General features: G+C 46.9%; 4 protein-coding genes and 1 pseudogene across 18 annotated transcripts; 4 read left to right on the forward strand and 1 right to left on the reverse strand.

The window, feature by feature from the left end:
• Positions 1-15,235: 15,235 nt before the first annotated feature.
• Positions 15,236-17,439, forward strand: LOC121450062 (zinc finger protein 580). Of its 3 annotated transcripts, none has more exons than XM_041654752.1 (2): positions 15,236-15,405; positions 16,533-17,439. In XM_041654752.1, exon 2 carries the CDS (start codon positions 16,545-16,547, stop codon positions 17,061-17,063), a length of 519 nt encoding a protein of 172 aa, XP_041510686.1. In that variant the 5' UTR covers positions 15,236-15,405; positions 16,533-16,544; the 3' UTR covers positions 17,064-17,439. The 3 variants fall into 3 exon arrangements, with proteins under 3 accessions (XP_041510686.1, XP_041510687.1, XP_041510685.1); XM_041654753.1 differs by lacking the exon at positions 15,236-15,405 and adding an exon at positions 15,429-15,711; XM_041654751.1 differs by lacking the exon at positions 15,236-15,405 and adding an exon at positions 16,296-16,424.
• A 2,954-nt stretch (positions 17,440-20,393) lies between these two features.
• Positions 20,394-24,402, forward strand: Ccdc106 (coiled-coil domain containing 106). 6 transcript variants are annotated; one of them, XM_041654744.1, is made up of 6 exons: positions 20,394-20,551; positions 21,189-21,363; positions 21,499-21,603; positions 21,690-21,866; positions 23,123-23,335; positions 23,854-24,402. In XM_041654744.1, exons 2-6 carry the CDS (start codon positions 21,333-21,335, stop codon positions 24,168-24,170), a joined length of 843 nt encoding a protein of 280 aa, XP_041510678.1. In that variant the 5' UTR covers positions 20,394-20,551; positions 21,189-21,332; the 3' UTR covers positions 24,171-24,402. The 6 variants fall into 6 exon arrangements, with proteins under 6 accessions (XP_041510678.1, XP_041510682.1, XP_041510684.1 ...); XM_041654748.1 differs by having other exon boundaries at positions 21,504-21,603; XM_041654745.1 differs by having other exon boundaries at positions 20,521-20,652.
• Positions 24,403-25,842: 1,440 nt separating this feature from the next.
• On the forward strand, positions 25,843-43,825 carry U2af2 (U2 small nuclear RNA auxiliary factor 2). 2 transcript variants are annotated; one of them, XM_041654286.1, is made up of 12 exons: positions 25,843-26,016; positions 30,127-30,262; positions 30,987-31,031; positions 31,312-31,415; positions 31,761-31,912; positions 33,175-33,291; positions 34,120-34,258; positions 37,932-38,011; positions 38,086-38,208; positions 38,494-38,592; positions 38,829-39,077; positions 43,064-43,825. In XM_041654286.1, exons 1-12 carry the CDS (start codon positions 25,968-25,970, stop codon positions 43,196-43,198), a joined length of 1,428 nt encoding a protein of 475 aa, XP_041510220.1. In that variant the 5' UTR covers positions 25,843-25,967; the 3' UTR covers positions 43,199-43,825. The 2 variants fall into 2 exon arrangements, with proteins under 2 accessions (XP_041510220.1, XP_041510221.1); XM_041654287.1 differs by having other exon boundaries at positions 38,494-38,580.
• A 281-nt stretch (positions 43,826-44,106) lies between these two features.
• Epn1 (epsin 1) lies at positions 44,107-61,694 on the forward strand. 7 transcript variants are annotated; one of them, XM_041654289.1, is made up of 12 exons: positions 44,107-44,377; positions 45,863-45,963; positions 47,334-47,666; positions 52,892-53,141; positions 55,893-56,017; positions 56,374-56,448; positions 57,034-57,117; positions 58,418-58,721; positions 59,086-59,196; positions 59,331-59,417; positions 60,655-60,912; positions 61,088-61,694. In XM_041654289.1, exons 3-12 carry the CDS (start codon positions 47,439-47,441, stop codon positions 61,294-61,296), a joined length of 1,731 nt encoding a protein of 576 aa, XP_041510223.1. In that variant the 5' UTR covers positions 44,107-44,377; positions 45,863-45,963; positions 47,334-47,438; the 3' UTR covers positions 61,297-61,694. The 7 variants fall into 7 exon arrangements, with proteins under 7 accessions (XP_041510223.1, XP_041510227.1, XP_041510229.1 ...); XM_041654293.1 differs by having other exon boundaries at positions 59,334-59,417; XM_041654290.1 differs by lacking the exon at positions 44,107-44,377 and adding an exon at positions 44,394-44,538.
• A 13,951-nt stretch (positions 61,695-75,645) lies between these two features.
• On the reverse strand, positions 75,646-80,396 carry LOC121449840 (annotated as a pseudogene).
• Between the last annotated feature and the right edge of the window lie 33,601 nt (positions 80,397-113,997).

Consider the following 113,997-nt stretch of genomic DNA (forward strand, 5'->3'; position numbering starts at 1 on the left):
TAAAAAAATGTAGAAACTTATGGGTTTTTTGTTTGGTTTTGGTTTTGGTTTTTTTGAGACTGGGTTTCTTTGTAGCTTTGGGGCCTGTCCTGGAACTAGCTCTTTAGACCAGGCTGGCCTTGAACTCACAGAGATCCACCTGCCTCTGCCTCCCTGTGCTGGATTAAAGGCGTGCGCCACCGCCCCTCAGCTAGAAGCTTATGATTTTAAAAACAGTCACAATGCTGAATCAACACAAATGTCAATCAATTAACAAAGACTCAAACAGATGTGACAGAGTGCTATGATGGGATGGTCCTATTGGTACTGAAGGGGACCCCTGAACAGTGGGGGCATCCTCCTGGACCCGGATTAGGCACAAGCTATATCCTAGTCAAATGGTTTTCATCATGACAGAGGAAATGGGGAAAAGGGCAAAGCCTGCCAGAGCCACGTGCTCCAGTGGGCTAGTGTCTCTTCAGGTACAGCATACAGAGTGGAGGAATCTTGAAAACATTATCTTTGGTGCTGGAGAGTTGGCTCAGTGGTTAAGACTGGCTGTTCTTGCAGAGGACCAGGGTTTGACTGACAGCATCCACATCAGATGGCCCCCAGCTGCCTGTAACTCCAGTTCCCGGGGATCTGATACTATCTTCTGGTCTCAGTGAGTACTCGCATACACATGGTGCACAAACATATGTGCAGGCACACACAAAAACATTAAATAATTCAAAAATAAAACTACCTTTAATTTTCATTTATGCGTATTTGTGTGGGTGCCTGTGGGGGCCAGAAGATGGAGAGGTATCTCTGGAGCTGGAGTTCCGTGAATTTCTGAGCCATGTAACTTGGGTGTTGAGAACCTAACTCAGGTCTTTTTTTTTTTTTCCAAGACAAGGTTTTTCTGTGTAGTCCAGGCTGGCCAGGTCTACAGAAGATCCATCTGCCTGTGCCTTCTGAATGCTAGGATAAAAGGTGTGTGCTACCACTGCCCGGCTCTTGACAGCTTCTTTTTTTTTTAATATTTATTTATTTATTATGTATACAATATTCTTTCTGCATGTATGCCTGAAGGCCAGAAGAGGGCACCAGACCTCATTTCAAATGGTTGTGAGCCACCATGTGGTTGCTGGGAATTGAACTCAAGACCTTTGGAAGAGCAGGCAATGCTCTTAACCGCTGAGCCATCTCTCCAGCCCCTCTTGACAGCTTCTTAACTGGACACTTTAAGTTTGATCCTCCTTCGCCCTCAGATCCATCTTTTGGTCGCATGTCTGGTGCTGCCAAAGCCAGTATAAGAACTTTTTCACAAAAGGGTCGAGAAATATTAAAGGTTGTAACTTGCGGCCAACTATGAGTAACAGGTGGGAATTCCGGCGCTTTGCAAAAATGCTGCAGCTGGAAAGAACCAAGCTAAGAGTATAAAATTCCCTTCTTATTGGCAAGGGTCCATCTCACCTTCTTATATTAAAAGAATTCTTCCTTCCCCAGCACAGTCACTTCTATTGTAATTTATTTATTTTTTTTAAAAAGCAGTGTGAGAAAGACAGAGCTCAGGTGGAGGGTTTTTTTTTTCTTGGGGAAAAGGGAGGAAGGGAGAGGGGAGATTGGCCTCTGGGGACAGGAGTAGCAGAAAAGAGAAGAGAAGAGAAGAGAAGAGAAGAGAAGAGAAGAGAAGAGAAGAGAAAGACCGAAGGAGACAGGCAGAGAGAGAGAGAGATGGGAGGCAGGCATGGCCTTTTAAAAGGGAACACAGTGAATGTGCACTCCAGGGGCTCTTCGTGGCTACAGCTGAGGACGTGTACCCCAAGGTCAGGCCAGTACGGACGCCTGAATACTAACAGCTTCCCACACAGAAATTTCCTCTTCCTCATTTTGTGCTCCGGTGGCACCAGGTACAGACGAGTGCTGTCCCTGCTTCACTCTACAGACCTGAAAATGAGGCCAGAATGAGGAAAGAAGTCTTTCAAAACTGATTAGCCAGCAGCCAGATGGGGCTCAGATTAGCGAGGTACTGCGTGGGCACCTGACCCTCAGTTATTAGAACCCCAGGATTTTTCTGTTCTTAAATAATCTGGAGATATAGCTCAGAGGTTAAGAGCACTAGCTGTTTTCTGTAGAAATAGTATAGCAGGCTGGGAATGCAGTTGTATGGTCGAGTGTTTGCCTAGTGTATGCAAGGTGCTAGGTTCTGTCCCTAGCACAGGGGGAGACAGAGACAGAGAGAAAGAACAAACTAGGATAAATAGTAGATAAGAAAATGTAAGCAGAAAAGGTATTCTCTTTTGTTTTGTTTTTTTTTTAATTATTTATTATGTATACAATATTCTGCCTACACATATGCCTGCAGGCCAGAAGAGGCCACCAGACCTCATTACAGATGGTTGTGAGCCACCATGTGGTTGCTGGGAATTGAACTCAGGACCTTTGGAAGAGCAGGCAATGCTCCTAACCTCTGAGCCATCTCTCCAGCCCTTTTGTTTTGTTTTTTGATACAGGGTTTCTCTGTAGCTTTGGAGCCTGTCCTGAAACTCCCTTTGTAGACCAGGCTGGCCTCGAACTAACAGAGGTCCGTCTGTTTCTGCCTCCCAAGTGCTGGGATTAAAGGCATGCGCCACCACTGCCTGGCTAAAAAAGGTATTGAACCACTTCCTTCAAAGTCTTCTATTTTTGAGGGATGATCTCACTATGGAGCTCTGATTCTCTCGAAACTTAGTATGTAGACCAGGTTGGCTTCAAACTCAGAGCTCTCGCTGCCTCTGACTCCTGAGTGCCGGGAACAAAAGTGCGCATTACCACGCGCAATTATTTGTTGTCGCTTTTAATTATTCCACTTTATTTTATGTGTATGGGCGTTTTGCTTGCATGTATGCTTGTATGTATGTCAAAATTTAAAAACTGTCTACAGGCTCCCCAACACCAATATTTTATTAAAAAAAAAATTGAATGGTGGGGGGGGGGCTTAGGTGTTGACTCAGCAGTTAAGAGCACTGGCTGCTCATTCAGAAGACCTGGGTTCAGTTCCCAGCACCCGTCTGGTAGCTCACAGTCTCCTGTAACTGTAATGTCATCTTCTGACCTCCTCAGGCATAAAGCATGCTCGCGGTGCACAGGCATACGTACAGGCAAAGCACTCATATGCATAAAATAAGTGAATGTTTTAAAAATTAAAATATAATATCAAACAAAAGTTGCAAGACTCATGTAGTGAATATCCATATATGTATTTTTCTAACTTTTAAATAGCATCTACAAAATACTCAGGCTCATTTTTAATGTATTATGTATTTGTTTACTTATTTACTTAGTGCAGGGGTGGGGACCCACGTGCCAAGAGGTACATCTGGAGGTCACAGGACAACTTTCAGGCCAGTTCTTCCCTGACACCATTTGGGGCCCAAGGAAGAATCTCAGGCCATGAGGCTTGGTGACAAGCACCTTTGCTTGCTGTGCCAGCACCTTCCACTTTTGTTTCATTTTTAAATCTTACTTTATATTTAATTGTATGTGTGTGCGCGCATGTGTGCTTGCATATGTGTGTGTGTGTACGTGTGTGAGGCCAGAAGAGGGTGCCGGATTCTCTGGAGCTGCAATTGTGGAGTTTTGTGAGCCATCATGTAGGTTCTGAGGCTCAAATTGGAGTTCTCTGGAAAAACAGCCAATGCTCTCACATCCTGGGCCATCCCCAAGCCCAGCTTATAGATGGTTTCTGAGCTGGTGGTGGTTCACTCCTTTAATCCCAGCACTCAGGAGGTAAAGGCAGGCAGATATCAGAGTTTGAGGACAGCCTGGTCTACAGAGCGAGTTCCAGGACAGCCAGGGCTACACTAAGAAACCCTGTCTCAGGGGGAAAAAAGATAATGTTTCTGAGCAGGACAGAGTCTCTGTTACCACTCAGGGGAATGAAATAAAACCATGTACAGAGCAAAACACCTTTTGCAGACAGCATGCAGCAGTGAGAGCTGGTGCTGGTGTTATTCTTACACCTTGAAACCTTCTCTGAGGTCACTGCATAGAGAATGTTAGCTATTAAGAGATGTAAGCATTTTGGCCAGGCCGTGGTGGTGCACACCTTTAATCCCAGTACTAGGGAGGCAGAGACAGGTGGATCTTTGGGAGAGGGAGAGGGAAATCCACACAATAACTCAAGTTCTCAGTCTCTAATGCCCCTTTCTTAGCTCAGAATCTGTCTCTCTCTGTGGGTTATAATAGCAGCCTTTTCTAGAGTCTCAACATTAAAAGACTTTACCTTTTCCCCAAAATTTGAAGAAAGATTTATTGCTGGGCGGTGGTGGCATACACCTTTAATCACAGCACTCAGGATGGATGTCTGATTCAAGGCTAGCTTGGACTACAGAACAGGTTCCAGGATAGCCAGGGCTAAACAAAGAAACCCTGTCTCGGGAGCTGGAGAGATGGCTCAGTGGTTAAGAGCATTGCCTGCTCTTCCAAAGGTCCTGAGTTCAATTCCCAGCAACCACATGGTGGCTCACAACCATCTGTAATGAGGTCTGTTGCCCTCTTCTGGCCTGCAGGCATACACACAGAATACTGTATACATAATAAATAAATAAGTGTTTTAAAAAAAAAAAAAAAAAAAAAGAAACCCTGTCTCAAAAACAACCAAATCATGCTCCATTGTGTGTTAGCCATCCATCTTGGTACCCAGTGACCCCCACCCAGAAATGTACAGCCATGACAATCTTCTTGTTATGCTATGACTGCTTTTTTGGCTTCTGAAACCTGCTTAGACATTCAGTCAAGGACTGTTTTGAAGTCGCCTTCAATCTTGGCAGAGCAGAACAGCTCTTAGCTTGCTTGTATAGATCTCGAGGTATTCTTGTGGGTTTGCCTTTAAAAGACCTTTCCCACACCCCACTTTGAGTGGCAGTCTCTAGTTTGACTCAGAGATTTCTGTCCTGCTTTTGAGTGTCAAGAAATTTAACTAATTATAATTGAGATTGAGTCTCTGGCCTTTTCCTAGGGGGTCTTGACCTCCAGTAACAGCTACACAGTGAGTTCAAGGCTAGCCCAGTCTATGAGACCCCCTATCTCAAAATACAAAATCAAACAGAACAGAGCAGATTATATATATATATATATATATATATATATATATATATGTATATGTATATGTATATATATAAATTATGAATGTCTCATATATATATGAGAGGTGACATAGAAGTTAAGAACACTGGCTGCACCTGGTGGCACATGCCTTTAATTCCAGTACTCAGAAGGCAGAGAGACAGACATATTTTGTGAGTTCAAGGCCAGCCTGGTTTACAAAGTGAGTTCCAGGACAGCCAGTGTTACACAGAGAAATCCTGTATGGGGCAGGGAACACTGGCTGCTCTTTCAGAAGACCTGGTTTTGAGTCCCAGCATTCACAACCATCTTTAACCCCAGTTCTGTGAAATCTGATGCCCTCTTCTAGGTTTTCTGAGCATCAGATATGTAAGCGGTGCACAGATACACATGCAGAGAAAACATCCACACACATTACACATTAAAGTCCACTTTAAATATTTTAAACTGTATTTTTATTAATTTATTTTGTGTGAATTTATGTGGGTGCACATGTCCTAAGGATGTGTGTGTGTGTGTTGGTCAGAGAATAAAGTTCAGGGGTCAATTCTCTCCTTGCATCACCTTGGTCCTAGGGGTCAAACTCAGGTCATCGTGTTTGATGGCAAACACCTTTACCTGTTGAACCATCTCCCAGACCACTTGAAGGATCTCACTGTATAGCCTTAGCTGGCCAGAAATTCACTGTGTAGACCAGGCTATCCTGGAGCTCACAGAGATCCATCTGGTTCCCGAGAGGCGATGTTTCTCCACCCTACATTGTACTTGCCTGTTTCTCTCTCTTGTGTGTTTTGTCTGTCTGATACAGCTGTGACTGTATTAGACAGCTAATATCAAAGGGACAGGTATACCCGGACAATGAAACGCCACACACCACTCTTATGGTATGTGTGTGGTTCCCTGAGACACTGCAGGAAAAACCAAGGCTTCCTCTGGGGGCAGTTATGGTAGCTGTTATCAAGCTGAATCCACATAGCCGCTATTAGAAGCAGTTATTCCAGAGCCATAGAGATGGTTAGTGGGCAAGGGTCGTTGCTGCCATGCTTGCTAACTTGAGTTCAGTCCCCAGGACCCTCATGGTAGAAGGAGAGAATTGACTTTCCCCAGTTGTCCTCTGAGTGCCATGGCACGCACTCTAACCCCTACCCCACAATAAATGTAACTTAAGAACATTTTGTTTTGGTTTTTCAAGACAGGGTTTCTTTGTGTAACAGCCCTAGCTGTCCTGGAACTAGCTCTTATAGACCAGACTGGCCTTGAACTCACAGAGACGCTCTTGTTTCTGCCTCCCAGTGCTAGGATTAAAGGCGTGCACCACCACTACTTTAAGAACATTTTTAAGTAGTTATGGGGATGGAGAGATGGCTCAGTGGATAAGAGTGCTTCCTGCTGCTGCAGAGGATCCAGCCTCAGTTCCCAGCATCCACACGGGGTAGCTCACAACCACCTGCAGCTCCAGCTCCAGGGAGGGAAATCAGATGTCCTCTGCTAGCGCTCCAGGTACGGCACACACGAGCAGCAGCAGCAGCAGCAGCAGCAGCAGCAGCAGCAGCAGCAGCAGCAGCAGCACATACCCAATTAAAATAAAGCAGAGTATGGCAGTGCATGCCTTTAATTCCATCACAGGAGACAGAAGCAGGTATAATCTCTTTGAGTTCCAGGCCAGTCAATGTTGCGCAGTGAAACCCCATCTTAAAAAATAAACAAGAGCCGGGCAGTGGTGGCGCATGGCTTTGATCCTACACTGGGGGAGGGGGCAGAGGCAGGCGGATCGCTGTGAGTTTGAGGCCAGCCTGGTCTACAAGAGCTAGTTCCAGGACAGGCTCCAAAACCACAGAAAAACCCTGTCTCGAAAAAGCAAAAAAAAAAAAAAAAAAAACAAAACAAAACAAAACAAAAAAAAAACAAAAAAAAAAACAAAAAAACAAGTAAAGAAGGTCCCTTGTGGTTTCACCTTGACACCCTTCTAACATGTGCCTTCTAACATCCAGCCTTGGATTAGCCCCGAGGGTCAGGAATTCTCCACCTCCGGTCCTTTTTCACACGCAGGTAACTGTTCACTGAGAAAGCAGTCTCATTTCTAAATGAAGACATTTAAAAAAATAACATTTGTTTTTGTTTGTATGTGTATATGTGTGTGTGATTTGTGTGTTTGCATGTGCCATGGCATTCTTGTGGAAGTCAGAGGCCAACTTGCGGAAGTCAGTTCTCCTTTTCCATCATGTGGGCCTCTGGTCAAACTGAGGCTGGGGCGCAAACAGGTCGTCGGGCTTGGTAGCAAGACCGTTTATCCATGAGCTAGTTCTCCAGCTCGATCCTTAAGCCTCTGAATCTGCATCTCACAATCTGCGAAAATGGTGGGAACATTTTAATGTTTTGAACTTTGTCGCCCCCATAAGGCCTAAGAGAAAGTTCCTTTATGAGGAAGCTACATGACAATCAGCTTGGGGCTGTCCTAGTGTGCTTCCTAGTGCCCTGAGAAAGACCATGACCGAAAGCAGTTTAGGGAAGAACGGCTTTGTTTCATCTTACAGTCCGCCATGGAGAGAGTCACAGCAGACTCATGCAGGAACTGAGGCAGGAGCCGTGGAGGAGCGCTGCCTACTGATTTGCTTCCCATTGCTTCTTCAGTTTGCTTTTTTATACATCCCAGGGCTTTTTGCCCAGGGCTGGCACCACTCACAGTGGCCTGAGGCCTCCCCCCCCCCAATTAGTCATCAATCTAAAAAAAATGTCCCACAAACTTGCCTACTGGCCAATCTAAGGGAGACTTTTTTTTCTATTGAGGTCCCCTTTCCCAGAATACTCTAGCTTGTGAAGTTGATGAACAAACAGAAGAATAGCTGGATAGTGGTGGCGCACACCTTTAACATCAGCACTCGGGAGGCAGAAGTTGGCAGATCTCTGAGTTCAAGGCCAGGCTACAGAATGAGTTTCAGGATATCCAGGGCTACATAGAAAAACCCTATCTCAAAAAACCAACAATGGCAAACAGTCCCTCACCCCCACGTGGGTGTGTCACACAGTTCAGAAGCGCCAGAGAGCTGACTTAGTGGCATGTTCTAGTGCTTCAGGGAAGAGTGAATACGTTGCCATTGGCGTGGAGCTGGATTAGCAGTCATGGTTCTGGGAATCCTCCCTAGGGTGTCCCATGTTGGCCTGGGAGGTAGCAAAGCCGAGGCAGCACCGCTCCATTGAATGACTGACCCCAACTGAAGGGTGTGCTGGAAGCCCGCAGGTGTCGGGAAGGAGCCGGGTGTGTGGCCTCGCAGAGGGAATTCTAATTAATCCTGTCTCTCCTTTCAATCTCTGAACTCCAAAGTTCTGCTGAGCCTGTCCCCGGCTCTGCGGAGGCCAAGGCCACCTCTTCTGTCCTCCTGTGGTTTCTGTCTCCTCTGCCCTCCTCATCACTGATGGGAGTGGTATCGCCTACGTGGATATAGCGGAGGAGCCTCTTAGTCCTCTGGTCCCTGGGCCTGAGCTGGTGAGGATGTCCTTTGTCCAGGGGCTATGAGGGCCCTACAGAGCAGGACACTGGAGCCCAGGGGCCAACATGGGTGCTGCTGCCAGCCGAAAGTCCCTTGGGTTCCAGCAGACGAGAAGGGCATGGCTTCGTACAGAGCTTCTGACCTCAGCCCTAGCTCACACTTGTTGTCTGCGGTCCTGGTGATAGCGGGAAGCTCTGCAGTTGTCGTCCCGTGCTCAGGTCAACAGGGCCTGATGATGGACGGGAAAACTGAGTTCCTGCTGGGCGACATAAATCCAAGCGACTCAGGCAAGTGAGATGGCTTAGCTGGTCAAAGTGCTCACTGCCTGCTGTATTTGATCCTTGGGACAAACTATGGGAGGAGAAAACTGACTCCTACAAGTTGTCCTCTGACTTCCACACACGTGCCATGACATGTACACACACGGGCGAATTATAAAAATTCAAAGGCTTTCTTTTTTTTTTAGATTTATTTATTTATTATGTATACAACATTCTGCCTCCATGTATGCCCACGCACCAGAGGAGGGCACCAGATCTCATTACAGATGGTTGTGAACCACCATGTGGTTGCTGGGAATTGAACTCAGGACCTCTGGAAGAGCAGACAGTGCTCTTAACCACTAAGCCATCTCTCCAGCCCCTCAAAGGCTTTCTTTTTTTAAAAAAAATATTTATTTATTTATTATGTATACAATATTCTGTCTGTGTGTATCTCTGCAGGCCAGAAGAGGGCACCAGACCTCACTACAGATGGTTGTGAGCCACCATGTGGTTGCTGGGAATTGAACTCAGGACCTTTGGAAGGGCAGGCAATGCTCTTAACCACTGAGCCATCTCTCCAGCCCCTCAAAGGCTTTCTTATAGTCGTATTATGTGCATTTGTGTCTGCTTGCATATAGGTTTGTGCCCTGTGTGTGTGCAGTGTCCCTGGAAGCAAGAGGAAGTGTCAGATCTTTTGAACCAGAGTTCTGAGCCACCACATGGATGCTGGGAATTAAGCCCGAGTCCTCTGGAAGAGCAATCAGGGATTTTACAGCTGAACCATCTCTCCAACCCAGACAATAAAATATTTTCTATAAAGAGCCTGGCAGTGGTGATGCACACCTTTAATTCCAGCACCGGGAAGGTAGAGGCAGGTGGATCTCTGTGAGATGGGGCCAGCCTGGTCTACAAGAGCTAGTTCCAGGACAGCTGGGAAACCCTGTCTCGAAAAACAAGCAAGCAAACAAATCCTATGTGCACACAATAGAAGATGTTCACAACAAGCCTGTGAGGCTAGCATACTCAGTGTTCAGAAACTGAGTTTCCTCCCTCTAAACTCTGAAAGCAAACGCTCGCACTCAATATACCACTCTGCTCAAAGGCTTGCCTAGAGCAATGCGGCAGGAAAAGGGATACAGGTCTCTTGCTACAGCAGCGTGAGTAGGAGCGCCTGGAGCGTGAGCTCCGCAGGAGACGCCAAGCTCTGCTTTAACCCTAGATAATGCTGGAGGAAAATGGCAGACAAGTCTGACATGGGGGACATTGCCAACTTTGATAAGGCCAAGCTGAAAAAACCAAGATGCAGAAGAATGCCCTATCAACCAAAGAGACCACTGAATGGGAAGAGAGGAGTGAAATTTCCTCAAAGCCTAGATTGGAGAATTTCCCCACCCCACCCGTTCATCTCCGAGACCCCCTTGGTGGAGGAAGAGCCACGCCAGTGACAAGCTGCACTATGAACTCCAGCACTCTACACCGATGCCACCGGCCCACGGGGCTCTGAAGGGGGGCCACGCCACTAATTGGATTGCAAGTTTCACCGATTAGCCATGGGAAATAGGAAATTATTTGTATGACTGATGAAATTACTATACACCTTATAGCAAAAAAGGATAGAAAAAGGCCATAAACAGCAAAGAAACCAAATTGCCCCTTCTTACAGGTATCATGATTCACACGCAAAAGACCCTATGGTCCCTACCAGTAAGACATTAGGAAAAAGTTCCATTCACAATAGCTTAAAAAAGAAACGTATCCAAACTCTTGAGTTAACCTAACCAAGCAGGTGAGAGACCTCTCCAATAAAAACTTTTATTATATATTATTTTGATTTTTCAAGACAGGGTTTCACTGTTTAGTTCTGGCTGTCCTGGAACTCACTTTGTAGACCAGGCTGGCCTCGAACTCACAGAGATCCGCCTACCAACACCTTCCAAGTGCTGGAATTAAAGGCATGCACCACCACTGCCCAGTTTACAATGAAAACTTTTAAGACATTGAAAAAACAACAAGAAGAAGACAGTAGTGATTAGATGATGGGCAGACAGACATTCTGTGTGCCTGTTCTGAGAGAATCAATACTGTGGGAATGGCTGTAATTACCAAAAGTAATCTACAGACCCAATGCAATCTGCACTCGTCCCCACCTGTCTTTGTATTTTATGTGGCTCAAAGCCTACAAGGGATCTGTGAACCTGGGTCCAGAGCACTACCTAGTTTTAAAGCAGATGATCTCGGGCTTAGACAGCTTAAGGCACAGACTCCAGGAAAGTTGTGTGTCTGTGTATTTAAAATCATCTTGACCCTTATTAGAAAATTTGATGAACTCAGCAAACATGGGGATGACTTGTCTTGCTGTGGTCTGGTACATAGAACCTAAATGATGGCTTGCTTGAAAATGGCGTGACTCTGGCTAGGAGGCAGAGGATCCGTCTTGCTATTGCTTTGCATGAGGAGCCAAGCAAATTCAAGGTCTGGCCAGGTGGGCAGGAGATGGTTTGCATAGTTGGAGTACAGAATGTGGGGTGAGATGGAGACGTGGCTGTACCTGTCTTGTGAAGGGTCTCAAATTTCACGCTGAAGAACTTGGACATAGGCCAGTGGTGTCCCTGAAAGGGTTTTGTTTTTAAATTACACACACACACACACACACACACACACACACACACACGAATGAGTGTATGCCACCTGTGTTCATGTGCCCTTAGAGCCCAGTTCCCCTGGAGCTAGAGTTACAGGTGTTAGTGAGCCACTTTATGTGTGTGTTCGGCACCAAACTCAGGACCTCTGGAAGAGCATGGTGTGCTCCTCACTGCTAAGCCATCCTTCCATCCCTGACAAGGTTTTAGATGTGCAAATGTAACGTTCAATTTCAGTACAGTCGAATACAGTCATTGGAGGCTGGAGTGCTATACTAAGGAGAAGGCTGATATTGGGGTCCAGGTGAGAAGTGACCAGAATGGAGGCTTTAAAAACAGAGTGGAGGGCTGGGCACGCCTTTAATCTCAGCACTCAGGAGGCAGAGGCAGGCATATCTTTGAGAATTGAGGCCAGCCTGGTCTACATTGTGAGTTCCAAGACAGCCAGACCCTGTCTTAAAAAACCAAACCAGATCCAACAAAATCCACTACCCCCCCCCAAAAAAAAACCCAATGGAACATGTCAGGGCATGGATCTGATGGAAGAAGAAACCTATTTGTGTGGCTTTGGGGCGGGGGGGAAGGAGGACATTGAAGGGTTTAGATTTATGCTGATTTCTGGTGAGACTGATGTAGGAATTTAGCAGAATCATTGTATCTGGGGTAGACTTAAGAATGAGCAACTGGGGCTGGAGAGATGGCTCAGTGGTTAAGAGCATTGCCTGCTCTTCCAAAGGTCCTGAGTTCAATTCCCGGCAACCACATAGTGGCTCACAACCATCTGTAATGAGGTCTGGTGCCCTCTTCTGGTCTGCAGGCATATACACAGACAGAACATTGTATAATAAATAAATAAATATATATATATTGCCGGGCGATGGTGGCGCACACCTTTAATCCCAGCACTCGGGAGGCAGAGGCAGGCGGATCTCTGTGAGTTCGAGACCAGCCTGGTCTACAGAGCGAGTTCCAGGACAGGCTCCAAAGCCACAGAGAAACCCTGTCTCGAAAAAAAAAAAAAATATATATATATATATATATATTTAAAAAAAAGAACGAGAAACTGTCCTCTAGAAGTACTTTGACCTTGAAGAATCCTCGCTGAAAACAGTCACTGTTTTGCTGAGGGGGCATTGCAGCAATTTCATGACTGGTCAAAAGGCACCTCAGGCATGCACACCCGAGGCTCTTGCATTACTGTGTGTCACAAACAATGTAAGATAAAAGATTGGAGCCACGGAGGCTCATGATGCTCTCCTCTAGGGAGCCATGTAAATCAGACCTAGAACTGGTATGAGGGGACACTTTGTGGAACTTTCAAATATGCCTTTGTACGTCTGCTCAGGGCTCAGTCCATCAGAGAGGCTGGGCCTTCCTGCTACACATAGACCTTAAAGTTTTATCTTGGAGTGCCTTTTCTTCAACCACCCTGCGCTACATGGTGCACTCCGATAACAACCACCCTAACTCCAGTTCTAGGAGCCCCGATGCCCTCTTCTGACCTCCAAGGGCACCAAGCACACACGTGGTGCATATACATATGTGCAGGTAAAACACTCATACACATAAAAAAGAATTCAAGGTTATCTTAGGCTACTTAGCAAATCTGAAGTCAAGCTAGGCTACTTGAGGTTCTTTCTCAAAAAGAAAAAGCAAAGTTTCTATAGCAGTTCCATAGAGTAAATCTGAGTTAAGGGATGAATAAATTGTATACTCAGGGCCCCAGAAACACTAGCTTCAGGTCAAGTGCTAAGCAGCTTCACATACCCAGTGTCTGTCACACCACCCAGGGATTAGAACATTGCCACTAATGGAAAGATGTTGGACAACTTTGTAAGGGGGCTTGTCCACCCTTTGGGGGGTCCTCTGACCGAGCACTAGAATAACCCTCCTCTTCCTTGGCTATTTCCACCTGTTGTTCCCTCCCCCCCCCCAACTTGCTTCTTGGTTCCAGAGTGCATGTAGAAATATGTACTGGCCACATGAACACTGGATGCTCAAGCCCCTCCACGAAGGGCTTAGAGCACCAGCTACATCAGATAAAAGGCGCCAGTGTCCTCACCTGCAGGAAGGGCCTAGAGCACCAGCTACATCAGATAAAAGGCGCCAGTGCCCTCACCTCCACTCTCCTCCATCCTGGCAAACCAGCTTTCTTGATTACATATATGGCAAACTCTGGCTTTCTCTGAATTTCAGCTTCCCCATGTACTCAGTGGGAAATATACACCTTTCCATGTCTGTGCCTAAGAGTGTCTGGTGTAGGGATATTTTGTTTGTACTCTAACAAATAAAGCTTGCCTGAAGATCAGAGTGTAGAGCTAAGCCACTAGTTAGCCACAGAGGCCAGGCTGTGGTGGCACACACATTTCATCCCAGCACTCAAGAGACAGAGGCAGACAGATCTCTGTGAGTTCAAGGCCACATTGGGCTACACAAAATAGATCCAGTTTGAAGGAGAAACCACTTTGGGTGGTGGTGGCTCACACTTTTAATCCCAGTACTTGGGAGTCACAGCCATTAAAACCAGCACTAGGGAGGTGGAGACACGAAGGAATATGGCTGGGCAGGCAGGAGGAAACAGGAGTTGGAGGAGTTCAGTCTGAGGATTTGTAGAGACTGGATCACCCCTCAGTCTGAGGGTTCGGCAGAGGTAAAAGGTCTCTCCAATGGCTGCACACCCTGCTTCTCTGATCTCTCAGCCTTCACACCCTAGTATCTGACTCCGGGTTTTTTAATATTAAGACCAATTAGAATTCGATTTACAGTTTGGCATCCTCTGGGCTTTATTTACCCCACCTGATCACTGGCAAGAATCACAGTCTCTCTCCACACCACCCCTCTTGGTTTTGAGACAGGGTTTCATGTAGCCCAGGCTAGCCTCCAACTCGCTAAGTTGCTGAGAATGACCTTGAACTTCTGATTCTCCTGTTTCCACACCAAAGAGCTGGGATTAAAGTCTTGAGTGACTTACTACACCCAATTTTAGGCTGTGCTGAGGATCGAACCCAGAGTGCACGCTAGGTAAGCACTCTACCCAATGAGCTATATCTCCAACCCTGTTCCCACTTTCCATACCCAGCAAGCTCCGGGTTTCAGTTTCTCCAAACGCTCAGCAAGAAATATCACATTTTCCTTTTTGTGTCAATATCTGGTGTAAGCGTTGCAGCTCGTATGGAACGATATCCCGGCAGTTGGGAGCCAAGGAATACCACAAAGTCACTGTAGGCGTAACACCTTTTAACCCTACATCGGTTCTTCTCCAGCCTCTGTTTTCCCATATGTTCAGTGGAGCACGAATACCTCACCTAATCTTGCAATGTCTTCTTTGGGCATTGGTTTCCCCCTTTACGAGATGTCAAGATTGCGCCCTACCACACCAGAGCAAGCACCTGGCCTCTAGACCCCAGTCTCTCCAAATGTTCAACCAGCAGAAAGACCCCTTCTCTAACCCTTCGCCTTGAATGGCTTTCTTTGCCTGAACGGAAAGGGGAGAGGCAGGGTGGAAAGATGACACACTGTACATTCCAGTTCTTTATGGGTGGTTTAGGAGACTTCACGATACCTAACTTCAGTTTACTGGCCATTCAAAGCAAAGGAACGGCTCTGAGGATGGGGGCACGCAACGGGGAACTGTTCTTTTGCAGGTCCCTCTCGTTGGCCACGAGCCAACACCCCCCGAGCCCCCCACCGCGCGCTCCCACTAGAGGGGCCGGCCGACTCCGGCGTCGGAACCTTCGTGTGTGGAACGTGCGTTTCTGAACGGCGCTCTTTCCCAGGGACGCCGTCGCCCCTCGCGCCCCTGCGCCCCCCGACCCGCGTCCCCGGCGCCGCCGGCCCGGAGCTACCCGGAAGCTCGCTCCTGCAGCGGCACTCGTCTGGGCAAGCCCGGGTCCGTTCGGGACCTCGGCCCCGTTCTCCCCCGGACCCGAGAGGCTGCTGCACCGGGTACGGGGGCCGGGATGGAGGGAGGAGCCTGGCTTGGGCAGGGCGCGAGGCCGGCAGGGCTCTGGGTGTGGGTCGGGGCCGTGAGGCTAGGAAAGCTACGCTCAGAGCTCGAGAGAGGGCCGTCTGGAAGACAGGGCTCCTTATGGAAGCCAGTGGAGTAGGAAGCCCTGGGGATATAACGGGACCGGGTGGTTCAGAGGACCACGGTGCAAGAGCGCCCACGGCAAGGGGGGCATGCATCATATGAAGCCGGGAGGTGAAGAGAGACAAGAGATGCCAGCTGCATCTTAGAGAGGAGGGACCAAGGTTAGGGAGAGCTGGTGTGGGAACGGGAAACCAGAAGGTCCAGTGTCTGACTGCAAGCGGGAGGAGGCTCCATGGTGGTGGCGGCGGTGGACGGAGAAATGAAGATGTCAGGATACTTTCCGGAGGAGGGGAGGGGGCTGGGGATGGTTGTGAATGGAACGCAACACGATGGGGGCGCATATAAGAGGCAGGCAGTTGAAGATAAAGTAGAGACGATGTAGGAAGAGAACGGCGAGACCTTTTAGTGCAGAGTGCGGGGATGACATAAAAGATCCATGAGTGGAAAGTGGGGAACTGGGTTAGTGGGACTCTGGGCAAGAATCTAGGGAGGAAACTCCAGGCCACGACAACTGTGGAGATTTGGGAGGTCCTGAGGAGGATCTGGTTGGGTGGAGATCTCCCACCCCCAGGGTGTTGTGGGACCTGAGGGAGAAGATTAAGCCAGAGCTTGAGTAGAGCTCTGGGAAGGAGGGAAAGGTAGATTGGAGAAAAATCCCGGAGGCCACCAGGGCCTGGAATGGAAGGCTAGAGAGGTCCTAAGCTAAAAGGAGAGAAATGGACTTGGAGATGGATTGTGGCGGGTGGCGATGGACGGAGGGAATCCGAAGGATGTCCGAGGTCCTGACCTGAGGCTGGTGGAGCTGGGTGTTGCCAAGCCCTGGTGGAGAAAACCCAGAGATGGGAACTGGAGTCAGTTTTCACTTTGTAGGAAGGTAGGTCAGTAGCACAGAGTCTGACAGAGAATGGAAACACCTTTTTAGGAATTTTTTTCCTGAAAGGAAGAGACAGATCTTAACTTCTCTTCCCTCCGCCGCTCCCAGCTGCCGCTCCAGATGCTGCTGCTGCCGCCGCGGCCACCTCACCCTCGGTCCTCCTCCCCGGAGGTCATGGACCCACCGCCCCCCAAAACTCCCCCATTTCCCAAGGCGGAAGGCCCCTCCTCCACTTCTTCCTCGGTGGCGGGGCCGCGGCCACCGCGGCTGGGCCGCCACCTACTCATCGACGCCAACGGGGTCCCCTACACGTACACCGTGCAGCTGGAGGAGGAACCTCGGGGCCCGCCACAGCGCGAGGCGACCCCGGGAGAGCCAAGTCCTCGCAAGGGCTACAGCTGCCCAGAGTGCGCTCGTGTCTTTGCCAGCCCTCTACGGCTGCAGAGCCACCGTGTGTCGCACTCGGACCTCAAGCCCTTTACGTGTGGTGCTTGTGGCAAAGCCTTTAAGCGCTCCAGCCACCTGTCGCGGCACCGCGCCACTCATCGCGCGCGCGCTGGCCCACCGCACAGCTGCCCGCTCTGTCCACGCCGCTTCCAGGACGCCGCGGAGCTGGCGCAGCACGTGCGCCTGCACTGAGCTTGGCCCTGCTATCTCTGGGCCACCACGTCTGACCCACACAGCGTCACTGCCTTACCCTAGGCCTCAGTTTCCCCACCTATTCCCCAAAGAGAAACATTTTTGTCTTTTCTCCCGTCTAGCTGTGTGATGTAGACCAAAGTTGTTGCCCCTCTGGGCCTGGGTGTCAGTTGGAACTGGGCTTCAGTCTGGCTGTGCTGTGTAAGCCTTTACAACTGACGCGACCTCTCCTGAATCTTGGTTTTCTACCCTTCCCAAGTGATGAGGTCCTTGTGGAAGACATGACAAAAGCCCTGGCACTGCCTGGATCATCTCTGTACTTACCCATATTGCCCACGACCCCTCATTCTTTGCCCAATAAACATTCCGCACTTAATTCTCAAGGCTCTTACTTGCATGTGGGTTGTGTTGGGAGAAGAGGGATTGAATCCGGACCGTTAGCACCTAGGAACCTTGTGAGTTGCCAACCGGAGCTGTTTTCTGATGCTCAGGCGACCCGCCCTCTCTTAGACCCTCGTCTCTCCCTGGGTCTATATTTCCCAAACCCGGTACTGCCAGGTGCTGGCTGTAGCCAAGGGTCCCCGGTCCTGTGCTGCCCGGACCCGGGAGGCTGATGCACTGGGTACCAGGCAGGAAAGGAGGAATCGAGACTCAAGCAACCGTGGAGGCATGGGTCCCGTTCGGGCGACATCCCAATGGGCAGCTTTTCGAATACTTGCCTGGGAAGTCTCCAAAGGTGGGGGCTGCAGACCTAGAAAGAACTACGGGTGGGGCGTGTAATGGGAGAACCTAGACAGACCCACTTTTAGACCGACTGGTGGTCAAAATGTGGGAGAGTCCTGGAGGGCCACAAGATGACGTGCTTGATGGCTGGTAGGTGACCTGAGGGCACACGGGGGAGGGGACAGAGTGAAAGCGATTGCATGAATATAGTGGGTAGTAGGGCCCAGAAGACAGAAAGACAGAAGAACGATTACAGGGGCCTTAGAGGGACATCGCAGAGGATCTTGGGTGGAGTACACAACAAGAACAGAGTCCTTGTTCCCCCCTCCGGTTCGATCTCATACTCTCTAGCATCCATCAGGCCTCATTTGCATCTGTGCATGCTGGTACTGCTACCTTGCTGCCTCCAGACCTCAGCACTTCCCTCTGTAGAGGCCATGGAAGGCCCCCCTCTCTCGAACAGGAGGGTCTCCAGAACCTGGGCCTTCTTTCTCCACAGGATCTCCCCAGACTTCGTCCCCTCCAAGGCTCAACCATTATCTTCTCATGGACACCCAGTGCCATGGATGAGGAGTCACAGAGGGAGGCTGGGGTCATTGGGACTTGGGTTCAGAATAAGTACTTAGGGACTCTGAGTACATCTTACCTTCAGCGACACAGCATTACCCACTTGGAGGTGAAGCCCTTCAAATGTGACACCTGGGGGAAGGCATTCAAGCCGGCCAGCCCTCTTGAGCAGACCACTCCATACATGGGGCGGGTGGTGTTTAGCCCTACAGGTGCTTGCTCTGCCCTCGCTGCTTCTGGGCCGAGGACGAGTTGACCCAGCACATCAGTGGACACTAGGGGACCACCCGTTCCAGTGCCCGCATTGCCTGCGTCACTTTACAGAGCAGAACACATTACAGAAAAACACTCGGTGGAAGCGTCCATGAACCGCTCCTGGGATCCCAGGGGTCGAGGGGCTCCCGAATCTCTTAGACATGGACCTGAGTTGCAGACTGGCTCTCAGGGCCCTAGACACAAACCCAGACAAACCTTTTTGAAGAGAGCCTTGCCTAGAAGAGTCTCTGAGCCGTCAGTACATCACAGTACTTTGGACTTATGATGGGAATGAGTCCTCAGAACAGCCCTGCACCTTGAACACTGGGATTCCCGATAGGAGGAATGAAGGACAGTGTGGCTTGGGAAACTTGCCTCGGAGGTTCTGGTGGGCAGTCAGAAGTCTCCTTTATGTTGACACTGGCCCTAGACTGGACACCAAATAAACACCCCACTCTCAATTAGCACTTCAATTTTTGAGATGTCTTAGTTTACACTCACCACCTGTACCACGACCTTGGCTGGGGGTTGGGAAAATCTGCCCCCCTCCTCCAGAGTTAGGCCTACTTCAGTTCCTGCAAACCTGCCATCTATTTATTTATTGGGACAGGTTGTAATGTAGCTCTGGGTACCATTAGGCTTATGATCTTGCTTCTACTTCCTGAGTTCTGGAACTCAGGGTTTTTTGCATGCTAGGTACTCTACAGACTGAGACACATTCCCAGCACCTTTGGAAATATGAGTCTAAGTGTTACCCCTCCCCCCTTAAATTACAATCCACATTAAGAGACTTAAAAAAGGGCAGCCTAGAACAGAAGCACACCAAATATATGTGAAACCATTCTAACGGTAGTTGCCTTTAGCGTGCACAGGACACCTTGATATACATTTTAAATCTAGAGTTCACCTTCCTATATACGATTTCCTGCGGTTTGAAACACTGATCTAGGGCAGGTGGCTCCCACTGGACTTGCTGACCCAGGCTGCAGCTGGTTGGTAAAGTGAAGCACAAGAGGGAGCTGCTTAGTCTCCCTCTGCGAGGTTAGTTAAAGCCAAGCCTCCATTAGGGCTTCAGAACCCCAGAGAGGATGTTGCTTGTGAAACGGAGAGGCAGGAGGAACCTTGCTGCAGGCCTAATAAACATGTCTTCTCTGTCCCCTCTCACGCCTGTTTTGTGCCAGATGTAGTTAGCCTCTTTACACGACTTCTTTTGGGGCGGTTTGCAGCGGAGGGGCGAGTGGGAGTGTCTTAAGGCTGTGCTTCTATTCCACCGTCTGACTTCAAATAGCTTGGATTTTAAGCCCCAAGAGAGGATCTTCCCACTTAACAGGTGAGTAAACTGAGGCTCTGGAGGAATGAGGCGGCAGGGATTGGAGTGTAGCTGTTCCACAGGCAGCTATTGTGCGGGCTATTCCTGACCCACACTTTGCGGAGATGTAGCCACCACACGACCCATTCTCACATCTGGTTCTCTTATTTCTCTAAACCTTTTCTTCGTGGACGGGATTAGGGATTATGGCTGCCCGGGGCGTTTAAGACCAAAGGTGTGCATGCACTAGCCAGTTCTTCAGGGTTCCTTAAAAGGGGACTCAAGTTTCACTTCAATTTTCCTAGCTGCCTCATACCTTCAGACTTTTCTTGGCCCATTGGGCACATAGCCACTCACTCGGAGGACCTCCGGAGCCGCGTCAGCTGTGCAGGATGAGAATTTCATGAGGATCCCTGCCTGGGCTTTAGGAAGGGCGGGGGTGGGTGGGAGTGGGTTGCAAGGGGCTATCGCGCAAGTGCGGCCCCAAACTCCACGCAAACGGCGGGTCTCACCTGGATTCCAAGAAGAGGCGCGCCTGGCCTGGCAGGCCGGATCCCGCAAATGATTGCGTCTCTGTGCGCTCCGCCATCCAGTTCCGAGATTCCCCCTCTTCTGCCGCTGTGCTCGTTTACTGGTGGGTGGGCGCTTCTCTCCGCGACACTTTGCAGACGCTCCCCAACGCTGGGCATGGGCGCCGCCACCACCGTCGGTCCCAGGGCTGGAGTCCTTACGCGGGTGGGTGAGAGCCGGGCCCTGGCCCCTTGTATCCTGGCACCCAAGGGCGGGGAATGGTGTCCACTGTGGCCACTCTCATGTCGGTTGTCCTTTCAGGGACCCTTTGACATGGTCGCCCCCTCCCACTCGTGGGACAAAGGGCGGGGGCGCATCCCCACGCGTGACACCCCCCGCTGCGCACGCGCCCAGCCCCCACCTCGGGGGAGGGGCTTGGCTAACTTGCACAAGTGCGGGAGGAATGGGCGGCTGGGACAGGGGAATGCTCGCAGGATGGACTCCCCCCCACCTCATGCGTGGAAGTTAGGGGTGGTTTCTCCCTTCCATTTATGGTTTTGGGTCTGGTGATGGCCCATGATGAGGGTCCTTCGTATTCAGGCCAAAGTAACCTGTGGTGTTGAGCCTGTGAAGAACCAAAGAATCTAAGGGCCGAGCTCCTTCACGACCAAGAGTTCTCTCGCCGTGCCCCCTTGCTCTGGGTACACGATTTGGAAACCTCAGTGTCTCTGTCCAAGAGTATGGGCTCTTTCCTCCCTCAGACCACGGCTCCAGGCCGGTGATCCCTCCTTACTCCAGAGGAACAGGTACTCCACCGCTCCAGGAACTAACTGACTACATTTGGTGACCTGTTTCTGTCCACTGCCCCTGAGGGCTCAGCTGCTGGGTCTGAAGGAAGCCTCGCTATGAATGACCGAAGCAACCATAGGCGGACAAGTGAGGCACTTGGGGACCCTTTCCCCATCCTTAGCCCGACACTCTGGTTCCCTCTATCCACGGGGCAGTTATGGTTGGGGGTGGTCTGAAAGGGCCAGGCCGCTTCTGGGGTGACCTGCACTGGCCTCTCTCCAGTGAAGGACGAAGAGACCTTTGAGATCTCCATCCCCTTCGAAGAGGCACCCCACTTAGACTCACAGATTTTCTACAGTCTGAGTCCCTCTCGGAGAAATTTTGAGGGTGAGCCGAGAAGGGCGTGGAGGGACTGGAGTCAGGGGGGGTACTACCTCATCCTGGGGCATGACCCCCCCCCCTGCTGTTCCTAGAGCCTCCAGAGGCCACCTCCCCAACCCTGACCCTGATGAACAGCGTTAAGGCCCAGCTGCACATGGCCCTGGAAAGGAATTCATGGCTGCAGAAGCGCATTGAGGATCTGGAGGAGGAGAGGGACTTTTTGCGGTGTCAGCTGGACAAGTTCATTTCCTCGGCCCGGATGGATGCAGGTGGGGGTGGGGACACACAGTTCCCCCAGGACCCGCAGAATCCAAAACCCACCTTTGGGTTCACCTGAGGGGACTTGCCCTTTATTCTTCCACTAAGAACCGTGCTGACTTTAGGGACCTTCCCAGCCATTCCTTTTGTTTTGTCAGATTCTCATTTCCTACCCTGTCATAGACTGTCCCATAAGCCTGCAGCCTCAAGCACTTGGAATAAGTGTCTCCCCAAGTCTGGATTTCCAGCCTGGGCTCTCATCTTAGGGGAATGGCCCTCATTTCCTTGTCAGTCTGCTGGATTCCTCAGAGGGGCCCTGTCTGCACCCCAGGACTTGTGGAAGGTGCATTAATCCATTCACCAGAGGTGTCCCAGAATAACAACCAGGGGCTTGTTTTCCCACCACCCTGTTCTACACAGCTTGGCTAACTAATGTTTTTTATTCCTCAAAGACTGTGGGACCTCAGAACTTCTTGTCCCCTAAACTCTGCCACAAGGTCATGGGCAGATTTTACCATTTTGCCTTGCTCTGATTGTGACTAACAGCATGGTGGTATCACCTCTTCTGGTAGGCAGGATCCTGTCTGCTATTCCAGCCACATTTCTCAGTCCAGGCTACCCTCCCCCCCCTCCCCCAGATCTTTAGCTCAGGTCTCATAGAACTTAACCTTTATTCAGGCCATAACCCCAACCTCTGTATCCAGCTGAGCTGCTGGAAGGCTTTCTAGCTGGTAATAATGTCAAAAGTCCCAGCAAAGGGCCTAAGGGTATTCTGAGGGTTTCAACTACTGGGGACCTGGCATTGGGATGGGCACCATGTATGTTCCTTGTCTCCTCTTCCTACACTGGGAGCGCTATCCTGGATGACTCCACTCTTTCCTTGATCTGGCGGGGCAAAGAGTAGTGACTTCAGTTCTTTTGGAAGATGCTGAGTCTAAGCCTCAGCTGGCTCCCTGTTCAGGTGAAGGTAGTTAGCTTCCCCAATACCCAAACTGAACTTTGATATCCAAGCCTCTTACTCAGAGGCCTTGCCTGCTTCTTGCATTTCGACTACTCTCTGAAGGCCCCCACGATACATTTCCCCTACAGAAACCCAGACCAGTCACAGATGCTCCACTGAGTTCTCCGAATCCCAGCTAGCTCGATACCTTCATGCGTGGGGGCTTCACCCTGTCCTCATCCTGAGGATCTGGCCTCCGTGTTCATTTTTCCCCCTTCAGGGCAATGATAGGACATTATGTCACAGTTCATTTTTGTCTCTCCTTAGAGGACCACTGCCGGATGAAGCCTGGGCCACGGAGGGTTGATGGGGACAGCCGGGCTGGGGTTGGGGGTGAAGCCTCAGACCCTGAGTCGGCAGCCTCCTCCTTCAGTGGGGCGTCTGACGAGGGCAGTGCCAGTGAAAGGAAGAGGCAGAAGCAGAAGGGAAGTACTGGCCGGAGGCGATTTGGGAAGCCCAAGGCTCGAGAGAGGCAGCGGGGTGAGTGGGTACATGTGATGGTGTGTTGAGGGGTACCCACCCCAGTATCGGTGTGAGTTCTGCAGCAATGCCCTAACTTACCCATATATAAAACAATCAGACCCAGCTCCATCTCCCAGCCCTTCTATGTGGTTCTGAGTTCATTTTAAATTTCGGTTTATACCAACTAGCAGAGTCAATTCTGTTTCCTCATCAGAAAGGAGGCCTGGGCACAAGCGCAGCCTCTCCTTTCCTCTGGTGTCCGGCCCGCCTTCTTCAATCCCCCTCCCCCATCTCCATTTCTGGCTCTGATCTCTACTGTTTTCCGTTTTGTACTCCCTTCTCTTCCTGTATGGGGCTCCTCCACTTCCTTGTGTTTTTTTCTTCCTTGCTTTCATTTGCTTTCTAACGTGTGTGCCTTTCACCCCATCTTTCCTCCTCATGCCTGCCCTCCTGTTCCTACCTGGGTTCCCCCATATCTCTGGCCCCACATGGCTGTCTTTCCCTGTTCTCCTTTTTCTGCCCGTTTGGCCCTGCAGTGAAGGACGCTGACGGGGTCCTCTGCCGCTACAAGAAGATCCTGGGCACCTTCCAGAAGCTGAAGAGCATGTCTCGAGCCTTTGAGCACCACCGTGTGGACCGGAACACGGTGGCGCTGACCACGCCCATCGCGGAGCTGCTCATTGTGGCTCCCGAAAAGCTGGCTGAGGTGGGAGAGTTCGATCCGTCCAAGGAGCGCCTGCTGGAGTACTCCCGCCGCTGCTTCCTGGCGCTGGACGACGAGACTCTCAAGAAGGTGCAGGCTCTAAAAAAGAGCAAGCTGCTCCTGCCCATCACCTACCGCTTCAAGCGGTGATGCCGCCGCCCCGCAGACGGCTCGCTAGCCCGGGGCGCCGCCAGGGCCAGATGCTGCCCTTTCCTGAGCACTGGGCCCTGCCCCTCGGCCGCCCACTCTGGGCACGCCATCTCCACTCCACTCCGCAAGGACGGCCACCTCGGCCTCCCTAGCTAGGAGTAGCCCATTTGCATCTCACATGAAGACAGAGCATTATTCAGATAATTTAAATTAAAGAGACATGGACATTTTCAATAAATTGGGCCCCAGGTCTTCCTAGAAAGGGGATGGATGGGTCGGGAGGGGGTGGCCGTCGCCAAGGAGACCGAGATGGGAGCGCTCAGGCAGGAGCCTCTAGAGAGGTTGGGGAGGACAGGGTGTAATTATCCCCAGGAGGCAGAAGTGAGAAGGGGAGCAGCAGCCAGCAGCCTCTTCCCAGAGAAAACTAGGAAGGAAGCAGACTCTAAAGCGCAGCGGCTAGGGCACTGTTTCAATGACCTTTAGCTGAGCCTGCCTGGTAGAGGTACCCGGGGGCGCTGTGTGGATTCATTTTGCCGCCCGCCAGGGATCAGAAGATTGCAGTCCCAGAGGTGGCACGTCCTGCGCTTGCGCGGTAGGAGCGGGCGGGGGGGGGGGGGGGGGGGGCTAGTTAACGCGGTTGCCAAGGCAGCCGGGAGATCGCAGTCTAGTTTAACGGTCCCGGAGTTGGTACCCAGAGTGGGGAGGTGGGGGGGAGGGGAGGGGAAGTCGCCGCGCACGCGCAATGTGGATTTAGACTGGCGGATCTTCCCGAGCCCTGAGAAAACGTGCCTCAGACTGACCGCTACGCAGGCGCACAAACCACTCTGATCGCCTCCTAAATCACCATGCGCAGGCGCCCCAAGACGCGCAAAAAACCTCCGCAGGGGCCTCGAGCAGCTTTTGCCCCACTGACTGCTATTGTTCTGCACACCTTGTCTGGCCTTCCACGAGGTCGGCCATTCTTCCATCCCCCTCACCAAGAGTCAGGTGCCAAGAGTGAGACCCGCCCCCTCTTCTGTAGCTCTCCGACCCACCTCTTATCTGTACTCCCTCCCTTTTTTGCTCTTGAAGCCGAAAGAAGCCGAAGCAACGGCGGAAAAAGCCGAAGTTTTCTCTTGCTCATGAGGCTTTCCCGAAGCAGTGGCGGAAGGGAACGAAATTCTCCGGAAGGGGCGGAGTGACCCAGTGAAACCTCCGGAAAGAGCCGAAGATTAGATTCGGGCTTAATCTCTTGAGGGGTCGTGAGCGAGCGCTGGAAACCTTCGGAAAGAGCCGAAGGTCTGGACGGTTAGGATTGTTGGAAGTGACCGACTGCTTGGACAGTGCCAGCGAGGGGTGGGACGAGTCTCGAGGAAGCGAGAGACTGAGACGGTTTGAGTTGTAGGAAAAACCCGGACCTTTACAGGGTGCTGGCGTAGGGGAACGCGAGGACCCACGGAATCCTCCGGACGTTGAGACGCTTGTCTCTGAAAAGTTACCGAAACTTGGGCAGCCTGCAAAATTCTCGCATTGGGTGGTTTCGAGGGTAGCAGTCGCCTCCTGCAGACTTCTCGTCTACAGTCCGAGAATAGCCGACTGGCTTCGGAGCCCGGCTCGGGGCAGTTCGCGGGGGGAGGGTGGGGCGGGCGGGACGAGGGGGTGGAGTCAGGGTGGGGCGGGGCTTGGGGGCTTGATTAGGTAGACGACTGAGTGCCGGCGGGGGCCGGAAGTAGCCGAAGCCAGCGGCGGAAGTAGCCGGAGCGGGCGGGCGGCAAGGCGAGGCGAGAGCTGCACAGGGCCCTACGCGGCCGCGTAAGCATGTCGGACTTCGACGAGTTCGAGCGGCAGCTCAACGAGAATAAACAAGGTGAGGGTCCCGGGGCTGTGGGGTGGCGTCTTGCTTCGTTCCGTGCCCCTCGCCATTTCTCCCTCTTGTTCCCTCCCTGGGGCCGCATGATTCTCCAACACCCCCCCTCCGTCCGTGCCGCGCGCGCCTCGCTCACGTGACCTCCCCTTCTCCGAGCCGAGGGAAGGGGCCGCGGCTTAGGGCGCGTGCGCGCAGCAATATCCCGCGCCCACGTGGTCCCAGCTGAGAAGGCGCGTTGCGTCGCGTTGGCGCGTTGAGAGCGCGCCGGATTTTTCTATGTGAGGTTTTTTTTAATCTTTAAAATTTTCTCATTTATTTGAGAAAGAGATAAAATTAGGTCTCCTAATCCAGTCTTTTTCCTCTTGCTACCTTTGCACTTCCGCTTCCGGTCGGGCGTACTTTTCCTTTCTCCACGCCCCCTTTGTTTCCAAAATGGCGGTGGTCAACCCCCCCTTCTTTCCTTCACGTGGACTGGCGCTGCAATCTCCCGGTGCTTGCAGGTTACTTGCCTGTTCATATTTTTTCGATGTCTCCAGAACCCTTCCTCCAGAGTATTTCTTTCCCAGCCGGTACACGGCCCTTTAGGTATAAATGTGTCCTACACCTGTTTGCCCGCCAAAGGGGGAAGCCTCTGCATTCTTTGTGCCCCTTACATACATAAATCATGTATGCCTTGGGGTTTTTGGCGGCCGACAATTTCTGTGTCTTCCATATACCTGATTTTAGACAACCCCAAAGTCCTGTATGATTCCAGACTCGTGCACTTAGACCCAGGCTCACTGTGGGGATAAAATAGTCAACACAAAGGGAAAAAGGGAGCTGGCTCATTGGCCTTAATGTGTTAGTGGAGGCAGCTACTCAAAGGTGGTAGGGTCCTATACTAGGAATTCGGACTAGAAAGAAAGGCAGGCGATGTCGATGCTGAGTTTAGGGATTCCGAGGAAAGAGATGAGTTGGAAGACATCCCTACAACCTTTTCCCATTTTGGTTTGAGACTGAAGAAGGGCTTGAGTTTCTTGAGGATCGGGGCTTAAGCTGTCTCGTGTTCCTGGTTGGAGTTCGCAGACAGGATGAGACAGTCAGAAGTCTTTGAATTGTGCTAGAATTGAGAGGAGAGTACCTGAAACATTGCATGTGGAGGAAGTAATTTTCCTGAGTGCCGTGGTGTGTTTTCTTTGAGTAAGTGTACAGCTTAGGAGTGTGCCTGAGTTCAAATACCTGCATTGCTGTTGGTCGGGATGATGTTCTAATACCTTTGTATCTCACCTGTTTGCAGTCACTGCTTACTGGTTTTGAGATTAGTAATGGTGGTACACGTTGGTTACAGTTGTAATTAAACTCAGAACTTACCAAGTGTAAAGGCAGGGCAATTTGCTAAGAACAAATCCCCCCCCCCCCCCCCCCTGCAAGGCTTCTCTGAGTAGTCCTGGCTGTCCTTGAACTCTCTCAGTAGGCTGTGCTACTGCGGCCTAGCTCTCAATAGTTTCCTAAGTGAGTCATTTGTAACAGACTTCTGAGGACAAAATAATTTCTTGTTTGGGCAGGAAGTTGAGGCTTATAAAGTTTTTATTTTTCTCTTAAAAAAGAAGGCTCTAGGCATTATTTTAGTTGAAAGCTAGAGCTGAGATGAAGTGAGCAATGTGTATATGTAGTATGTGGCTTGGATTACGCATACACTGTTTAATTAGCTGTCTTTGCTATTGTGAAGAAAGGTAGGCTGGTGTAGGAGAGAGGGAATGGTGGGGAAGGTGGACGCCCATTGTTCCTCCCATAATACCTCTTGAGTGCTGTAGATGTGACCTTCATTCAAGGAAGGGAGACCTGGATGTTAAAGATAGTTCCTACTTTTATTTAGAGCTCTGATTGCAAAGCCGGTTCCACTGTGCTCCAAGTGGAGTTGCTTTAGCTGGTTTTAGAGGCTGTGGTTGGATGGGTTGTATTCCAGAATGTCCCTGTTGGTGTTGGAAACAGGGCCTGAGAACAGGCACTTAAGGGTTGGTTGGTGGAGCTGTGTACATAAGACAACTGTAGTATAGCATTTTGAGCAAATGAAGTTCCATTTTCTTAGCTGTCCAGCTTCATTATGTGGAAGGTTCTTGCCTTTCTGGAATGCTGGAAGAAAGTTCTACCACCTTGTCACCCTGCTTGTGTGTATTTGTCTCTTACCTAGCCTTCCTATGTTTCTCAGCCTCAGCCCCTTTCCAGTTACCTAAGTCCAGTTTCCCTGTCCCAGGTACCCAATGTTGTCACTACTTCCTCTCTGGAGTTCTTGTGTTTGAGGCTTAGCAGTAGGAAAGATAGTTGGGATTTATTGGCTTTTTGAGACAGAGTTTCTCTGTAGCTTTGGGGCCAGTCCTGGAGAACTAGCTCTTGTAGACCAGGCTGGTCTACAGAGATTTGCCTGCCTCTGCCCCCCATGTGCTGGGATTAAAGGCATATGCCACCACTGCCCGGGGCCTCTAATTCTTGATTGTTGTTTTAGTCTTTGCACGTGTGAATGCAAATAATAAAATCATTTGTCATTGGTAGTTGTACTCAGATTCTGGAGAACTCTCGGTTCTGCCTGGTCCTCAAGAATACTGCCTGGTGCCTAATTTACTGGCATTACAATTGAGTTTGGGCGTCACAGTTTCCTAGCTGTTGGGCTTTGAGCAAGTCGTCAAATCTTTATTCTGACATACTTTTTCCAAAGCAATAGTGATAATTAAATGCAAATAAAGGTATTCTTCCGTCTGTAGATTCTGTTAGAAGCATCTCAAGATTGGTTATGTTTTCTTTCCTGGGTGCTTTCCTCAGTATTAGTAGCTTTGGAGTTAAAATATTTGATTTCAAATTTTCCTGCTTATTGCATCAGAAAAATGCATAATGCAACTGTGTGGTGAGTTAAAAATGTACTTTGATGTCCTTTTCATTGCTTTTTCCTGCTGCTAGAAGTCAGTACTTTAAGGATACACCTGTTACAGTTTTCAAGTATGTTTGGTTTTGAGACAGGGTCTCCCTTAACTTACTAGCCTCCAATTCTTTTTCTCTTTCTGTCTCAGCCTTCCATATGCTGGAAATATAAATGTGCCTCATTACTCCTGGCTCTCTGTGTGTTTGTGTGAGTGGGTGTGTAGGCTTGATGGTTGAAGTCAGTGGTACCTTGAAATTTAGGAAATACATTGAGGTGATTGGTCTAGCTTCTACCTTGAGGGGACAATCTCTAGAATTGGGGCTATATAGTAGTGTTTTTTGTAGGTCTAGTAGGCCTGGAACTCTATCAGGCTGACCTTGAAGTTGCAGAGATCCATCTGTCTGCCTTTGCCCTCTTAAGGTTCTGTAGTTTTTCTTGCAGTACTGTGTTCTGTTAATATCCAAGGTCTCTGAGGCCAAGAGGCTAAGGAAGCAGAATAGATATTAGGGAAGACACGAGTCCTTATCTAGCCCATCCTTCCTTTGGCTTGAAGCAGGGAGGGTCTGGTGGTTTGGGCTTCAAGTTTGGATGAGGCTGCTGCAGACCACCAGTTGAAGTACTGGAGGGGCATCTTTTCCTTACTTTCTGTACACTCAGAAAGAAGGCCCTTTTCAGAGGGTGCTTACTCTTGTATTATTCATCTGGTTGGGAAGGGATGGAGTTGAGTTTCCTCACTTCTTAGGGTTACTAGATCCTGCCTGGCACCTGACCCTTGGGCCTGATGGTGGGACTGTGGGTGCCAGCTGGTTGCAGAGGATTTTCCTGAGGGGTTGCTGAGTTTCTTCAGGAAAACATCATTGGGTCTCTTGATTCCCCAGCCTCTAGCCCTGCCCCTCTCAGGGACGACCCTGGGGTCAGGCCCCTCAGCCCTCGAGGGGGACCAGGAGCCAGCCTCCTCTGTCTTCTCTGGCTCCTCAGCTCCTCTTGAGCATCTTCAGGTATCTTACACCCCGGGGGCATTTCCAGGCTCTGTCCCCTTGGTCCCTTCAGAGTCCTTTGGGACTCAGGTGTGGACCCAGGAAACCTGTTGTCTCCCTCCATTAAATCCCTTCCCTGGGGGCGGGGGCTCCCGGGTCCTGGCATAGTCACCAGCACGCAGGGTGGGCTGGGCCTGCACATTCTCCTCATTCATCCCATCTCTTCTCACACTTGTCCAGAACGGGACAAGGAGAACCGCCATCGGAAGCGTAGCCACAGCCGCTCCAGAAGCCGGGACCGGAAGCGCAGGAGCCGGAGCCGAGATCGGCGTAACCGGGACCAGCGCAGTGCCTCCCGAGACAGACGAAGGCGAAGGTACTAGAACTTTGGGATCTCTGGCTGGGCTCCTATAAGCCTGGGTTTACATGACTGTTCTCTGTATGGGTGCTGTTTGGTCTGCCTTGAACTTGGTTTTTCCTATTTCTGTTTTTTTTCCCCCAGTTTCTCTTTTGGCAGTACCAGTGGGTTGCTGGGGCCAATAGTTCCTGGGGACAGGGAACAGTTTTGGGTCTCTCTCTCTCTCTTTTTCTCTCTCCCAAATACTGTTCTTGTCTTGTCTTTGAGGGCACAATTGTATTTTCTTGCTCTGGTTCTATTTGGGGCTGTCTTGGAGAGCACTTGTCCTGTTTCCTCCACTTCCTAGGAGTTCTGGAGTAGGACAGTATCTGAGGCCTGGGCTTTAATTTCCAGCTCAGGGTTGTTGGTCTAGTTATTCAGTCTCATCTTGCCTTCTGGGTTCCCCTCATTCTCTCTGTTCCTCTTAGGTAAGGAAGTGTGGGATATCTAAAGAGTCTCCTTCCTCATCTTAGTTTCTCCATAAAATGGCCTAGTTTCTTCTTGCTACTTCTCCTTACTTACTCTTTGCTGGGAGTAGTAGGATTGGGGGGTGGTTGGCAGGGCTGAGGAGGCCTGCATGCTACTTGCTCTCCTCGGTCCTGCCTCAGTCCTGGGATTCAGTGACATTGGGCGGGGTGTATTTTGTGGGGAAGACAAAGGTCCCCGGTCACTCCTCCCCATACCTTTCCCTCCCACCCCCCAGCAAACCTTTGACCAGAGGCGCTAAAGAGGAGCACGGTGGATTGATGTGAGCTTCTCTTCCTGCCCCTTCTACCCCATGTCCACTCCCTTCTTCCTCACCTGTGCATCTTGCCTGCCTTGTATCCCACCCTGGCCCGAGCACTGGGGAAGAGTCTTCATCTGCCAGTGTCCCTCCCTAGGCCCAGGCCCAGCTCTCCCTCTTGGAGAGAGTGGAGCTTGTGTGGGAGGGTGTGGAGGGCTGGGGGGTGCTCCTGGCAGGGTCTTGCAGACCCAGTGTTGGTCAGACTGAGGTTACCCTGCCCCACTTTCCCTTCCCCCTTCCCCAGTCGTTCCCCTCGCCATGAGAAGAAGAAGAAGGTGCGTAAATACTGGGACGTGCCACCACCTGGCTTTGAGCACATCACCCCAATGCAGTACAAGGCCATGCAAGGTAGGTTCCTCCCCTCCTCCATGGGCTGTTGTAGAGGTTAAAATTGGGACATCTCTTCCACAGGTTGTATGTGTGCATTGGTGAGACTGAAGGAGCTTACCCAAGGGCTTCTGGCACCTGCTCAGGGTAGCCATGATGGAAGAGGGAATTAAGTCTTCTTTACCAACCAGGCCCTTAGGAAACCAGACTTCTTATCTTGGGCCCTGCTGCTGACTTGGGTTGACTGATTGAAGAGCTTCTCAATGAAGTGGGTTAGAGAGTGGGTGGGTGGGGTCAGTGTATGCTGAGTGATCCTGGTTTTAGGGCTGCTCTAATGGGGTTTTACTGTTTACACCCATCCTGAAGCTGCGGGTCAGATTCCAGCCACTGCCCTTCTCCCCACTATGACTCCTGATGGTCTGGCTGTGACCCCAACGCCCGTGCCTGTTGTTGGGAGCCAGATGACCAGACAGGCCAGACGCCTCTACGTGGGCAACATCCCATTTGGCATCACTGAGGTACTGCCCTCTTCCTGCCCCTGCCCTCTCCCCTGTTCCCCTACCCTGTTCCACCCTCCCTCCATTCCCTTTCCCCAACCTGCACGGGTCAGACTCTGTTCCTGCAAGACCCCCCGGCCCCCTCCCAGACGGACGGATGGAGTTGAGCCAGCCAGGGGCCGGGCTGGGGGTGGCCCCTCCCTCCCTCCTCTTCCCCCTCTCCCGTCTCCCTTTCCCCAACCTCCTCCCACAACCCAGGGATCAAACACACACATAACGTACCTACCTACATATTATACCTACGTGTTGGAGAGAGACAGAGAGGGAGACTCGACACACATACACACAGACGCACGTCCCTGCAGTTTTTCTGACATGCTCTCCTTTTCTGCCGTCTATCCACATCCTTTCCCCCCACATCCCTCCCATGGTCGCTGTTCTTTTATTTTTGATAGCCCTGACCTCCCCCACCTTCCCCACCGCTCCTCTCCCCCATCCCTCTCCCCCACCCCTTCCCGTGGCACCCCTGAGAATCCCGAGATCAAAGAGTTGTTTCCATTTCTCTTTAAAGTGAAATATTGTGGGGCTGAGATCCCTCGTAGCAACAAAAAGTTTGCTACCATCGTCGAAGGCAAGTAAGGTCCATTCTGACTTTCTCAACCTGCACTTTGCTACATTTGATAAACCAGCCCCCGGACTCCAGGGCCAGATCCCTCCACATCACTCTTTTCTCCTCCCCTCCCGCCCCACCCCTTCCTCCCCTGCTCCTCCATTCCTCCCCACCCCTGCACTCTGCTCCTTGCTCTGCCTTTCTCTGGGCTCCCTTCCTGTCCATATGCTTGTCTGTCTTTCTCTTCTTGCCTGTTGGTTCTCCTGCCTTCCCCTGCCTTGTCTGCACCTGATGTTTCTTCCTTGTGTCATCCTCATGTATTTCTTTCTCTTGCTGTCATGTGTTCTTTCCATCTTTTCTTGAATAACTTTCCTCCTAATTTTTTGGACTCCATGGCTCATCCACTCATGCCTGTCCTGTCTGGCCCGTTTGCTTCTGTCTCCTGTCCTTTGGTATTGCTTCCTCTCTGTTTTCTCATTTTCCTCCTGCATTTGTTCCTACTATTGACCTCTATACCCCTGACCCATATTCCACTGTCCCTTTCCCTCCCCCTTCTCCCTCCCCTCATTCCTCTCCCCTTACCCCCAAACCCCTCTGTGTCTCCCTCTCTCACCCTTCCCCTCCTCTCTCCACCTCCCTCCCCGCCCTCCCCTGTCTCCTATTCCCTCTGCAGGAAGCTATGATGGACTTCTTCAACGCCCAGATGCGCTTGGGGGGATTGACTCAGGCCCCTGGCAACCCAGTCTTGGCTGTGCAGATTAATCAAGACAAGAATTTTGCCTTTTTGGAGGTGAGCTTTCCAGTGATGGAGTAAGGGATAGTGGGGCTTGTCTGTACTGCCCACTCTGACTGCTTTCTTCTCTGCATCCCAGTTTGCATTTGGTTGCTGTAGAAGCTCTGCAGTCCCCATCCTGCCGCATACCTTCTATCTTCTCTCTTGCCTGGGAGGCCTTTTTGGGTTCTGCTTGCTTTGTTGGTTTCTGTAGACTGTTTTGGCTCAGTCCACTCTGCTTAGGCTACATTGACACTGCAGAGCACATCTTTTTCTGTTTTGGACTTAGGTTGAAGCAGTTTACTCCAGATGTTTATAAGTCTCATTTCAAAGCAGTTACTCTCTTACTGTCTCTAAAGACCTAGCTTTCAACTCTTGGGCCATACCCAGGAAACAGTGGATGTGCTGAAGTGATCTAATCTGCTGAGGTGTTTGAGGGCTCCTTCTCAGTCTGCACTTGCCCATCAGAATCTGCTTTATTTGAACTGTTGGAGACTTCAGCTTAAATGTCATTTCATCAGAAAGCCTGGGCTGTCATTGCCACTAACTCAGTTGACTGAATGTCCTAATGCTGACTTCTTTCAGCAGTTGGTGTCTTTCTAGCTTTGTCTGTCAGAGCTTATGATTGTGTGCTTGCTTTCATATCTGTTGGATGCCAAGATATTTGCTTTCTAGAATATGAGCTTTTAGGGACAATCTTGTGGCTGTTCTTCCATTGGCCAGTCCAGGATTTGGTACATGATACTTGTTTAAACAAGTGGGAGGAAAGTTACAGTGTTGGGGGTTGGGGAGTAGTTTAATCTAGTCCCTGCCTACCCCTTAATTCTACCGTTCTTTTTCCTTCAGTTCCGCTCAGTGGATGAAACGACCCAGGCCATGGCCTTTGATGGCATCATCTTCCAGGGCCAGTCATTGAAGATTCGAAGGCCTCATGACTATCAGCCACTGCCTGGCATGTCAGAGAACCCCTCTGTTTATGTGCCTGGTGAGTGGGAATTTGTTGATGGTGGTGGGGTGGGCTCACTATTCCCTGAACTTAGATTCCTCTCTTTAGCCTATAGCTAGGGTTGCTCAGGAGATTGTCGTGTGTACTTTGGACCCTATGGGTAGTCTTCCAGCTTAGCAGGTGTTCTGGGACTCTGAGGTGATGAGCTGTGATCTGAGAATGCACAGTTTGTAAATATCAGCCAAGTACAGACCAGAGGTGTTGGAATGTGTGGTGCTTGCAGTCTGTTCCTGCCTTGGTTCCTTGGTCCTGGAATTTCAGGGCTTGGTGTGTATGTCTGTATCTACAGGTACATATTAACAGACCTCTGCACAGTCCTGGTGTTTAGACCTAGTATGTCAGTGCTTACTGACTCCATGTCTCTGTCTGGCATGTGCTCTGGGCTGTTTCCTGTAGTTGTGTTTACTATCACCTCTTATAGTAGGTCACAATAGATCTTCGGTTTGAAACCTACAGATAGGGTCATAGAAAAGTAGGTCATTGAAAAAATAGATTTTGAACATTCTGCATTAATCTTTCAAAGTTTAAAAGGCTCTATGTGTATGTCATCCTGCAGGCTGTAGTTTGCTGAGCTAGCATTTGGCAGACTAGATGGGATATAAGAAGAGAGATGTAGGCCGTTTGCTCTGCTAGACTGCAGGAATCAGTTATAGTGTTGGGGTTCTAGCTAAGTAAGTGATGCCCAGGACGGAGACTGATTGGAACTTTTAGAATGTGGGGTCTTGCTGTTTGATGCTCAGAATTGGAGGATGCCCATCAAGGCCAAGTCTCCCCTTCACTTTAGGGCAGGGAAGTGTTCCTGTCAGTGGAGGACTTGCCCCTCTTTCTATACCTAGGTCTAAAACTAACAAACATGCTCCTCGGTGTACTGCTTGAAGATTCACTGTGGTCCTGGGGATTGAACCCAAGGTCTTGTGCTTGATTGGGAAGCATTCTCTCTGACCTGAATCCTTTACCCCCTTCAAGTTTTTTTCTTGAGACAGGGTCTCACTAAGTTTGCCTAGACAGGCCTGGAGTTTGGGAGCTTCCTACCCCTAGCTGCCTGAGTAATTGGTCTGTGTCACTAGGTTCAGCTTTCTCAACGACTGTGGCATATCTCTCAGATGAAGCTATACAACATCTTGTTTCTACCTCTTGCCACTAAATTCACTCTTTGGATTGGCCTTTAATTACATAGGCATCCACTTGCTGGTTTTACTGTGTAGTATGCAGGTGCTGGCTGTCTCTGGATCTTCTGTTAGCCTTCTGTCAGCATATGTTAAATAAGTAGTCTGCCAACTGGATGAGTTATCCTCAACCTTTTCCTAGTATTTTGAGGCAGGGTTTTTGAGTTGCCCAGGGAGAGCTTGAACTATTGGCTCTTCTGCATCGGCCTCCTGTGTAGTTGCGATTATAGTCTTGTACCAGGAGGCCTGGCTATAGAGTTTTCTGTATATGGTCTAACTGGGTATCCCAGACTTGTTTCCCAAATTGACTCCTTGTCCTCCAGTGTTGGGATCACAAGCATGTGCCATACAACACCTTCCCTGTTGAGTGTTAGTCATAGTTTGACATGGCATCATCTGTAGAAGGTGGAGGAGGAAAGCTAGGAATTATGCTTATCTTTTTTTTTTGTTCATGGTTGTAAAATTCATAGGTATCCTGGGCTGCACAGGTTGGCCCTGGAGTCTCTGCTCAGCTTTTCTCTGTATTCTCCATGTTAACCTTTCTGCTGAAACATGTAGATGCAGGCACAGTTGCTTTGGGTCACACTGCTAAGTGGCAAGCCTCTTTCACAATGATTAAGCAATAGGAAGATGAGTCTTTCTCTTTGGGATGTGCCTACCTGAAGAGGCTTGGCTTTCCAGCTAGCTGTGCCTGTTATTTGGCACATCATTACCACTCTGGAGAAGGCAGCAGCAAGTGGAATTCTGCCTTTAACGTCCTCTATCTTCTGAACTTCAAAGGAGAACAAATGTTACTACATAGACTAAAGAGGAAAATATTTGATGAAATCTAATAAACATCTTGATCATTGATTAAAAAACAGTGTGTAAATTGGAAGGCTGACTTCACCCCCTAGTGAGAGTGTGTGCGCTGTTAACTAGATTGCTATAACCTGGAGTGGAAGCCTGGCTGCATTTCCACAGAAGTGAAGCTCTTCTTGATCACCAGTGTTGGCACCTTGTGTCCTTTGGATTAGGGGTTAAGTGGCTTAGAATGCTGTTTATGTGTGCTGTGTAGTGTGGTGTTCTTCCTATTTCTGCAGGTGTAGAATTGAACACAGGGTACCTTGTTTGGGTCCTACCTTGGGCTGCTTCTGAGATACGGCACAGTGATTACCAGATTGATTGGACTTGGTCCAGCTGCTGCTGTAACCTGCCTTACTGCTCACTTGTGTGTGTGAGGGAACCAAGCCTGCCGAGCTGCCTTTGAAAGGCACTGTTGAGTTGGGCTCTAGAAGTCACCTTTTCCTACTTCTAGGACTTCTCTTTTTGTATTATAGCTGGAAATATTTACACCTACTGAAGTAGATTTTTTTCTAATTTCATTTTATGTGTATGAGTGTTTTTGCCTGCATACGTGCCTGTGTACCATATGCATGCCTGGTGTCCAAGGACGTCAGAAGAGATAGTTGGATTCCTGGAACTGGAGTTAAGGATGGTTGTGAGCCATAACATGGGTATTGGGGAGCTGAACCCAGGTCCATTGCAAGGGCAACAAGCGTTCTTAACTGTTGACCCATCTCTCCAGTCCCAGATGGTAGATTTTTAAAGTAGTTGTTCCTGGCCTATGGCAGCACTGAATATGACCGGGCTCTCAATGCTTCTGCTTGTCACGGTGCCCTTGAACTAGGTCTTTTGTGGTCTATATGACTCTACTACTGGGGTACGGCTCTGGTGGTTAGAAGTATTTGGATTGATGTCTGCAGTTTTCTGGGACTAAAGAGTTATAGTAGGGCCAGTGATAGCCTGGAAGATGGGTAGGACACAGTGGCTGAGGTTCTAGGGTAGCCTTGAATATCTTACCTCATGCTCTTATAGATTAGGAGGGACCGCCACACTTAGTATGGGGGCCAGCTGGAAAAGGAGACTATGTAGCGAGACTTTTGAGCTCTGAGGAGTCAGGCTGGATTGGTGCAGGGCCGGATGATGTCTTAAGTGATAATATTGGTGAAGCTTGCATGGTGAACTGTCTGGCCAACACTTATCCACATGGGTCCAGAGTTGAGTAGAGAAAGCAAGCAAAATTCCCTCTAGTCATCACTGATGTGGCCGCAAACACTGAGATTCTCAGCAGCCTTCCAGCTCCTTGTCACACTACCTCAGTAACAGGCCACTCCTCACTGAATGAGATGTCTCTGGGTGTTTGTCAGATATTAGGGGATCTTTTATGTTCAGGTGTTGCTGTTCTATGCTCATGTATTTGTCAGAATATAGGGGTGTGTGTAGGAAGTGTGTATACTGTGGCTTCCTCCCACCTCTATTAGGTATCTCAGGTAGGATGGGACTTGGAAAGGGACTCAGATTTTTTTTTTGAGATGGCTTCCTTCCTGCCTTAGCCTTCCAAGTGCTTATAGACAAGCATGTATGTCACCACTTCCAGCTTTCTCCTTGCATGTTGGGAAATGACTGTATTGGAATTGAAGTCTTTATATACATTTTGTTTTTAGGTGTTGTGTCCACTGTAGTTCCAGACTCTGCCCACAAACTGTTCATCGGGGGCTTGCCCAACTACCTGAATGATGACCAGGTAAATCCTCTGCCCCCTTGCTAGCCACCCATCTCAGCCTGACCAAACCTTGATGGATTGTTGGCCTCTTGCAGGTGAAAGAATTGCTGACATCCTTTGGGCCTCTGAAGGCCTTCAACTTGGTCAAGGATAGTGCCACAGGGCTCTCCAAGGGCTATGCCTTCTGTGAGTACGTGGACATCAACGTCACAGATCAGGTGAGCTCTGGGTGCCTAGCTGCTTGCTCCATTTGCCCTTCTTGACTTTGCTGTTTCCAAGCCTAGGTCTCCTCCTTAGGCTAGGGTGGGAGGTGGTTAGCCTGAAGCAAGGCCTTGTGGGGGCTCATTCCTTTTCCCTTGGTTTTGCCTCCTTCCAAACTAAATGCCCTTTGCCTTCCATTCTTTCCCCACCAATGCCTGGTTCTTTGGGGGAAGTGCTGGGTTCCCTGGTTCCTGACCTGTGCCTCTCCCGCACCCCTTCCACCCTTCGTCCTCTGATCATAGGCCATTGCGGGGCTGAATGGGATGCAGCTAGGGGACAAGAAGCTGCTTGTCCAGAGGGCGAGTGTGGGAGCCAAGAATGCCACGCTGGTGAGCCTCCCGGCACGTCATCTTCCATTGGCTAGAGGGACCCTGGGGGTGGGAAGGGTTGGATGGGAAGGTTGTCTTAAGTTCTGCCCCAGTTTTCATGGGAGGGGATTTGGGCAGTTGGGCAATGGGTTCATAAGTGTCTTAGTAAAGGAATGGTTCCCCTTAGTTGGATGTGAGAGGCACAGGCTTGAATGGTGGGAGGCTAGTCTGAGCCATTTTGTGACATCTCTGTTTTCCCTGACCCATAGAGTACCATCAATCAGACACCTGTAACCCTTCAAGTGCCCGGCCTGATGAGCTCTCAGGTGCAGATGGGCGGTCACCCGACTGAGGTCCTGTGCCTCATGAACATGGTGCTGCCTGAAGAGCTGTTGGACGATGAGGAGTACGAGGAGATTGTGGAGGATGTGCGAGACGAGTGCAGCAAGTATGGGCTGGTCAAGTCCATTGAGATTCCCCGGCCCGTGGATGGCGTCGAGGTGCCTGGCTGTGGAAAGGTCAGGGTGCTCTCTTTGTTTTGTGTACCACCCTTAGCACCCTCTTCATCCCTCAGCATCCGTCTAGCTCTGGCCAGGGGTGATGCAGGAGAGTGAGTGCAAGGCCTTCTGGAAACTTAGGGCCTATAGGCGAGAATTTGGTGTCTATGTTAATGTAACTTAGTTCAAAATCTATTTTTACTGTTCCTTGTGGGATACTTTTTTTTCCCCTTTTGGTTTTTCTTTTTTAAAGATTTTTATTTATTAATTATGTATACAGCATTTTCCCTACATATATGCTGCAGACCAGAAGAGGGCACCAGATCTCATTACAGATGGTTGTGAGCCACCATGTGGTTGCTGGGAATTGAACTCAGGACCTCTGGAAAGCAGTCAGTGCTCTTAACCTCTGAGCCATCTCTCCAGCCCCCTTGTGGGATACTTTTGCAAGTAGCTGAAGAGAAAGGGACTACCACATACAGTCATGTGTCTCATGTACCAGGTACTCCTTGAAGCTGCGTCTGTTATTCTCATTGGCTCCTGAACCTCTTCATAGGACGTGGCACAGAAGTGACAAGCCACACAGCTAGGCATCACATGCCTGTAATCTTGATTTCAGAGGCCTTATCCCCTGTGCATTGTGTTATGTTTATGTAAACTCTACATGTCCACTTTGGAAGGTGCTGCTGAGGGTTGAAGGCATTCTTACTCTACTATGTTTCTCCACAAACAGCTGGGGACACTGTTTTGCCAGGCAGTAACAGGAAGGGTGGGAACCAAAGTTGCCTGATTTCCTTTATTATTTTCTTTCTGGTGCTGGAGATGGGGTCCAGGACCACTCACATACTAGCTAGGCAAATAAGTGCTTTACTACTGAGTCATATCCACAGACCTACGTTCTGGTTTTAGATAGGTAGGAAGTAGTGTAAGTTTCAGTGAGATGAAGTTATCTTGCCAGGCAGTCTGTCCTAGGTGGAGGGACAGAAAGCAGAGACCTCAGATATGATTGCTGTGCATGTGTGTGGTTGGTAGGGTATATTCAAAGTAGGAGAGCTCCCACCCCAGACAGGGTTTCTATGTACCCATAACCGTCCTGGAACTTGCTCTAGACCGCTGCTGGCCTTGAACTCAAAAGTCCACTTGACTCTGCCTCCCAAGTGCTGGGATTAAAGGCACACATTAGCACTGCCAGACTAAAGTAGGGATTTGCTGTGTCCCTGTGGAGCTGATTGCTGTATGGCAGATGTGTGAATGAGTGAGAGGACAGGATGCTCAACCTTGGTATAGTCAAAAGGAGCATGAGGAGGGTTTTATGAGAGAAAAGACCAACTTTGCAGGAAGGACTAGGGAGGGCCTTACAAACTTGCTGAAGAAGCCTCAGGCTTCTAGAAGAGTAGGGCTTTTAAGGAGAGAGAAAAGCTAATGGGAAGGATGCTGGGTAACTTGATAAATGTATGGGAGGCATGAGTCAGGTGATTGGATTTATTGTATTAACCTGAGAGAAAGATAGTGATCTGCTTTAAAGGTATGGTCCTGTGTGATGTGTTTTTGTCAAGGACATACTGAGTATTCTGTAAGGTGATATCATCTAGTGATACTTAGTTGTTTGTATCTTCCATAAACTTGAAGTGGTGAAATTGCCCACTGACATTCTGAAACCATTGGTGTCCATAAGTGGTGTGTTGTTGGCTGTAATAGGTGATGAGAGCAATGGATGAGCTGGGGAGGCTTGATCCTTTAACTGCCCATATCTTGATGATTGGTATGGGTTTGTGGAGATGGAGAGGGAGAAAGCCAGGAAGCTGAGTGTCAAGTGAGGTGGAGGGCAACAGCCAGGTTTGGGCCAGCTACCTTTGAGTTTGCTTAGATGATACCCTGATAGAGACTGCTAGGAAGCAGTTAGCTGGATAGAAGGAAACTCCAAGAGGGTGAGGACGGATAGAAATGCTTGTGTGGGAATTTATAAGGGGGGGCTGAGCAGGTTTCCAGTGCACCCTGGGAATGCAACAGAGATGTGTGGGGTTGAGGTGGGGGTACAGGAGTCAAAAAGAAGACTGTATCTAAAAGCCTCCTTCCTACTTTGGTGCCATTATTTGATGTGATGCCACTATTGGTCCGATTTAGTCTGGCACCTGATGGAAGCCTGGTTTAAGTGGGGATTGGTAAATACAGGAGAAAGAGTGAATGAAGAGACTGGCTTCTTGAGCAGCTGTCTTTTTTTTTCCTTCATTTGATACAGGGTTTTGCCATGTTGCCTAAGCTGACTGACTTTGAACTCTCAGGCTTTGGCACTAGAAGCATACGTTACCATATCCATTGTTCTATTATTAATGGGTCTTTTCGGTGGTGGCGCATGCCTTTAATCCCAATACTCCGTAGGCAGAGACATGCGTATCTCTAGAGTTCGAGGCCAGCCTGGGCTACAGTGCGAGTTCCAGAACATTTAGGACTATTACACAGAGAAACCCTGTCTCAAAAAACCAGTAAAATAAAAAAAAAAAACAAAAATCTAAGACTGATGTGGATGTTTATAGTTATTTATCACCTAGCTCTAAGTTACCAATATTGTTGGGAGTGGTTTTGTTTCTGCTTTGAGATGGGGTCTTGTATAGCCCAGGCTGGCCTTGGGCCTGTTATCCTGCCTTAGCTTCCCTGGTGCTGGGATTGCAAGTGGGTATCCTTCCACCTGACTTATACAGTACTTAAAGCATGTCTCAGAGTTCATCTTAGAAATTTAACTGTATTTCTCAATTATTGACATTGTGGAATAGATAAGTATTCTGGGGTTTGGCCATCTACCAGTAGATGCCACACTCTTGGTGACAACAGACATTACTTTTTATCTTGGGACATGTTCTGTCCCTGGTTGAGAACCAGTGTTGTAACTAGATAACTTTAGTTTAAAACAAATAAACAAGCCAGGTGGTAGTGGTGTGTGCCTTTAATCACAGCACTCAGGAGGCAGAGGCAGGTGGATCTCTTGAGTTTGAGGCCAGCCTGGTCTACAAGAGCTAGTTCCAGGACAGGATCCAAAGCTACAGAGGAACCCTGTCTAAAAAAGGCCGAAGAATGCTGTTACTACTGCAAAACAATCATCATTCATTTCTTAGTATCTACCCAGGTTTTATTCTGTCTCCAGAATGTCTTCTTTCAATAAGGTCCAAACCCTAAATTTGGTTGCTGTTTGTTTGTTTCTTCTTTTAAACAGATTTTTAAAAGATTTATTTATTATATATACACTGTTCTGTCTGCATGTTTGCCTGTACGTCAGAAGAGGACATCAGATCTCATAGATGGTTGGTGAGCCACCATGTGGTTGCTGGGAATTGAACTCAGGACCTCTTGAACCATCTCTCCAGCCTTAAACAGATTTTTAACTCACTTATTTTTGTATTTGTGCAAACATGGGACAGCTTTCAGGAGAGGTGTTAGGCCCTTTCAGAATTGGTCGAGTTGTGTATATATAGCAAGCTTTTGGCCCCACCGAGTTTGTCCTATCAGTTTTATCTCATCTCCCCACCCCACTTCCTATTAAAGTCAAACTGATTGTTTGTTGAAGTAGGGCGGTAGAGTACTTCACTGTATTCATTTTCTGTAAGCAGGTAGTACCAGATCAGTGGCTTGAGTAGATGAAGGTTCAAGTGCTTTAATTCATGGGCTTGAATCCTAATTTTTGACCTTTCCTTATTCACTGTCTTTGGGGAGAGCATGGCTGTGGAATGTCTGCTAGAGAAGTGTCCCCTCTTCTCTGGGATCTTGCCTCTGGCCACCTGCCCATTGTACTCAGGTGACTCAGGTCTGCCTGTTCTCCATTCCTGTGATGTCTCTGTTCTTTGATGCCTTGGGTTTTGGAGAATGTTTGGATGAACATCCTTAAACTGAACTGAAAGTCTTTTCACAGTCTGTGGTGAGCATGGTCTCATTTCTTCTGCTCATTCTGGATTTAAATATGCTGACTAGTTGCTGGGAGCCAGCCTTGTTCACAGATCTGCCTCTTGTTCCTACAGATCTTTGTGGAGTTCACCTCTGTGTTTGACTGCCAGAAAGCCATGCAGGGCCTAACCGGCCGCAAGTTCGCCAACAGAGTGGTGGTCACAAAATACTGTGACCCTGACTCTTACCACCGCCGGGACTTCTGGTAGAGGTGGCTGGGGGAGGGTGGGGGCAGGGCTGGCTGGGGACTTTACCCCCACCTGTCCCCCCCTCCTTTCTCCCCTCTGAAGATGATGGGCAGAGGAGTGACAGCCGAATGACAGCCGGCAGCAACTGGAATGGCAGCAATTAGGGGGGTGGGGGGTGGGGGGGCTAGGGCAGGAAGGGGACTGGGCAAGTGCACACAGGCCCACATAGACACATGCACCCACACAGACACAGAGGGAAGGGGCAGGGATGGGGACTGTGTGCACAGCAGGGCGGGTAGGACCCCCACAGCCCCGTTCCAAACAGCCTCTTCTTATCCCTTACACCCTTTTCCTCGGCCCTTTCCCCATGGTAGGAACATAGCGTGTTTATATTTTATGGCCAAACTATTTTGAATTTTGTTGTCTGGCCCTCAGTGCCCTGCCCTCTCCCTTTGCAGGACCACAGCTCCCGTCCTCTGGCTTTTGGTCCTTGCAGTTCTCCACCCTGGTTTCTTAAGTAGTTGATTCTTTAGCCTTTTCCTGACCCCCAACCCGTTATCTCTGTCCCGCTCCTCCTCTCTGTGGCAGTTTCATATTTGCTAATAAGAATTTGCTCATTAAACATTTTGTTGTATTTTACTTTATGGAGCCCCTTCTGTGTCCAGTGTGTCTGCTCTTCTCTTTGGTCGTGGTTGTGGAGGGTGGCTCCCAGGGAGGGAGGCAGGCCTGAGGGCCTCTTGTGAGCCATCATGTAGGGCTCAGGTGGTAGCTTGAATGGTTTGCGCGATTCCACAGCTAAATGTGTTGATGCGGAAGTGACGTAAGGACACCGACGCAGTCCGGTGCGCCGGAAATGATGCCAGAGAGGGTTTGGTCGCGGAAGTAGAGGCCGCCGGGTGAGGTGCAGGGGGCGGGGCGCTTGGGGTCATTTCCGCTTCCGGTCCGTCGCCACCTTCGGTTGCTTCCCGTCCGCTCGGCGGCTCCCCTCCCCCTCCCCCCGCCCGGCTCTCAGCGCCCCTCCCGGGCGCCGGGGCGGCGGGGCCGTCGCCGTGCGGCCCTCCGTGCGTCCTTGCGTCTGTGCGTGCGCCCGTGCGCACCTCTGCCTCCCGCTGCCCGGCGCGCGCCCCGTGACACCGAGGCCGAGCGGGGGCAGGGGGCTGACCGTCATGACCCCCGGGAGCCCGGTGTGAGCGGGCCGAGGTGAGAGAGGGGCGCAATGCTGGCCTACGTCGCGGCGAGTCCGGTTTCCCGGCTTGGGCCGTGGCACGCGCGGGTCCAGTCAGCCTCGGAGCCGGTGTTCCAGCCGCTGATGGCTTGTGGCTGCTTTTTTACTGCTGTGCCCGGGTCGGGTTTGCCTGCCGGTGTGTGTCTTTTCTGTGGTTGTCAGTGTTCCTTATTCACACGGCCCTGTTGCTTGTGTTGCCCTGCCTCTGTGTTTCGGTGTTTATACAAAAGGGTTTGGCGATCCGAGTGCCGTGTGCTTGTGTCCTGGATCGCTCCGTGTTCCTGTCAGGTTACCCTTCCTGTCTTTTCTGGGTTTCTCTCTCTTCATTTCCTTCCCCACACCTGTCTCCCTCTAGTGCATATTTCTCTTCATGTTTCATTTTTGTCTCTGTTGCTACCGTCCCTAGCCCTGAGTTCCTTTCCAGGAACCTTTTGCTTTGGTTGAGGATGCGCCTCCTTCTCCAGGTCTTTGAGTCTCTGGTGGTGTGGTAGGAGCTCTGACTGGAATCCAGGCCTCCTGCTGCTTGTCGCGGTCTACAGACCTCAGTTTTCTAATCTTGTCAATGGAAGCGTTCAGAGTTCTTGCACCCCAGGGTCTCTGCGCATTCTTTGAGGTGGTGCTGGTAAGGTGACTAACAGTGTCTGGCCAGGAGTTAAGTGTTTGATTACTAGGCGCTCTGGTTATTATTATAGATCTTGTTTTGCTTAGTGTTATTTGAATTCCCTTTGGGAGAATTTCGTTGTATTGTTTGCACAGTTTAATAAACATTTCTAAATTAATTAAATGTGGAAAACTGCCTCATTCTCAGCAGCATCTGTGAGATCTAATATGCACTCCCCCAACATGCTAAAGTAGGTTGGTGTTAGGATAGTGCACCTTCAGATGCCACCTTTTTGGAAATGTTTTTTTTTTTTCTGATAATAGGCAGGGGTACCAAGCACTGACTATTTGTGAGGCACGGAACAAGGCCCTTTATAAACCCATCTTAATCTGCAAGCCTGCCAGGTAGCATCCCTCCATTTGTTAACATAGTTGAGTGAACTGAGTCACAGGCTTGTTTTGCTGGTTGCTTATGTGGCTGGGTTTTGTAAATTTTGTGTTATTTTTAATTATATCTTGGGCACATATTATTATTTATTTTGTCTTAGTCTCGAACCCTGTGTCTTGTGTGTGTGTTTTGTTTCAGGGTCCTTGTCTTTCTGCTCTCCTGCCTTGCTGTTACTTTCTTTTTGCCTGAGTTTCTGTGTGCCTCCTTACTTGTCACTCTCTCTTCCGAGTTTGTCTCATGTTTGTTTTATTGTTGTCTGTGTGGGCCTGTCTGGGGACCCAGCCACCTCCCCCCTTTTCTCCCCTCCCCCTTTTCTTTTTTGCCTAGTTAGGCCTGTTTGCAGGTGCTCTGCTCTCTGGCCTGAGTTCAAGGTAGAGAGCAGCCTCTCCCATTTACCCGTGTCTTCCCTCAGGTCGGATCATGGTAGGGCTCAGTAAATCTCCCTCCATGGCTTGTTGGAGAGGCCTAGACTGATCGGAGCCTACTCTGGACCCAGGCTGCTCCAGTTGTGAGGTGTGTGTCCCTGGGCAAGGCCTTAATGCGCCCATGTTCCCGCCTGTGTAACGTGGCTGTGAGTCATGGATTTGTAATGATTAAGTTGATGGTGTAAAGCACTTAATGGGTGCCTAGAAGGATGTAGGGGTTGTGGAGGTGCTTGTTAGCATTGCCCTCATTTGCTCGGTTACTGTCCTCCATCCTTCTCAGCAGCTGGGCACGAAGCAGTATAGGACACACAATCTTTTAATGGCACACACCTTTAATGCCAGCACTTGGGAGGGAGGGGCAGGTGGATCAGACTGAGCTCTGTGAGTTCCAGGACAGCCAGGGCTGTATAAAGAGATACTGTGTCGATGCCCCCCCCCCCCAAAGTATGAATTTATAGAGGTAAAATGGGTTGTTTCATAGTTAAGTATTCTTTGGCATTTACTATCTAGCCTTGTCCAAGTTATTTAACTTTCCTGAGGCCACTGTCTGCATTTAGTGTTAAATGAGATAATGTGCCCCTCTTGGCACACTCAGTACCCATTACTGGGGCCTCCTGCATTCCTTATCTCTCCTCCCTCGAGCCTTGCGCTTCCCTCCCTGCCCTTGGGACATCTAGTCCCTAGGCTTTCTCCTGCCTCCCACTGCCCTGGGCTGCCTCCCCTAGTTCTCTACCATTTCTTCAATTCCATCACTGACCTCTTGGGTCGGTCATGACTCCTGTCCTAGAGGGCTTTGCTTCCCTCTTTCTCCATTTCCTTCCTGTACTGTTTATTGAATGTTTTTTCCTTGGCCAGCTTCTTTATAGGGAAAAACCATATACAAACACATTAGCATTACTACCACCAAGGGTCTTAGGTCACCAGAGTTTCAGAAGCAGACCGAGAGGTTTAAAATCACAGGAATCCACTCATAAGAATGCAGTTGGGAACAGTGATAATGATACTTGAGTTCCATCTGGGGAGTTTCAGGAGAGCCCTGCGGCTGTGAGGAAGGAGGAGAATTTGTGAGCAGGACAGGGCCCCTGAGAGCTGGCCAGCCTTTACTGAAACCTGTTAGTAGGACCTTTATCACCCAGAACATCATTTTGTATAGGAGAAAACGGCGGTCCACAGTTTGAGACCTGCCCTGTTCAGCTAAACTGGGGCATGGGCTCCGGGTGTCTGACCTCTCCCTGCTGTTCTGCCTCAGCTGATTTGGGGCCCCAGGCAGGAAGAAGCTAGGCTTGTTTGAGGAACCGAAAGAAGGATGGGCTAACTATAAGATCGAGGTTAACAGGGAGAGTCTACTCAGCCGCTTAGCCTCTTGCCTTCCTCTCTAGAGTGGGAGGCTCAGGGACAGCTTGGGTGCTGGTTAGCCCAGGTCTCCTTTGTGTTTCCAAAGATTCTCTCCCCCCTCAGATGTGGTGATCTACCAGCATCCATTACGGTCTCCCTCTGTGAGTCGCCTCATCTCTCCATGCCCCAGGGGCCTGGTGCCCCTTGACACCAACACCACTGGGCAAAATGTCGACCTCATCGCTTCGGCGTCAGATGAAGAATATCGTCCACAACTACTCAGAGGCTGAGATCAAGGTCCGGGAAGCCACAAGCAATGATCCCTGGGGCCCATCCAGCTCCCTCATGTCAGAAATTGCTGACCTCACCTACAATGTTGTGGCCTTCTCCGAGATCATGAGCATGATCTGGAAGCGGCTCAATGACCACGGCAAGAACTGGAGGCACGTCTACAAGGTCAGCACCTGGGTGTGGTTACCTTGGGGCACACAGCCACACAGCAGGGTGTGGCTTGCCTAGTGCCCCCTCCCCACCCCCACTTCTGGGGGGTAAGCTGTTAAAGACTGTTCTTTACGTTAAATCTCTTGGCAGCAGACAGAGTCCTCCTCAGTATCCCTGGGGCCTTGGTTCCTAGCTTCCCACTTGACCAGAGTTTGATAATGGCCAAGTGTCTTCTGTAAAATGGTGCGTTATTTGTGAGCAACCAGGCAGCATCTTTCAGGTGTCTACATTGCTTGAGGCACCTAGTACAATGCAGATGGTATGTAATATACTGTTAGCTGTGTCAGCAAGGGACTAGTGAAAGAACTTACAGTCTGGACAGGCAGAGTTTTCTCTACACTTTCTTTTGACCTTTCTGTGTAGCTCAGGCTGGCCTAGGATTTTCTATGATCCTTCAGCCTTCTGATAAGTTCTGGGATTGCAGGCATGTGTTACTACACAGACATATGTATTTATTCATTTATTTAGTTATTTTGAGATAGGGTCTTACAGAACTCAGGCTGAGTGTGAACTCTTGATCCTTCCGTTTTTGTTTTGTTTGATTTTGAGCTTGTTCCCAGCTTCTGAAAGCCATCTTTGTCCACACTTTGAGGTGTGTGCTTCTACTCAGATGGCCGTGGGCTGTGGGCACGTTGGCACAGCACCTGGGCTTTCAGGTGCCTTCCCTGTAAGGTTGTGTGACCGTCAGGCTTGCTGGTATTTATTAACCTGCTGTGACAGTCAGAGCCTTAGGAGCACTTGATGGGCTTGACAAGCCTTGTATGTAGTAGGATGATAAAGTAGAGCACGGGGGGGGGGGGGGGGGAGCTTTGGGGTGATGGAGACTGGTGTGTGTTTTTGTTGTTTGTGATACTGGGTTTTAAATCTAGGGCTTCATGTACATTATTCAAATCCTTTATCATTTATTTACATATTCAACTAGTTTTTACTTGTTATTCTAAGATAAAGTTTTGCTGAATTGCCTTGGCTGGCCTTTGACTTACTCTGTAGTCCAAGTAGGCCTTGAACTTGTGAACTTCCTCAGTCTCTCAGATAGCTGGAATTACAGGCTTATGCTTCCAGGTTGTGGTGATGTTTTGCTTTTTTAAGCAAAACTGCTGTTAATACCCTGATGTGCTTGCTTTTCTCTGGTGCTGGAGTTGCTGGGTCAGAGGGCACGTGGGTATGTAGGTTTGGTAAATATGGTCTGTTTTGTGCATGTGGAGTCAGATATCCAGATTTCAGGCTTTCTTTAGAACGAAATGCATCCAGAGAAATACTGAGCAAGTGGGTTTTAGGGAGTGGGAGCTTGCTACTGCCTCCCACACCTTGATTTTTCTTTAGGAGCTAAGGAAATGGCCTGGGACCAGCTGCCTGAATTACAGTGTTAATCATGGGGCCTCAGGGCAATTGTTGGCTTGCCCTCCATGGCAAGGAGTCACTGCTCTTCTGAGTTGGCCCCCAAGATGGTGAGCATTAGTACCTGAGTCTCATTGCTTTGGAGGGCCCACTCCATGACCCTGGTTTAAAGTCTACATGTCTTAGACTATCTGAGAGGCTTCCTGGCAAGGTAGGATGGTTTTCTCGGCTTCAGGGTGAGGAGACATAGTACCATCTACTTATTGAAGCAGAGACTTGAGATGTTTCATGCCCATCACGACACACCGAGATTGGCCATTGCTTGATTTAATCATTGATACAGTTCCTTACTGGGCTTATAGTGAAAAACTAGGTGGCATGTACTGTGCTGGGAACTGGGAAAGCCCAGCGTCACAAGCAAGCCTTTGCTGGGGTGAGAAGGAGAGCTTTAATGGGGATGGAGTGGCCCTGGAGTGCAGATTCTTCCTGCTCAGTGGCTGAGACTGTACTGCTATGGCCCAGAACAGTGAGGTACCTTAAATAGACTAGGGAGTTCTAGAGTGTGCTGTTGCGGTGTCCGGAGGTGGGATATGCAGGCGAGTGCAGGGACTTCTGCAGTCAGGTGAGCCGAGGCTGCTTCCTGAAGTAGTGGGAGTCCAGGAGTGCTTGAGTCTTGAGTTCCATGTTCATTTCTGCTTCTGGCCTTACTGTGACTGCAGCCCTTAGGCAAGTAGAGGGTGGCCTGTTGTAGTTGGAGGGACTAGTAGAGGACACTGTTGCCTCCAGCAGTCAGAAAAGACTTCTGGAAGAGGCTGTCAGGCTGCTCATAGGGACTGATGATGAACCAACCTTCCTTCCTTCCTTCCTTCCTTCCTTCCTTCCTTCCTTCCTTCCTTCGTAATCCTGGCTGTCCTGGAACTATGTAGATCAGGCTGGCATCAAACTCATAGAGATCCACCTGCCTCTGTCTCCTGAGTGTTGGCATTAAAGGGTTCTTTAAAGATAGATTTACCAAAATATGATTTCGTGTACAGAAAAATCTCCCCTTTCTAGGCACAGTCCTCTGGGTTTTGACAATGTGGTTTTTATAGCTTATTCTATGGTCCAGACAACAGTTAATTCTGATTGTGTGGTCCCCTTGGCAAGTGCTCCTGGGGTGCTGGGCATGGCTTTGAGTACTTGCAAGTGGCTATGCCATATGGCTATGTTGGTGTCCTGCTTGCCTTGAATTTCTGGTTCCTTATGCTGTGCTGAGGCTCCTACTTGTACAGACCTTCCTGGTGACACTGTGTGGGTCTAGTCACCCTTGTGGAGAAAGAATATATGCTTTAGGGGCCTGGGAGCTTGGGAGTGGAGAACTAATCCACCCCTTTGTCCTATGTTCTCAGACTTACTTTCCCTAGTCTTTATCTTATCCTAACTAGAAGTCAACAGAGTGCAGGCTGTGTGTCAATCCTGTGCACTACCAGCTTTGTAAATAAAGTTTTATTGGAACACAGCCAGGCCCCTGTAGCCACCACTGTGGAATAGTTGGACAGAGACTGTGTGATGTGATAACGGAAGCATTTATCTCCAGTACTTTTATAGAGAAAGGCGCTGACCCTTCTTTAAATGTGCATTGTAATATAGGAATACTTTCCTGGTGAAACTAACTGAAAACTTAAAAAGCTCCATGGGTTATCTGTTTGGGATCATTCAGTTGCCCAGATTAAAAAAATTCCAGGCTCTTCACTGAGGTGTTGCAGATCCGCTAAATTATGAGTACGTAACCCAATGAGCTTGGGCGAATGTGCACAGCTCTGGAGGACCTGCTCAGTTCCCTAGGAGGCTCCTTGTGACATCCCTCCCAGGGGCACTGTGAATGTCTGTGAAGGACCACTGGTGTGTGCTCTTTGGGGTCTCTTCCTTTGCTCCCAGGCTGAGGTGGTAATCTCTGCTTCTCTGTGTCGCTGTGTGTAGACACTCTGTCTTGTTGGGAGCCCCTGTGCATTTGCTGCAGTTTTCGTGTGTGTGGCACACGCATGTGCCTGGGGATTCAGGAGGTTTCCTGCTTCATAGTCTTTAGCTGCCGTTCCAAAGTCCAGAGAGCTACAAGTTTGAAGGTTTCTCAGGACCATATGGCCCAGAGGTGCCATATGATGTGCACTGAAGTTAAGTCGTTCATATACTATGCTCCTCTCCCAAGCTCCTGTCCCACCGTGTGGCTGTTGGCAGAACTCCCCTCTGACAAAATTCGTAGGTGTGCCCTGGTACAGTGACTTTCTGGGCCTAAGCAGGAAGATTCTGGATTCCAAACCACAAGGGCCCCAGGCCTGCTGCCTCTCTGGCTTTCCCCTTGGGGTGTAACCATGCATAGAAATCTTTCTCCTCTGAGAGTAAACACTACCACCAGGGCCAGTCAGGGACTAATCAGATGTAAATACTCTCCAGAGAGCTTTTCCACAGCTGAGTGGTGGCATATACCTGTAATCCCAGTTCTCAGGGGGTTGAGGCCCTACTGTGAGTTTGAGGCCAGTGTGGTCTACATAGCAGATCACTATGTCTGTCTGCCTGCCCTCCCCCCACCATTACAGAACTTTAAGTTGAATTAAGAACTTTGAGTTACAGCATTGTTTGCTGGCAGTTTTCATCATTTAGATAGTGCTCAGCTCCTGTGGCTGCCTCCTCTGTTACATTTCTTCCCATTCTATTTTACACCTGAATTTTGGAGGCTCCATGAAGTCTCTGGAGTCACCTGCAAAGCCTAAGGTGTGCTTTTCTCCTCCTTTCTCAGAGTCTTATAAGGACCAAGGCTCATGACATTGCTCTGGAAACAGGCCTTGAGTCAGATCTTTCCTTGGGTTGGATTTGCTTCGGTGGTTTAAGATTTTTTAAATTTTACTTTATGTGTATCTATGTATGTGTGGACCACTTATGTGCCTAGTACCTGCAGAGGTCAGAAGAGACTGGAATGTATATGGTTGTGAGTTACCTCATGAGTGCTGGGAATGGGGAATGGAACTGGGGTCCTTTGTAAGAGCAACAAGTGCTCTTAACCACTAACACCATCTCTCCAGCCCCTGGGTTATTATTACTATTTTTTCTACAGTACTTAATTTCATTTTGCTGAAAAGGGAATTTGTCTGCATATCACAAAGTAGGAAAGATATCCAAGGGTGCGACTGTGCAATGCTTTGCTTTGGTCTGTATTCCTGGTGTTGTGTCTGGCTGGGGCGTTTATCCTTCCTGAGCGAGCCTAGGACTAGAAGGCTCCTGTGACCTCTCATTCCTTCATCCTTAAGACTTCCTGCACTTTAGTTTGGTTTGGCTCTGTTGCTTCAGATTTTGTCCTCAGTACGCAGGGCACGTTTTGTGGTCCTTGGTGATGCCCAGGTTGACTGCATTGGTAGCTGCCATCCTGTCTTCTGTGTTGTGTTTACTGCCTAGAGCCCATGCACAGCAGTCGGCCTTTTGGAGTGATCAGTTCAGTGGCATCTGGTGTACTTAGTGCTGGCAGCCACATCTCGAGCTGGTAGAGCAACGTTTTCTTTGACCCCATTGAGTATGCCTCACCTGTGCTCATCTCCTGGCACCCATGATCGCCTCTGTCTGAATTAGTCTCTTCTGGACACTTCATACCCATGCGACCACACATTGTGTGGCCTTTGTGCCTGGCCTTTTGCTCATGGTAGCCTCTCTCCCCACTTCTTTTTAGGTCTATTCCACACTCGACTGTGTGGACAGATAGTGGGTTGTGAGACCTGAATGTGGGCAGTTGCCCCAGGGCCCCAATGCTTCCTGAGTCTTGAGTCCCTTTTCCAGTGCAGTTCAGTGTCAGTGACTGGTGTACCTGCACCTTGCAGGCCATGACGTTGATGGAGTACCTCATCAAGACTGGCTCTGAGCGTGTATCACAACAGTGCAAAGAGAACATGTATGCTGTGCAGACGCTGAAGGACTTCCAGTATGTGGACCGTGATGGCAAGGACCAGGGTGTGAATGTGCGGGAGAAGGCCAAGCAGCTGGTGGCTTTGCTGCGTGATGAGGATCGGCTTCGGGAGGAGCGCGCCCACGCGCTCAAGACCAAGGAGAAACTGGCACAGACTGCCACGGGTGAGGTTTCTCTCCCACTCCTGAAAGTCCCTGACAGCTCGGATCTGTCCTCTGTCCCTGTGGGCCCATTTCAACAGACCCACCCTTTTCCTCCCTTGTGGGATGGTCTAGAAATTTCATTCAGCTTGCCTGCAATTTTGCTGAATGTCTCCTTTGGACCCAGGTGTGTCCAGACAGTGAGGGCAGCCAACAGAGTCCCTGACCTTTGCCTTGGTCTTTGGAGTGTTCAGGCAGGTACATCCACATCTTGTCAGCTTGCTTGGGGCTCAGGGCTCCCCAGGTACAGGGTTAGGTCAGCCCCTAATGGGGATACTCGTGCTCAGGCCTGATTGAGCCGCCAGTCAGGTCTTGTGTAGATTGTCCTTGTAGCTAAAGGGCAATGCAAAGACCCTGAATGCCACAGAGAGGAAGTCAGCATCACAGGTGAGGGGGGTGGCAAGGTCGTGGCGAGGCCTGGGCATTGACTTTTTGAGATCTTAGAATGCTGTTTGTAGGTGGTGAGTTCAAGTTTAGTGGATGATGACAAATATTTAAAAAGAAATGGAAGTGGCATAAGGAGATATAGTGTGTCCCATGTCATAAGGCTATGGTCTGTCTAGGGACATGGTCAGTGACAGGTGGGGGTTTCATTTTCTCATGCTAAGGGGCCAAGGTAGGGAAAGTGGGATGAGCATTAGGGAGTCTGTAGAAGGCTGTTGTAAAACTGATTTGCATGTGGTTGTGGGATGGGGAGACAGTGCTACCCTGGAGGTGAGGGCAGATGGAGTCATGATCCTGTGACCTTGGTTCTAGCTGGAGGACTTGTGTCTGGTGCATCACGTTGGGGTCAGTGTTATCTCCCACTCAGATGTGGGGACACTGACGCTGGGGTGTGCTCACGTAGAGAGTACAGGCACTGTACTATTCCCTAATACAGCGGAGGGAAGGAGCCTGTGCCCCTGGGGTAGAGAGTGGAGGGTGAGGAGAGCAGGTTCTGATTAGGCCTGGGCTGGGCTGGGAGACTTGTTTGTAGCAAGCCTGGTTGGCTTCATGGAAGGTGTGCGGTATGCATACATGTGTGTGTGTTGGGGGTTGTACTTACCTTCACATGTGTGTGGAGGCCCTGGCATTCATCCTTCTATTCCTTGTTCTTTTTGATGCATGGTCTCAGTCAAACCCAGAGCTCACTAATATGCTAGTTCGTCTTGTGAACCAGCTTGCTGTGGAGAGCCCCTGTCTGTCTTCCTAGGCTGGGATTACTAGTGAACCGTTAAGTCTACCTAGCGTTTTGGTGCATCCTGGGGATCTGAACTCTGGTCCTCATACTTGTTCTGCAAGTACTTTTAACTGAGCTTTCTTCCTAGTCTCTACGAGGAGGGTTTCTTAGCTGTTAGACATGGCCAAGCTCCTGAGGAGCCAGATGCTTGAGCACGTTGTGCTTTGCTAAGGAGCCTGAGGTATACATTTCAGCTGGTCCACACACAGAGGAGGAGCCAGTCACACTCCCTACATTCCCATCATAGACTCTGAAATTGGGATTGGCTTTTTTTGTTTTTGTTTTTGAGAGTTTCCTGTGTATCCCTGGCTGTCCTAGAACTTGCTCTGTAGACTAGGCTAGACTCAAACTCAAAATCTGCCTGCCTCTGCCTCCCAAGTGCTGGGATTAAAGGTGTGTGCTGTCACCCCAGTTTAAGTTGGAATTTCTTAACAACTTTTGTATGTCTTAACATGCTGTTCCACTTTCTTTCTCAACCATTTAAAGAGCTGACTTTGGTCATGGGCCATAGTCTGCTGACCCATGTCCCAGAGCTTTGAGAGGAAGGAGGGCTGTATGGGAGTTGGGAAGGGTTGCAGCCTAGAGATGGGTAGTTGGTGTGGGAAGCTCTTGTGTTGTTAGTTGATGCCCATTTCCTTGATGTGGGGCCTTGAGGGGCAGTACATTCAATTCTAGGCAGGTGGGAGGGAGCCTTAAGGTATTTGCACAGTAAAGGTTTGGCAGTGGGGTATGGCTTGCCAGCACCCCACCTCCTGAGTGGCACGCAGGGTGAAAGTGCTTTGGGGACAGGAGCAGACAGCTTTCAGTGGTATGTGGATTTGCTCTGAACCACTGCTGGAGCAGGGTTAGTGAGCCTGCCCTCTTGTCAGAGAATCAGGAGCCACATGGAGCCTCCAGACAGTGCCGGTGCACGGTGGCGGGACAGGAGTGATGAAAGATGCTGATTGTAGGGACTGGGGTCTCGGTTGTCTTCTTGGGAGCACAGCATTGACCTTTCCCACCTTCTGCTGGCCCTGGAGCCACTCTTGACTTTAATGTGGCCTGTCCCTACCGTTTCCTCCTCTTCCTGACACCAGGGGTTCTTGTTCCCTTCATTGGGCTCTATAGTCTAGACAGATGTTGTCTTCCCTCTGAAGTTCCAGCTGTTCCTGCCAGGGCTGCAGTTCTGCCTAGAAAGGAAGCCCTTGTCTGCTCTCTTGGGAGTTCTAGCTTGGGAAACTAGGAAGGATCCCCCTGGAGGCCTGGGCCCTGATGTTTGATCAAACCCGGCTGTCCTTCAGCACCCTGATCTTTCTTATCTGCCACTTGCTGTTCTGAGGGTGGGGCTACCCTCTGTCCTTCCCTGGACTCTGGTTCCACTCATTTCCCTCCCAGTTTGGGCCTCAAAGACCTGGGAAGGGGGCACTGTTCTGGGGTCTGGGCTGTAGCCCCATGTTTGTGGGTTCCCAACTCTTGGTCTCTCGTCCATCTGTGTCTTAATGTCTTTCTCTCTATAGCCTCCTCAGCAGCTGTGGGCTCTGGGCCACCCCCTGAGGCAGAGCAGGCCTGGCCACAAAGCAGTGGGGAGGAGGAGCTGCAGCTCCAGCTGGCCCTGGCCATGAGCAAGGAGGAAGCTGACCAGGTACGGGGCGCAGCAGAGGGAGAGGGGCCGACTTCTGTTCTGCCATCTTGTCCTCATGCCTCGCCCGCCTCACTCTCCACCTGCTCTCCCTCTCCCTGTCCCTGCTCTGTCTCTTTTCTGGTGCTTCCTGTTCCTCCATCTCTAGCTCCTTGCTCCCACGAAGCTGTCCTGTGCTTTGGCAGTCAGGTGCACAGCTGCTTTCTCTGCCCATTGTCAACAATTTGGGAGAATCACTGTCCTTTTCTTTCTTGATCTTGCTCAGCCCTGGCCTGCTGTCCCTTTACTGGCCTGCCTCTCTGCCTGGTCCTCTGGCTCTGGCTTCCCCTGCCCTGCCCCTTATACTTTCTCTCCGCCAGCCCCCGTCCTGCGGTCCCGAGGATGACGTCCAGCTCCAGCTGGCCCTTAGTTTGAGCCGAGAGGAGCACGATAAGGTCAGAGTGGCCTCCCTACCCCTCCCAGGACTTTCCCTCCACCTTGCTCAGCTCCATGGGTCCTTACCACGTGTCCCTGAAGTGCCTCCCCTGAATACAGTGTGTTCACTTCCAGCCCTATCTCGGCAACTTTAGCTGTAGAAACCTTGCTCCAAACAAGCCAGGGTGGGCACCCTGGCTATCTCGAGGTACATCTGCTGCAGCTACCTCGGGTTACAAGCATCACTAAGTCCTGCACCTCAGCAGGAAGCCAGGATGAGAGGGTCACCTGCTTTTCCTGGGTCCCAGTGTGTCCCTAAGCTGCTTTCCTAACCAGGTTTGGCTACCCCTTTGGTAGTGCCATACACAAGCCCCTTCCCTCTCTAGATCACATCAGCTCTTCTGCCTCCTGCCCCACCTTTGACCCAGTTGTCCCATTCCCATCCACATTCCATACATTGTCCACATCCCATTTTATTTTTTCCATTTTTGTTTTCAGAGTGGAGGAGAGGGTGGTTGGGATGGGGATTTCCAGGCTGGGCCAGCTGCCCTCCCATGGCTCACGTTCTGAACCCTACCTTGTGCGGCTGCTTCTGTCTCCCATAGGAAGAACGGATCCGCCGTGGGGATGACCTGAGGCTGCAGATGGCAATAGAAGAGAGCAAGAGGGAGACTGGGGGCAAAGAGGAGGTGAGTGCTTGTGCGCTCTGCCCTTTGGGTTCACTACCTCCTGCCCTGCTGCCTGTGGTCAGAGGGGATTGTCTTATAAAGTAAGTGCTGAGTCAGAGACACTCTCTGCCCTGCCTCCCTTGTGGCCAAAACATCTGAAGGAAAGAGGGCCTAAAGCCGTAACAACAGCCTGACCAGCTGAGGCAGGACATGGGGCTCAGACTGTTTTGCTATATGCCGTCCAAACACTCTGTCTCTATTAGACACTAGGGGTTGACAGTCCCTGCCTGAGCCTCCCTTGACCAAGGTCAGCCTCTCCTGTGCTCACTCACAGCTGTGGTAGACTTCCTAGATCATGCTTACTTCTGGTCATGCGCAGGTGTTTCCTCATGGTTCTGCATGTAGACAGGGTTAGTGTGATCTGTCTGTCAGGACTGGCTGCACTCTGAGCTGAGCCTGTGGTAGCAGCAGCCGTGTTAGCATTGTAGCTACTCCTTAGTCAGGGTTCTGTCCTGAGTAGCTTTAACTCTGTTACCGTGTGCCTAACCTGCTTCCAGATTGTTTCCATGTGATTAGCCAATGAGACTTTTTTCTTTTTAGGGTTTTTTTTTTTTTTTTTTTTTTTTTTTTTTTGAGTCAGTGGCGCGTGTGGCACAGGCTGACCTTGGATTTCTGATCCTTCCTCTCCCTGAGTGCTGGGATTTATATGCATGTGCTACCATGCATGATTTTATGCATGGCTGGGGATTGAACCCAGGACTTTGCATCCTAGACAAGTACTCTGCCAGCTCCAGCCCCAGGTCCAGTGTGGCTTTCTTGATAGGTAGCAGTGTCTGCTCAGGCTGGCCTTAGACCTAGGAGGTCCTGCATCTGACTAGGGAAGACTCACTTGTTTTTGCTTCTGCCCTTTGCACTCTTTGAGTGTAATTGTGGCCACTTGGGGAAGACCTGATGCCTGCACAGGCAGGCAGCCCTGCTGGGAGTCACTGCAGGACAGTGATGTGGTATCAGAAGTATGATCAGGGTGACTTGGTGGGAGCTCAAGGAAGGCGTGCATGGCGGGGGAGGGGGGTGGCTAGAGCAGTTTAAAAATCCAGCCAAGGCACACAGCGAGTGAGGAAAGGCTTGTAGTTCTGCTGGTTGCAGGGAGGAAGGTGACCTCTGTCTTCGCTTAGAAGACCCCGTAGTTGTTGTGCAGGGTAGGGTCTCCAGGTTGGGGAATTGGGAGGATAGATGGAAGGCAGATCTAGGGTTGAGGAGAGGAGATGCAGCCACCTGTAGCAGCCTCCTGACTCTCTGTGGTTCTCTCCTCTTCCCACAGTCATCTCTCATGGATCTTGCTGATGTCTTCACGACCCCAGCGCCTCCACAGGCCTCAGACCCCTGGGGGGGCCCAGCATCTGTGGCTACTGCCATCCCTCCGGCTGCTTCTGCCTCAGACCCATGGGGGGGACCTGCTGTCCCTCCAGCTGCTGATCCTTGGGGTGGTCCAGCCCCCACGCCAGCCTCTGGAGATCCCTGGAGGCCTGCAGCCCCTACAGGGCCCTCTGTTGACCCTTGGGGTGGGACTCCAGCTCCTGCAGCTGGAGAGGGGCCCACACCTGACCCATGGGGAAGCTCTGATGGTGAGCACCACCATCTGCTGTTTTGCAACCCCTTGGGCCAGCTACCCCTTTAGGAAGGGATGCCCTGGGCACAGTGTGGGTCAAGAGGTGGCCAGGGCAGAGAGAGCAGGCTTGGGCATCTGGCTGTATGAAGTTGAGTAAGGAAGACTGTAAAGGGACAAGGGGATAGAGGGGTTGAGGGTGCTTTTGAGAGCAGGTATGAGAGGGTCTGACCCTGACTGGAAAGCAAATGTGTGTGTAGGCAGAAGGGCCTGAAGGTGGGACTACTCATTTGGGTCATTTTGGGCCATCACAGACTGAGAAGCAGCAGCTGCCCAAGCAGGAGGGGTGGGCTACTCATTGATATGCCTCCTTCCTCATCTAGGTGGGGCCCCTGTCAGTGGACCCCCATCTTCTGACCCCTGGGCACCTGCCCCGGCTTTCTCAGACCCCTGGGGAGGTTCACCTGCCAAGCCCAGCAGCAATGGCACTGCAGGTACTGGCTGCCCTGTGCTGGGTTAGGGCGGTAGTCCCGGTGTGAGTGCTGAATCTGTCTGGGCCCTGAGGGTGGAGGAGGTTGAACTAGAGACTCCGGGAAGGTGCTGAGCAGGAACATCTTGGCCCCCACAGCAGTCGGGGGCTTTGACACAGAGCCTGATGAGTTCTCAGACTTTGACCGACTCCGCACTACCCTGCCAACTTCTGGGAGCAGCACAGGTGAGTCACCCTCCTCCTGACTCCCAAAGAGCCCCCAGACCCTTGTCTTCCTTGTTTCTGCCTTGCTCCGGGGGTGCCTGCTGTACTTGAGGGTGTAGGATGCACAAGACAGAGTGAGTCAGATCCAGCCACCCCCTTCCCAGAGAGATGTGTGACTATGGAAATCCCGTCCGTATGCTCCTGTCTGACCTGTTTCTGCCTCTGGGTCATTCATTGAGGCTGGGGTGGGGGTGGTGGGGGTGATGAGACAGGAATTGGAGAAGTGGCATCAGCATGTTGACCCCTGCCTTGTGTTCCTCACTGCTTTCCCCCTGGCTGTCTTTTGCTGTTTAACCAGGTGTCTCTGAGACTGGTACAGCCAGCCATCTTTCCTGGCAGCTGTGGGTTGACCTAAGTGTGGGCCTGGGCCTCCTCTCTCAGGGGTTGGTTATTGCTGGTCACTTTCTTTTGAGATGATACATTGCTAGGTGACCCAGGTTATCCTTCAACTTGTGATCCTTCTGCCTCAGCCCCAGTGCCTACAATTCTAGGTATTTCCCATACACCGCTTTTTCTTTTCTTGTGACACTGGTATTGAACCTCTGTTGTTCATGCTAAGCAAGTAAGTGCCTTGCCACTGAACTACATCCCCAACTCTGCAGTTTTTTTGGGGGGGTGAGGTGGGGTGGGGTGGGGTGGGGGCAGAATCTTGCTGTATTTTCTATAGCTCAAGTTGGCCTTAAATGTGTGATCTTTCTTAAATGTGCTAGGATTACAGGCTTACACCCCAGGCTTGACTGAATTTCCTTTATTTAAACCAGCTTCCATTGAAATGCAGGTTGTAGTATAGAAATGGGTTTCCATTTGTTAATTCCCAGAGGGAAAAAGTCTGCCTTGCATCCCGTAACTGTCTTGACCTGTCCCAGGGTCATGGATACCTCCAGGTTTCTGCACTGTAACACTTCATTGGGGCTTTGTAACTGGAGTATTCCCTTGGGGGAGGTACTCCTTTGAGATTGGTGGTGTCCCCTAGGCAACCATTAGAGACCATACTTCCTGAAACTGTCACTGTGAATCATCCTGACATCTTGATTCTGTCATTCCCTCTACCTGTTTGCGACAGTAAGATCATCATAGTTGATCAGCTTAGCCTGCCACTGTGAAACTTTGTCCCTTCCTGAGACCTCAAATCACTCCATCCCCCGCAACTTAGGGTAGCTCTGCCAGTCCCTTTGAGCACTGTTCTGGCTTCTTCCAGGGGAACTGGAGTTGCTCGCAGGAGAGGTGCCCACCCGTAGCCCTGGTGCATTCGACATGAGTGGGGTTGGGGGGTCTCTGGCTGAGGCTGTGGGGAGTCCTCCACCTGCTGCAACCCCGACTCCCACCCCTCCCACACGGAAGACTCCGGAGTCATTCCTAGGCCCCAACGCAGCTCTCGTGGACCTGGACTCGCTGGTGAGCCGGCCAGGCCCCACACCACCAGGATCCAAGGCTTCCAACCCATTCCTGCCAAGCGGTGAGTGTGGAATGTGGGACTCTGCATCCTTGAGCCTTCCTTCAGTCCTTCCAGAGCAGAAGTCTCATGGAGCAGGCATGTTTCTCTTCTCTTGGGCTGTATCCCAGGACACAAGATCTGGGCAGACAAGCACTTGTTACCTGCTTCCTTTGTCTATCATTTCTTCTCTTTGCAGGAGCTCCAGCTACTGGCCCCTCCGTCACCAATCCTTTCCAGCCAGCACCCCCTGCAACGCTTACCCTGAACCAGCTCCGTCTCAGTCCTGTGCCCCCAGTTCCTGGAGCGCCACCCACCTACATTTCTCCTCTTGGTGGAGGCCCTGGCCTGCCTCCTATGATGCCCCCGGGTCCCCCAGCCCCCAACACTAATCCCTTCCTCCTATAAACCAGGGTAGGAGGAAGGCCTGGTTCAGCTGGCTTCCCTAACTTCTGTTCCCTGGGAGATCAGTGTTGTGAGTGCATGTGAAACGGGGGACCCTTCCCCCAGTGCCCTTCCCCCTCCTGGGGCCCACTCACACTACACCCTCTTCCCAAGTCCCCAACCCACCTCCTCCTGAGAAAAACTGGACATGGGGGATGGGGAGGGGAGCCGGCCAGAGGAGGATCTTTTCTGTGGCATTAGATGGGGGAGGAACAGCCTGGGTTCCCCCACCCATTCCACCTTCCTCCAAACTCCTGACAACCCCCAATCAGTGTTTGAGCCTCCTCGTTCCCTTGGCACCCCTTGGTGAATCCTTGGTGATGATTTTGGCAACTTCGGGAATAAATGGCAATTCTCATGGGTACGGCTCTCCCACATTCCCGTCCACTACTCGTGTGTCCCTAAGAAGCTCTTCCAGGGCAGACCATCCCTTGTCTCCCTCTGGGAGCTAACCTTGCTGAAGCATTGGATCCCCTGAATCAGTTCCTCGGGTTGGGGTGAACTGGTGACGGTGGCCAGGCTTGGCCCTTGTAGGAGCAGTCCACCTCTGATGAAGTGTCATAGACCACTCAGGGCTCAGCTCTGAAGGCCCCACTTGGGAGCTAAGAGAGTCCTTAAATGCCAGACTTCAGAGAGATGCTGTGACTGGGGTTAGTCAGTTGCTGAGGATGGTGATTATTAAGATTTTTTGCCAAGAAATAGTAATACTGAACCCCTATTGTTGGCATCACCCAGTCCTGCACAGGGAGCACTAATTCATCCCAGCGCTCTTTGGAAGCCTTGTTAGCCTCTTCTGGCTAAACCCAGATGACCACCTTGGCCATCGCTACATGTTCTTGTCATTTGCTAGACCACATTTGGTAACTACGTCAGTAGGTGGGTGCTGGGGTCAGGTTGGTTTGGTAGATGTCTGCCTGCCGAGCAGTCCTCTTAAGTGCTCTGAAGGTGGTGGGAGGTGTGCTCAGCTGCCCTCCTCTGTTCTAGGCCCTGCTTGAGGGGGAGGTATTCCTAGGGCAGTTCAGTTCTGCCGTGAGGCAGGAGGGTCCTTTGTCTTGTGGGTTGAGTGAATGATTTTATGGTTGGGTGGCCACTCGGTCAAACCCTGTGCCCCAAAGGAAGTATATTTGGTGATTTTTGTGCCTTTGAGCTTTACACCAGTTTCAGTTAATGAAGCACAGGAGGAAGATGGTTCCAGTTCATTCAGTGCCCAGCCTGGTGGAGGAGGGTAAGGTTTGATGCCCTGTCCACCATCTCTTAAAAACAAGAAGAAAAGAGCAGCATGGCCTGTAAGCCATGACTGAGCCTCTGCATGTCCTCTTTGCATCTTCTTTCATCCCATACAGTCTGAAGTGCAAAGCAACACCAAAGAGGTTGATTGTGTCTCATGTATGCCCCCTTCCAGAATATTCCAGCCACCAGAGTTTTAGCGGGTGCTGCCATTAAGAGAAGCCTCTAAGGCTCAGCACCTGGGTGTGGAGTGATCCCCATGACTAGATGTGGAATGAGTCAGCTCGCACATCAGCTCCTAGCAGTGAGAGGGCTCTTCAGTTAATCTCTTCTCCAGGCAGCTGAAGAGTGGGCTCAGCACTGTGCAAGCATGAGTTCAGGCCTCCACCACCTACCGTAAGCAAGGTGCAGCCTTTAATTCCATCTGGCTAGTGAGGGAAAGCAGATGGGTGGGGCACAGATGGTATATCTTGGAGACTCTTGGCTAACCACCATTCAGTAAGCGCCAGCTTCAGTGAGAGAACCTTTCTTGAGATTGATGGTGGAGACAGGGGAGGCAACTCAGTAGGTAAGGCACTGGTTGTGCAAGTGTGGAGACCTGTGTTCCGTCAGATGCCTAGAACTCAAAGGGAGGTACCAGAAGTGTGTATCTGTACTGCCAGTGCTACTGAAGAGATGGGGACCATGCAGGAGAATCCCTAGAACCTTTTAAGCTTAGGCCAGCTCATCTCTCTCAACAAGGTAGAAGGTGAGGACCAACATCTAAAGCTGTGTTCTGAGCTCCACATGTAGACATGCATGAACTGATTTAAAGAAGCAGAGGGGATGCCTGATGTTGATTGTCAGCCCCTACATGCCCAGGTGTTGAAGTAGGAGCAGTGGGCTTCGTTCCTGGCGCCCAGCCACCCGCACGGTTAGCTTTACCCAAAATAATTACACGGAAACTGTGTTCTTTTAAACACTGCTTGGCCCATTAGTTTTAACCTCTTATTGGCTAGCTCTTACATATTGATCTAACCCATTACTAATATTCTGTGTAGCACCACAAGCTGGCTTACCAGGAAAGATCTTAACCTGCGTCTGTCTGGAGTGGGAGAATCATGGCGACTGTCTGACTCGGCTTCTTTCTCCCAGCATTCTGTTCTGTCTACTCCGCCTACCTAATATTCTGTCCTGTCAGGGCTAAGGCAGTCTCTTTATTTAACCAATAAAATTAACACAAAACAGAAGACTCTTCCCCCATCACCCAGGCACGTGGACACCTGTGTCTGTGTATTATCTATGCACACAAGATTAATAAGATTGAGCTGTCGCACGTTCATGGGTCTGTGACTGGGCCTTTCTTACACTGGGACCGAGAGATTTGGCTCAAGTCTAGAGACAAGCAGGTGGGTCTGTGGGTAGAGAATGACTAAAGAGTTAACAGTTTGATTTTTTTAATTTGCATTTTATGTACATTGGTGTTTTGCCTGCATGTATGTCTGTGTGAGGGTGTTGGATCCCCTGGAACAGGAGCTAATAGACAGTTATGAACTGCCATGTAGGTGCTGGGAGTTAAGCTCTCTGGAAGAGCAGCCAGTGCTGTTAACTGCTGAGCCATCTCTCTGGCCCTATGAGGCTGATTCTTGTTGAATGAGGACTAGACATCACTTGTGGTGTTGTGGTTAGCATAAACAGCCCGGTCATAAAGGGTGAGAGGTTTTTGCTGAACTGAAACTCATGCTTAGTGTTGACCTACATGTTGGGAAGGGCTGTGGGTATCTCTCTGACCTGGGTATCAGTGCAGTGTTGCTGGAGTGGACAGATCCCATGGCAGTACTCTCCTGTGCATTAGAGTGGGTGAGAGGTCTGGCCTGGGTGGCAGCAGCCAGGGTTCTTACAGGTCTTTGCCTAACAGGATCTTCCCTGGCACTCTGCCATGGGAGATTGATGGGCTTGGTTGCTGTGTCAGCTGCCTCACATTTAAACTCTAGGTGGCTCCCAGGGACTCTGCCACCACCTAGCTCCCTGCCGTCTTGCAGTGTACTACCATGGATGGGGCGTGTGGGTTCTCTCCTGCTCTGCTGAAGCAGCTTCTCACTTGGGAACTCCATTTCAGAGACACACACCCTCCCTTGGCCCCCTGTGCCTCACCATGCACAAAACAGGAACCCACATTTCCTGCTAATGGGGTGCTGTTGCTTTTTTTGACCACAGGGTTTTTGTAGCCAGATTGCTGGTGCAAGGCTCTGGTGGCATTGCACCGCAGTGAAAGATCTGGCAGGCTAGCTGGCTGCAGAGTTCACCCCCTGGCTCTAACAAAGTTTGGAGATTCCTATAGCTCCTTGTATTTTGCTGAGGTTCTAGGCAGCCACCCTGCCCCTGCAGGTGCCTCTACCCCTTTGGGAATCCTCATTTCCTATAGGTTTCTGACATATTTTTCCACTTAGAAATGGTTATATTTTCTTTTGGTTCTGCTTGGGGATGTCAGACTTCTGTTTTTATTTTAGGTAGATCAATGTTTTAGCCCCAGTATTTTAATTGGCAAATTGTAAAAAGCACTTTTTGTTCTTTTTCTTTAGTTTTTGTTTTTTCCTCCCCCCCCCCCCCCTTGTACTGAGGCTGACTTTAGTAGATTGCAATGAGGGAGCTGCTGTGCTACATATACCGCCCCGACCCAGAAGCAGGGTCTACTCCAAGTGACATTTAACATGAAGGTGAGAGGGCGGCCCCCTTTCCCGCTGCACCCCATTTCCCCGGTAAAGAGCACTTTAAAATTGCTTCTTAAATGCAAACTTTTAATATGTGTCTTGTGGCCCATGCTTTTAGTCCTAGTGCTCGGGAGGCAGAGGCAGGATATATGAGGGTTTGAGGCCAGGCTGGGCTATAGAATGAGTTCCAGGACAGCCAGGACTACACAGACAAACCATATTTTGAAAAACAAAACATACACACAAAATGTGTCTTGATCAATCTACCCCTTCTCATCCATACTATAGGTACTTGCCAACATGTGCCTCTTCCACCTCTATCTCCTACTTTTGTTTTTGGTAACTGACTAAGTCCAGTTAGTCATGTTAAGTCTGCCTGCTGGGATGCTGACTGCTTACTGCTTGATTTGTGCACAGATGACCCTGCTGCAGCTAGTGCACAGCGCAGTGTCCAGAAGACAGCCTTACACAGCACCTCTCCCCAGTCACCCTTCTGCCCTGTGCTTTGTTCCCTGTGTCCGGTTGGTGGGGTGGGGTGGGGTAGAGATGTCCCTTTTAGGGCTGAGCCATCAGTAGTCATTTATTAACCAGTCTGCAGAAAGAAGCCTTTCTAGCTAAGGTTGAAATACACCTAAGTACTCAAGTAGTTTAACATCTTCATTTAGCGAACAACAGTGGTATGTTCCTCTTTAGGTCCTGTGATCTTGAGAGCCATAGGCTGTAGCAGGCTTTCTTTTAGGCCACCAGCCAGCTCCCAAATCCTGTCATGGAACCTTACTAGTTATGAATGATTAGTTATAAATGCCCTATGCTTGTCCTGCTAGTTCTTTCAGCTTATTTTAACCTGTTTCTCTTTATCTACATTTTTGCCCCCAGGCTTTTTGTCTTTTCTTTCATTCTGTATGTTCTACTCCATGTCTGTCTGACAGTTTGGCTGGCTGGCTGGCCCTGGGGTCTTCCTTTCTTTCTCCTTTGTTTTCCTTCTCTCCTCTTTTCCTCTCAAGCCTAGATTTCTCTTACTACTTATTCTTTCTGCCTGCCAGCCCCTCTTATCCGTCTACTCCTAGCTATTGACTGTTGAGCTTTTTATTAGACCAATCAGGTGCCTTAGGCAGGCAAGGTGAAACAGCAACACATCTTTACATTTACATTTAATTGAACAAATGCAGCATAAACAAAAGCAGCACACCTTAACTTAGTAAAAGTATTATTCTACAACACAAACGTAACAGCTTTACATAGTTAAAGTGGTATTCCACAACAATGGGCTTTGACCAGATTTCTTTCTTTTTATTTATTTATTTATTAAGGATTTCTGCCTCCTCCCCGCGACCGCTTCCCATTTCCCTCCCCCTCCCCCGATCAAGTCCCCCTCCCTCATCTGCTCGAAGAGCAATCAGGGTTCCCTGACCTGTGGGAAGCCCAAGGACCGCCCACCTCTATCCAGGTCTCGTAAGGTGAGCATCCAAACTGCCTAGGCTCCCCCAAAGCCAGTACGTGCAGTAGGATCAAAAACCCACTGCGATTGTTCTTGAGTTCTCAGTATTCCTCATTGTCCGCTATGTTCAGCTAGTCCGGATTTATCCCATGCTTTTTCAGACCTAGGCCAGCTGGCCTTGGTGAATTCCCGATAGAACATCCCCATTGTCTCAGTGTGTAGGTGCACCCCTCATGGTCCTGAGTTCCTTGCTCGAGTATTACTCAGCAGTAAAAAACAAGGACTTCTTGAATTTTGCATACAAATGGATGGAAATAGAAAAGACTATCCTGAGTGAGGTAAGCCAGACCCAAAAAGAGGAACATGGGATGTACTCACTCATATTTGGTTTCTAGCCATAAATAAAGGACATTGAGCTTATAATTCACGTTCCTAGAGAAGCTAAATAAGAAGGTGAATCCAAAGACAAACACATAGGCATCCTCATGAATATTAACCTTCATCAGGCGATGAAAGGAGACAGAGACAGAGACCCACATGGGAGTACCGGACAGAAATCTCAAGATCCAAATCAGGAGCAGAAGGAGACGGAGCACGAGCAAGGAACTCAGATTTCTTTCTTTCTTTTTTTTTAAAGATTTATTTTTTAATCTATAGTGTTCTGGCACGTAGGGTACCAAATCTCATAGATGGCTGTGAGCCTCCCATGTGGTTGCTGGGAATTGACCTCAGGACCTTAACTGCTGAGCCATCTCTCCAGCCCTTGTCCAGGTTTCTAATCAGTGCAGTTATAACCTTCATGCTACTATTAAATACCAGTGGGCACATCTTGCCTAGGAACCAGTAGGCAAGTACTGAAATCTACAAAATGACGGATGCTTGTGGTGGTGGTGGTGCGTCCAACTCAGAAGTCCAGTGCAGGGCCCCTTTGCGTGCCAGGCAAGCACTGCCCCTGAACTGGGAGTGTTTTCGAGTGCGGTGAGCTATAGTTTGGTAGAGTACTTGCTTAGCATGCACAAGTCCTGGGTTCAGTCTCCAGGAGCAGAGAGCAGCACATCTAATATGTGGAACTAGACGACAATATCAGACCCAGAGCAGCTGCCTTGGCCACGCCTGGTTTCTCTCAGATTACACTGGACCAACCCTGTTGCTTGTGTAGCTCTGTCAGTCCTCCCCTGGAGTAAGCATTCCCTCGGGACCGATTGGGTGTAACTGTTAAGAACTGTAACTATCAGGTTTGAGAGAGGGCTCAGTTATGAAGAGCACTTGCTGCTCTTCCAGAGGACTGGGGTTTGAGTTAGCATCTGTAGTTCCAATTTCAGGCCCTCTTCCTGCCTTCTGTGTACCAGCATGCAGGAATTACATAGATACACACGCAGACAAAACACTATGCATGTACAGCTTTTAGAAAAAGGAGCTGTAATAACTGTTCATGAGCTAACTACAGCTAGGCCAGTGTTGCCAGGCTAGATGGCACACTACTATAATCTGGGCAGCCCAGGGAATTTAGTGAGACTTCTAAGATGAAAGAGCAAAAAAAGGGCTCATAGTTTAGCAATAGTCTAACCTGGAGCTCTAGATTTGATCTCTAGTTCTGACAAAAGAATTTCAAAGGAGGTCAGTAGGTAGGAAACTGGTGGAGTGACTTGCAGAATGCCTCTGTGCTGTGGAATGTTCTGACCAGCCCAGACAATTATCTAGGACTATCCTCACCATAACCCCAATTAACTCCAAACTGGGCATGCCTTTAATCCCAGCACTGAGGAGGCAGAGGCAGGCAGATCTCTTAAATTAGAGGCGAACATGGTCTACAGAGTGAGTTCCAGGACAGCCAGGACTGTTACACAGAGAAACCTTGTCTCAAAAAAGAACTGAACTCTTATCTATGTCCAGGGGAGGTGGGCTAATGATGTCATAGGTGGGCGTGGCCTACTCGATGGCCACTGTATAGGCTTACAGTGGGTGATACTAGGCCCCCAGGGACAACTACATCTGAGTGGTTTTATTCAGAGTGTGAAGTTTTTTGTTTTCCCCTTAAAGACATTTGTGTCTCAGTCAGGCTCTCCTGTCTTCACTGGCATAACCATTTCATTTTATTCTTTTAATGAAAAATTGGTTTAACTTTACTTTTTGTATATGTGTATGAGTATCAGTGTGTGTATACTCTGATGTACATGTGGAGACCAGAGGACGATTTCTGGAGCTGCTTCCGGCCTTCCACCTTGTTGAGGCAGTACCGTGTACTCCAGACTAGCTGGCCCACAGACTTCTGAGTGATTCTTTAGTCTCTGCGTTTCAGTAGGATTGCTGGAATGACGTATGTGCCCCACCAAATTAAGCCTTTGACATGGGTCCTGGCTGTCAAACTCAGGTTGTCAAGCCATCTCCCTGGTCCCAAACTATTTCCCCCATATGTCTCTGACTTTATTCCTTTTCCTTTAGAAGAAACAGAAGGTAATAAATGTCCAAGTCTCCTGAATCTAGTTAAGTCAGAGGCTGCCATATTTGCAAAAAGAACAAGAATAGCTACATCAAAAAGAGCTAGGAATGTTATATGTTCTGTATTTAACTCTTTTCTCTCCTTTTTTCTTATCTAAGAAATACTTTTTTGGGGGGAAGTTTGGTTTTTCATTTTTTTCAAGATAGAATTTCTCTGTGTAACAGCCCTGGCTGTCCTGGAGCTCACTCTGTAGACAAGGGTGGCCTGGAACTCATAGAAATCTGCCTCCTATAAAGAACTGGTGAGTACAGAAGTCTCTGGAAAAATAAACACAGGGTCCTTTAAAGGTATTTCTGAGTTGGGTGGTGATGGTGCACACCTTTAACCTGAGCACTTGGGAGGCAGAGACAGGTGGATTTCTGAGTTCCAGGCCAACCAGGGGCTACATATATAGAGAGACCCTGTCACCATAACTAAAACCAAAGTAACCACAAAAGCAAACTCTACAGGAGCCAAACTTTAACAAGAATTGCTATTAGACTTTGGGAGGCAATAGCTATATTGTTTTGGGAGACACTGTCTGTCTTTGCTGTCCTGGAACTCATTAGGTAAAACATCACCTGTGTCTGCCCTCTGTAGAGCTCTGCTCTCCCATGATCCCCTACTCTTTGCCGGTTTCTTCAGTTGCTTCGTGTTATATATTTACAGCTAAAGCTTCAAACCTAGGATCCACAGCAGAGAAAGTGGCATTATTTGTCCTGGGTATTAGTCCCTCAGAGGGACTTTCATGCCTGGTGTGGCAAAGCATGCCTCTGATCCCAACACTATCGAGACTCATTCCTACTGAATCTCAAGAAATTGAAACCTCAGTACCTCCAGAGTAAGTAGTTACTGCGTTAGATTGAGTTTTGGCTTTCTCTTGAGGCTGGGGTGCCAGAGATCGTGGTGGTGCGGGGCCTGGGACAGGCAAGGGTTTGCTGGGAAACTGCAGGGATCCAGGATAAGTTACCCTGGGTAACTTACATGGGAACTCACTTTGTTGAAGTGTCTTTCATTTGCTTCTTACTGTCACAGAAGTTACTGTGTCCTATGGTCTTATCTACTCTTCTCCCAGCCAGACACATGCACTCTGGTCTTTATGCTGTCTCACATGTCCTTCTATCTCCAGGGCCCTCTGTCTCATCCTGATAAACACATGAGGTAGAACATCCTCTCAATACAAATATGAGCACTCACAGTAATGGACCGAATCTTGTCTTCACCCAAAATCAGTTTTGTTGTTTGTTTGTTTTTCAAGACAGGATTTCTCTGTGTAGCCCTGGCTGTCCTAGAACTTGATTTGTAGACTAGGCTGTCCTCAAACTCACTGAAATCCACCTGCCTCTGCCTACTGAGTGCTGGGATTAAAGGCAAGCACCAAAATCAGGTATTGAAGTTTGAATCCTTGGTGCCTCAGGACGTGGATGTATTTGGAAACAGGATGATTAAGGTAACAGCAGGCTGTTTCAGTGTGTTCTAATCCTTTAGGTCACATATATTCATTAAAAGACATCAGGACACTATTGGGGTAGGAAAGGGGACTAATAGGAGCCGGATCCATGATACAGCAGGTTAAAGTACTTGATATAAGCCTGGCGATCTGAGCTTGATCCTCAGAACCCACATGGTGGAAGGAGAAGGCTTCCTCCCACAAGCTGTCTGCAGACCTCCAAATGTTCATTGTAGCAAGACGTGTGCAGTGTGTAGGCACACACACTAGAAAAAGAAGTTAAAAAACGTGGGGCAGGCTTGGCACAGCAGTTTAAGGACATTTGTAGAAGACTGGAGTTCAATCCACAGCACGCTTATCAGGTGGCTCACAATCACTTGTAACTCTACTAATTGTTCTTGAGACAGGCTTTGTCTGTCTAGCCCTGAGTCCTAGAACTTGCTATGTAGACCAGGCTGGCCACGAATTCACAGAGATGCGCCTGCCTCTGCCTCCTGAGTGCTGGGACTAAATAAAGGTGTGCATCACCACCACCCAGCTCATTTGTAACTCTAATTCCAGGGGTCCTGATGTCCCATTCTGGCCTCCGTAGGCTCCTGCACACACACAAATAAAAATGAAAAGCTATTTAAAACAAAGTCATAATGAAATTCATTACTCTGTATGCTAATTATTTATATATACACACACACATATATATATATATATATAATATACATTTATAGAGAGGAGGAGGATGAAGAAGAGGTGGGAAGAGATGAGATCAGGATGTAGACAAACAGGGAAGATCACAGGACACGAGATGCTAGCATATGCAAACTAAAGAAAGGTCTCAGGAGAAACCAGCCTTGACATGTGACAACTTTCGGCCTCCACAACCGTGAGGAAAAAAAAAAAATCTCTGCTCTTTAAGCCACTTGATCTGTGGGATTTTGTTACAGGAAATAAATAACTGTCACCCTCATTGTTCATAGGTTTGTTTACACACATCCACATACCTCTGTTACCCAGCTCAGACTTGTCCCTCCCCCAAGACTTTGGAGTATCATCCACCTTATCCTGCCTTTTGGTGCCCATCAGTGGGTAAAGAAAGGCACTTGCTGCCAAGCCTGACAACCTGAGTTCAACTTGGGATCTCATGGTGGAAGGAGAGAACTGACTCCCAAAGGTTGTTCTCTGACCTCCATGTGTGCACTGTGACAGGTTCCCCTTCCCATTGAAAAATAACAAACGTGAAATCAGGTGGAAATCATGGGGCTAGAAATTAGATGTTAGGAGCTGGGCAGTGGTGGTGCACACCTTTAATCCCAGCACTCAGAAGTCAGAGGTGGCTGGATCTCTGTGAGTTCGAGGCCAACCTTGTCTACAAAAGCTAATTCCAGGACAGGCTCCAAAGCTATAGATAGAGAAACCCTGTCTTGAAAAAACCAAAAAATAAATAAAAACTAGGTGTCATAAAATGAGAAATTCAATCACATTTAATTTTATTTTGGGCATGTGTGAGTGAGTGAGTGAGTGAATGTGTGTGTTATTTAGAAGGCATCTTGAGGGAATTGGTTTTTTAAATTTTATTATTAAAAAAATTCCAATCCAAATTACCACTTCCTCCCCTCCTCCCACTCCCTCTACACACCCTCCCTGTAACCCCCTCCAATCTTAAGAGAGGGCAAGGTACCCTGCTCTGTGGAAAGTTCAAGGCCCTCCCCACTGTATCAGGTTGAGCAAGGTATACATTGAAAGAGAATAGGATCCCAAAAGCCAGTACATGCAGTAGAGACAACTTCCAGTGCCTTTGTTATTGGCCCCTCAGTCTGCCCCAACTGTCAACCACATTCAGAGGGGCTAGTTTGATTCCATGCTCGTTCATTCCCAATCCAGTTGGAGTTGGTGAGCTACCATTAGCTCAGGCACATTGTCTCAGTGGGTAAACCCCTCATGGTCTTGACTTCCTTGCTTATACTCTCACTCCTGAAAAAAAAATTAAATGTCATGAAATGAGAAATTCAGTCACATTTAATTTTATTTTGGGTATGTGTGAGAAATTCAATCATATTTGATTGTGTGTGTGTGTGTGTGTGTGTGTGTGTGTGTGTGCAATCCAGAAGGCATCTTGAGGGAATTGGTTTTCTTCTACCATGTGGAACCCAAGGATCAAACTCAGGTATCTCGGATCAGAAACAAGCACTTTTACCTGCTGAGCCATCTCATTGGTCCTCTTTTAACTTTTGTTGAGACGGTTTCTCTGTGTAGTCCTGCTGTCCAGGAACTCACTCTGTAGACCAGGCTGGCCTCAAACCCACAGAGATCCACCTGTCTCTGAGTGCTGGGATAAAAGGCATGTTCTTCAAATTCAGCCCCTTTAGCTTTTTGAAACAGTGTTTCATATAGCCTAGGCTGGTCTCTCTATGTTGCCAAAGATGACTGAAATTCTGATTGTCTCACCTCTACCTCTCAAGTTCTGTGATTATATCACTATGCTTGGCTTATTTATTTGTCTGTTTATCTCTATCTATCATCTATCTATCTATCTATCTATCATCTATCTATCTATCTATCTATCTATCTATCTATCTATCTATCTATCTATCTATGTTGTAGTGCTGGGATTTGAACTGAGGACCTCACAAATGCTAAGGAAATGCTCTGCCACAGAACTTGGCCCTGTCCTCGCCTTTGTTTTATACTTTGTTTGGTATTGAGGATTGAACATAGGGGCTCGTGCTTATTAGGTGGTTTAGTTAGGGTTTCTATTGCTGTGAAGAGACACCATGACCATAGCAATTTTTTTATTTTGTTTTTTTTATTAAAAAAAAGTTTCTCATTTTACATACCAATCCCAGTTTCTACTCCCTCCCCTCCTTTTCCCCCTCCCCTACTCCCCATCTACTTAGAGAGGGTAAGGTTTCCCATGGGGAGTCAACAAAATCCAGTACATTGCTATGAGGCAGGACCAAGGCCCTCCCCACTATATCTAGGCTGAGCAAGGTATTCGTCCAAAGAGAATGGGCTTCAAAATGTCAACACAGCAATTCTTATAAAGGAAAACATTTGATTGGGGCTGGCTTACAGTTTCAGAGGTTCAGTCCTTTATCATCATGGAGGGTCATGGTGGTGCTTAGGCAGACATGATTCTGGAGAAGAAGTTGAGAGTTCTACATCTTGATCCCCAGATAGCAGAAGGAGGAGATGTGTTGGGTGTAGCTTGAACATATATGACCCCAGAGCCTGCTTTCACAGTGAGACACTTCCTCCAATAAGGCCACACCTCCTAATAGTGCCATTCCCTATGGGCCAAGAATTCAAACACGTGAGTCTATGGGGGCCATATCTGTTCAACCACTACATTCCTCTCCCTGGCTCCTGTGGACTTGCATACATAACATTGAAAAATGCATTTAGTTCAGCCAGGTGGTTGTGGCACACTCCTTTAATCCCAGCACTTGGGAGGTAGAGGCAGGCGGATATCTGAGTTCAAGGCCAACCTGGTCTACAAGAACTAGTTCCAGGACAAGCTCCAAAGCGACAGAGAAATGCTGTCTCGAAAAAACAAAAACAAAAAAAGGAAAAAAATTGCATTTAGTCCAATTTCAAAAGTCCCCATAATCTATCACAGTCTCAACAATGTTTAAAAGTTCAAAGTCTCTTTTAGAATTATGCAATCTTTTACCTGTAATCTCCTATAAGGTCAAGATCAAAAAGATCACATACTTCCAACATATAATGACACAGGATATACATTACCACTCCAAAATGGAGGAAAGGGAACATAGTGAGGAAATACTGACCAAAGTAAGACCAAAAACCAGCTGGGCAAACTCCATACTCTGCATCTCCATGTCTGATGTCAAAACACTCTTCAGATTTTCAGTTCCCATTGGCTTGTTGACTGCAACACACTTCTTTCTCTTGGACTGATTCCACTCCCTGTTAACAGCTCTCAGTCATAAGATTCTGGCATCTCTAATGTCTTGGGTCCCAAAGCAATCCAGGCTTCACCTTTATACAGTGGCAACCCCTGCCACATGCCAGGCCTCAGTGGTTTTCTTTATTATCAGAGGGAGAGTCTATAACCCCTTTCTTGTATCCTTGACTCAACAGTCAAAACCATGTGACTGAAACAGCCAAGTTCTGCTGCTTGCTAGAGCTGGAACATGCCCCCCTCATCAATGGTTACTTTCAATGCCTAGCTTGGTTGTCCTAGAATTTGCTCTATAGACCAGGCTGGTTTTGAATATATAGATTACGCCAGCCTTTGCCTCTAGAGAGCTGGGATTAAAAGCATGTATCACCACACTGGGCTCTGAACTTCTTAATCCCTTTTCAAAACTTGGAAACTTAGCTTGGTGGGATCTTGCTCTGAGGTTATCACCTTTTCTTTTTTTATTCAATTTTATTCAGTCATTATTTATACAGTGTTCTGCCTGCATATACGCCTGCACTGCAGACCAGAAGAAGGCACCAGATCATTATCAATGGTTGTGAGCCACTGTAGGGTTGCTGGGGATTGAACTCAGTACCTCTGGAAAAGTAGCCAGTGCTCTTAACCTCTGAGCCATCTCTCCAGCTCCTCTATTTCTTAATCTGTTTATTTCCTTGAACACAGGACTTAGTTCCATCCCACTTCTTGCTACCTTTTTTTCTCCTCAAATTGTACTTTTTATATTTTTTCTTGCTTGGCTTATTCCTTTTCCTTATAGATCTGTATAAGAGTGAACATTGATAACCACACAACAGTGTCAACACTACATTGTTTTGAGATTTCCTCTGCCCATGGAATTAATTCAGATCCCTTTACTTTAGCCTTGACAGACTCTTCGGACAAGGGCAGCCATATTCTTCACCAAAATAACCATCTCTAGGCAACATATTAAATTGTTCTCCTATGAAACCTCTTGATCCAGGCCCCCACAGTTTACATCACCCTCAGCACCACTGTTTTCCATGCCTGTACTAGGATGGCCCATTAAGCCCCACTTAAAGTGTTATATGGTTACAAGTACACAGCCATCTCCCATAGAACATTTCATATTCAAGGATCATTTTCTTGTTCAGAGTTAACTGGAAGCCTAAAAATGCCTGGATTCATCATAGGACAGAGGGTGAGGACTTCTTGATCATCTGGATATGAATTTGCTGGAGCAAAGAATGGGCAAAATGAATCTGTGTCCGAAATGTTAAAGAATGTAAAGATGGGGGAGCCATGGCTAAGGTCCCAAAAGGAAATGTTCTTCATTAGGAGGTCCAGGAAGACCCCCATTCTGTGTGGCTGAGGGTTCACAATGAGCATGGTCAAGGGTTTAGTGCTGCTGGCATAGACCTCTCCACTTCTCTCACCTGTAGTCCAGAATCCATGTTCTTCTGACAGGTTAATAGGTCGTCGATTAACGGACTCTTTGCAAATGCCTATATCCCATTCTTTGCTGGTTCCCACCACTACCTTGCAGTAATGGCGACCAGACACCTCCGGTCACTGAGTGAGGAGCCCAGGAGGCAGGTGGAGATGTGGAATCAATCTGCACATTCTTTTTGGTCCTGTTTCTTAGACCCAAAGTAGACACTCCTGAGGTCATCAGAGGTGAAGAGGTGGTTGTGGGCTGTGTCTGTATCCATATCCAAGGTTATGTTCACTGTATAGAGAAAAACCCAGCAGTTCAGCAAAGAAAAGCAATGTGGACTCCGTCTTTCATATTTATTGTTGAGGCTTATATACCTCACTTTGATGTGGGAGTCCCCTCTGTGTGCTGTCATTACCATTAATGAATAAAGAAACTGCCTTGGCTTGTTGATAGGGCAGAACTTAGGTAGGCAGGGAAGATAGAACTGAATGCTGGGAGGAAGAAGGGTGGAGTAAGAGAAACGCCGTGGAGCCGCCAGAGACAGATGCTGGGAATTTTACCTGGTAAGCCACGTGGTGATACACAGATTAAAAGAAATGGGTTAAATTAAAATGTAAGAGCTAGCCAATAAGAAGTTAGAGCTAATTGGCCAAGCAGTGATTTAATGAATACAGTTTCTAGGTGGTTATTTCGGGGCTAAGCTAGCCAAGTGGCTGGGAGGAACAAGCAGGTCCTCCTTCTCTATCACTTTTATTTAATTTCACTCTCTTTTTTAATTTTTTTTAAAATTTATTTATTTATTGTGTATCCAACATTCTGCCTCCATGTATACCCACATACTAGAAGAGGGCACCAGATCTCATTACAGATGGTTGTGAGCCACCATGTGGTTGCTGGGAATTGAACTCATGACCTCTGGAAGAGCAGCCGGTGCTCTTAACCACTGAGCCATCTCTCCAGCCCCACTCTCTTTTTTTTAAATATTTATTTATTTATTATGTATACAATATTCTGTCTGTACGTATGTCTGCAGGCCAGAAGAAGGCACCAGACCTCATTCCAGATGGTTGTGAACCACCATGTGGTTGCCGGGAATTGAACTCAGGACCTTTGGAAGAGCAGGCAATGCTCTTAACCACTGAGCCATCTCTCCAGCCCCCACTCTCTTTTTTTTTTAAATTAATTTATTTATTATGTGTACAACATTCTGCTTCCCACACATCAGAAGAGGGCGCCAGATCTCATTACAGATGGTTGTGAGCCATCATGTGGTTGCTGGGAATTGAACTCAGGACCTCTGGAAGAGCAGTCAGTGCTCTTAACCTCTGAGCCATCTCTCCAGTCCACACTCTCTTTTTTTAAAAAAGATTTATTATGTATCCAACATTCTGCCTCCATGTATGCCTGCACGCCAGAAGAGGGCGCCAGATCTCACTAATTTCACTCTTAAAATGATATTTTGTGGAACATTTCAAGACCTTCCCAGTTAAGTGATGTTTTATATGTAGGATGAAAGCAGTAGCCACAAAAGGTTTCTCTAAGTCACAGTAGGAAATTTCTACACTGTTGAGTGTTTGACATATAGTATTTAATTTGTTTAATTAATATTTGAAGGGTAGAAGATACAATACTTGTTTTATGCACAAAAGCACACCTATTGTGTTCACACTTCTCACAGCCACTAGGAATAAAGAGAATGAGAAAGGACTGTGTACATTCCAATGAGCCAGGGGTTCAGGAATCCGGTAACTCTAGACTGGCCTCTTGACTTTGGCCCATTATACACACCACTGGGCTTTGATAATCTACTTTCATTGCATCCCTTGCCCTAAGACATACCATAACAGCAATGCAGAATAAATATGATACAGGAGATGGTGAGCTGGCTCTGAGTAAAGGCCCTTGCTTTGAAAGCCTGGAGACCTGGGTTTGATTCCTGGAGCATGCATACACACATACTGTACAGAGTTAGAGTCCTCTGAGCTACATACCTACATGCACACCCACGCACACATGCACACAGAGGAGTGAATAAAATATTTAAGCATGATATGAAACCGAATACACCAATAATGCGGCACTAACTTGTGTTGTGGAACCTCTGGAGATCATGTGGTGTAGTTATGAGCTTTGGTGTTCCTGTGTAGTGACTAGCCTTAGTTTACCTGAACAAGCATCAGAGGGCTTCGCCACTTACCTGGGACCCTGAGCACCAGGATGATTTAGTCCATCACAATGGCTGCCTACGCGGTCTGTACACGTAATCCCTGGAACTTGCCCTGTAGACCAGGCTGGCCTTGAACTCACAGGGATTAAAGGCGTGTGCCACCACTGCCTAGCTACCTGGGGACTTTTGAACCCTTCAGGTCTGTCTCCCTGCCAGACAGGGGCCATACTTGCTGCCGCAGGCTTCTGCTAATCAGCGCGTGGAGTGAGTCAGTCATCCCAGCACCACCTGGCACCTGTCAGAACTGACAGTCTCAGGAAAACCTAGTGCTGCAGAATCAAAGTCTGCCTCAAACCAGACTGTCAGGTCACTTAAAACACTATCAAATTTGAAAAGTTATCTTCAGCCGGGTGGCGCAGGCCTTTAATCCCACTACCAGGGAGGCAAAGGCAGGCAGATCTTTGTGAATTTGAGGCCAGCCTGGTCTACAGAGGGAGTTCCAGGACAGGCTCCAAAGATACACAGAGAAACCCTGTCTCAAAAAAACAAAACAAAACAAAACAAAAACCAGATAAAAAGGCTATCTTCTGGGCTACTGTTGTTAAAATAAACTCAAGGTGGACACAGATTTTTAGATTTTCTTATAAATACATCAAAAGTAATATGAGGACTGGCAACACGGCTTAGTAAGCAAAAGCTGGTCCTTTCGGCTGGATATTCTGAGTTCAAGCTCAGGGCACTCATGGTGGAAGGAAAGACTTGCCTCTCGCAAGTTGTCCTCTAACCTCCACACGCACAAGCTGTGGCACGTGTGCACCCACACACATGCAAAACAGGTGTAATTGAAAGTAAACTATAAAGCAACGTGAAAATTAGTATTGTGACAATATATTTTGCTTAATAAGATTATTCAAACTATCATTATTATACAGGCCTTATTTCAAGTGTTCAGTAACTACCAGTAGCTACCATACTGGATAGTAGAGGCATGACCTAAATATTGTCTGTCCTTAAAAATTTCCAGGAGGGGCTGGGAAGCCCCTTAAAGCATTCCTTTAACTCCAGCACCCTGGAGGTAGAGGCAGGAAGATCTCTATGAGTTCAAGGCCAACCTTGTCTACAGAGTTGTAAGACAGCTCCAGAACTGCTACACAGAGAAACTGTGTGTGTGTGTGTGTGTGTGTGTGTGTGTGTGTGTGTGTGTGTATCAAAAAACCAAAAACCAAAACAAAACAAAAAAGGGCTGGAGAAATGGAAATGGCTCAGAGGTTAAGAGCACAAGAGCACTGGCTGCTCTTCCAGAGGTCAATTCCCAGTAACCACCTGGTGGCTCACAATCATCTCTAATGAGATCTGGTGCCCTCTTCTAGTGTGTGGGTGTATATGCAGGCAGAACACAATACTTAAATAAATCTTAATAATCAACAAACAAACAAATTCCAGAAGGATGGGCTGGGGAGATGGCTCAGTGGTAAAGAGCAGTTGTTGGCCTTTTGAAGAATCTAGATTCAGTGTTGAGCACTCAGATGGCAGCTCACAACCACCTGTAACTCCAGTTTCAGGGGATCCAATGTCTTCTGGCCTCCATGGGCACTGCATGCATATGGTGAACAGACATACACATGCATACAAAAACACACACACACACACACACACACATATATATATATATATACTATAATATTGTCATATGTTGTAATATGTATTGTAATATACATTTTATGATATACAGTCTGTATTGTATGTTTCACACACACACATATACTCAGGTGCACAGTATTTAGTCTCAGCACTCAGGAGTCAGAGGCAAGCAATTTTCTCACTTAGTTCTAATTTATTCTCAGAGAAGGGAGAGCTGTTGTGTTTTGGGAAGAATGAAATTTGAGGTTCTTGGCATTAAGTGAATGTTCAAAATCTAACAGGGAGATGTTGGAAAGTTGGATTTCCCAAGAGTGCTTTATGGGTCTGGAGTTGTTGGTAAGACTTCTTACCTTGAAATATCTTCATCCTTGGATCCATTTTAAGAATATGGTTTAGTCGCGGCACTACTCTTTTGACCTTGGTAACCAGGTGGTTCAACAGGGTAGCCAGTAGGATGCCTTCCTTCAAAGAGACAACAGAGCAATGGGGGCACAGTATGTCCTCCTCCTTGGGACTTTTCTCTAGTGAGTCAATGCATTGGAGGCAGCAGATATATCAGCATTTCAAGTACACAGGACTTTCCAAATATCACATGCAGAAATAACAGGTACTTCCTTCCTTAAAGAAAGGAGCCATGGCCAGCGCCTGAAGGGAAAAACATACACAATACTGGAGTTTTTATGAATTGAACGACTGCTAGACTTTGAGAGACTGTCATCTTTGCAGGGCTGTCAAGTCATTATTAATATGTTATAAAGACAAAACCAAAACCACACAGCTATAACTGACTCATAACTTTGAACTTCGGATAATTGAAATGGTAGCTGGAAAGAGGATTCTTCCCCGAGCTTTTGTTGAAAGGGTGAAAGGATCTGTACCTAGACGGTTCAGTGTGGCAGCCACTAGCTCACATGTGGCTGTGGAGTACCTGGAAAGGGTAGATCTGTCTTTATTTGATATTTTAATGTTTATTTTTGTGTGCATGTCTGTGGGGAGGTGTGTGTGCCATGGTTTTATGTGGTTTTGGGGGCTAGAACTGGGGGCTCACACTAGGCAAGGACTCTATCAACTGGGCTACATCCTCAGTCTGTGGATAAGAATTGATTTTTTTCTGAGTCATTTGTCAAATCTGTTTGAAGATAGGACCATATTCATTTTACATTTGTGTGTCTTTTGCCTTGCAGTAGGGATGATCTGTAACTAGGGCCACCAGCTGATTTCTTGTTAAAGCTGAAAGGCTCTCAGGAAAACACAGTAGTGAGGTCCCAGGATTTCTAGCCTTAACTGGACCATTTACCCCCTCCCACCAATGGCCCTGGTTGGAGGAAATAGCTCAGTCAGTAAAAGCACACACCACATACCCACAGACATGAGGTCTAGACCACACGGAAAACGTTGGGTGTGCTGGCACAGGCTTGCAATCTCAGTGCTGGGAAGGCACAGAGGCAGAGCTATGGGGCTCCCTGGTCTGCTAGTCCTGCCTTCTTGGCATTTGGGAGACAGAGGTAAGTGAATCTCTTGTGAGTTCAAGACCAGCCTCGTTCACATAGTGAGTTCCATGCTAGCCAGGGCAGCATAGTGAGACACTTGCCCCTTTGCTTTTTTTTTCAAAGACATAGATGTAGGAAGATATTTTGAGGAGAGGGAGTGGTCAAGAGAGAGTAAGAGGTTAAATATGGTCATACTACAGTGTATACATATATGAAAATATGACCTAACAGAGACCCTATAAAGTAGTGCATGCCCATGGTGAAAAGCAAAAAGTAAGAATAATCATGTCCTTTTCAGGGACCATGTTGAACTATACTCTTTCTAGACATAATTTGTGAGTCATCACAAAGATATGCTTTAAAATTGCTTATTTAGGGAAGTGAGGGTCTAGAGAGATGGCTCAGTGGTTAACAGTACTGACTGTAAAAGCAGAGCACCTGGATTTGATTCCAGCATCCACATGGTGGCTCATAACCACCCATCTTATGTCCTCCTCTGATCTCTGAGGGTAATAGGAATGCACATGGTACACAGATACATATGCTGGCAAAAGGCACAATAAAATAAAGTGTGAAGAAGAAAAAATCTCTCATCTATCTATCTATCTATCTATCTATCTATCTATCTATCTATCTTTCTATCTATGATGCAGAACATTTACATGCCACACTATGTATGTGGAGGTCCGAGGACAGCTTGCAGGATGAAATCAATTCTTTCTGCCCACTGTGAGGGTCCTAGGGATTGATGTCAGGTTTTCAGACTTGGTGGCAGGCTTTCTTACCCACTGATCCACTGAACTATCTCACTGCCCTGAATACATACTTCTTTTTTTTAAAAATAATTTACTTAACTTTATTTTATGTGCATTGGTGTAAAGGTGTCAGATCTCCTGAAACTGGGGTTGCAGACAGTTGTGAGCTGCCATGTGGGTGCTGGGAATTGAACTCGGGTCCTCTGGAAGAGCAGCCGGTGCTCTTGACCACCGAGCCATCTCTCCAGTCCCCGAATATATACTTTTTGAGAATCTTCCCTTCTCTCTCTGTCAGGGATGTACGTGTACATGTGTGTGTGTATGGTGAGTGTGTATAGATGTGTGTGTCATAGCACACATGTGGAAGTCAGGGGACAACCTTGGTGTTTTCCCTTACCTTTCACTTTTTTTAAATTGAAAATTGAATCTTCTCACATACAATACATCCTGACCACAGTTCCTCCTACCTCCACTCCTTCCAGCTCCACCAACCTCTCCTCTCTCCCAGGCACACTCCCCCTTGGTTAAGAGCAGGCCTCCAAGAGACTACAGCCAAAAAGGAAAAAACAAGATACAACAAGACAAGGCAAAAGCCCTCACATCAAGGCTGGGCAAGCCAACCCAATAGGAGAAAAAGAATCTTAAGAGCAGGCAAAAGAGCCGTAGACACATTCGTTCCCACCGTTAGAAGTCCCGCGAACACACTTAAGCTAATAGCTATACAACATACATAGAGGGCCTGGCACAGATCTGTACAGGCCCTGGGCTTGCTGTTTCAGTCTCTGTGAGCCCATATGAACCCTGCTTAGTTGATTTGGTCTACCATGTTCTTCTGGTGTCCTCCATTCCCTCTGACTTCTACAATCTTTCCTCCCTATCTTCTCTGAGGCTCCCAAACCTCAGAAAGGAGGGATCCATTGGAGACCTCCAATTTAGCCTTTATCCCCACATAATGTCTGGCTGTGGGTCTCTGTACCCACTCCTATTTGATGCCAGAAGAAGCCTCTCTGATGACTACTGAACAAGGCACTGTAGCAGAATATCATTAGGGATCATTTCATTGTTTTATTTTGCTAGTTGTGTATGGTTTTACCTTAAGTCTTTGAGCTATCCAGTGTCTGTTCCATGGCCATTCAGGTAATGAAGGGCACGGGTCAAAGGTTAAACCAGTCATTGGTGGGCCACTCCCACAAGTTCTGCACAACCATTGCCCCAGCACATATTGCAGACAGGACAGACCGTAGGTCAAGGATTTTGTGGCTGGTGTTCAGGTTTCTCTTTCCATAGCCTGCAGAGTAACTCCTCGCACCAATGAGAGCAGAACATGGGGGTGAAGGTCCTTGTAGGCACCAGCTTGACCTCTATGTTTAAATGAGCCGTGTGGATGTTGTCCTTGGCAATGGGACCCTGCTGTCAGTTTTCAGAGATGAACATTCTGTCCTAGCATCAGCCTGGGTTGTTTAGGGATCACCACAGGTTCAACAGCTCAACCAAATACAACACAGTCCCACCACTGGAAGCCTTGACTGGCTACAAAAGGTTTTCCAATCAAATGGACCTAAGAAACAAGCAGGTGTAACTATCCTTATATCTAACAAAATAGATTTCAAACTAAAATCAATCAGAAGAGATGGAGAAGGACACTCTATCCTCATAGCAGGAACAATCCATCAAGATGTAGTTTCAACCCTGAACATCTATGCCCCTAATACAAGAGCACCCACATATGTAAAAGAAACATTATTTAAACTTAAATCGCACATCACCCCCCCCCCCCCACACACACTTTAGTAGGAGACTTCAACACTCCACTCTCACCAATGGAGAGGTCAACCAGACAGAAACTTAACAGAGAAATAAGAGAACTAACAGATGTTATGAATCAAATGGACTTAACAGACATCTATAGACAATTCCATCCAAGCACAAAAGAATATACTTTCTTCTCGGCACCTCATGGAACCTTCTCTAAAATTGATCACATACTCAATAACAAAAAAAACCTCCACAGATATAAAAAAATTGGAGTAAGCCCCTGTGTCTTATCAGATCACCAAGGATTAAAGTTAGAGTTTAACAACAACTACTTTCAGAAAGCCTACAAACTCATGAAAATTGAACAAGAACTACTGAACCACCCCTGGGTCAAGGAAGAAATAAAGAAAGAAATTAAAGACTTCCTAGAATTCAACAAAAATTAAGGCACAATGTACCCAAATCTATGGGACACTATGAAAGTAGTGCTAAGAGGAAAGTTCATAGCACTAAGTGCCCACATAAAGAAAATGGAGGAAACTCACAGTGACTTAACAGCACACCTTGAAAGCTCTACGACAAAAAGAAGCAAACTCACCCAGGAGGAGTAGAAGAAAGGAAATAATCAAATTGAGGGCTGAAACCAACAAAATAGAAACAAAGAAAACAGTACAAAGAATTAATGAAACAAAGAGCTGATTCTTTGAGAAGATCAACAAGATCGACAAACTCTTATCCAATCTAATCAAAAGGCAGAGAGAGAGAGAGAGAGAGAGAGAGAGAGAGAACATCCAAATTAACAAAATCAGAAATGAAAAGGGGGACATAACAACAGACACTGAGGAAATTCAGAGAATCATTAGGTCATACTACAAAAACCTGTACTCTACAAAATTGGAAAATGTAAAGGAAATGGACATTTTTCTAGATAGATACCATATACCAAAATTAAATCAAGACCAGGCGAACAATTTAAATAGACCTATAAACTGCAAGAAAATAGAAGCTGTCATCAAAAACCTCCCAACCAAAAAAATCCCAGGACCACATGGTTTTAGTGCAGAATTCTACCAGAACTTCCAAGAAGAGCTAGTATTTATACTCCTCAAAGTATTCCACATAATAGAAACAGAAGAGTCATTACTAAACTCTTTTTATGAAGCTACAGTTATCCTGATACCAAGACCACAAAAAGACCCAACCAAGAAAGAGAATTACAAACCAATCTCACTCATGAACATGGATGCAAAACTACTCAATAATATACTGGCAAACTGAATCCAAGAATACATAAAAAAAATCATCCACCATAATCAAGCTGGCTTTATCCTAGAGATGCGGGGCTGGTTCACCATAGGAAAATCTATCAATGTAACCCATCATATAAATAAATTGAAAGGAAAAAAACATATGATCATTTTATTAGAATCTGAAAAAGCATTCGACAAAATCCAACACCCCTTTATGGTAAAGGTCTTGGAGAAATCAGGGATACAAGGAACACACCTAAATATAATAAAAGCAATATTCAGTAAGCCAACAGCCAACATCAAATTAAATGGAAAGAAACTGAAAGCAATTCCACTAAAATGAGGAACAAGACAGGGCTGTCCACTCTCTCCATACCTCTTCAACATAGTTCTTGAAGTTTTCGCTATAGCAATGAGACAGCAAAAGGAGATCAAGAGGATTCAAATTGGAAAGGAAGAAGTCAAACTTTCATTATTTGCAGATGATATGATAGTATATATAGGTGACCCCAAAAACTCTACCAGAGAACTTCTACAGCTGATAAATACCTTCAGTGATGTGGCAGGATATAAGATCAATTCAAAAATATCAGTAGCCCTCCTATATACAAATGATAAAGAAGTTGAGAGAGATACACAGAAACACGACCTTTTACAATACCCACAAATAAAATAAAATATCTTGGGGTAACATTAACCAAACAAGTTAAAGACCTATTTGACAATTCTTTAAAGAAAGAAATTGAAGAAGACACCAGAAAATGGAAAGATCTCCCATGCTCTTGAATAGGTAGGATCAACATAGTAAAAATGGCAATCCTACCAAAACCAATGTAGAGATTCAATGCAATCCCCATTGGGGGCTAGTCATCCAGCTCCACAGCAACCCATGGATGAAGAGGAAGATTTAAAAAAGAGAATGGGAGAAGTCCAGAAGCCAAAGGGTAGACGGGATGATATAAGTTAAGGAAAGCTGGCAAGGAGCAAGTCAAGTTAAGGCCAGACATTTATAATTGAGAATAAGAGGATGGGAAAAGGGCAGGTGGGGGAGGAGAATTTGAGGGAACAGAATAGTTGAGATGGAGGAAGGACAGAGATGAGAGCAAGCAAAGAAATATTTGATTGAGGGAGCCATTAAAGGGCTAGAAACCTGACACTAGAGAAATTCCTAGGAATCTAGTCTGGAGAGGTGGCTCAGAGGTTAAGAGCACTAGCTAGCTGCTCTTCCAGAGGTCCTGAGTTCAATTCCCAGCACCCATATGGTGACTCACAACCATCTGTAATGAGATCTGACTTCTGGCCTGCAGACATACATGCAGGCAGAACATTGTATATGTAATAAATATATAAATCTTTTTTTTTATTGCGAAAAGAAGAAAAAAAAACATAAACAAAAAACAAGTTTCCACCTCCTCCCAGCCTCCCATTTCCCTTCCCCTCCTCCCACCCTTCTCCCCCTCCTCCCACCCTTCTCCCCCTCCTCCCACCCTTCTCCCCCTCCCCCCACTCCTCTCCCCCTCCCGGGAGCCTAGCCAGTTTGGATGTTCACCTTCCTAGATATGGACAGAGAGGACCTAGGACTTAACACAGGTCAGGGAACCCGGACTGCTCTATAAATCTTTTTTTTAAAAAAAGAAATTCCTAGGAATCCACAAGGATGACCCCAGCTAAGACCCTAAGCAATAGAGGAGAGGGGGCCTGAACTGGCCTTGCCCTGTAGTCAGATTGATGAATATCCTAAATGTCACTATAGAACCTTCATCCAGCAACTGATGGAAACAGAGGCAGAGACCTGCATCAGAACACTGGTGTATAAGTAGAGGAAGCTTCTCTATAGTCAAGGGGACTTCATGAAGTGTGATTTTATAAGGATCCATTGGGAATGAATTTTTATTTTAGCAACTAGAATACTAAATACTTCAGTGTGGTGTGGGTAACTATGACATGCCCTACAGGGATATTTACACCCAGATCTCAGTTTGCGAATAAATCTCTGCTCTTTATAATTCAGCTTGTTTGGGGTATCATGTTGTCTGTAGCATAAAAGAACAAATACGTAAAGAACAAGCACATGTCTGCATTTTTCTTTGTCAACTTGACACAACCGAGAGTCATTTGGGAAAAGGAAACCTCACTTAAGCAAACGCCCCCATCAGATTAAGCTGTAGGCAAACATGGTACCTTTTCTTGATTCATGATTGATGTAGGGGAACCCAGCTCACTTGGGGCAGTGTCATCCCTGAGCAGGTAGTCCTGGGTGGTATAATAATGCAGGCTATAATTATAGCCCGGTACAATTATAAGCAGGTACAGTAATGGGGCCCAAGCCAGGCAGCAGCATTCCTCCAGGGCCTCTGCATCAGCTCCTGCCTTGAGTTTCCTGCCCCGACTTCCCTCATTGATGGGCTATGATTTGGGATGTGTATGCCAAAGAAAACTTGTTGTGGAATATTATTTTAACTGGGCAAAGATATGTTACTTTTGTTTGTGCTGCATCTGTTTCACCTCGCCTGAATAAAGGCACCTGATTGGTCTAATAAAGAGCTAAACGGCCAATAGGTAGGCAGGAGAAAGGATACATGGGGCTGGTGGACAGAGAGAATGAATAGGAGGTGAAATCTAGGCTCAAAAAAGGAACAAGAGAAGAAGAGAGGAGAGAACGAGGGAGAAGCCCTGGACCAGAAGCCAGGCGGCTGCCAGCCAACAGACAGAAGCAACGAAAGAAAGATACACAGAAGTAAGAAAGGTAATAAGCCCCAACACAAAAGGTAGATAAAGAGAAACAGGTTAATTGAAGTTAAAAGAGTTAGCTAGAAACATGCCTAAGCTAGGCCCAGCATTCAAAACTAGTAAGTCTCTGTGTCATGATTTGGAAGCTGGTTGGTGGCCCAAAAGAAAAAGCCCACCTACAAAGCCCTTTCTTCCCAAGTTGCTTTTAGTTATGGAGTTTATTTATTTATTTTTTATTACAATAGAGTACAAACTAGTACAATAGTCATGTTCCATAAGAAGTCTTTCTGGATTTATGAGTTTTGTCTGACCCCTTGATGTCCTCTGTTTACAAAGTGTTCCGAGTCCCAGACTTCTCTAGACTAGAGGAGGACTTGCTCCCTGCACAGAGCTCTAACATACCTCAGAAGTGTCAGTCTGAAGCTCATGATGAAGCATTTGTAGACTATCATCCAGGAGAGTTCATAGTTAAATAATTTCATAAAACTTGCCAAAGATAAAAATGACTTCAAAGAGCCAGGCTGTGGAGGTGCACAGCTTTAATCCCAGTACTTGGGAGGGGGCAGGTGGATCTCTGTGAGTTCAAGGCCAACTTGGTCTACAAAGTGAGTTCCAGGACAGCCAGGACTGTTACACAGAGAAACCCTGTCTTGAAAGAGCAAACCAACCAACTAACAAACAAAAAACCAACGAAGACCTCCCTGACAATTTCAAAGAACGATTGTAACTATGTTCAGACAACTCAAAGAAGACATGAATATACTGCAAGAGAACAAAAACAGATGAGAAAGAGGATAGGGTAAGAAGAGAGAAGAGCTGTAATATGTTCTATACATATAGGAAATTGTCAAATAACAAAAGGTACTATTGATAAAAAAGAAAGTAAGGATCCAGTGACGTGAGAGAAAGGGCATCAGGGAACGTGACGGTGGCGCTGACCTATGCGAGTACCCTATGACTTCTCTGAGACTATTTAACCTTTGTTCTTGCTCTCATGATCACAGAACCTGCTCACTCAATTGCTCATTTTTGTGACCTATCATTTTACTGGTCTGGATGTCAAAGTGCGTAGGTCAATGTCATGAATTGCTTTCCAGTTCTGCCCACTTTATTGTTTATGTTTGAGTTGAGTCCTCCTCCTTCCACACTTGGTTCCTCTTCGTTAATTGGGATGTTTGTTTTTCTATTCTGTCCATATTCAGGAAGCATTACATTCAAGTTAGGGGACCCGAACCTGGTCAATTTGGAAATTGCCTTGAAACAGTGACGATGTCAAGATGGTTGAAGACTTCTCGTTTGAGGAGATAAAGATGTTCTCTCGCTATATAAACATGGAGTCTTTGTCCTTTGCTTGGGATAAATTTTTGGTGAGAGATGATGGTGTGATTATACTGAGCTACCTCACATCAGGTAAGCATACATAAACACGCACAAACAAATAAAGGTATATACCACTATATGATGCCAGTATACGTGTGCTATTGAGGTACAAGTATTCTTAATAGTGAGCCTTCATAGAGAATGCCTTTCTCTATGGACAAGAAGACAGTGGAAAGGTTCCTTCTGATAAATTCCCTTGTGGAAAAATGTACATTATATGAGATCTGCCCTAATAACAAAAATTTAAATCATAGTAGTACCTAATAGTCACCTAGCATACTCCTAGAAAATTTATCTGGCATGTCTGGAACTCCATACCAAATGAGCAGTGCCTCTCTGTTTCTCTATCCTTCGCTTACCTTTCTACTGTTCTTCTATGAAGTTGCCTACTTAGGTGTGTGTCATACAAGTGGAAAAGCGCAGTATTTCAATGTGTGACTGGAGTTTATCACTTTTTTTTATTGTTTTGTTCATCACACCATAGGATACAGGAAGGGTTTTCTCATCTTTTACAAGGCTGATGGTATTTCGTTGCATGCATGTGTATTCCTTATAATGTTGGATTTCCCACAATCCATGGACCTTTTGATTAATATCATTTACTGTTTTCAGTTACAAGCCTCTGTCTTCTAAGAGATAAATTGTCTGCCTTTAATAAAACCTTTGTTTTCGCCACTTTGTTTATCTGGTCTGTAGGAGTTACTGAAACTTTGTTCAACAGCACCCCAGTACCAGTTCAGTACTGTTGACAAGGAACAAAGCAAGCACTATGAAGGGAATTTTACTCAATAACTAACTGAATAAAATTGGGAGATTCCACAATAAATATCCCCTCTGCTAGAGTATGCTCTGAGGTCTGGTCTTTCCTTAGAACTGTATGGTCATGTGTGAGGTGTACAAGCTGCCACCACACATTTTTTTGCTTTCTTTTATTATTTATTTATGAAAACTTTCCACTTCCTCCCATCCTCCCATTTTCCTCCACCTCCCTCTCCCCCTTCCCCCCTCTCTCCAGTCCTAAGAGGTGTCAGGGTGCCCTGCCCTGTGGGAATTCCAAGGCCCTCCCCACTCCATCCAGGTCTAGGAAGGTGTGCAGCCAAACAGACTAGGCTCCCAAAAAGCCAGTACATGCAGTACAATCAAAATCTGGTGTCATTATCATTGGCTTCTCAGTCTGCCCTCATTGTCAGCCACATTCAGAGAAGTCTGGTTTGATCACATGCTCATTCAGTCCTCATCCAGCTGGCCTTGGTGAGCTCCCATTAGATCAGTCCCACCGTTTCCGTGGGTGGATGCACCCCTCGCGGTCCTGACTTCCTTGCTCATGTTCTCCCCCATTCTGCTCTTCATCTGGGTCTTGGGAGCTCCACCACACATTTTTTTTTATGGATAATGAAGGACTTTTCTTGGAATCAGTGCAACGCTTCTCTTTTCCGTTGGCCTAGGCATAGTTGAATCTATTAGGAAACTGGCAGGCATGCTTTTCTCATAATGTTGAGGTTACAGCAAGTGCACAGTTAGTCTGTAGAGTTCACATAGCTTCTGGCCCACATCAATACTGTCTTGGCCTTTCTCTGAGTGGTTGGGAGTATGTGATGGCCCCAGCTGTGAGTGATTCTTAGCATTCCTGCTCAAGCAGTGTCAACATTGAGGAGACAGCAGGAGAACAGACTGAATGCATTTGGTGTCTCCTGATCCTTCCACATCAGTTAAAATCCATTCATATCAGTTACTTTACAGAGAGTTACAGAATTGGGGGCTCTTTCTGCTTTCAAGAAACATGACTTGATTCACTATTAACCAGATAGCCTCCTAGAAATATAGACCTAAGATCACGGAGCCATCCTGTGTACTTAGAGATTTTGTTGGTGTAGTTCTGGTCCTATGACTACGACCAAGTTAGGGGACTACGAGTCAGAGAGATGGTAAAGGTGCTCACTAGTGTATAAAAGGTGAGCTGAGTTTGATCCCTAGAATATGCGTGGCGGAAGGAGAGGACAAAACCCTGAAAGCTGAACTCTGACCTTCTCACACATGTGTGCACACAGGCAGGCACACACACACACACACACACACACACACACACAAATGATAAACAGAAATGTACAAAACAGATGAATAGAAACGCTGAAGTTATGAATCACACTACAGTGGTAGGAATTGAACCTGGGTCCTCTGGAAGAGCAGCCAGTGCTTTTAACCCCTGTCCATCTCTCCAGGCCTCATCTTTAGTTTAGAAAAAAAATAAGTTTAAATTCGTTTTAATAAAGGTGGCACATAGAAGTAGGTGTTCCATATAATAAATGCATTCAGACATGCAATGTTTACATCAGCTTAAAGAGTTTACTATTTATAAATCCATTCATCTATAGCAAAAATATTAACATTTCTTCCTTGTGTCTTTTGAAATATCCAGCCTACTACTTAAATTGCTACTGTTTTGTTAGGTCCCACGGGGGGCACTTTCCCTGTGCATTCCAGTAGTGTAATTAGGTGAGAAAGAGGCTTCCCACATGACGTGGCTTCTTTCTTTCTCTTTTAGATTTATTTATTATACATACAGTGTTCTGCCTGCAGGCCAGGAGAGGACACCAGCTCTCATTATAGATGGTTGTAAGCTACCATGTGGTTGCTGGGGATTGAACTCAGGACCTCTGGAAGAGCAACCAGTGCTCTTAATCTCCGAGCCCTCTCTCCAGCCCCACGAAGTGTTTTCTAATGGTGACCTTTAATTTCATCAGCTTTCACTCTCTTTACCTTAGTCAGGACAGAATTTAAGAACAATTTTGTAAATATAACCTGACTACAGTTTCCCCTTCCTGTACCCCTGCTAGCTCCTCCCCACCTCATCTCACCTCTTGATCCCCTCTGCTTCTGTCTCTCATCGGGAAAGAACAAACATAACAAAATAAAATACAATAATATAAAACAAAATCCGTCACGACAGAGTTGGACAAGGCAAATCAGCAGAAGGAAAAGAGCCGCAAAAGAAGTCCTAAGAATCAGAACCCACTTGCTCACACATTCTGCAGTCACGTAAACGCTTGAAGATGAAAGCTGTGAGGACCTGGTGCGGACCTGTGTAGGCCCTGTGTGTGCTGCTTCAGTCTCTGTGAGTCATGGGAGCTTTCTTCAGATGGCCTTGTCCTGGTGGCCTCCATCCCATCTGGCTCACACACTCTGTCTTCCTTCTCTTCTGCAGGGCTTCCTGAGCACTGAGGGGAGGAACTGGATGGAGGCATTCCATCTGCAGTTGTGTTCCAAGGTCTCACTCTCTGCAGTGTCTACCTGTGGTTCCCTGTATCTGTCTCCATCTCCTGCAGGAGGAAGCTTCCCAGATGATGGCTGAGTAGAGCACTGATTTGTGAATATAGCAGAATATCACTAGAAGTCATTTTATGGTTACTTTATTTCTTTAGACCATTGGCATTTTAGGTTTCATCCTGGGTCTCTGGGCTATTTGTCTCTGGTTCTTGATCACCTAAGCAGTATTGGGTGTGGGTACCATCTTGTGGAATGGGCCTTAAGAGTGGTATGCAAACCTAGCGCAACAGAAAATTCCTAAAATATATGAAGGTGATCCCTAATAATATTTCCAACTAATGAGGGAGACAGAGTCCCAACTGGCCATCTCTTATCAAATGAAGAAGCTTCCACTACCAGGACTGGGTTGTATCCAACTGACTTATTGGACAAATGGGTCCCAAACAACCTAGGCTGTTGCTAAGACAATAGGTTGCTCTTGCAAACTGACAGCGAGGCCCTACTCAAAAAGACACCTACTCCATCCATCACCAGATGAAGGTTCTATGATGATATGCAAGATATTCTTCAGTATTGCTATAGGCTAGGGTCATTTCAGGTTCCCTATCCTCAGCTGCCCAAGGAACTAACTGGGGACCTCGGCTTGGGCTCCTGGGAGCCACTCTACGTTCAAGTCTTTTGCCAACCCTAAGGTGGCTCCCTTAACTAAGAATTGTGTTTCCGTGCTCCCCTATCCAACCTTCCTTTATCCCAATCCTCCTTTTTCCCCAAGTTCCCCCATCCTCCCCTTCTCCCTTTTCTCTCCCCATCTCCCCTTACCCCCATTCCACCCCACCCCCAAGATCCCAATTTTCTCCCCGGCAATTTGGTCTACTTCCCATAGCCAAGAGGGTAACTATATGTTTTTCCTTTGGTTCACCTTCTTATTTAGCTTCTTTAGGATCACCAATTGTAGACTCCGTGACCCTTATTTATGGCTAGAAACCAATTATGAGTGAGTACATCCCATATTCATCTTTTTGGGTCTGGGTTACCTCACTCAGAATAGTGTTTTCTATTTCCATCCATTTGCATGCAAAATTCAGAGACCCACACTGGAGCACTGGACTGAGCTCCCAAGGTCCCAATGAGGAGCAGAAGGAGGGAGAACATGAGCAAAGAAGTCGGGACCACGAGGGGTGCACCCACCCACTGAGACAGTGGAGCTGATCTACTGGGAGCTCACCAAGGCCAGCTGGACTGTGACTGAAAAAAGCATGGGTTAAAACTGGACTCTCTGAACATGGCAAACAATGAGGGCTGATGAGAAGCCAAGGACAATGGCACGGGGTTTTGATCCTACGCAATGTGCTGGCTTTGTGGGAGCCTAGCCAGTTTGGATGTTCACCTTCCTAGATATGGACTGAGTGGGGAGGACCTAGGACTTACCACAGGGCAGGGAACCCTGACTGCTCTTTGGACTGGAGAGGGAGGGGGAGAGGAATGGGAGGAGGGGGAGAAGGGTGGGAGGAGGGGGAGAAGGGTGGGAGGAGGGGGAGGGAAATGGGAGGCTGGGAGGAGGTGGAAACTTGTTTTTTTTTCTTCCTTTTCTCAATAAAAAACAAACAAACAAATAAACAAACAAAAAAGACACCTACTCAACTCATTGAGCATGAGGAGGGCGAGCTGGTGCCTACATAGAACCTTCACCCCCACTTTTTCAGTCTCTTTGGTGCAGGAAGGTACCCTGCAGGACATCAAAAGAGAAACCAGCCCAGCCACAAAAACTGTGGGCTACGATCTGTCCTGTCTGCAAATATTCTAGGGCAATGATAGAGCAAAACTTGTGGAAGTAACCAGCCAAGGTTGAGTTTTTTTTTTATTATGTTTATTTTTAGATATCTTTGTTTGGGTTTATATACATGAGTGCGGTGCTCATGGAGGCCAGAACAAGGCATTAGATTTCCTGAAGTTGGAGCTATAGGTGCTTATTAGCCAGCTAACGTGGGTGCTAGGAAGTGAACTCAGGTCCTCTGTAAGAGCAGCAAGAGCTCTTAATCACTGAGGCCCCTTCTAGGCCCTCAACATAGGATTTTATCCCAGGGTTTTGTTTGCAATACTAGGGAAAGAGAATGCTTCCTGAGTAGAAGCCATATGCCTTCCTGAAAAGATTAAGACAAGAGCTCTTTATGTAAATCTAGTTAAAACTTTCCAACCTTAATAATCTTTATCTTAATTTTATATGCTACAGTTAAATTATATTTACCTCTGTGTATATGTGTGTTTTTCTGTAACTTTATGTCTATAGACATAGAAGGCATGTGGAGGTCAGAGGAAAACTTATGTAAATCAGTTCTATCCTTCTACCGTGTAGGTCCTAGGGATTGAACTCAGGTCATCAGGCTTGGTGACAACCATCCCACTAAGCCATCTCATGGTCCTTGTGTCCCTGTATGTTAGTGTTTCCTCCGACTGATTGTAGCCTGAAGAGTTGCTTCTCCATGCTGGTATGGCGCTGTTTGGCCTTCCCTCTTGAAGATCACATGTAGAATGATTCTTCCTGGGGAATATGTTTTTTACTTTGATTCTCCTATACCTTTTCCCTTTCTAGTTAAATGAAAGAATTATCTTCGTCCGGAAAAGGGGAACAAAAGAAATGCATCATAACACCTCTTAGTAACTTTTATAGAGGATTTACTTATCAATTGATTGGCTGTAAGATCAGCTCGTCCTCACTGTGTCTTTGAAGAACTTGAATATTAATCTTTCTCTCTTTTAAAAAAATTATCTGTTTTATTTTTTTGTGTGTGACTGTTTTGCCTACAAGTATTTATGTAGCGCTGTAGGCCCATATTTCTATATGATATGGCAGCCAGGCTCTCAAGCCATAGTTCGTACCTGAAGTGGTCACGTACCCTTCCAGACAGGCTGTCGCTACCCTAACAAAAGGTCAGGATGTTGTTTCGCTTCTTCTCTGTAATTTGGAGGATGCCAGATGTAATTTAGAGATGCTAATTCAAGCCTATGTGACCGAGCTAGCATACTGACCAGGAAAACGTGACAGCAAGCACAGGTAGATGTGGACGTGACTAAAAGGCATTCACCTGGTTACCTAGGAAACAGAATGCTAATGATTTCCCCCTCAGTTTGCATTTTGGGATAAAGATTGTTTGGAGAATAAATGAGAGGAATTTTCAAGATGTGAACTCAGGATTTCATGAGGGCTCATTGAGAATCTCCCTCCTGATAAAGCCATGTGAGTTGTGTCTTTATTCCCGTGCCTCCACGCTGGTTCAAAGAGATAGTTTATGTTGGTTCAGAGAAATAATTTTGGTCTGGTCTGCCACCAGACCGTGACATAGGAGCAGCAAGCACATGGATGCTTGGTGCCCAGAGAGGTCAGAAGAGGACATAGGATCTTGGGGAACTGGAGTTACAGATGATTGTGGACCAGTATGTGGGTGCATGGAATTGAACCCAGGTTTTCAGAAAGAACAATGTGTGCTCTTGCTCACTGAAAAGTCTCTCCAGGCCCTACCTCTCTCTTTTGATTAGCATATTTTCACCTTGTGAAATAAGGGGTGTGATGGTTAATACTGGCAACTTGACAGGATCTAGAAGCCATGATGAGACAAAGCCCTGGAAACATCTGTGAGGTAGAGTTTGCATTAACTGAGGTGAGAGCAGCCACACCACCCATACCATGCCATGGCCTGGGGTCCCAGACTGAATGATTGCCGGTTCCCAACTCACCTTGTTGAGGTCATGACTTCCCCTCCATGACGGATCTGTGCTCTCTGACTCCCCTTGCTGAGGCCATGACTTCCCCTCCTGGACAGACCTGTGCTCTCTGCCACACCCTCCTGAGGCCATGACTTCCCCTCCATGATGCATCTTTGCTCTCTGAAAATGGTTCTTTCTTCCACAGATAGCCTTTGTCAGGCATTGATGTAGCCATGAGAAAAGCAGACCTTGCCGAATTTGCCTTTAACGAATTGATGGAGGAGTTAATTTCATTGGTTAATAAAGAAACTGCCTTGGCCCATTTGATAGGCCAGTCCTTAGGTAGGTGAAGTAGACAGAGCAGAATGCTGGGAGAAAGAAGCCGAGTCAGTCAGTGGCCATGATTCTCTGACCCCAGACGGATGTAGGCTAGAATCCTTCCTGGTAAGCCACACCTCGTGGTGTTACAGGAATATTAGAAATGGGTTAGATCAATATGTAAGAGCTAGCCAATAAGAGGTTATAACTAATGGGCCAGGCAGTGTTCAAAAGAATACAATTTCCATGTAATTATTTGGGGGCAAAAGCTAGCCGTGCAGGAGCCAGGCGGCGGGAAGCAGCCCGCCACTCCTCACTACAACGAACTCTTTCTCCCCATCACTCTGTTCTTCTACTTCACAGACAGTATCCTTCTACTTGTAAAACTTACCTTTTCTTTTATTTAGACTTGATTATTTGAGAAACCATGCAGTGTTTGTGTTTCTGAGCCTGGCTCATTTTACCTACTATAGTTACATCTGGTTCCATCCATTTTCCTGGAAATGACTTACTTCATGGCTTAAAAACGGTTCATTGTGAATACATCACACATTTTCTTCATTATTTTCACATGTAGATGGAATAATTTGGTTAATTGGAATAGTGTACAATTACACTGGATTACAGCTGAATCAAAGGTATTATTATTTATTATTACATTTTGCCAATTAAGTTTATCCTTTGAAAATTGTGTGCATGTATTGAAGCATACCAATTGTACTCACCCACATATAAGACTACTGATTGCCGCCTGCCCTCCACTTTTCCCTTTAGCTCTCTTCCTCATATTTATGACTAGTTGTTTTGCTTTGGGACCCACTGAGTCTAACCCAGGGCTGCCCCTGTGACCATGAACTAGCTCCATTTTAATAATTTTAAAGGACTCCCATATTAAGTTTCATAGTGGCTATAGCAATGGTAATCTCTCCTGGAATAACTAAAGGGTCAAAGATATCTGGTAGCTCATAAAATTGTGCCAGTGGAAGTAATTGTGGTTGATTTAATGTCCACCCTGGTGCCCCCTTGTTTAAGATGAAAAAATTTCTTCATTTTTCAGACCTTGCACCTATGACCCTGAACTTTAAGTCATGAGCCCCTCATCTTTCAATTCGTGAACAGGTTGTCATAAATCTATACTTCTCCCTTAGATTCTGTTAATGATTCCACAGTTATGGATCAAAGATTTTCAAGAATTTCTCTTCATTACCCTGACCATTTCACCTGTTTGTGTTCACGGTAATTAGTCAGCCACTGGGGTTTGAGCCAAGGGGACCTGCCCTTCAATTAATCATTATCTTGAGTAACCTCTTTAACTGTTGCCCCAGATGACTTTACATTTCTTTCTTGCTTTTCTGCCACCCTCCCCCAGTTCTATCTCTTAATGCAACTTTAGCCTTTGGATTTCAGCAGTTCTCCAGATCGAGGCAAAAGTCCTTTAGCATTGGTGTTATAAGCATGGAGGTTGGATAGCTAGACAGGCATTAGGTTTGGAGGCCATGGAGGATAAATTCCTTCTTAAGATTAAATTTGGACCCTCACTTTCCATTTCCCTGGTAACATAATAAAGGGAAGCATAACTTTGCCACGCCTTAAGATTTAAAACATCACAAGAAATGATGGAGAGTGGTGATGTTAGAGGTCTGTTGAGATCAATTAATCTACTTCTTTTTTTTTAATCTACTTCTTGGTCACAAGAATAGAACCTAGTTCTACCTCTGATCATGGGTGGATGATGTAGGAGGTCCTTCTGTCTGTGTTTCTTTCACTGGTTAATAAAGAAACTATATTGGCCTAGTTGATAGGGCAGAACCTTGGTAGGCAGGGAAGACAGACCTGAATGCTGAGAGGAAGAAAAGCAGAGTAGGGGGAGAGGCACCATGGAGCCACCAGAGACAGACATGCTGAAACTTTCCAATAAGCCACTGCCACGTGGTGATACACAGATTAATAGAAATGGGTTAAATTAAGATGTAAGAATTAGCCAATAAGAAACTAGATCTAATGGGCCAAGTAATGATTTAATTAATACAGTTTCTGTGTGGTTATTTTGGGGCTAAGCTAACCGGGCGGCCAGGACGAACAAGTGAGCCCACTCTCTGCAGCAGGTGGATATGTAACATTCTGCATTGCCTCAAACTTATGATTGTAAAGTCATACTACTGTCCCCTTCTTAAGATTTTGTCCACCTTGGCTTGTCAATCACCTGGGCCCAAGATGACCCACCCAGAAAAGCTGATACACCTAAACACATGTTAAGGATATTGTAGGAATAATTATCCCCTTAATGAGATAATGTACTTATGTGTACCCAAGAGCCTCTGTTTCAGTGTGTGGTTTACAGATCTGCACTGGTAAGCCTGCCTGCTTCTCTGAGTTCTGCCTCAGAAAGCCCAATGTCCACTTATTCCTTTTTACCTCTTTTACAGAAATTGACCAAAATCTTAGGTGTGCCTGCATCTGTGCTTTGTCAGTGTTCTCTTATGAGCATCCAGCTGTTTACAGACCTTCATTGAATGACCAGCTTGTTTTCTTGGACCATAATGCAAAAGGCATGACTTCCCATCTTCCTCGTTCTATCAGCTGCTAAACTTTATAGTTTCCTTTTCCTCTTTTTTCTCCCAAACTTTAATAAAGTGCCCTGGAGCTTTCTTACAAGCCCATTTTAAATTCTTTTAATGTAAAGACTTAAAATCTACAGAAAACTCCAATTCCCTGGTACCACTAGGGTGCCAGTTGTAGCTTCTATTGATCTCCACAATCTTTGTTATTGTGTTGTTAGGGTGTTTGTTTTAGCTCCATTAACTTCTATTTTATTCTTTGAATGTGTATATGTATTTGTGTGTGCTCAAACATGTGTCCAGGGGAGAGGATGTGCATGCATGTGTGTGTGTGCGTGTGCAAAGGAGGGGACATGCATGAATGTGTGCATTTGCATTTGCAGGGGAGGGGATATGCATGCATGCATGCACGTGCACACACGTGTGTGTGTGTGTGTATGTGCAGGTCAGAAGTCACCATCAGGTGTCTTCCTCAATATTTTTTTCACTTGATTTTTTTTTTGTAACATGCCTCTCCCTGAACTGGAGCTCATGGATTCAGACAGACAGGGCTCTTCCTAGCTCTACACACCCCTAGTAATAGTGTGACAGGTTTATATTGCCCTGCCTATTTTTACATAGGTGCTGAGGATTTGAACTTGGGTCCTGGTGCTTAAGTGCATTGTTGACTGTCTTAGTTATTTTTCCTGTTGCTGTAATAAGGTACCCTGACAGAAGAAATTCATGGAGGTAAGTGAGGAAGGAAGGAAGGAAGAGTGGGTCGGTTTACTTTTGGCTCAAAAAAGGGCACAATCTTATGGTGGGACCTTAAGGAAATAGGAGCTTGAACATCTGGTCACACTGGGTCCACAGTCAGGAAGAAAAGACTATTCACTACCTAATTTCCCATTATTTGCAAGATCTCTGTGCCTTTTGTGCCTATTTGGATGTCTCTTTCTCAGGATCTGGGAAGTTTTCTTCTACAATTTTATTGAAAATATTTTCTATGCATTTGAATTAAAATCCCCCCTTAATCTAAACTCATTGATTTGGTCTTCCAATGGTTCCTAAAGGTCCTTCATGTTCCATTTATGAGTTCTTTTAACTCTTTTTTTTTAGTGAGAAATCCAATCCCATTATCTTGTCTTCAAGCCCCAATACTCTGTCTTAACCTAGTCCATTCTGTTGGTGAGGCTTTCTATTGAACATTTTCTTTCACCAACTATATTTTTTTTTCATTTCCAGCTTCATTTCAGTTTGAATTTTCTATTTATTATTGAATTCTGTTTTCATAACAAGAACTGGTGCTCTGATTCACTCACTTCTTTCTTTGTGCAGGCTTTCTTGAAATGTGATCTGCTTATTTCTGTCTTCTCTAAAGTTATCCCATTCTCAGTCATGCTTTCTTTGAATTCTATCAACATGTTTGTATTCGTTCTTTTCTTAGAACAATGGTTTTATTTATTCTTTGAGAATTTCATCTAATATAGTTTAGTCATACTCTTTCCATTCTCCAAACTTCTCCCAGAAGTGGGTCTCTGTGTTCACTGACTGTGCAATGAAGCTTTTCTGATGAGAACTGAGTGATGCTCTGATTTATGGGTATAGCAATATGTCATTAGGATTCATTTTGGTGCTGTGTTCATCTAGCAGATAAACAGTAGGGGCTTTTCCTCTAGGGCCATGATCTATCTAGCCTTGGGTTCTTAGCCTTCATTATCAGTGTTAGGTATCCATCGACTTAAATCTAATAATAAAAAATGCCTTGTTACTCCAATAACATTTGTGTCACTATTGCACCAGTGGGTACATCTTACCAGATAGATGATTATTCTAGCTGGCGAGGAGTGTAGCTGTGTAGACTGATGATTACATTTTTCCTCTGCTCGTATGTATAGGACCTCCCAGCACTAAGAATATTCTCCAGAGCTGGGCAGTGGTGGCACATGCCTCTAGTCTCAGCACTTGGGAGGCAGAGACAGGTGGATCTCTGTGTGGCAGCCTGGTCTACAGAGTGAGCTCCAGGACAGGCACCAAGGCTATAGAGAAAGTCTGTCTTGAAAAACAACAACAACAACAAAAAGAATGTTATCCAGTAAGGTGAAGCTTCTGTTTGTGTACCAACTATATGTCCCCATGTTCTATGATATAATTATGTTGTATTGTCTTGGTCATTGCTCAGTTGCCGTGAAGAGACACCATAATCATCGCAAGTCTTGTAAAAGAAAGCATTTTATTGGCATGACCTACAGTTTTAGATGCTGAGTCCTTTTGTCATCATGGTGGGAAGCATGGTGGTATGCAGGTAGACATGACGCTAGAGGAGCAGCTGAAAATTCTACATCCAGATCCATAGGCAGCAGGAGGAGATGGGATTGGCTTTTGAAACTTTAAAGCCCTCCCCACAGTAACACTCTTTCTCCAACAAGGCCACACCTACTCCAACAAAATCACACCTCCTAACCTTTTAAAACAGTGCCACTCTCCAAGCATTTAAATACACGAGCACATGTGGACCGTTCTCATTCATACCACCTCAGGTATCTTTGGCAATAGGATCTCGCTATGAAGTTTCTGGAGGGTAACCGATAGCATTGGCTGTAATATTTGGGAGCGTGTGGATGAGACCCTACTGGCAAACAATTCAAAAAATTATAATATATTCTTGGTGTTGAGGTTTTATTTGGTATTTTATAATGTAGAGTTAGGATTCTGTAACCTTCCCATTGTATGATAATTTTACTTAAATTCCCTTTATCCATGCATATGTTGTGCGTAGGTTTGCATATTTTCCATATGGTTTTCCTAAAGGCCTTGAGTGTCACTTGTCCCTCCCCACATCCCCATTCCCCCCCTTACCCAGCTCTCCTCTCACTCTCCCACTAGTCGTCCTATTCTAGTATATCCCTTTGTAACACTATGTTCTATTTTCCCTTTCTTGGACGGTCCCTTTGCTCATTGTCCCTTCCAACTACCTGCTATGGATATTCTAAATGAAACACACACATATAAAACCACTCATAAACAAAGCATAAAAGCATCCATACATGAGAAAACATGAAATGTTTGTCTTCCTGGGTCTGAGTTGTTTCACTTGGGATAAGTTTTTCTAGATCTATCCATTTACCTGTAAATTTCATTTTTTCTCAGCAGTTGAATGATATTGCACTGTGTAAATTCACCACATTTTCATTACCCACTCATCAGTAAATAGATATCTAGGCTGTTTCAAATTTCTGGCTGTTGTGAATAGATCAGCAATGGACGAGCAAGTGTTTCTGTAGTAAGATATAGAGCCTTTTGGGTAAGTGTCCAGAGTGATAGATCCTACTTTCAGATTTTTGAGAAACCACCACACAGATTTACATAGAGGTTGTACTAGTTTGCACTCCCACCAGCAATGGATAAGTGTCTGCCTTTTCTGAATTTTCATCAGCATCGTCTGCCATCTCTTTTATTAGTCTTGGCAATTGTTACTGCAGGGAGATGAAATCTCAGAGTGACTTTAGTTCATATTTTGTATTTGCCCGATAACTAAGAATGATGAACATTTTAAAAGCGTTTCTCATGCAGTCATAATTCTTCTTTGAGAACTCTGTTTAGGCACATGCCTCATTTTAAAACTGGATTATTTGTTTTCCTGACACTCAGTTTTTTGAGTTGTTTATGTGTTCTAGACTCCACTCTAGGATTGGGCATGTGCTTTGTGAGGTTCCGCAGCAGAAAAGGGGTACTTCTTTGATTAGGAGCACATGGCTGTTTCAGGAGTAGGTAGTTGCTCCGTGGAGTTTTGTGGTGCTTGAAAGTTTGCTTGATTCAGAAGGGTGTTAGGCTCTTACCTCAGTAGTAGGCAGGTACTCTCCATGGTCCTGCAGCAGTCGGGCAGTGGGTTTCTTTTTTTCTTTCTTTTTTTTTTTTGGCATTTAAAATATTATTTTTATTTTTTTTATTGAGTAAAGGAGAAAAAAAAACAAGTTTCCACCTCCTCCCAGCCTCCCATTTCCCTCCCCCTCCTCCCACCCTTCTCCCCCTCCTCCCACCCTTCTCCCCCTCCCCCCACTCCTTTCCCCCTCCCTCTCCAGTCCAAAGAGCAGTCAGGGTTTTCTGCCCTGTGGTAAGTCCTAGGTCCTCCCCCCTCTGTCCATATCTAGGAAGGAGAACATGAGCAAAGAAGTCGGGACCACGAGGGGTGCACCCACCCACTGAGACAGTGGAGCTGATCTATTGGGAGCTCACCAAGGCCAGCTGGACCGTGACTGAAAAAGCATGGGATAAAACTGGACTCTCTGAACATGGCGAACAATGAGGGCTGATGAGACGCAAAGGACAATGGCACGGGGTTTTGATCCTGCTTAATGTGCTGGCTTGGTGGGAGCCTAGCCAGTTGGGCAGTGGGTTTCTAAGCTTGGCTTTAGCCTTGCCTCTGACCTTAGATTCAGGGAAATGTTCTTTATGATTAGTGGTGGGATGGTATGTATTGGGGTTATCATAGGGGCTAGCTCCTGACCTGATTAGTGTTTGGGTTATCTGTATGGTGCAGCAGAGGCTAGGGGTGGGTGTGAGGGTCAGCAAAGTTGTCAGCCTCTGACTTCAGTTGTGGGTAGTGAGAGCTGGTGCCCTCTTCATACATGCAGCCAGAACACTGCATACATAATAAATAAATCTTAAAAAAAAATAAAACATCATCAGTAGATGATATGAAAAATGTTCTCTTTGCAATATTAATATAACATACACAGTTTTATTGCTCTTTTTCCACTACAAGAAACAAGGATGACGGAGAGTCTCAGTCTGAATCTTTCTGAAGGGGATCCAGCCAGATCCGAACAATTGATAGTCTATCACATCCCCATGGATGGAGATTAAGTTTTGGCAGAACATTGTTCCCTAAGTTCTACTTTGCTTCCTGTGCTAAGGTGAGTGAGTATTTGCTATTATGAAGGAATCTCAGGGGACATTTTCCTATTTGGTGAAAGAGAGTGGTTGCTTTTCTGTCGTGGTGAGAAAATACCATGTCCAGGGCAATCTGCAGAAGGAAGAGTGTATTTGGGCTGGTTGTAGAGAGAAAAGAGGCCTTCTTTCAGGTGCTGGCTGGAGACTAAGCATTTGTTTGTGATGCCCTGATTTTATTTATGCTTTCCTTGAAGCCCCTTTTTCTCTTTGGCCATGCAACCGTTTGTCCACCATGCAGCTGATCTCCATGCTTAACTTGAACACCATGACTCCCTCTCAAGTTCTTAAGCCCCCACTTATGAATCTGTAATAAGCTTTTCTCAAAACTAAAGGAGAGATGGATAGATAGATAGATGGATAGATAGGTAGATAGATGGATGGATGGTTAGACAGATGGATGGATAGATAGAGGAGTTAAAAAGCATTGATTGGGAAGGGGAGTTTTATCTTTTATTCTTTTCTGTTTTGACAGTCTCATAATGCAGACAGTGTGTTGTGAGCATGCTTACTCCTGTTATCCTCTCTCATCTCCACCCCACTCCCACCTATCATCCTCCTGCTTTTCCTCCTCCCCTCAACCAATCTTTTTCCTACTCCTTGTCATTTTTGGTAGAGATTTTGAGCACATAGCCACAGTAGCTGTGCATTTGATGATTACAAAAATTATATCATTACAAAATTTTGTAACGTTTTCCTTTCCTCTGGTTCTTAAAACATTTCACCTCTTTTGTGTTGTTCCCTGGGCTTTGAAGGGGTTGATACAGATGTCCCCTTTAGGGATGAGTAGGTAATTATCATTTACTCTATGTTATTTGACTGGTTAAGAGTATCTGTGTTCACCATTGTCAACTACAAAAGGAGAGTCTGACCAAGGGTGAGAAGAGCCTCAGTCTGTGGGTAGAAGCAGAAGCATGCACACAGATCGACTGTGTCCATTTGTCAAACTAGAGTAGAAATTCTCCCTTGGACTTGTGACCTCACACATCATACAGGCGTTTGTCCAGGTTTACAGCATCAGGTGTGTACTTTCTTTCATAGGGCAGACCTCAAATCTTATCAGTGAAGGTTGATTGCCACCTAAGCAGTCATACCACTTGGGGACTTCCTCCATTACAGGTCAGTCAGCTTTGTACTCACATCGGGGTAACTGTACAAATGATTCTTCTTCCCCAGAAGCTTCCTTGCTCTAGGAACATGAGCCAATGTGGAGGAGGTTCACAGGTCCGTTCCAGCTTTGTTTTCCTGTGTCTCACATCTGAAGTGTGCTGTCTTCAGCAATAGCGGCTAATCATCTGGTTCTGCTGGGTCACTAAGATCAATGATAATATTCTTTGTTTTGGAAGCCTCTGAGGGTTCCATATCCAACAATTCATATGGAGGTATCCTACACTTAACATTGGGATTTTTACTTAGAAATCTGTGGCTTCTTGGATGAACATTATCTACCTATTTCATAAAACCTTTAAGAATTAGTCAAATCCTTTAAATCTTAGCTTATACAGCAATAGGTTGTAATACATATTTTTAGACAACTTCAGGCTTGGTTGACAACAACCCAAACCCTACCTTTTTTCCATGCCCCCACTTCTGTACTTGTTTACAGCTAGTATTCACACCTTGACTTATATATGGTGCATATTTTACTGACTCTCCCACCACTGTCACTTCCCCTGCCCCACCTATATGACCACTCTCTTCCTTCTTGACATCTACAGATGCTACAACTTAAACATAAAAATTTTAAATTTTGAAGCTAAGATTTGCATATGATAGAGAATCTATGATGTCTATTTCTAGGTGTAGGTTAAGTGTCCCCATATAACAATTTTTAGTTACATTTATTTTTACAAAAAAATTATTTCCCTTTAGTGCTGTATGGAATTCCATTGTGTATATATACATCACATTTTAATTATCCACTCATCCATTGATCAGTAATAGACATCTACAATGCTTCAAGTTCCTAGATAATGTAACAGGGATGTGCAAGTTTTACAATAGGATATTGAGTCCTTTGGGGACTTGCTAGGCCATGTAGTAGTTTATTTTCTTTTTTATTTATTTTTATTTTTTATTATTATTTAATTTATTTATTTATTAAAGATTTCTGCCTCCTCCCCGCCACCGCCTCCCATTTCTCTCCCCCTCCCCCAATCAAGTCCCTCTCCCTCATCAGCTCGAAGAGCAATCAGGGTTCCCTGACCTGTGGGAAGTCCAAGGACCACCCACCTCCATCCAGGTCTAGTAAGGTGAGCATCCAAACTGCCTAGGCTCCCCCAAAGCCAGTACATACAGTAGGATCAAAAACCCATTGCCATTGTTCTTGAGTTCTCAGTAGTCCTCATTGTCCGCTATGTTCAGCAAGTCCGGTTTTATCACATGCTTTTTCAGACCTAGGCCAGCTGGCCTTGGTGAGTTCCCAATAGAACATCCCCATTGTCTCAGTGTGTGGGTGCACCCCTCGCGGTCCTGAGTTCCTTGCTCGTGCTCTCTCTCCTTCTGCTCCTGATTTGGACCTTGAGATTTCAGTCCGGTGCTCCAATGTGGGTCTCTGTCTCTGTCTCCTTTCATCGCCTGATGAAGGTTAATATTCAGGAGGATGCCTATATGTTTGTCTTTGGATCCATCTTCTTATTTAGCTTCTCTAGGATCGCGAATTATAGGCTCAATGTCCTTTATTTATGGCTAGAAACCAATTATGAGTGAGTACATCCCATGTTCCTCTTTTTGGGTCTGGCTTACCTCACTCAGGATAGTGTTTTCTATTTCCATGCATTTGCATGCAAAATTCAAGAAGTCCTTGTTTTTTACTGCTGAGTAGTACTCTAATGTGTATATATTCCATACTTTCTTCATCCATTCTTCCATTGAAGGGCATCTAGGTTGTTTCCAGGTTCTGGCTATTACAAACAATGCTGCTATAAACATAGTTGAGCTTTTGTTGTATGATAGGTCCTCTCTTGGGTATATTCCCAAGAGTGGTATTGCTGGGTCCAGGGGTTGGTTGATCCCAAATTTCCTGAGAAACCGCCACACTGCTTTCCAGAGTGGTTGCACAAGTTTGCATTCCCACCAGCAATGGATGAGTGTACCCCTTTCTCCACAACCTCTCCAGCAAAGGCTATCATTGGTGTTTTTTATTTTAGCCATTCTGACAGGTGTAAGATGGTATCTTAAAGTTGTCTTGATTTGCATTTCCCTGATCACTAAGGAAGTTGAGCATGACCTTAAGTGTCTTTTGGCCATTTGAACTTCTTCTGTTGAGACTTTTCTGTTCAGCTCAGTGCCCCATTTTATAATTGGGTTGATTAGTTTTTTACAGTCTAGTTTCTTGAGTTCTTTATATATTTTGGAGATCAGACCTTTGTCAGTTGCGGGGTTGGTGAAGATCTTCTCCCAGTCAGTGGGTTGCCTTTTTGTCTTAGTGACAGTGTCCTTTGCTTTACAGAAGCTTCTCAGTCTTAGGAGGTCCCATTTTTTCAATGAGGCTCTTAATGTCTGTGCTGCTGGGGTTATACGTAGGAAGTGGTCTCCTGTGCCCATGGGTGGTAGAGTACTTCCCACTTTCTCTTCTATCAGGTTCAGTGTGTTCGGACTGATATTGAGATCTTTAATCCATTTGGACTTGAGTTTTGTGCATGGTGATAGATATGGATCTATTTTCATTCTTCTACAGATTGACATCCAGTTTTGCCAGCACAATTTGTTGAAGATGCTCTCTTTTTTCCATTGTATACTTTTAGCTCCTTTATCAAAAATCAGGTGTTCATAGGTTTGTGGGTTAAGGTCAGGGTCTTCTATTCGATTCCATTGGTCGACTTCTCTGTTTTTATGCCAATACCAAGCTGTTCTCAATACTGTAGCTCTGTAATAGAGTTTGAAGTCAGGGATGGTAACGCCTCCAGACGATCCTTTATTGTATAAGATTGTTTTGGGTATCCTGGGTTTTTTGTTTTTCCATATAAAGTTGATTATTGTCTTCTCCAATCTGTGAAGAATTTTGATGGGATTTTGATGGGGATTGCATTGAATCTATAGATTGCTTTTGGTAGAATTGCCACTTTTACTATGTTGATCCTCCCAATCCAAGAGCAAGGGAGGTCCTTCCATTTTCTGGTGTCCTCTTCAATTTCTTTCTTCAAAGACTTAAAGTTCTTGTCAAATAGATCTTTCAATTCCTTGGTCAGAGTTACTCCAAGATATTTTATGCTATTTGTGGCTATTGTGAAAGGTGATGCTTCTCTGATTTCCCTCTCTGCTTACTTATCCTTAGTGTATAGGAAGGCCACTGATTTTTTGGAGTTGATCTTGTATCCTGCCACATTACTAAAGGTGCTTATCAGCTGTAGGAGTTCTTTGGTAGAGTTTTTGGGGTCGCTTATGTATACTATCATATCATCTGCAAATAACGAAAGCTTAACTTCTTCCTTTCTAATACGAATCCCCTTGATCCCCTTATGTTGTCTTATTGCTATTGCTAGAACTTCAAGCACTATATTGAAGAGGTATGGAGAGAGTGGACATCCTTGTCGTGTTCCTGATTTTAGTGGGATGGCTTTGAGTTTTTCTCCATTTAATTTAATGTTAGCTGTCGGCTTGCTGTATACAGCTTTTATTATATTTAGGTATTACCCTTGTATCCCTAATCTCTCCAAGACCTTTATCATAAAGGGGTGTTGAATTTTGTCGAATGCTTTTTCAGCATCTAATGAAATGATCATATGGTTTTTTTCTTTCAGTTTATTTATATGGTGGATTATATTGATAGGTTTGCGTATGTTGAACCAGCCCTGCATCTCTGGGATGAAGCCTACTTGATCATAATGGATAATTTTTCTAATGTGTTCTTGGATTCGGTTTGCCAGTATTTTATTGAGAATTTTTGCATCGATATTCATGAGTGAGATAGGCCTGTAATTCTCTTTCTTGGTTGGGTCTTTGTGTGGCTTTGGTATCAGGGTAACTGTAGCTTCATAAAAGGAATTTGGCAATGACTCTTCTGTTTCTATATTGTGAAATACATTAAGGAGTATAGGTATTAGCTCTTCTTGGAAGTTCTGGTAGAAATCTGCATTGAAACCATCTGGTCCTGGGCTTTTTTTGGAAGGGAGATTTTTGATAACCGTTTCTAATTCTTCACGACTAACAGGTCTATTTAGATCATTCACCTGGTCCTGGTTTAGCTTTGGTATATGGTACTTATTTAAAAAAATGTCCATTTCTTTTGTATTTTCCAGTTTTGTGGCATACAGGCTTTTGTAGTAAGATCTAATGATTCTCTGAATTTCCTCTGTGTCTGTGGTTATGTCCCCCTTTTCATTTCTGATCTTATTTATTTGCGTGTTCTCTCTCTGTCGTTTAATTAGTTTGGATAGGGGTTTGTCGATCTTGTTGATTTTCTCCAAGAACCAGCTTTTTGTTTCATTGATTCTTTGGACTGTTTTCTGTGTTTCTATTTTGTTGATTTCCGCCCTCAGTTTTATTATTTCCATTCTTCTACTTCTCCTGGGCGTGTCTGCTTCTTTTTTTTCTAGAGCTTTCAGGTGTGCTGTTAAGTCCCCAATGTATGCATTCTCCGTTTTCTTTAAGTGGGCACTTAGTGCTATGAACTTTCCTCTTAGCACTGCTTTTATCGTGCCCCACAGGTTTGAGTATGTTGTCTTTTTATTTTCATTAAATTCAAGGAAGACTTTAATTTCTTTCTTAATTTCTTCCTTGACCCAGGTGTGGTTCAGTAGTTGACTGTTCATTTTCCATGAGTTTGTCGTCTTTCTGGGGGTAGCATTGTTGTTGCCTTCTAACTTTAATCCGTGGTGATCTGATAAGACACAGGTGCACACTGATATTTTTTTGTATCTATGGAGGTTTCCTTTGTTTCCGAGTATGTGGTCAATTTTCGAGAAGGTTCCATGAGCTGCAGAGAAGAAGGTATAGTCTTTCCTATTTGGGTGGAATGTTCTATAGATGCTGTGTGTAAGTCCATTTGCTTCATTACCTCCAATAATTCTCTTAATTCTCTATTAGGTTTCTGTCTGATTGACCTGTCCCTTGGAGAGAGAGGTGTATTGAAGTCTCCTACTACTAGTGTGTGTGGTTTGATGTCTGCCTTGAGTTCTAGTAATATTTCTTTTACATAAGTGGGTGCTTTTATATTAGGGGTGTAGATATTCAGGATTGAGACGTCATTCTGATGAATTGTTCCTGTTATGAGTATAAAGTGTCCATCTCGATCTCGTCTGATTGATTTAAGTTTGAAGTCAGTTTTGTTAGAAATTAGTATGGCCACACCTGCTTTTTTCTTAGGACCATTTGCTTGAAACATCTTTTCCCAACCCTTTACTCTGAGTAGATGCCTGTCTTTGTGGCTGAGATGTGTTTCTTGTAAACAGCAGAATGTTGGATCCTGTTTTCGTATCCATTCTCTTAGCCTGTGTCTTTTTATAGGTGAATTGAGACCATTAATATTAAGTGATATTAATGACCAGTGGTTGTTTACTCCGGTTATTCTTATTGTTTTTGGTAGTAGAGTTTTTGTGTCTCCCTTCTTTGAGATGTGCTGGTAAAGGGTCACCAGATGCCTGAGTTATTGTAGGCAGTCTTGGCAATGTTGGATTCCTTGGGTTGTGATTTTCCTTCTATTACTTTCTGTAGGGCTGGTTTTGTGGCTACATATTGTTTAAATTTGTTCTTATCCTGGAATGTCTTTTTTTCTCCATTGATGGTGAACAATAGCTTGGCTGGTATAGTAGTTTGGGTTTGCATCCATGGTCTCTGAGTTTTTGCAGTACCTCTATCCAGGACCTTCTGGCTTTTATGGTTTCCATAGAGAAGTCAGGTGTAAGTCTGATCGGTTTACCTTTATAAGTTACTTGCCCTTTTTCCTTTGCAGCTCTTAATATTCTTTCTTTAACCTGTATGTTTTGTGTTTTGATTATTATATGGCGAGGAGATGTTTTTCTTTGATCCAGTCTGTTTGGTGTTCTGTATGCTTCTTGAATATTTAAATGAATATCTTTCTTTATGTTGGGAAAGTTTTCTTCCATAATTTTGTTGAAAATATTTTCTGGGCCTTTGAGCTGTGTCTCTTCTCCTTCTTCTATTCCTATTATTCTTAGGTTTGGTCTTTTTATTGTGTCCCATATTTCCTGAATGTTTTGTGTTGAGAATTTGTTGGCTTTGCTGTTTTCTTTGATCAGTGCATTTATTTTCTCTATGGTGTCTTCAGAATCTGAGATTCTTTCTTCTATCTCTTTTATTCTATTGATTATGCTTGTTTCTGTAGACTCTGCTCGTTGACCTAGATTTTCCATATCCAGCTGGTCCTCAGTTTTATTTTTTCTTCCTTGCCTTCATTTCAGTTTTCAATTCTTGAACTGTTTCCATTACCTGTTTGATCGTTTTTTCTTGGTTTCCCATGGTATCATGTACTTATTACTCATTTCTTCAAACTTTTTGTTATACTTCCCATCCATTTCTATAAGGGCATTTTTTTACATGTTGTTTACGGGACTCTATTGCTTTCATAAAGTCAATTTTTTCCACTTCTTCTGTGTTAGGGTGTTCAAATACTTCTGTTGTAAGATCATTGGGTTCTGGTGATTTCATGTTGTTTTTCAGATTATTGGGTGAATTCTTGCCTTGGCGCCTGCCCATCTCCTCCTATCGATCCTATCTAATGGGTCTTTTATAACCGGATCAGGTTTCCCTGCTGGCCAAGGGCTCCACTTACAAAATGCCCTCACTCTGTTTCCTGGCGCCTGCCGAGGGCCAAGAACCCTCTCACCCCTCAGAAGGGTCTTCAGGAACAGGACCAGGCTCCCCGTTTTGCCAGTGACCTCGCCAACAAAAGGCCTACCTCTTTGATTTAATTGTAGTGGGGCGATCTGCTCTCGTTATTGCACGCCATTCCCGCCGCTTGCGTCTGATGCCACGCCGGTCCCCCAAAGCCTATTCCTGATTGTGTCTTGCACTAGGCTCAACTGTAGTGGGATGATCTGCTCACAGTGTGGGCTTCACTGTTTCATGCTTGGACCATCCCATGTCTGCGCGTCCGCGGGGCCTCTCCGCCGCGTCCCTGATCACTTTTTTTCCACCCACAGGATCTCAGAGGCAACATGCAAAAAGTGTGTCAATTTCTGGACAAACCTCTGAGTCCAGAGCAACTCGATTCTGCTGCCCAACACTTGTCCTTCTCAGCCATGAAAGAGAACGCGATGTCCAACAGTATAATGCTAAGAAATCCGAAAGATGACATGGTCTACAATATACCGTTGCTGAGAAAGGGTGAGACAGGATAGTGGGTCACAGTTGTACTGTAAATGGGTAGGTTTCCAACACTTGTTAAAGCGTGAGACACGGAAACAGACGCTCAGAAGCTAGAGTCCTATCCCATCATATTCTCTGAGAACAGTCGCTCCCCACAGATCCGTTACTGAGAGTTCATCAAGGAGGAATGAGAGGTTCTTGTGTCCTGCTGCCTCTGCTGTGCAGCGGATATGTCTATACACTTAGACCACTCAGCAGCAGGGACATTGTCCACGTCTGTAAGAAATCAGAGATACAGCTGCAGTAACAAGACTGTCCAGTTCAGAGGGTGCTGTGATTACAACAGACAACCCCTGCAGACATCAGTGTGTCTATATGACAGAATGGTCGTTCGTCAGTAATAGAATCTGCTCACACATGCAGCAACTTGGATGGATTCCAAGGGCTTTATGCTGAGTGACAAAAGTCAACAGCATAAATCTGCACACGATATATCTATGTAACATTCATAAAATAGAAGACAATTGGAGAGGCAGAGAATATGTTGCTGGTGTTCAGGGATCCAGGGTGTTTGAGACTTGATAGTAGTATTGGGAGATGCTTGTGGCAGTGGACTATCTTTGCATTTCAGTGGAAACGGATTACAGAGATCCTAGAACACAGCATTTTCCTAGTGGAGATCTTTCTGATCATAGCGCTGTGTGAACATTCCCTTAACTAGAATACAACCTTGGTTGGAAAAATAGTTGAAGGACACACACTTTGGTGCCAATTCTGTAGCCTGCTACTCTATCACATGGTTGACATTTTTCCACATGGAGGGATGGACTGAGGTTCAGCTGTGAAAACTTCTTCAGTTTTTCCTTCAAAATTTCAGGACTAGGATTTTCCACATGACCTTTCAGGCGCTCACAGCCACCACCCTCAGATCATCACAAGTCCGGTCCCTTTTCCTCTCACATGGTTCTGACAGCGGGTACAGAGCAGGAAGTTGTAGGATGATTCCTTTTGGTCTTGAGAGAGACACCAACTGGATGGATGAGATCAGAGGGAGACAGGCTTGGGCTGCTCACATGCGGTGCTCACTCATTTCCCTGCTGCTTTCCCTTCTGTGTCTGACAGGCACGTGTGGCGACTGGAAGAATGTCTTCACTGTGGCCCAGAGTGAAGCCTTTGACACCGTCTATCAGGAGAAGATGGCGAGGCTTGATCCTGGTCTCTTCCCCTGGTCGGAATACTGCTGACTGATTCCCCAACCCCTCCCAGACAGGGTTCTCAGTGCAGTCCTGGCTGTGCTGGAACTAGCTCTGTAGACAGGCTGGCCTTGAACTCGAAGATCCTCCTGCCTCTGCCTCCTTAGTGCTGGGATTAAAGGACTGCATCTCCACAGCCTTATTGTCTAGTTGGAAGACTGTAAATAAACCTTCCAAGAACTCTCAGTGTTAGCTACTCATACTTAAAAAAAATCTGTCGTTCATTTGTTCTTCCCTCCCTCCCTTTCTCCCTCCCTCCCTCCCTCCCTCCCTCCCTCCCTCCCTCATTCTTTGCTTCCTTCCTTCCTTCATTTTTTTTGGTCATATGGATGCAGGAAATCTCAACTGAGGAGCTCCCAGCCCACTCAAGGTGGTGCTGTCCTTGGGGAAGCGACTTTGGTTGTCTGAAAAAAAAAATCAGGAGGTGACAGGGAGAAGTCCATAAGCATCATTCCTCCATGTTCTCTACTTCAGTTCCTGCCTCAGTTTCCCAAGATCATGGACCTGCAAGCCAAATAAACCCTCCTGTCCCCATATTGCTTTTGGTTGGTCTTTTATCGCAGCAATGAAATGATTAGAATTCTG

The sequence above is a fragment of the Microtus oregoni genome, unplaced genomic scaffold (genome assembly GCF_018167655.1).
Source record: "Microtus oregoni isolate MIOR12 unplaced genomic scaffold, Mior012 000006F_ref0000085, whole genome shotgun sequence".
Taxonomy (NCBI): Eukaryota; Metazoa; Chordata; class Mammalia; order Rodentia; family Cricetidae; genus Microtus; species Microtus oregoni.

What these genes read in the sequence shown, in the direction of transcription:
- LOC121450062 (XM_041654751.1), top strand. Translation starts at nt 16,299, where the DNA reads ATGGACGGAGGGAATCCGAAGGATGTCCGAGGTCCTGACCTGAGGCTG. An exon ending in AGTTTTCACTTTGTAGGAAG is followed by an intron (nt 16,425 to 16,532) that starts GTAGGTCAGTAG and finishes CGCCGCTCCCAG; the next exon opens with CTGCCGCTCCAGATGCTGCT.
- Ccdc106 (XM_041654744.1), top strand. Translation starts at nt 21,333, where the DNA reads ATGAATGACCGAAGCAACCATAGGCGGACAA. An exon ending in CTCTCGGAGAAATTTTGAGG is followed by an intron (nt 21,604 to 21,689) that starts GTGAGCCGAGAA and finishes TGCTGTTCCTAG; the next exon opens with AGCCTCCAGAGGCCACCTCC. An exon ending in GGCTCGAGAGAGGCAGCGGG is followed by an intron (nt 23,336 to 23,853) that starts GTGAGTGGGTAC and finishes TTGGCCCTGCAG; the next exon opens with TGAAGGACGCTGACGGGGTC.
- U2af2 (XM_041654286.1), top strand. Translation starts at nt 25,968, where the DNA reads ATGTCGGACTTCGACGAGTTCGAGCGGCAGCTCAACGAGAATAAACAA. An exon ending in GCTCAACGAGAATAAACAAG is followed by an intron (nt 26,017 to 30,126) that starts GTGAGGGTCCCG and finishes ACACTTGTCCAG; the next exon opens with AACGGGACAAGGAGAACCGC. An exon ending in AGGTGCCTGGCTGTGGAAAG is followed by an intron (nt 39,078 to 43,063) that starts GTCAGGGTGCTC and finishes TTGTTCCTACAG; the next exon opens with ATCTTTGTGGAGTTCACCTC.
- Epn1 (XM_041654289.1), top strand. Translation starts at nt 47,439, where the DNA reads ATGTCGACCTCATCGCTTCGGCGTCAGATGAAGAATATCGTCCACAAC. An exon ending in AGACTGGGGGCAAAGAGGAG is followed by an intron (nt 57,118 to 58,417) that starts GTGAGTGCTTGT and finishes CTCTTCCCACAG; the next exon opens with TCATCTCTCATGGATCTTGC. An exon ending in AACTTCTGGGAGCAGCACAG is followed by an intron (nt 59,418 to 60,654) that starts GTGAGTCACCCT and finishes GGCTTCTTCCAG; the next exon opens with GGGAACTGGAGTTGCTCGCA.